Here is a 133077-nt window from a genome sequence, read left to right as displayed (position 1 = left end):
AACAACGACAACGATTGATCCAAATCGGCCATCTGAGGAGAGTGCAGCCTTGCCCCAGTTTGATCTTTCATTCGTTAGGTAAGCTGACTAAGAAGCTTACCCACAGTAACCTCTGGTTGGGTCTCTGGTCTCAGAGCTCCCAATCCTTCTGGCCACCACATCCCAAGGGCCCCAGATTAGGTAGTCTTTGGGAGTCAGGACAGATGGCCAGAGTCTTTGAAGAAAAGAGGGTATCCCTGTAACACTGCCACCTGACCCCCTGTTTGGAGCACCTTGGTGCCCATCACCACTGGAGTACTCAGCGGGCAGCAGCCTGGCGGAGAACAGCAATTGGGACCCAAGTTGAACAACATTGTACCAGATAGCTCCTCCCTCCAGAAACTTTCCACACCTTAGTCTACTCTGCTTGTGTCCTGGGAAATCTACCTGTACAGGCAGTGTCAATGGACTACCTTAACTGCTGACTTCTGATTGGGATTGGCTGGAGAAGGCACCAGAAGGAGACTGGAAGCAAGAGGACAGTGAGGTTGCATATTGATCCCTCAGCTCCCTCCCAGGTCCCTGTGGGTAACACATTTCCTTTAAAAAAAAATATATTTATTTGGGCTTTCCTGATGGCTCAGATGTTAAAGAATCTGCCTGCAATGCAGGAGAGCCGGGTTCGATCCCCGGGTATTCCGTGGAAAAGGGAATGGCAACTCACTCCAGTATTCTTGCCTGGAGAATTCCATGGACAGAGGAGCCTGGCGGGCTACAGTCCACGGGGTCGCAAAGAGTCAGACGCAACTGGGCAACTAACACCTTTCCCTAACACCAACACTTTCGGTCTTAGCTGTGGCATGTGGGATCTTTCTCACATCATGCAAGCCCTTTTTCATTACGGTACACAGACTCTCTAGTTGTGGCATGCAGGCTCCAGAGCAGCTTCAATAGTTGCAACACACCGGCTCAGTTGCTTTGAGGTATGTGGGATCTTAGTCCCCCAACCCCCAACTAGGGATCGTAGCCTTGTCCCCTGTATTGCAAAGCAGATGTTTAACCACTGGACCACCAGGGAAGTCCCCAGATACTTTCTTTTAAGGGAAGCCACAGCTCTTGCCAGGTAGCCCTTTCCCCAAACACATCCTTTCTGAAATCTCATCACTGCCTTCTCTTGTCCCTCTAAGCCTAAGGATGGTAATAGCTCTTTGTATCCTTCTTTCCTAAACTCTGTCCATAGCCTTGTAGACAGTCTCTTAACTCTCTTCAAATGCTTCATTTTAAATGTGCTTTCTGGGACTTCCCTAGCAGTCCAGTTGTTAAGACTCTAAGCTTCCAATGCAAGGGGCACAGTCTCAGTCCCTGGTCAGGGAACTAAGATCCTGCATGCTGCCTGGCACAGCAAAAAAAAAAAAAAAAAAAAAAGGATTAAATGTGTTGTCTGTTACTTTCCAGGACACCAACCAATACCGCTGTTACCCAAACAGAACTCAGAAAGTCACTATTCCACACTGTCATGAAGAGATACAGGGAACCTCCAAGCCTTCTTTGCCACATAGACCTCATTCTCCCCACTGGTGTTCAAGGCTTTTACCTTCCACCAAAGCCCATGGCAACTGTGGGTGCCTTCTGCTACAGCTGGAGTACCTCCTCACTGAGGCGCTTGATGAAGCCCACCTCTGATCTTCATCGGGCTGGAGTTTGAATCCTGACTCTGCTGCTTACAAGCTGGATGGTGTCAAATATAACCTCTCTTGAGCTTTATTTTCTCCACCTACAAATGGGAATAAACCTTTCCTATAGGATTTCCCTGAAGTTTCTTATTTCTTAATTTTTTACATCAATTTTTTTTGTTTTTGGTTGCACTGGGTCTTCATTGCTGGGTGCAGGCTTTCTCTAGTTGCAGCGAGCAGAAGCTACTCTCCATTGCGGTGCACAGGCTTCTCATTGCAGTGGCTTCTCTTGTTGCAGAGCACAGGATCTAGCCAGGTGGGCTTCAGTAGTTGCATCTTTCAGGCTCCAGAGCTTGGGCTCAGTAGTTGTGGCACTCAGGCTTAGTTACTCCTTCGCATATGGAATCTTCCTGGACCAGGGATCAAACCCGTGTCCCCTGCGTTGGCAGGTGTATTCTTATCCACTGTACTACCAGGGAAGTCTTCTCTGAGAGAGATTATGTGGGTAAAGTGCTCAACTCAAAACTTCTGAGGCCAGAGATTCAGTTTTTATACACTTTAGTTTTCTTTGACTTGGTTACGAGTTTAATTTTGAAAGTAGAAATAAGATTTTTTTTAAGTATTTAGTAGATGACTTAACATATAGAACATGCTTAGTAAATATTGTTATTATCAACATTATCATTTGCAACATCATCATCTCCATATGTCATCATATATCTCTAAGTGTCCCCATTACATCAGATATAGGGCCATGCAGTTCGCTTTGCTCAATATTACTTTATGTGCTGACTGACTGATTGCTAACCTCCTCCCAGGAGGAACCCCTAAGTCTCCTTGCTGGCAAGTCCAAGCCCTAACTCTGCTGGTTCATCATCTTCAGTTATTCCTTGGATGCTTTTGTGCACATGTTTTGTTGTCTCACACATGGATCTTTTTCCAGCCAAAGATGTTGCAAGTGTCCTATGGACAGCCCTAGAGGCCCAGCTGGGAGCTTGGCCCAGGGCAGGACTCTGCCAGAAGCACTTACTATGGCAAAGCACTTACTATGGGAGGCCCCCAACCCATGACCAGGCAGGGCCACCCCTCAGACAGGCATCTGGAGCTGTTTCCTCCAGCTGCCAGAGTCCCGGGATCCATCTTTATACTGATCAAGGAGAAAACCATTTGGTGCCAGTTATAACAATTCCATCTGCACACACATTAACATTACAAAACCCTTTCACTCTCACCTCATAACACCCACCATGATCCTGTTGGCAAAGTAGATGTTGCTTTTCCTTTTTTAATATTTGAAAGAGGAACTAGAGCTTAGAGAGGTTAAGACTTGCCCAGAATTACCCAACTAATAAGCAACAGAGCTCAGATCAGAGCCCAAGTTTTCGGGATACAAAACACACCTTTCATCCTTCTTAGCAATATCTCAATTAGTTCATCAGAACTGACAAATCAATGGGTTAGCAGACCCATAGACCTGCTGGAGACACACATACACACACACACACACACACACAATACATGGCACAGGAATGCTGCCCTAGGAAGGACATCAAGAGATGAAGAAGCAGGATTGGGCTGGCCTTTCTGCTCCTCTCCTAAGGGTTTCCTCAGAGGAGAAGGGTTGAAGAGGGGCTACCCACAGCTCAGCTGGAGGCTAGAGTTCCCACAGTGGGATTTGAAATGCCTTTGAACACTCAGACGGTAAAGCGTCTGCCTACAATGTGGGAGACCTGGGTTCAATCCCTGGTTCAGGAAGATCTCCTGGAGAAGGAAATGGCAACCCACTCCAGTATCCTTGCCTGGAAAATCCCATCGACGGAGGAGCCTGGTAGGCTACAGTCCATGGGGTCGCAAAGAGTTAGATACGACTGAGTGACTTCACTTTCTTTCTTTCTTTCTTTCTTTCTTTGAACACCACTGCCTGTCAAGCCAACTAAGAGGGTGATTTCTTCAATTTGGGGGGCCAAGAGCAGCTAAAACTTTCATCCACTGACACTCAAGTCCAGTTAAGTTTAAAAGTTGACTAGGGAGGGGGGACTTTGAGGGAGGATGAATAGATACATATGTATGGCTGAGTCCCTTTGCTATTCACTTGACGCTATCACACCATTGTTAGTTGGCTTTACCCAATACAAAATAAAAAGTTTAGAAAATAATTTTTTGAAAAGTAAAGTTTTAATGTGAAAAAAAAAAAAGTTGACCAGGAAGGAGACGGAGCAAAGAGATCCACAGAGAAAACACAGGATGATCTTGAGGCCGATGATTTGTTGGAGCCTGCCTCAAGGCCCTCATGCAAAGGTCCCGCAATTCCAGAGACAAAGGCAGAAGATTTCTCTGGACATTTGGCCCAGGAGGGTAGGGAGGAATGTTCTTGGCTGGCAACAGAGTGGGAAAAGCCAGATCAGCCCTTTAGTCTGAAGCCCCTCAGTCCCTTCCTCCAGTCCCTTAAGGCTGGGATGGAAATGACTTACCCAGAGACAGTTCTGAACCACCTGCCGCTCACTCAGTGCCACCTGGTCCCTTGCCATCATGAGCACGAATGCATAAGGAGCACTCAGCGCTGTTTCAGGCACTTAACATGTATTAACTTATTTAATCCTCAGGACAACCCAAAGATCTTATCAGCTGCATAGACCATCATCATCCCATATTACAGATGAGGAGACTGGGGCCCTGGAAGGAGGAAGGTATTGGTAGACCCAGAAATAGAAGCCAAGCAGTCCAGAAGCCTCCCAAGCTTGGATCAACTCCAATCTTCTGGACTCTAGGGTTTCAAAAGGATCCTCTCTCTTGGCTCTTGGGACCCGCAAATAGAGGGAAAGAGGATGTCTCATCAACTGAGGCCCTGAGAAGTGATGTGACTCACCCAAGGTCACACAGCTAGTAAGAGATCTGAGACACAGGGTAGATGTTCTGACACTTGGTCAGTTCGCACCCCCCAATCCCAACCTTGCCCTGGACTAGGTGCGGGGGGTGGGGTGGGGTGGGGAACTGGCTCAGGTTTCTACGCCAGCGGGTGGGCAGAGGGGCGGAGCGGACCGCGGCCTGCCGGCCTGGGCGCTGTCCACGGTGCTGATACGCCCGCCGCGCCCTTGCTCTCCAAGTGGCGGCGGGTTCCCCGGGTTTCCCTCCCAGCTTCAGTCAAAGGCGGCTCCGAGAGTTCGGCAGCCCGCCGGGGTCCTCAGGCCTGGCTCCCGGGGCTCCCGGGACTCCCAGGATTCCCCCTCCCCCGGCCGCGCTCAGCCTGCCTCCCCTCCCCCCGCCCCGCCCACGGCCCCTCCCCGCCAGTCCCAGGTCCCTCCCCTCCCCCCTTATCTCTCCCGCCCCCCGCCTTCCCCCCTACTGCTCGTTCGCCAGTTCCGGTCACGTTGCTGGGTGTTTACGCCTGGAGCCCGCCCCGGACCCCCCCCGCCGCCCCGCGCACTCGGCGCCCGGGAGCCCCCCGGAGCCCGGGCCCGATCGCCCGGCAGCCTCGCAGTAGCTGATGGCGCCACAGCTCCGGCGGGCGCTGCGGAAACCCGGGCGCAGCTAGCGCGGGGAAGAAGAGCGCCTCCCCCGACACAGCCTGGCCCGGACTCGGGGCCCCGCTGGCCCGTCGCTCCCTCAGGTCCCGAAGGTGAGGAGGCCGGGGGGCGTAGGGGGTGGGCGCCCGGGTGGGGAACCGCACGACCCGGGCTCCTGCTCCCCCGGGAGGGCGGGCGCTGGGCTGCGCACCGCAGCGCGGGAGGCGGACAGGACCCGCGGGCTGCTGGCAGAAGTTGTCCTCCGCCGCCCAGACTCCGACCCTTCCTGGCCCTGGCGAAGAGTCCACAGCGGCCCGAGGTGGAGCCACAGCCACCTCCTGCCCTCTGCCACCGCACACATCTCTCTTTCCGCCTGCCTTTCCCTGTCCTCCCTGGGTACCTCTCTTCCCCGTCCTCCTTAGTCTCCACATCCCCCCACTGCCTTCGCTGGGAGTCATATGCGAGGTATAAGCAGGGCAGAACATTAAGACTGAGGGGGTGGGGGCTCCAGTTTCCCCAGGCATCCCACTCCCCGTGTCCCTGGATCTTCAGCTCCACCGAGGTTGGGGCTCCAGGGATCTTCAGTGGAGAGAGGAGCCATAGCCTAGAGGTTTGCGGGGAGGAAGGGCCCCGGACTGGGGAAGACCACAGGACCTCCACCCCGGAACTGTGGCTCCACAACTGGCCAAGTGACCCCCACCCTGCAGAGAGTCCCAGACATTTGTCAAGGGCTGACTTTTTGTTCCCAAGGCAAGTCCCCAGGAGAGCCAAGGACTTGGGGGGAGGGGGAGTAATTATTTTTTAATACGTGTACTGCCTTGGCTTGGTGAAGCCCTGCCCTCAGGAAGCTTATGGCTTAGAGCAGAAGCCAGGTTTGCACATGCACAGGAGCACACACACACACACACACAGTAAAGTGTGATACAAGGCAAAATACCTGGGAACATAAGGAAGGAGAGCCAGCCTGGTGTGGTGGGCCAGGGAAGGCTCCATGGGAAAGGTAGCACTTGAGCAGGGCCCTGAAGGATGGGTCAGGTTTCAGGAGGCAGCAACAGGGTGGGCGATAGTGAGGGGATGTCCATGGCTAGCAGTAAGAGGTAGAATCTGAAAGAAGAGTTCAGACTGCAAATGTGGACTGTGTTTAGATTGTGAAGGGTCTTAAATGCCAGAGTGAACCCCCAGTGGGGTGCTTCCAGTTACCAGGCACTGTAGTTGTATATTTTGAGCAAACTGCTTAACTTCTCTGAGCCTCAGCTTCCTCATCTATGGAGGGGATATACTAATAGAACCTTCAGTGCAGGGTTGCTGTAAAGATCAGTGAGTTATTACGGAGTTCGGGTTAGGACTTAGTCCTGTCACTGCTGAGGGCCTCGGTTCAATCCCTGTTCCGGGAACTAAGATTCTGCAAGCTGGCTGGTACAGCCAAAAGAAAAAAAAAAAAGATAAATAAGTTAATAGTCATAAAATAAAATAAGAGCAGTGTCACCCATTTTTTGTTATTATATAGGTATTATTACCTATGCACTGATTTTTTTTTTTTTTCAACTTAGCCACATGGCTTGCATGGTTCCTTGACTGGAGAGCAAACCCAGGCCCTTTCCAGTGGAAACTCAGAGTCCTAAACGGTGGACACCAGGGAATTCCCCTGATGATTATTATAATAAATATTGTTGTCTGTGTATCCATGTCTGAGAAAGATTTCTTGAGTTCCTGCTCTCCTTCCTACTCCAAACCTAAGAGTTAGGTAGTGAAGAGGAATGATAGCCAAGAAAAATAAAGAACATACTAATTCATTTATTTATCCATATATTACCGTGGCTATCTTATCTAATATACCTGCCTGGACTATAAGAATGATAAACATAGTTTAACATTCTCCTCAGTTGGAAAGATCCCCTGGAGAAGGGAATGGCAACCCACTTCAGTATGCTTGCCTAGAGAATTCTATGGACAGAGGAGCCTGGCGGGCTACAATCCATGGGTTTGCAGAGAGTTGCACATGACTGAGCAACTAACACGAAACAAGAATGCATACTTAAAGAATCTGAACAAAATACAGGTATTTGAGTGTTCAGAACAAGTACAAGGATATGTGTTGACTCAATAAATATTTTCAGTCCCAAAGAGAAAAGAAACCCCAAGTATGAAATTGAAACTGGGTCAAGAGAAACAGTCAGGGGCTGCAGCGTGGCAGACAACACAAACTCCATGTAAGCAGAAAGCAAGAGGCTTCAATTCTGGTTCATCTCCCAGCCATGGTGTCTGCCTGAGAGAGAGATGGGGGCAGCAGAGACCAAGGGAAGCAGGTCTAAGGAAAGGAGGAAGTCAGCTGCTCAAGGAAGAATTGAGCTGTATAAGTGGTCTTCAAACTTTTGGTTAGTGGAGGCCCTTTCTCCAATGAATTTGTATGCACAAGCCCATCATATAGAGAGGAATAAATACAGCAAAGCTTCCAGTCCTGTCTTCTGCCCTCAAACCTCTTGGCAACATCTGAGATCCCTTTACAGAACTCAGGTTCTATGGAGCAAATTGAAAAACACTGTTTGAGATGATTCTTTGAGCCCTGAGTGCTATGATTCTGTACTTTCTGTGGTTCTTTCAACTCAACAAGCTCTAAGAACTGGAGAGGAGAGAGAACTACAGTTTCTTCCTTGTCCAGTCTGTGGTAGGCAGATAGCTGAAGAAGGAAGGGATACCCATAAGCTCCGCAAAGGTAAGCAGGAAATGAACTCATTTTCAGAGATCAGGAGCCCTGGCCCTAGAAAGTTAGAATTGTGCCAAGGTCACAGAGTTCCTGGGCCTCAGACTTTGTTGATGGTTGAGGACCTGAGAGATTTCTCCCACCAACTTCACCAAGAGGGAAAAATATTTGTAACTTTCAAACAGAGAAGCATGTCAAAAATACTTGGAATCTGGTGGCTCAGATGGTAAAGAATCTGCCTGCAATGTAGGAGACCTTGGGTTCAATTCCTGGGTTGTGAAGATCTTCTGGAGAAGGGAATGGCAATCCACTCCAGATTCTTGCCTGGAGAATTCCATGGACAGAGGAGCCTGGCGGGCTACAGTCCATAGGGTTGCAAAGAGTCGGACACAACTGAGCAACTAACACTTTCACTTTTTTGGCAGCCCAGTGGTTAAGACTCCATGCTTCCAGTGCAGGGGATACGGGTTCAATCCCTGGTCAGGGAACTAAGATCCTGCATCCTACATGATGTGGCCAAAAAAACAGTTTTTCTTAATACAGTACTTGGAGTTAACTCTATAAATTATGAATCTTGTATTACAGATTCGTTTTTATTCTTGATGACAATTCTTAAAAATGAACTTTTTTTTTTAATCAAACTAGAAAATTCAATGAAAACTAGGTGCACTAGGAGAAGGTGGGCAGGAGAAGGTGGGCAGAAGAAACAATGCAGGCCCTGAGGTGGTCAGGATGGTGGGCAGACGCCAGGGACCCTTCTCACCAAGCACTTTAATCTGGGAGTTTGAGCATCTCAGGCTGGGTGTGGGGAGAAGATGGCACTGAGAACTCTAACCCGTCATCTGCCACCACTGGCCTGGACCAAGTCCTCAGGCAAGAGCATCTTCTGAAACCTGGAGCTTCCAGCACTGCGTATCTTTGCAAAAATCTGACATTTTCCTGGCTTGGGCCTTCTGAAGCGCCTGTGATTCCCCAGCAACACAGCAATCTGTGTCGTCCCTGGTTCCTCCTTCCTCACCCTATCCTCCGCCCTCCCCCAAACAAACTAAACAATCACGTCTAAGAAAGAATATTTGCCAAGATCGTTTGTGACCCAAATATCTGCCCTGAGAAGAACAGCCTACCTGGTTGGAAGCAAACACTCAAGTCCTTCTGGGAAGGTGCAGAAACAGCTGGCTGGTTCAGTCTCTCACCGTGGCCAGGGTCTGCTCTCCAGGGCTGTGTGGAGAGGGCTTTACCCTCCAGAAATATTTGCATTTCAGCATCAGGGAACAGACATTTTTCTCTCTTCATCCTAAGCATAGGTCCCCACACCTTCATCTTCCAGGTGCATGACAGTAGAGAGACAGATGCAAGAAAAGCAGGAACCCCCCCCCCAAAACACACACACACACACACACGCACACATACGTGCACTCCTAGAGGCATGCACGCAGGTTCAGGTATATGTACAGACACAGAGGCACACACATCACAGCATAGATATACAATAGCACAAACATAGTTCACCTGTTTCTCACCAGATATGCACCAGATTACTGACTGTCTGTTTGACATCTATTTGTCCTTGTTTGAGGTCTCCTGAGCATGTCAAATCTAACATGTCTCGGGCTGGAACCTACCTTTTCTGTAAATCTGCTTCTCTATCAGTCTGTCCCAGCCCCACAAATTCACTCACTCATGGATTCTATGTATACTTACTGCTACTGCTACTACTGCTAAGTCACTTCAGTTGTGTCCGACTCTGTGCGACCCCATAGATGGCAGACCACCAGGCTCCCCCCTCCCTGGGATTCTCCAGGCAAGAACACTGGAGTGGGTTGCCATTTCCTTCTCCAATGCATGAAAGTGAAAAGTGAAAGTGAAGTTGCTCAGTCGTGTCCGACCCTCAGCGAGCCCATGGACTGCAGCCTTCCAGGCTCCTCCGTCCATGGGATTTTCCAGGCAAGAGTACTGGAGTGGGGTGCCATTGTCTTCTCCGTAGCTCCTATTTGCCAGAGTCTATGCCAGGTATTAGGGAACAGGAAGAAACAAAACAGTCCTTCATCTTATATTGCCAACAATCTGGCCGGGGAAACAGATAATAAGCAAAAATGTGATATATTCATGTGATGGTAAGTTCATGAGAAAAAAAAAATAGGGAATGGAGAATGACAGCGGATTCTGTTTGCTTGTTTGTTTGGGCAGCAACACACAACTTGTGGGATCTTAGTTCCCCCATCAGGGCTCAAACTTGGACCCTAGCAGTGCAAGTGTGGAGTCCTAACCACTGGACCGCCAGGGAATTCCCAATGGTTCTATTATATATATAAACGCTATATCATTTTATTTTCCTTTTTTTTTTTTTGACTGTGCCACTCCCTATGGGAGATCCTAATTCCCTAATCAACAATCGAACCCACACCCACTGCAGTGGAAGCTGAGTCTTAACCACTGAACCACAAAGGAAAGTGAAGTCCCTCAGTCGTGTCCGACTCTTTGCGACCCCGTGGACTGTAGCCCACCAGGCTCCTCCGTCCATGGGATTCTCCAGGCAAGAATACTGGAGTGGGTTGCCATTTCCTTCTCCAGGGGATCTTCCCAACCCAGGGATCAAACCTAGGTCTCCCGCATTGCAGGCAGACGCTTTAACCTCTGAGCTACCAGGGAAGCCCAAGGCTTCCCTGACCGGAAACGAACCCGGGCCACGGCGGTGAGAGCGCCGAATCCTAAACACTAGACCACCAGGGAGCAACAGTTCTGTCTTAAATCAGGTAATCAGAGATGTGGTTCAGCAGTAAAGAATCCACCAGCCAATGCAGGAGACCAGAGTTCAATCCCTGGGTCGGGAAGATCTTCTGGAGAAGGAAATAGCAACCCATTCCAGTATTCTTGCCTGGGAAATCCCATGGACAGAGGAGCCTGGCAGACTACAGCCCATGGGGTCACAAAGAGTCCAACATAACTGAAGAACGAAACAACAACAAATCAGAAGAGGGCCCTGAACTAGAGTCCTGAATGCAGGGAAGGAATGTGCCCTGCGGATATCCTGGAGAAGCACCTTTCTGGAAGAGGGGACAGCACTGACAAAGTCCCTAAGGCTAGAGTGTGGTGGGCAAGTTGGATAAAAAGGAAGGAAGCTAAAGTGACTGGGGTAGAGCCAGCAACTGAACAGTGCGAGATGAGGGCAAACAGAGCCAGAGGTGACTGGGTTTCAGAAGAACTTTGGGTTTGGTTTTAAGTGAGATGGGAGGGTTTTGGTTGAGGTCAGAGAGATGTCATCAGATTCGCTGAAGGAGGCCATTGCAGGGGTATACCAGAGGGATGGTGGGATTCTCTGGTAGCTCAGCTGGTAAAGAATCCGCCTGCAATGCAGGAGACCCCGGTTCAATTCCTGAGTCAGAAAGATTCCCTGGAGAAGGGATAGGCTACGCACTCCAGTATTCTTGGGCTTCCCTGGTGCCTCAGCTGGTAGAGAATCTGCCTGCAGCACAGGAGACCTGGGTTTGATCCCTGGGTTGGGAAGATCCCCTGGAGGAGGGAAGAGCTACCCACTCCAGTATTCTGGCCTGGACAATTACATAGACTGTATAGTCCATGGGGTCACAAAGAGTCGGACACGACTGAGCAGCTTTCACCAGAGGGATGGCAGGGATGGAGACAGTGAGACTTGACTGGATTTAGGATTTTTTTAAATATGTGTATAGGTATTTATTTGTATGTATGGAGTGTGTGTGTGTGTGTTAGTCACTCAGTCATGTCCAACTCTCGGTGGCCCCATGGACTGTAGCCCACCAGACTCCTCTGTCCGTGGCATTCTCTAGGCAAGAGTACTGGAGTGGGTTGTCAATTCCCTTCTCCAGGGGATCTTCCTGACTCAGGGATCAAACCTGGGTTTCCTGCATTGCAGGTGATTCTTTACCATCTGAGCCTCCAGGGAAGCCCATATGTGTGTATGTATGGAAAAGACTTTGATGCTGGGAAAGACTGAAGGCAAAAGGAGAAGAGGGCAGCAAAGGATGAGATGGTTAGATAGCACCACCCACTCAATGGACATGAATCTGAGCAAACTTCAGGAAATAGTGAAGGACAGGGGAGCCTGACGTGCTGCAGTCCATGGGGTCATAAAGAGTCGGATACAACTTAGGGACTGAACAACAGTGCCCAGTCGCTTCAATCATGTCCAACTCTTTGTGACCCCATGGACTGTAGCCTGCCAGGCTGCTCTGTTCATGGGATTCTCTAGGCAAGAATACTAGAGTGGGTTGCCATGCCCTTCTCCAGGGAATCTTCTCAACCTAGGGATTGAACCCACATCTCTTGTGTCTCTTGCATTGCAGGCAGATTATTTACCCACTGAGCCACCTGGGAAGCCTCAAACAACAACAAATGTATTTATTTATTGATTTGACTGCCCCAGGTCTTAGTTTCAGCTTGCAAACTTTTGGTTGGGGCATATGGGATCTAGTTCCCTGACCAGGGATCGAACCTGGACCCCCTGCATTGGGAGCATGGAGGCTTAGCCACTGGACCACAAGGGAAGTCCTTAGGGTTTTTTTTTTTTTTTTTTAAGGTAGAGATAACAGGATTTGCAAACAAGTTGGCTGTAAAGTATAAGAAAGGAATCAAAGATGACTCCTAGGTTTTTGGCCTGACCAACTGAGTTCCCTCTATCAAGATGGCAATCACCTGGTCAGAGCAGACTTGGAGGAGAAATCCTAAGAGTTCAGTATTGAGACTTGAGGAATGGTCTTGAGAGTATTGAGAGTTAAGTCTGAGGGACCTATTAGACACCTAAGTGGTGGTGTTAAGAAGTTAATGGTGGTGTTAATTTGGGGGTCAGCATATAAATATTGGGTTGGCCATAATATTTCATTCTTTTTTTTTACTCAGTTCATTTGGATTCTTAGTAAGATGCTATGGAAAAACCTGAACAACCTTTTTGGCCAATCCAATAGCATTTACAGCCATGGGATTGAATGAGGTCATGGAGGGAGTGATTATAGAAGAGGTCCAGTGGGAAAGATGAAGAAATAGGAAGGATCCAGTAAATGTGCCTTCATACTTGAGTTTCCCAGACTGGAAAGCTGGGAGACATCCTAGACGACGTCCCTTTCCCCATGAGCATGATCTAATACAGCCTATTCCGTCTTCCTGCCAGTTCTACCCCCAGAATACACCTGGACCTTCTCTCCACCTCTGCCTCCATCATTAGGTCCAGGCCTGCATCATCTCTCACCTTGGTAACTGCTCCATTTCCCAGTCTGTTCGTTCTGCCCCCTCTAATCTGCCCTCCAATGATCTTTTTTTTTTTTTTTCCAATGATCTTTTAAAAACACAAATCATATCATGTTCATTTCTTGCTTAAAGTCCTTTAATAGATTCCCAATTCATTTAGCATTAATCCACAACTCTTAACATAGTTTACAAGTCCTTGGGAGATCTTTCACTTGCGAAACCTCACTTCCTGCGACTCTCCCCTAATACTTTACACTTCAAATTTCACCACCAGTGGCCATGTCTCCATTGCTCAAGACCACATAAAACACTTAAACACAAAGCTTGGGGACTTCTCCAGTGTGGTCCAGTGGCTAAGACTCCTTATTCCCAATGCAGGGGGACTGGGTTCAATCCCTGGTCAAGGAACTAGATCCCACATGTTGCAACTGAGTTTTCATGCCTCAACTAAAGATCCCGCATGCCACGACTGACCAAGCACAGCCAAATAAATAAATCAACTTAAAAAAAAAAAGCTTGGCATATAATAGGCACTCAATAAATGTAAGCTATCATGATTATTCTACCTCTGGGCTTTACAGATGCTGTTCCCTGTTTGAGATGCTCTTTCCTTTACCCTTCTAACTCCTCCTCCTCCTTCAAGTCTGTATTAGTGTTCTATTGCTGCATCAATTTATTATCTCACAGTTTCCAATGATGGGAAGTCTGGCACATTCTACTTGTGTTCCATTCAGGGTCTCCCAAGCCTGAAATCAAGGTGGGCCTGCATCCTTCTCTGAAGACTCATCTAACAAAAGATCTGCTTCCAAGATCCTATTGGTTGTTGGCAGAATTTGCTTCTTTGTAGCTGTAGGACTGGAGTCTCCGTTTTCTTGCTAACTGTCAATCAGGGACCGTCCTCAGCAACTAGAAGCCTCGCTCAGGTCCTGCTGTGGCTTCCTCCACAGGCTCTCTCACAGCTGGGCAGTGTTTCCCTTCTAGTGTGCATGCCTGCTCAGTCACTCACTTGTGTCCGACTCTTTGTGACCCCATGGACTCCGCTGTCCGTGGAATTTTTCAGGCAAGCATACTGGAGTGGGTTGCCACTTCCTAATCCAGATCTTCCCCACCCAGGGATTGCACCTGTGTCTCTTGCATCTCCTGCATTGGCAGTAGGATTCTTTACCTCTGAGCCACCTGGGAAGCCTTTCCTGCTTCTAGGCCAGCAGCCAAATATCCTTCAGGCTTCAGATCTCTTCCTACAGCAAGAGCCCTTTGAACCTGCCTCACCCAGAATAATCTGATTTTTTTTTAACTCAAAGTCAACTGATTGGAGATCTCTGTAAAATTACATCTGTAAAATCCTTCACCTTTGCCATATAACCTAATCACGAGAGTGAAACCCGTCATAGTCCCAATCCCACCCACACCCAAGGAATGGGGATAAGATAGGAGATTGTGTCTTCCAGGGGCTGGGAATCTTGGGGACCATCTTGGAATCCTTCTTGCCACAAAGTCTCAGCCTAAAATCATTTCTACAAGGAGACCTTCCCTGACTCCTAATTTAAACTAGGTCCCACTTTATATTCTTACACATTACTCTGCAGATTTCTTTCATGGCTCTTATAGGTTGTCATTTTTAACTTATTTGTATTGTTTGTTTACTATTTATTTATTGGGCTGCATTGGGTCTTAGTTGTAGCAGGCAGGAACTTCAGTGCATCATACGGGATCTTTCACTGCAGTGCACAGACTCTGTGGGCTTGGTTGGTCCTTGGCATGTGGATCTTAAGTTCCCCGACCAGGGATCAAAGCTGCATCGTTGCCATTGCAAGGCAGATTCTTAACCACTGGACCACCAGGGAAGTCCTTATTGTTTGTTGAATGCACCTATTTATTTGTTTGATTCTCTCCTCTTCACCCTGTGAGCTCCATGAGAATAGAAAGCAGGAATATTGCTTTGTTCATCACTGTGTCCCTGTACCCAGCACAGTGGTTGGTAATGTTAGATCACTGAATGAACGCATGATGAGCAAATGGCAAATGTGGGCAGGGATTAACCTCCTCACACGTTAGACAGAGAGGAAAAGGGATGAAGCGTTGATTGAGCCGGGTCCTCTGCTACATGCTCTATAATTTCTTTTTTCATTTAACCCTCACAATCATCCCAGGACTGTTACTATGAGTAGCCTCATCTTATAGAAAGGGAAAGCAAGGTTCAGAGAGGTTAACTTTCTTGCCCAAAGATACACAGCAGGGAACCGAAAGATCTAGGATTCAAACCCAGGACTGTTTTTGGTGTAAATACTGGGAAACTGCTTTGGATTCAAAAGACTTGGCTGGAGAACTGAATCTGCTGTCCCTCACTGGCCGTGCGAACTGGCACGAGTCGCTTCCCTTCTGAGCCTGCATCTTTGTGAAACGGAGGTGGTGGTGCCCACTGAAGAGCGGTTGGCAGAAGTAAATTCATGTGCATGATGCTCCCTAAACATAGCAGAGCGGACAGTAAATGTAACCAGTGATTCCCACAAACCAAAGAACGCCCCCACCCAGCTTTCATGAAAGCTCACTTGGTTGGATTGGGAAAGCCTTGGAGGTACAAGGACAGGGGGCCCCAAGAGAGGAACCTGTGAATGTGAGGTTCCCATTTTTCAGTCCTCCTGGCTGTGCTTCTACCAAGGACAAGCTGGATTTGCAGAGGCTTACCAGCAATTCTGTATGAAGGAACCATTGCTGAACAGAACAATCCATCAGCTGGTTTTCTTCTCCCCTGGCCAGGCATTCCTAGGGCAGGTGGAGGAAAGGCCGCCACAAGCTTTGGGAGTCCCTGGCAGAGGAGGCATGAGCTCTGAGACCTGGACGTCAGAGGTCTGAGCTTCCGCTGCCCTCTGCCTCCTGTTTTTGCCCTCTGCCTATGCTTTCCCAAGACGCTGATCATCCCAGAAGAGACTCATGGGGAAATGGGGCAGGGTCAGAAGAGGGAGCGCTGGAGAGCCAGGCCATCATTAGGATTCGGGGATGTAAGTCTTCCTTTCCCATCAGAGTGTCAGAGCTTCCACCATGGATCTACGCCTTGGGTCTCCTATCACCCTCCCCCACTCCCCTTGGGAAAAGGGCTTCTACTACCTGCCTTCAGCCCGCAGAATTAGTGCTAGTGAAACATTCATCAGACCTTCTTCCTCTGTGACCTAGAAGAGCCCAGAGCCCTGGGTTGAGGTTAAGTCAAAGAAATGGAATTGAATTGGAGGAGGGTTGTGCTGTAACCATCAAGTGCGTACTCAGTCACTCAGTCGTGTCCAACTCTTGGCAACCCCATGGACTGTAGTCCACCAGGCTCCTCTGTCCATGGGATTTTCCAGGCAAGATACTAGACTGGGTTGCCGTTTCCTCCTCCAGGGGATTGTCCTGACCCGGGGATTGAACCCGCATCTCCTTCATTAGTAGATAGGTTCTTTACCACTGAGTCACCTGGTAAGCCCTCTAACCATCAGTCCTGCCAACTGATGGTTGCCCTTGAACAACCATCAAGGGCAGAGCTGGAGAGGGTTCAGGAATCACCCTCTCTACAATCCCCTAATTTTACCCAAGAGAAAACCAAGAGCCTAGAGAAGGGGAGGGCTTGCCCGAAGTCACACAGCTGGTTAAGAAGCAGACTAGAACCCAATCTCTGTCTCTCTTTACTGACTTTGCTGCTCCGTTCCTTTTCCTTGCTGAGATATAGAAGAGGCTAAAGTTTCATGGGGGCAAGGAACTAAAGTCGTTCCCTCTGAGCCTCTGGTTCTTCATCTGTTGAATGGGAATAATGATACTTCCTGCCAACACACCCACTTGCTTCAGATGTTTCAGTGGGTAAATACAGGGGACGTGACTTCAGGGCCAGAATCCTCTACCTGGTACAGCAGGACCCCAGATTGAAGATCACTGAAAGGATCTGAAGGTGGACAGGGTGGATGGGCCCGGAAAATGTGGGTTCACCTTGTTATCCTCCCCAGGTGGGGCCCAGGCCTGGGTTGCCATGGATACCGTGTCCCTGGAGCATCAGATCCAGAGCGTGCAACGCCACATCAGCTTCCTGAAAAAAGAGCAGATGGCCCTGCTGCGAGACCTGCACCTGGAGATCCTGAGGCTGCAGAAACGCTGCTCGGGTGAGGCCTGGAGGGATGCTGGGGGGCGACTGTCAGCAGCAGCACTGTCTCTGATGGGGTGTCCGCCCTCAGCCTCCCTAAGCCAGGCAGGTGTTCATCACCCCTTTCTCTTGGTGAAGAAATTGAGTCTTGGGGAAGTGAGACACATGGAACGTTCAAGCACCTCCCAGCCCTAAAAAGCCCTCAGTCTTGGACTTCCCTGGTGGTTCAGTGGTTAAGACTTCATGCTTCCATCACAAGGGCCGCGGGTTCGATCCCTAGTCGGGGAACTAAGATCCCACGTGTTGTGTGTCATGATCAATAAATAAATTTATTAAAAGAGATACACAAAAAATAAAGAGAGCTGACAGTTCATAGGCAGGTCCATGCTCAGCTTGAGGTATAAGTGATGAGGCCAAGTATCCCACACTGTCCCAAGGAGTAAGCACTTCCTCTCCCTGAGGGCTGAGTAAGATTTAGACATGCTGAGATATTATGGGGCAATGAGAATGGAGAAAACTTTGCAAAGGAACAGCATGGCAACATCCAGAAGGTAGTAAGTCAAAAGTTCATGAAAAGTTCTATTTGACCGGATTACCCTCTACTTAAAGCTGATGGGAAATATGGCTGGAGCCAGAACATGGAAGACCTTGACCAATATCAGGATGGCTAAGAAGTTTGGCCTGTCCTCCTGGGTAGTAGGGAGCCACTGAAGGTTCTTGAGCAACCTCACGCTACATTAAGAAACTCAATCCAGCAGTTGTATGGCAGATGAATTGGTGGGAGAGGGAGGCAGGGGTACTAGTGACAGGTCCAGGGGAGAGATAAAGGGGGATGGAAAGGGGAGGACCAGTGGGACACAGAGGGACCTGGCAATCAGTCAGATTTGTAAGCAGGACAGAGGGAGGCAACAGGGATGATGTAAACCTCATGCCTGACCTCAAGTCTCAGCTGCATGGCCGTCTCAGAGGAATGGCTCTGGCCCAAATGCTCACCCTTCATCTTCAAATGCAAGCCTTAGAGCCAGTGATTCAGTGTCTCAGCTGGAACAGCACAATCTCAACATTGTACAAATATGTAAACTGAGGCCCAGAGACAGAGAGTGAGCATCACAATGTATCAGAGTCAGGATTAGAACCTAGGGCTCCACATGCCCAGTCATGAAGCGTCTGTGGCTTTTTTTTTTCTGGACACACCACGCAGCTTATGGGATCTTAGTTCTCTGACCAGGAATCAAACCCTCGCCCCCTGCAGTGGAAAAACCGAGTCTTAACCACTGGACCACCAGGGAAGTCCCCTCTGCTGCTTTCCACTCATCCTCTCCCCAGCATACTCAGATTTCCACTTCCCTTCCCTCCCTTACTCATGGGAGTCTCCCCCTTCCCCAGAAAGAAACTGAGGCTCAAAGGGTTTTAGTGACCCGGCTGGCTTCTCAGTCTATGGCACGAGAAGCCACCAGTCCTGACTTTCAGCTACCACAGTCCCCTCTAGCTCTATATATGGGTTCAGTTCCCACCTGCCAAGACCAGACTTCTTGTCATCTCCCCCAAAGCCTGATAGGCAGCAGAGGCCAGCCCTTGGGGGCATGGATGTCCTACAGCGTCTCATTCCTGCCTGATGCCACTTTTTTACTGTAGTAATGACATTAAAGGGATATTGACATGAGTGAACCCTAAGACCCTGTAGCTGTTTCTCTAATTTCTTTTTGCTTCATAATAATTCTGAAGACCTGGGTCCTTCCACTCAGGATGCAGGCCAGGATCCCAAGAAAATAGGTTGCTGTTGTTCAGTCACCAAGTCATATCCAACTCTTCACAACCCCATGGACAGCAACATGCCAGGCTTCCCTGTCCCTCTCTATCTCCCGGAGTTTGCCCAAGTTCATGTCCATTGCATCAGTGATGCCATTCAACCATCTCATCCTCTGTAAGAAAGTGTAACAGGCAGGAACAGAGCACTCTCAGCCCCCACCCTCCTTTTCAGACAAGTATGGGCCTGCAGCCTCTTGCTTATTGATTAAGGAGATAAAAATAACTCTGGGCTGGCCTGGAGCAGCCACTCATGGGGCTGAAATGACTGAATAAGGCCCTTCCTCCAAGGGGTGGAGGAGAGAGGGGGAGAGGAGAGAGGACAAAGGAGATGTTTTTAAAAAGAGATTAAAGAGGGATCCAGAGAGTGCAAAAGGATAAGAGTGAGAAGGGGCTGGTATAGGAACCAGGAGGGCAGGGCTTAGGGAAGAACCTGCCCAAGAAGGGGTGATAATTCTAAATTAAAGGGGCTTGAGAGGTAGGTGGGTGTGTTCTGGTTGGGAAGGTAGCTTGGATGATAATAAGAGCTGACTCAGCTAGACTGAGCCCTGTATTTCTTTTCTCTTAGTAAAGAATCTGCCCGCAACGCCAGAGACCCAGATTCGATCCCTGGGTCAGGAAGATCCCCTGGAGGAGGAAATGGCAACCCACTCCAGTATTCTTGCCTGGAGAATCCCATGGACAAAGGAGCCTGGCGGGCTACAGTCCATAGGGTCACAAAGAGTCAGACACCACTGAGCGACGAACACTTTCATAGGTGAGAAGACTGAGGCACAGAGAGGTGTTGTCACTGGCCCGAGGTCCCACAGTGTGTCTGACCTCACAGTGTGTGTGCCTGCTAAGTCGCTTCAGTGGTGTCCGACTCTTTGTGACCTCATGGACTATAGCCCACCAGGCTCCTCTGTCCATGGGATTCTCCAGGCAAGAATACTGGAGTGGGTTGCCATGTCCTCCTCCAGGGATCTTCCAGACCTAGGGATCGAACCTGCGTCTCTTGCATCACCTACATTAGCAGGCGAGTTCTTTACCACTAGCGCCGCCTGGAAAGCCGGTGCCCTCATGCATACTCATCTAAATCACCGGGACTCTGGTTGGAAAGGGAGCAGGGAGATTTGATGGATGAGGGAGTGGAGCCCAGCTACGATTCTGTCTCCCCTCCCCCAACTCTGGTGGTTAAAGGCTAAGGAGAAACAAGCCCACAGGCAGTTAGTGACAGAGCCAGAGTCCCTCGGGCTACTCTCCAAACCTAGTCCAGGGCCCCCCTGGGTTTACATCCCAGGGCCTTGGAGGAGGGGCCAGGTTGGCCCCAGGAAGCCCTGGGGGAGGTTCAGGCTCTGGTCACAGCAAAAGGCCCAGGCACTCCAGGCTCTCTGTCTCCTGGAAACAGTTGGCCTCCCCAGGGAAGGCACCTCTGGTAATGCCCCTGGTATCTAGAAGAGCCTGGTGAGGGCAGCGAGGAGGGGCAGGCGGAGGGCCCACAAGGTGAGTCTCTCTCTGTTGGTACTGCCAGACAGTGGACCCGGGGATCCGCTACTTCCCCCCACCCCCGCCTTCACATCTTCTCCCTTTGGGCACAGACTGCGTCCCTGCAGGTACACGCAGGTGCGCCCGAGAGGTGCCCTCCGTCACAGGCAGCTGCCCCTCCTGGGCTCCCTCCTGCTCCTCTCCCAGCCCTTGAGCCCTGATGGAGTTGGGATGCAGTGGGGTGGGGAGTGGGCTGGAAAAACAATCAGACTCAGCTGGCTGAGGGGCGGGGCATGCTGGGCTCAAAGGGATGGGAACTGGGGACAGGCGGAGGAGGAGACTGCTCCTGCACTAGTGCCCTTGAGGGGCCCCTTGGCTGCTCCCCACCCCCCTCCCCCGCCCCACCCGTATGCCCTCAGCACCAGGCTGAGAGCCACTCAGGCTTTGCTTCACTAGGTGGCTCTGTCCTTGAAGCTTCTCTCCCTCCTCCATGGAACGTGGCAAAACCGGGGCTTAGAAAGGGCAGGGCTTGGGTTTAGAAAAGAACCTGGGCACAGCAGTACTGGCTGTGAAACCAGTGAAACACACATGTGCTTTTGGTAAATAGCCACCACCCTGAATCCCCTTTTAGTGTCCCCAGGCAGCCCACCCAGGACTAACTCCAGCCTTCCCAGACTAACCAAACCACCAAAATAGTGGGAGGTAAGAAATGTCTGTTTGTTTTGTTTGAATTGGTGGGTCTGACTCTTTGCAACCCCGTGGACTGTAGCCCACCAGGCTCCTCTGTCCATGGGATTTCCCATGCAAGAATACTGGAGTAGGTTGCTATTTCCTTCTCCAGGGAATCGTCCTGACCCAGGGATCGAACTAAAGTCTTCCTGCATTGCAGGAAGATTCTTTACCAACCGTGCCAAGTCGGACCCTACCCGGACCCACCAATAGACACTGAAAGGTCTGTGCCCTGGACAGCAGGGGTCCTCCAGACTGGCTCTGATTGTTTGGCATGTTAAATATTTGTACACCACCTCTGGAAAGGGGCAAATACTTCCCCCACCACCAGCCCCAAAAGCAAGCCTCCGTCCCACAAGGGTTGAACTAATCTGCAAATTCAAGACATAGAACTTATATTGGAAAGATCTCTGGACTTAGAATCAGGCAGATCAGGTTCCGGTTGTGCCTCTGACACCTCTCTTTCATCTCTTTCCCTCTGGGCTGCATTAAAATAGGTATAGGGGGTGGTTTAGATGATTTCTGAGCATCCTTATTGCCAGTTTTACTGGGTTGTGAGTCTTAATCTCACACACATACTCTTTCTCTGTTTCTAACATACACACAACTGCCTTTTCTTATCTCCGCCCCCAGAACTGACCCATGACCTGGAGATGAGAGAGGCCCAATCGCACCAGCAAGGTAAGAGAACAATTGGTCACCATTTCCCCACCACTTAGGACCCAAGCCTTCTTCGTGCCCAGTCAAGACTTGGGGATAGCCTCACATGCCCACTCAGCCAGGTGACCTTGTGCAGTGAGCAACCGGCAGCACTGCACACGCCTGGCATCCCTGTCTCCATCCAAACTGGGAAAATGAAAGCAGGAAGGAGATGGTTTCCAGGAAGTCCATGTGCCTGACTTCATTCCTTTGTGACCCACCTCCCCAATCTTCCCATCCTTGTGCAAGTGATTCTCATGGTCAGTGTTCACACTCGCCAAGATGCTAAATGTCAAGATTCGACATGATGGCAATAGGAGGTCTTTGACTTCAAGGAACTTAGTCCAGAGGAGGAGAAAAGAGACAAGTGCACATTAGCAAATTCTTCATTTTACAGAAACAGGACTTCTTGTGAGTGTAGCAGTTCCACTAAGGTGTTTGTTTATAGATTATCCCTTCATCCATAAAATGGGGAGCAGTGTGGGGAGATAGCATTCAGTGAGTGTAGAGTTTCAGTTTTGCAAGAAGAAAAAATTCTAGAGATCTGTTGCACAACAATATGAGTATATTAATAGTACTTTAGAGCTAAAAATGGAAAAAGAAATGGCAACCCACCCCAGTATTCTTGCCTGAAAAATCCCATGGACAGAGTAGCCTGACGGGCTACAGTCCATGGGGTCTGAAAGAATTCGGACATGACTGACCGACCAAGCAGACACATCCTTAACCATTTTTAACACACAGTTAAAAATGGTTAAGATGGTAAACTTAGCTATTTAGTTTTTTGCCACAATTAATTTTTTCAAATGGGAGGGGTTGCATTGTTCAGATCTTAATCCCCAGGTTATATGATCTCTGAAAACTAGGTCTGGGTGTTCCCCATTGCCTTCCAGTATAAGCACATTACCTGACATGGAGAGGGACTCGGTAAATGCTTGATTTAAAATGAACCACAAAAGTAGTATTTCTTTGGCCAGAAGGGTTTTAAGAATGGACTTTTTGCCATATGGATGTGCTCCTTATAGATCAACAGCTACATGACCAAGAGTTAGGCACAGGAAAGGCTAGAAGGTTAAAGTAGAATGTTAGAAGCCCTACAAATTACCTGCATGTTCATGCATAAAGATCTAAATACTTATGAACTTGAACTAATTCTTCCGATTATAAGTGGCAGTTGTGGGCAACCTCTTGGTGCCTAGCGCTTGGAGTAAGGGGAGGCACGTCTCCAGATATCAGGAAAGAACAGTTGTGTGACAGCAGTAGCTTTGGGGGCTCTCAGGTGGGTCACGGTAAAGAATCTGCCTGCCAGTTCAGGAGATGCAAGAGACACAGGTTTGATCCTTGTGTTGGGAAGATCCCCTGGAGAAGGAAATGACAACCCACTCCATTATTCTTGCCTGGAAAATCCCATGGACAGAGAAGCCTGGCAACTACGGTCCATGGGGTTGCAAGGAGTTGGACACGACTGAGCACGCATGCACAGTAGTAGCTTTTACTCTACCTACTGTTCTTCCTCTGAAATGGCTTTTGGGATCATCTGGACCCCTGTGCCTCGGGCTGTTGCTTTTTTTTTTTTTAATAAATATTACTTATTTATTTGGCAGCACCGGTGTTAGTTGCATGCAAGACTTTTTTATTTTTTTTTTAAGTTGCAGCATGCAGGATCTAGTTCTGTGAACAGGGATTGAACCCAGGCCCCCTATATTAGGAGCGAAAGAGTCTTACCCACTGGACCACCAGGGAAGAGTCCCCAGTGTCCTGGTTTTTATTCTCTCTCTCACTGGGCCTAAGAACTATTTTTCTTTGTTCTCAGTTTCTATGAAAATCACTTGGGGATTTTCCTATCCCCTTTAGAGTCACCTTTTACCTTCCCTTGGTCACCTTTCGGCTACTGATATCCCCATACCCACTCAAGTGCGCCAGTCCTCGGATACGGTCCTGGCTGAGATGGAGCTTATGATTCAGGAGGCAGGAGTCCTCAACCCTGGGGGTGTATTAGAATCACCAGGGAAGATTTAAGAAGCACCAGTGTGCTGGTCCAACCCGGGGAGAGTCTGATTCAGTCCAAATTTGTTAGGGCCCAGGAAACTGTTTTTTAAAACTCTCTAGGGAATTCCCAGGTGGTACAGTGGTTAGGACTCTGTGCTCTCCCTACCAAGAGCCCAGGTTGGATCCCTGGTCAGGGAACTAAAATCTCACAAGCTACAGCTTCAAAGATCAAAATAAATAAAGCTTTCTGGATGTTTCCAGTGTACATCCAGGTTTGAAACCGAGTGCCATGGGTAAAGACAACAAACATGTAAACGCGTAATAAATGCTGTTTATGAAGGAAGCACAGCACACTGATTCCCCTTTCCGCTCACACTCCCAGCTCTTTCAGCCCCTTGTTCCTATGTGTCTCTCCTTCCCCAGGGCTTTTACACAAGCCCTTCCTTCCGTAGGAAGCACCCTTCTCTTCTCTGTTCACTACTTAATTCCCATTCATCTGTCAGATCCTAGCCTCGTCATTTCTCTGCTTAGAAGCCTTCTCCGATTAGGTCACAGTCTCCTGCGACAGTCGTGGTGTTGGCAGGTGTCACACACGCACCTACACATTCTTTTATGATTATGTACCGTACATCCCCCACTGTGCTTACTGAGAGCTTCGTGAGGAATTATTCACCACCCTATCCGCAATCCCCAACACGACGCACAGAGTCAGGGCTCAACAAATTGTCGTGGAGTGAATAATTGGTCTGGGAAGGGGTTGCTCTTAAGGGCTGCGCGGAAGAGTTAGAGGCTCGGCCAAGCAGGAGGCAAGAGCTAGGAGGAGGAAAAAGGCAGGGGAAGGACTGAGCCCGAGCGCTGCGGGACCTGCAAACGGGGAGGTGCGGGGCTTCGCTCCGACGACTGGTGAGCGGCGCAGGTCCGGCCAGGCGAGGACTCTCACTCTCCCCTCCCTCTCCCCTGCCCAGAGCTGGCGTCCCGGGAGCTGGAGAGCAAGTGCCGCGCGCTGGAGTCGCAGCTGGCGGAGCGAGCAGCGGCCAACGCGGAGCTGCGGAGGGAGGTGGCGCAACGCGAGGCGCTGGTGTCGGCGCTGCGCTGCAGCCTGCGCACCGAGGAGCGCCGCTTCCTGGAGGAGCTGCGTCGCCGCAGCCACCGAGCCACCGTGCTGAGCACGGAGCTGCAGAAGCACACCGAGGCGGCCGCCTACCTCTCCTGCCAGCTGCATGCGGCGCGCCAGAAACTGCAGACTCCGCGCCCGGGGCCCGGCGCCGCCGCCGCCGCCACCGAGCCCCGGATCCGCCGGCGCGCACAGCGGGCCCGCCGCCCGCCCGCCGCCGAGGCCGCCGCGAAGGGCCCTGGCCGGGACTGGGCCGCCTGGGAGCGTGCGGCCGGCGTCCCGGACGACCTCGATGCCATGCCCGACCCCGCGCTCTTCCTCTACGCCCGGAGGCCCCAGCGGCCCGGCGGCCGCAGCCCGCGCCAGCCGCCTCCCCAGGAACCCCCGGACCAAGCCGGCTCGCCAGCCGCGCCCCGCCCGCCCAGTGCGCCCGCGGACCCGGAGTAGGCGCGGGGCGGGCGGGTGGGGAGCCGGGAAAGGCTGGCCCGGGTTTCGACTCAGCTCGGGCCGGGGCGGATAGGGTAGGGGCGGGTCCCTGGGGCCGAGAGAGCCAGTCCCTCCCCCAGGGAGCGGGCGGAGGCGGCCCCTGCTCCCCCGCGCGTTCCAGCCGCCCCCGCCTTTTGTATTTCCCGAGGCTTTGAGCTGTCGCTGCAGCTTTGAGCTCTCCTCTCCCGCCGGGGAGCTCCTCCGCCGGGCCCAGCGAAGGCACTTTTTTTTTCCTTGAAGAGGACTCAGTACCGATCCTTATCTGGTCCCCACCCTGCCACTGGGAGGGGACGGGGCTGGAGTCACGCCCTGACCCAGGAAAGTGACAATCGTTTGGCCGTAGCGGGGAGGCCGGGCTGGCCTACGGAAAGGAACCAGAGTGGCCCTTAGGATCCTTAGGCCTTCCAGCTCCCCGCTGCGGCCTCCCCCAGACCTGCACGGCCGCCCTTCCCTCCCAGCCTGCCTCCGAGGGGCGGTTCGGGCTGGGGGCTAGAGGCTGGACCTTCTCCCCCACATCCCTACCCCCAACTGCTGATAGATCCCTACAGGTGAGCACGGAACACTTTAGAAGACGCCTCCCCCACAGCCTCTGGTGGGGGGAGTGTGGACTTACGGAAGTTTGAACTTCTGGAAATTAGCACCCATAGACCCTTAGAGAAGATTACATAATGGGTTTGGTGGCAGATAACTGTCTCCAATTCTCAGTTCTTCCCGGGTATGTAGACTCCAAGGACACGCCAGAGTCGGGCTGATGGAAGGTTAAAAACTGTTTTCAGGAGGTAGCTGGGAACCTGAAGGCTGCCCTGGGAGTTTCCCTAGTCCTGTTTATTGGTGCTAATTTTGCCCAGCTTCCTAATTAGCTGGTTGCACCCAGAGGCAGGAAGAGGGGCCCTGCTTCTTGGAAGTGGCAGCTGTTGATATAAGTTTGAGTGTGCTGGGGGCGGTGGGCTGGGGGATGGTGGGAACGCAGGTTAGGCCCCGGCCTCGCCCTCGCCAGGACTGCCCGCATCCTATCAGACCTGACAGCGGCGGGGTGTTCAGTGCCCTTTGTCTAGGTTGGGGAGTGGCAGACGAGAAGACTACTGCCCCACCTCCTAACGCGTTTCTCCCCAGCTCCCCCTCACGACCGAAGGCGGGAAGTGCAGCTCCAGTCCGGTTCGTTGCTCGCACCCGAGTCCAGCCTGGAAAGAAATCCCTAGAACCCTGTCGTCTCGTGCAATCCCTCTTTTGTTGGTCGTGCATCAAGTCCGAAGTGCCTGTGAGGTCTTCCAGGGGCCACCAAGGGAGGATATGGGGCAGCAAGAGGCCTTGACCTCACCCACGATGCCCCATCCCAGCAGGTCCTGACCCTCTGCCTGGGGCTGAGACTTCTGCTTGTTGCCCAGAGGTCTGGGAGGTCTCCAGCGGGTGATGAACCCTTTTCCCATCACGGCCCCATGAAGAAAAGGGGGAAAGATTCCCAATTACACCCCCTTTCACTGTATACATTAGAGGGAGCAGGACACCGGTGAGCATACAAACGTGCAGCCCCCTCCTAGCTCAGGACTGCTGAGACCACTGAGCAATAAGCAGGCCTGGTCTGTGTCTGCCACTGGGGCGCCCTGGGGACGAACAGTGCTGTCCAGTCTAAAGGGCCGCGGGAGTGGCCTAGGGTCCTTGCTCTGCCTGCTCCCACCTCTCCACTCCCCAGTCTCTGTGGTTGGACCTCTGCCCTCTATCTCCCCTCAGGTGTGGGTGACTCACGACCCCTTGACCCTTGGCCCACTGCCTTCCTTTTCAGAACATGTCCGAGGAGGCTTCTCTCTCTGCTCGGGGCTGTGCTCACTTGAAGGGGCCTAGGACCCTGGGAAGGAGGAGGGAAAGGGGGTCTTTCTGGAGGCGCCCACCCAAACCCTCATCTTCCACAACCATACTTTCGGGGTGAACTGGGTGACTTTGTGATGTCACTTCTCCTACAAAGATGATGAAGTACTCTATCCACCCACCCACCCGCTAAAAGCCATAGCTCCACCCAGCTGGCCTCCCCCAGCTCTATAGCAATAGGCCTCTTCCTCCTTCCTTCCTCTGTACCCGAGGAGCCCGGCTGGGGGCCACCACAACACCCCTGCCCCACCATCCTCCCTGGTGGCCTGCCTGCCTCTCCCCAAGTGATGCATCAGCACCTCCCCTGCTGTGGCTCTTCCAACAATCAGAGGTGACTCTTGTTCCTGAGCTACTTGGAGATTCCTGCCCCCCGCCCCCCATGAAAGGTCCGGAGTGCTGGGGTGGCTGACTCACTGACTCAGCTGAGGTGTGGGGGTGCCTGGGAAAGGAAATAACGCAACCATCCCTCCCCCCTCCACTCAGCAAGCTGGGGGAAGGTCCAAAGCAAATACAGGGTTCCAATTTTAACAGAAATGCCCCCTCCCCATCCCTCGCCTGGAAATAATAGATGAGAAGCTTTCCTCCTCCAGAACCCTCGGGGCGCCAAATAAAATGAATAAGACTGGGAGTCAGTGGTCTGCCGTTGGCCTCGGTGGCGGGGAACTCCCCAGCCTGGCCCTCAGCTTCTGGCCCTCCCACTCTCCCAGCCTGAGGGACCCACCCTGCCAAAGGAGAGACCCCCCTCCTCGAGCCCCTGACAAGTTTGGATGACTAGAAAGGACATTGCCTTCCCTCTCCCTGTCCCCCCTCCCACCTCTCCCCTCTTTGCTGCACGAATTCCACTGGGGGAGGGGTGTGTTGACACGGACACTCAGGGGCCCTAGCTGCAGCCAGGAGCTGCAGGTGGGGACCCCTCCCCATTCTGGAAGCCAGCCTGGGACCTGTGGGCAATACAGCCTGAGGCTTTGTGCCACTGTCCCCGCTCACAATGGCCTGCAGTTTGGGGCACCAGTCGGGCTGAAATGGGGTGGCCCTTCCCCAAAACAAGCAGCAGACTAGAGGTCCCCCTGAAGGAGCAGAAGGAGGCCAAGAGGGTGTGGAGCAGCACCTCCTCTTTGTGTGGAGCCAGGATTCTCTAAGCAGTCTCACTGAGCGGCCGGCCTTGAGTAGGGGACCTGCAAGGCTTCAGAAACACCCGGCAGGAGCCCCGCAGGCACGGCAGAGGGATCCTGCTCCAAGTTCTCTGTTGGCTGCGCTTTTTAATCCAATGCTTTTCAGAGTGTATTCACTCACCTACAGAAATAGAGCCCTGTGCTTTAGGGGTGACTATCATATGCCTTATTCTTAATAAAATACCTGAAAAACACAGAAGTCAAACTTTTTTCTATGGGCACTCCACCCCACCCCCCACCACCTTATTGGACAGGTCTGTGGAAAGGACGTGGAGGAGACAGAATGGTTTGGGAGTTAGCCAGTGGGGTAGGGGGGGTGGTGGTGAGACTGGGAGCTGAGACTCCCAAGTCCCTTCTATGGATAACCCTCACATAAGGCACGAGGCTCTCAGCTGAGATGTCCTGAAGCTCAGGCTAGCCCGGTCTCTCTCCATCCCACCCCAACCCAAGGGAAGAAGCAAGACCTGAGATCAGAGGCTCCTGGCTAGGGTTGGCAGGGATAGATCAGAAGGGTATTATGCCTGGAATTGCCCATTGTTCTGGCCCAGAAGCAATCCTGGGCTTCTGGACACCTTCGGCAATGCTGGTTCTCCTTCCCTGACACCCATCTCCATCTGATGCAGCTGCGAGAAGCCCAGCGTCCCAGAGAAGAGCCCTGATCTTATCCTCCGCTCCTGAGAGCTGTCCTGGGACTGCCGTTGGGAGCTCAGCACACTCAGCACCTCAGGCCTGCACATCTTCAGTGTGGGTCTGTGTTGTTAATGGCTCCTGGAGCAAAAGTACCAGCTCTGCGGTCTGAGGAAGCAGAGGACATATGGGTTTTGCCTGCAACCTTTCTTCTGATAACAGTACCATGTTAGTCCATGGGCTTCCTACGTGGTTCTAGTGGTGGAGAACTTGCCTGCCAGTGCAGGAGAGACAGAGAGAGGGTTGGATCTCTGGGTTGGGAAGTTCCCCTGGAGAAGAAAATGGCAACCCACTCCAGTATTCTTGCCTGAAGAATCCCTAGGACAGAGGAACCTGGAGGGGCTATACAGTAGGAACCTTGTTGTTGGACAATTCCTGATAATTAAGTTGCCTGGACCCAGCTGTGCCTGCAGCCCATATACTAGTGGCCTTTTCAACTATACAGACCAATAAGCTCCTCTCCCACTTTCATTTTTAAATGATCAGCATTAATTTGTGGGTTTTTATACTTTTTATTTTAACCTAATTTTAGGCATAGAGAAAAGTTGCAATAATGATACAGATTTCCTGTATGTCTTTCACCCAGCTTCTCCTAATGTTAACATCTTATTTTATCAGAGTGCAATTATCCAAACCAAGAAATTAACATTGGTACATGGCATTATGTGAACCATGAAATTCCAGATGTTCAAGCTGCTTTTAGAAAAGGCAGAGGAACCAGAGATCAAATTGCCAACATCCGCTGGATCATTGAAAAAGCAAGAGAGTTCCAGAAAAACATCTATTTCTGCTTTATTGACTATGCCAAAGCCTTTGACTGTGTGGATCACAAGAAACTGAAAAATTCTGAAAGAGATGGGAATACCAGACCACCTGACCTGCCTTTGGAGAAACCTATATGCAGGTCAGGAAGCAACAGTTAGAACTGGACATGGAACAACAGACTAGTTTCAAATAGGGAAAGGAGTATGTCAAGGCTGTGTATTATTACCCTGCTTATTTAACTTATATGCAGAGTACATCACGAGAAACGCTGGGCTGGAAGAAGCACAGCTGGAATCAAGATTGCTGGGAGAAGTATCAATAACTTTAGATATGCAGATGACACCACCCTTATGGCAGAAAGCAAAGAGGAATTAAAGAGCCTCTTGATGAAAGTGAAAGAAGAGAGTGAAAAAGTTGGCTTAAAGCTCAACAATCAGAAAACTAAGATCATGGCACCTGGTCCCATTGCTTCATGGCAAATAGATGGGGAAACAGTGGAAACAGTGACTGACTTTATTCTGGGGGGCTCCAAAATCACTGCAGATGGTGACTGCAAGCCATGAAATTAAAAGACACTTACTCCTTGGAAGAAAAGTTAAGACCAACCTAGACAGCATATTCAAAAGCAGAGACATTACTTTGCCAACAAAGGTGCGTCAAATCAAGGCCATGGTTTTTCCAGTGGTCATGTATGGATGTGAGAGTTGGACTATAAAGAAAGCTGAGCGCCGAAGAATTGATGCTTTTGAATTGTGATGTTGGAGAAGACTCTTGAGAGTCCCTTGGAAATCCAACCAGTCCATCCTAAAGGAGATTAGTCCTGAGTGTTCATTGGAAGGACTGATGTTGAAGCTGAAACTCCAATACTTTGGCCACCTGATGCAATGACCTGACTCATTTGAAAAGACCCTGATGATGGTAAAGATTGAGGGTAGGAGGAGAAGGGGATGACAGAGGATGAGATGGTTGTATGGCATCACCCACTCAATGGCCATGAGTTTGGGTAAGCTCCAGGAGTTGGTGATGGACAGGGAGGCCTGGTATACTGTGGTCCATGGGGTTGCAAAGAGTCAGACATGACTGAGCAACTGAACTGAACTGACATGGCTATTAACTAAACCATAAACTTTATTTGAATTTCATCAGGTTTTCCCCTAGGGTCTTTTTTCTGTTCCAGAATCCCATCTGGGGTCTCACTGCATTTAGTTATTTTTTTCTTAGCCTCCTCCAATTCGGAGCACACTTTTAAAAGCCATTTTGAGTTGGATTTTAGTGCTTTGTGAACTCCATGAGTGGGTTTCCCAGGTGCCTCAGTGGTAAAGAATTCACCTGCCAATGCAAGAGACACGGGTTCGATCCCCAGGTTGAGAAGATCCCCTGGAGAAGGGAATGGCAACGTACTCCAGTATTCTTGCCTGGAGGATCCCATGGACAGAGGAGCCTGGTGGGCTACAGTCCATAGAGTCACAAAAGAGTTGGATGTGACTTAGCAAATAAACAACAACAACAAATCCCATAAATCCTGACAATATCCAAGAGCAATCACTGGGGGAGAAACAAGTGGACCCCAACTAATAAAGTACACTGAACGAAATATTTGCAGAACTCTGGGGCGGGGGGTGAGGGGGAGTGACTGCTTCCAGCTATCAGGACTGAAAAGTAGTTTAACAGACTCAATGGTATCTGAGCTTGATTTCACAAACCTGGGACTTTCGCCTCTTTTCCCATGATGCTTCTCCCACCGAAGTTGGCATTGAGAAAAGGTGAGTAACTGATTCAAGGTCACATAGTGAAAGAGTCAGGAATGGAGACAGACCAAGTCACATATAGTCATACACAGGGGATTGGTTCCAGGACACTCCCCCAGACTCCATCCCCACCCCCTCACCACCTCCTCTGCAGATACCAAATCTGAGGTTATTCAAGTCCCTGATATAAAATGACATAGTATTGGGAATTTCCTAGTGGTCCAGTGGTTGAAAGTGAAAGTGAAGTCACTCAGTCATGTCGACTCTTTGCAACCCCATGGACTGTAGCCTACCAGGCTTCTCAGTCCATGGGGTTGCCATTTCCTTCTCCAGGGGATCTTCCTGACTCAGGGATTGAACCCAGGTCTCCCACATTGTAGGCAGAGGCTTTACCCTCTGAGCCACCACTCTGCAATTCCACTGCTGGGAGCCCAGGTTTGATCCCTGATTGAGAAACTAATCCCTCAAGCCCTGTGGTGAGACTAAAACAAAAAAAGCCATAGTATTTGCACATTGTGGATTTATACTGTGGGCTTCCCTGGTGGCTCAGACAGTAAAGAATCTGCCTGCAATACAGGAGACTCAGGTTTGATCCCTGGGTTGGGAAGATCCCCTGGAGAAGGGAATGGCCACTCACGCCAGTATTCTTGCCTGGAGAATCCCGTGGAGAGAAGCCTGGCGGGCTAAGAGTCATGGGGTCGCTAAGAGTCATGGGGTCGCAAAGAGTCAGACACGACTGAGCAACTTTTGCTTTTTCACTTTCCCTTATGCTGGATTTATCTATTTATTCTTGGCTACACCAATGTAGGAGATAGATGGGCTCCAGGTTAGACATTTACAACTAACCTCTTGTTTGCCTTCCCTGAGACAAGAGATAGGTGGGCTCCAGTTAAGGCATTTACAATCAGCCTCCTGTTTGTCCTCCAAAATTGAAGTAACAACAGAAACAGGGTAAATAGCCAGTGTTTGTCGCTAGTAAACACCTTAAGGTAATAGTCATGGTAAGGACACAAGAGAGGCAGAACACTATTTGAGTAAAGGATTAAGGGATGTCCACTTCCTCCTCTTTGGGGACAAGGGAGACACTACACGTGCACAAAAAGGCTCCTTGTGGGTCAAAAGTCAAGGGATAACGCCAGGCCATCTTGAGTCTTGCTCCTCCTAGAAGCCTTCACTTCAAGACCCAACTTGGCTGAGGGGTGCATGCGCACCCGAGGGGAGGGTCCCAGGGTAGGTCAGGTGTGGGAAAAGAAACCAGATAATTGGCCTGAAGGAAGACATAGACTCAGAAGAACTGATCTCTCTAAATGTGACCTCACTGCCTCTTTACTTTGCTGTTCCTCCTCACTGCGGGGAATACCCACACACTTCCTCTCCCTCTATCCACCTCTGCCTTGCTCCTACCTCAACTGAACAAACCGTTTCTCCGTGTGCTCTCCCACTTATTGTTGTGCTACGTTTTCAATTGTTTTGTGCTATGTTTTTAATAATAAATAATAAATTTTAATAATAAACCTGAATTTACAGTTTCCGCCTCCATGATAAATGTGTTTTTCATTGGGGGCAAGGATCCAGGGAAAATTAGCTTCTAGCTCCTAGCCCTTGCTGGTCTGGTGGCTAAGATTCCTGGTTTTCATCCGGACTACCCAGATTTAATACCTGGGTAGGGAATTAGACCTTACTTCACACCACAGCTCACTGTTGCCTCACTGAGATCAGCACCATTCAGCTGGGTGGAGCTTAGTTCCCCGAACTGGGATCTAACTCAGGCCCCTGGCAGTGAGAGCTCGGAGTCCTAACCACTGGACTGCTGGGAATACTCAGTCCTGCCCTATACTTTAAATCATCTCTACATTACTAATAATTCCTAGTACAATGTGAATGCTACGGAAAGAGTTATAGATACAAAGTAAGTGTTGTGAAAATAATTGCAAATACAAAGTAAATGTTGTGTAAATAATTATAAATACAATGTAAATACTATGTAAGTAATTGCCAGTGCAGCAAATTAAAGTTATGCTTTTTGGAAGTTTCTGGAATATTTTAAATATATATATATATATTGAAGAGTTCTCTGGAATTCCCTGGTGGTCTGGACTTCCCTGGTGGCTCAGATGGTGAAGAATCTGCAATACAGGAGACCAGGGTTTGATCCCTGGGTCAGGAAGATCCCCTGGAGAAGGAAATGGCTACCCACTCCAGTAATCTTGCCTGGGAAATCCAATGAACAGAGGAACCTGGCAGGCTACTGCCCATGACCACAACATGAGTGACATTCGCTGGTGGTCTAGTGGTTAGTGTTTGCAGTTTCATAGCTGTGGTTCAGTCCCTGCTCTGGGAATTCCCTCAAGCCTTGTGGTACCTCCAAAAAATTTATTTATTTTTGATCCACAGTTGGTTGAACCTGCCAGTTCAACCAACCCACAGATGTGGAAGGGCCTACCTACATATTGATTCCTACCCAGTATATCCTGTTCAGGGAGACAGCCAGCCCTGGCCACCCCATCTCAGTTCCTAGCTCCAGCCTCTGGGGATCAGATTTGAGCCCAGGATGAGCTAAGATCAGACCTGGAATAAGTCCAGGAAGTATGGCCCAAGCCTCTGTTTGTCCCTGGCCTTTTATCTCCCCAGGCAGCTGGGGAAGATACGGCTCCCCACTGTGTAAATATCTACCCAGGACTCAGGGATCCCCTGGAGAAAGCAATGGCACCCCACTCCAGTACTCTTGCCTGGTAAATCCCATGGACGGAGGAGCCTGGTAGGCTGCAGTCCATGGGGTCACTAAGAGTCAGACATGACTGAGTGACTTCACTTTCACTTTTCACTTTAATGCATTGGAGAAGGAAATGGCAACCCACTCCAGTGTTCTTGCCTGGAGAATCCCAGGGACGGGGGAGCCTGGTGGGCTGCCATCTCTGGGGTCGCACAGAGTCGGACACGACTGAAGCAACTTAGCAGCAGCAGCAGCAGGGATCCCCATGTTCAAGTAGAGAAAAAGGAGAGAGGAAGAGGAAGGCAGAGAGGAATTGGCCTTAGGGTCCTCCCAGACTCCTCTGGGGCTGCTGGGCTGAGCCCAGAGTCACACCGCAGAGCAGAGACATGCAGTGTCAGCACCAGATAAGTCCCATATCATTTTTTCAATCCTTTCATTTCATAGATCTGGAGACTGTCACCCCTTTCCTCCAGGCAGCTCTGCCTGCACAGGCTGGGGTTAAGGGAAGTGGAGCATTTCCTCTCTTATGGGCTCCTAGAATCAGGCCATTGATCTAGGGGACTTCTTCCTGCAATCCGGTGGGGCTGGGTTCCAGCTCACCTCTCCAGCCCCTTGGGAACTCTGAAAATGATGGGGGGAAGTAGCTATGCCCAGCTGAATGGGCCCATCCATTTTAACAATAATTAGGGAGGTGGGAAGCTTCAAACAGATTAATTATATAGGCTAGATTTCAACCTTGATAAACCTCCCTTTGTATTTACTTAGCATCTTTACCCAGGGGCCATAAAGACAGAGACAGGGAGTGCCACCCGGGCAGGCAGCCTTGAGGATGGAGAGGGAGTTAACAGGAGCCTGCCAGGGAAACGGGAAGAGGATTCATTAGAGCCAAGTTGCAGGTTCTCAGGCTGCTGGGACTGCTTAGTCACTAGGCCCCTGGACTGAATTAGCGCTCTCACTGACAGCAGGCATTCACAGACCTTGAGCATAAGGAGGACACAGGAGTAAGGCTAGGGCGAGGTAGAGGCTGGTGCTCTGCCTGGTGGGTCTCAGCTAGGCATCATAGAAACAGTTTGAAGCTCTGGATACAAAGGTCAAAACATAAAAGGAATATCTGCACGGAAAGCCCAGATGTTATACATAATGATGGGGTCGAAGGTGAAACCCCATGGAGGCCTCTAAAGGATGGCTTGACTCTGCCTATACCCAGGTCCTCCATTTAACCAACTCCTGTGGATTAAACACTTACTATGTAGCAAGCTCTGGGGAGATGCTGGGGATACCCAGATAAATAAAGGACAGTCCTTGACTTCAAGAAGTCCCCTGGTCTGGTTCATCTCTGATCTTCCTGTAGCACTGAGCTCTTGAAAGCTTCGCTTAAAAGATAGAGTGAATCACCAAGTATTTTACACTATCTAAAGTGCTTTGATGACCATTATCTCCTCCCAACAACTAGGTGAGAGGCTAAACAAATGGATGTTTTTATTTGACAGAGGAAGCTCCTGCCATTCAGAGGAGTGAAAGTCAAGTGACCTGCTCAAGTTTTCTAGAAGAGACAAGGCAGAGGTTGCCGGATGCAGACCACCAATCCAGCTCTGTGTCAGGTTCATGTACCACCTGACTGCGCACCTTCCATGTGGGGGGCTGTAGTCAGGTCTTGCTTTTATTTCCAGCCTTCTTGTGTAATAGTCCAAACTCATCTCCCTCCTGTCTAGCTCAGTGCCCCTTATCCCTCCTCACACTGCAACCTTCTCTTGCTTAAACGCTTAATGCCTCTCACTGGTTCCCCTTCCCATCACCGGTACTCCAGGACAAAGTCCACTTTCCTTTGCAATTTTTATGAGGTCCTAGGCCTGCCCCCACTCCAGTACTCTTGCCTGGAAAATCTCATGGGCAAAGGAGCCTGGTAGGCTGCAGTCCATGGGGTCGCTAAGAGTCGGACACGACTGAGCGACTTCACTTTCACTTTTCACTTCCACGCATTGGAGAAGGAAATGGCAACCCACTCCAGTGTTCTTGCCTGGAGAATCCCAGGGAGGGGGGAGCCTGGTGGGCTGCCATCTCTGGGGTCGCACAGAGTCGGACACGACTGAAGCGACTTAGCAGCAGCAGCAGCAGGCCTGCCCCAGCCCACCTCTGCAGCTGCAGCTTCCCAATTCCCAGTAGTTCTGGAATATGTCTTAAGGGCTTCCCCCATGGCTTCCTGGCCCTCTGCAAGGAAGACACTTCCACTCTGTACTTGAAGAACTTCAACTCACTGGCTTCTCAAAATTGGGGATAAGTACCAGCCCAGACGTGAGGACTCGTCTGGTGGAGGGAGCGGGGACGTCCTGGCTCCTGAGCCTGTTGTGGCTCAGCACAAAGTTTCGTGGGCCCTGACACTTCAGTTAACCACCTAACACCTTGCCTCTTGTCACCATGCCCTAGGCTACCTTCCACGCCCTCCTAAAGAAACCTTGGGCACCCGAGCCCCACCGCTTCGAGGGACTACGGGAGGCTCGGTGAGGGGTCGCTGAGGGTCAGGTTACCACTGCAGATTACAGACCGCGTGGTCTTTTGGCAGACTTGCTACAGGAAACCACTGGGGGAGGAGACAATATGTAATAGCAGTCCTAGACTAGTCTCCACCCAAGGTCAAGGCGCCCGCCCGACGGGCGGCGAACCGCAAGGACGCCTCTCCGTAGCCCCGCCCCTCGAGGGAGCCCGAAGCCTATTTCTCTCCAAAGACAGGGCGCGTTCCCTTTAAGGCGTTCCAGAAAGTCACCGCGTTGGTACCCAGAGAACGAGGCGTGGCATATTTTGTCCCTCGCGGGCCTTCGTGGGCCGGGCCGGGCGCGAGGGCGGGGCAGAGAAGCGCCGGTGGGGTCAAAGGCTACAGCGCGCACCACGTGGGCCGGTGACTCCGTCCTTCCCGCAGCGGCAGCGGCGCGCAGGGCACTTGGGTTAGTGGCGCGGCGGGCGGCGCGGATAGCCGAGGCGGACGCCGGCTTCCGCCGCCATGGTCATCAAAACGGACGAGTTGCCGGCAGCAGCCCCGGCGGACAGCGCTCGGGAGCCCAGCCCGCAGGCCGGTGGCAAGGGGCGGCCAGGCGCGGCGGGTGAGTGGGGCCGGGGCCAGGGGGCAGCCGGGCGGGAGGCTAGACTGGGCCGAGTGCGCGGGGGGGTTTTGGGGTGGTGCGGGGACCGCTGCCTTTTCTCCGCGCCTGACCGGGTCGCATCTCGCCGAGCCCTCCACCGGGCGCCCCCGCCCTGAAGGTCACCTTCACTGTCGCCCCCGGCTGCGGCCCGGACTTGACACACGTGGGATCCCGGGGAGGGCAGCGGCGGCGAACACACGCGTGCCAGATCGTGGGGACACGTGCGCGCACACGCGGTTTCGGGGTGCGCCGGCTGCGCAGATCGGTGGACTCGGCGGCCCCACCCCCTACGCGCCCGGGCTTGGGGAACTCCCCCGACTGGGGTCACTTGACACTTGCTCCGTCTAGCACCCCCTTGCCGTCAGGATCCCTAGCGTTCCCTGTGCACCCGGCTGCAGCCTTGCGAGTTCGGCTCAGCTTGGGACTTCTCAGGCTTAGTCTATGGGAAGACCGCAAGTTGAGGGTTTGTATTTTGAGAGAGGGTTTCTGTGGTTCATTCCCAGAGGCAAGGCTTTAACCCCTGTTATGCAGACTCTGATCTCCGCCCTGTTAGATGTTGGCCTAGTGGGCAGATTTGGAGTGGAGGGTGTCTACCTATGTATGGGGACAAAGCCAAACTCCTTGGCAGGAGGTAGTGTTTGTGCCAGAACTTGATCATTAACCCGCCTTATTGCGAAAAGTGGGTCAGCCCAGAGTTGCTGTTTTTAAGGCAAAGGTCGTCAGCATGGAGTTGATCTCCCAGCTCTTCCCTGTGGAGACTGTGTGGCATTGACTTTGGGAGTGGCTGCAGTTTTTCTCCGGTGGGGACTGCCTCTCTCCCGGGCTTCCTCTGTTCCTTCCATCACATCTTTGACTCCAGCCGTGAGGCCCGGAAGCCCCTTCCCAGCCCCTGGGCTGTCTGCTCCAAATCTTTCTCAGAGCCTCAGAGACGGGATATGTTCCTCTCTGTCCTGGGTGGCCGTGGGAGTGCAGAACTAACCCTGCCTTCCACTCCCACAACTCTCCTCAAAAGACACTTGTCATCTTCATCTCCCTGTCCAGCTTCAGTGAGTCAGTATCAGAGCAGGGCTAGATGGGCTCTCTGGCCCTGTAACGGGCCACAGCCAGGTTTGCTGGTGGTGGGGCATAGGTACTGTGGCAGCCTTGCTGATTGCCTGAAGAAGGCCAAGGTTTGGGCAGAGTGACAAATGCTGATGACTCCAACCTGCCAGGCTTCACCCCAGTGAGGCTCTGTCTGAATCAGTGGAGCAGGCTAGATAAGAGCAGGCTGATTTCCTCTCCAGCAGAGAGACTTGAAGAGATGAAGCGACTTGCCCAAGGTCACACAGCCATTTAGTATTTGGATTTCCAGCTCCTGGCCAGATTGCCAAGGCTACCTTAGCCTGTGCCAGAGGAGGCTGGGAGAGGCATGTGGGCTGGGCTGGGATGCTGAGAACGCAGGGCTCAGGAGAGAGGAGAGTTGGAGAATTTCTCTGAGGGAACTCTGGCGCAACCTGGGTCAGGGGCGCATCCAGCTAGCTGTTCATTTAGGGGAAACTGGAAGCCTACTAGCAGGTGGAACATGGGCTCTCGAACCCTCTGGGAAGCTTGTATAGAGCCAGGACTTGAATTTCAGCCAGCCTGAATTTATTCAAAGGAGGATGGGGCTTTTATGGAGACTCTTCCCAACAGACCCTCACCCAGGTTTCTGACCTCAGAACCCAGCTCTGGAAGACTCTTAGCCCCCTTGAGGAAGTGATCAAGGCCTTTTGTGGAGGGAGGTGGGGGGACCAAGGGTCAGTTGCCTTCTTAGGAATAAAGCTGCTTTTAGGAGTTAAGAGAACAGGCAGGTTTTTCAAGTTCATGGTGGTGTGTCGAGTTCCTTCTTCCTAGGGGAGGATTGCTTGGAGTCCATGCCCGGAGCGGAGGGACAGGGGGCTGGCAGACTGGAGAGGAGCTTGGGGGCTTATGGGAGCTACTGGATGGTACCCCCCCAGAGCTCTTCTTTTGGGTGGGCCTGAGCAGAGCAACTCAGGGAACACTAGATCCTTCCCAGGCCCCACAGACCTGATTCTGACCTGGGTGGGGATGGGAAGGAGGCAAGCAGATGCCTACTTCCTTGGGGCCCTCCTTAGGCTGCCTGCCCCGACCCTTTTCTCTTGAAGCCCCAGGTTCCTGGGATGGGATGATCCTTTATGAGGCCTTACTTCCTGCCCGGAGCCTCACCTGCAGAGGTTTTGGCTGGGGCGGGGCCTGGCCCTGGCACAGTCTACTGAGTGAGGCCATGCCAGGCTGGAGAATGCACACAGGAGCCACTTGGGATGGCTTACATTTCTTTTCTAACTCCTCTCTGCTGCCCATTGGATTCGTTTTCTTCCAGGCCAGGGCAGGGCTGTGCTTTATCTCTTCATTCTGGTCTGGCCGGTGAAGACTTGGGGTGGGGGGTGTGCCATGCTGTTTGGGCAACCCCTTCCCCTTCTGTAGAGGATCACTCATCTCCTTCCCTACAGCCTAGATCCTGAGGGGTTTCCCCCTGGGGTAAGAAGGCATGGTGTGGAGGCTTGGGTATGGATAGAGGAAGGGGTTCCTGTTTACCCGGTGGGGGCTACAGCCTAGGGGGTGGTACTCAGGCCTGGGCTTGGACCTCTGACAGACCTGGTCTTTTCTTGACCTGGCTTGGCTGCCTGTTGCCTCTGCAACCTTGGGCAGCCTGCTTACTCTTAACATTTTGGAGTCTTAGTTTCCTCAAGTGAGATGGGTTGGTCAAGCTGTTGGAGGGACCTGCCGTGAACCGGGCCTAGAGTGAGTCTTGGCTCTGTGGTAACCAGGATGGGGATGGTGGAAGCAGCTCCTCGAGGGTCTTTGCCAGGCTGCCCCGCCCCGCCCTCCTCTCCAGAGGGTTAGGGCTTGTTTGGGGAGGGTAGTGGGAGCAGAGGGGCCCTGCCTGGTCCTCTGTACCTTCCACTCAGGGTGTGCGAGCCAGAAACCCTTGGTGGGGGCTGCAGGGAACCAAGGGCCTGCTGCATGCCAGCCCTTCAGGGCTGTCTGGACAGGACTGGAGCTGAGGGAAGGGGGCCAAAGAGAACCCCGCCCCCACCCTGGTTAGTATGGATGCCGGAGCAGCCCTGCCTGGGCCCTGGCAACAAGTCAGAGGCCCTAGGAAGGCGCCCTGGCGAGGCTGGGCATGTTCCTTCTCTACCACCGCACGGCCTTGGGTCTCTTGCTGCCAGCTCTGTTTTCCCCAGGGGAGAGACTTGGTTTTCTCCCGGCAGCGCAGGGGCTGCTGGGAAGGGAAGTCGGAGCCTGCCAGCTCCTTGGTGGAGCTGGAGGCCGGGGCACTGGGTGCAGTTGTCCTCTGGGAGTCTGGGGGCCCCTCCCCCCTCCCACCAGAACGGGTGTCTCCCAGGAAGGGGAGAGCTGCCAGGTCACCTGCAGGGGGCAGCATAAGCCAGAGGCCCCCGCCGGCCACTTGATCCAGGAGGAGGCAGGCAGGGCACTCAGCGGCCGCCAGTGGACAGGGAGCGGCCACCTCATGGCCTGGGCCCGGGTCTGCGCCAGCTGTTGCCGGCAGCTGGCGGAAGCGGTCCTGCCCACCCCCACTGGAGTTGGGGCAGAGGAGAGGACCCCCTTGCTGGGCCCTACCCCTGCCAGCCAGTCACCGGGGCCCTCGATCTGGAGGGTCCCAGGTAGCCCAGACGCCGGGTTCTCCTGCCCCACTAACTGCTTCATCAGCAGTGACCCCCTTTGGGGGGGATCTGGGGAGGCGGGCCTGAGCCCTGGTGGCAGCTTTACCCGGGGTCCCGAAGCCACCAGGGCCTCCTGGCCCACAGCCGTCCTGGCCGACCTTGAGCAGGATGCAAGGCAGGGGGAGTGTGCCCTTCCCAGGGCTGCCACGGCAGGCCTGGCCCCACTGAAACCCGAAGCCAACCAGAGCTCCAGCCCGGGGCCGACCAGCTGCATGGGGGCCAAGGTGGAGGCGCAGCCCAGAACAAGGGACACGGGCAGTGCCGGGCCTGAGCCGCAGAGCGGGGGGCTTCGCTGCCACGGAGGTCCCGTGAGTCCAGAACCCAGGAAGGGGCGACGGCCAACCACACCAGGTGGGCTGTGGGGGCAGTGAGCTAGCCTCTTGTGGGGAGGTCACTGGGCCTTGATCCGGCGGTAGCGAGACCCTCAGGGTCCTTTGGAGGAAAGAGGAAGGGCAGGGCAGGCTGTCCTTAGGGGAGTGGAGGCCCCTGGAAACCAGCCACATCCCTTTGAAATCTGGTAGGGCATTGCGTGCCCCCTGGGGGGGAACCTGGTGTATAGTACCTGCCTCTTGGGCAGGGTCCCTGGCCAGGGAGGGGGAACGGAAGCTATGACCGCCCTGGCCCTCCTCTGTCCTCTCAACCCGGACTCAGGGAGCACAGGACACCTGTCTAGGTCCAGGTCTCTGCCTTCCTGCTTTTGGGGTCTCAGACCTCAAAGCGGCTGTGCCGTACTGGGCGGGGGCCCCTCGTCCCAAAGACTTGTCACAGCACAGCCTTTCTCAAGGACTCAGTGGGGGAGGCCGTCACGTCTATCACGTCTCCTGCTGCATTTTGAAAACTGACCAACTACCACCCCTCTCCCACCGCCCTGTTCTGTCTTCATTGTCACGGAGGCGGCCAGGTTCTCCCTTCCGTCTGGCTGCTCACTTTCCAGGGGCTGGGGGTTCACTCAAAGGAGAGGTCCTTGTGGTTCTTTGGGGGAGGAGGATGGGACTGTATCTGAGTGCCTGGCAGTTCTGTTTATCACTAAGTTGAGGGGACATGGTAAGAGGGAGTGGCTTTTCTCCACATCAAACACCGCCCCCCCCCCCCCACCTCGCCGTGTGCCCTTATGTGCCAGGCTTATCTGGACTTTTCTGTGTGGGTAGAGCCCACACAGCTCTGTGGAGGTGTGCCCCATCCCCGCTCCTCACAGCAGGGTAGGGACGAGGAGGTGGAGTCCAGAGGGGATCGCTGGGGTCCGGAGCAGACCTGGAGAGCTGGTCTATCTGGAGCTCACAGATAAGCACAGGGCCAGTCTGGCTGCGAGGTGGACCCAGGAGGGAAGGGCCGGCGGGCCTCCAGGCAGGCCTCTGTTGTGCTGGAGGGCTTCTGTGAGTTCCTCCTCTGCGCCCCAGGGTTGGGGTGGGGGTCTCCTCTGTTCCCCCTAGTTCCTGGGGGAGAAATGGAAGGTGTTGTCACCTGCTCCTCCTCTCCCCACATGTGAGTCCATTGCTATTCACAGATGTTAGGCTTTTACAGTAATTAATTCATTTGTTCAGAGCCTTTCTGTTGAGTGGGCAGGACAGAAGGAGGGAGACAGCTGCTAGTGTGAACAGCCACCCCAAGTGCTGTCAGGAGTTATTGGTCAGGCTTCCAGGAAGGTTTATTTCACCTAGGCCTTGACGGATGAGTAAGAGCCTGCCAGATGGAGTGGTGTATAAGGGGCAGCACACCAAAGCACAGGTAGGAGGCAAGGTGTGTGGCCTGTTCTGAGATTCCTGAGTAGTCTGGAGCAGCTGCACCTTGATGGAGAGAACGCAGGAGCTGAGAGGGACGTTAGGCCCAAGACGTTTGGATCCTGTAAACAGTGGAGAGTGTTAGAACATTCTAAGTGGTACCTTTTTATTGTTTTTGGAAGAGGCAAAATGGCTGTGTTTATTTGATTTGATTTGGGTTTTCATTTACTCATATTAACCATTAATTATGCAGGTTTACCATTAATTGAAGCATTTTATCTTTTTACTATGGTCACATTTAACATCAACTTAAGAAGCACTTTATTTCAAAAAGCGATTATCTCTAGTGACCAGAATTTCATTCGTGGAAGCACAAGTGTTGTCTTTGGATCACATTTAAGCTACTCATCTTAAGGATATGGTCATACTGTGAAAATGAAGATTACTTGTCAATTTCAAATATAAAATATGAACAGTTCACAAAGTTGCTCAGAGAATTTGCTCCCTATAGTTTCAGGGTCCTAGTTTTCTCAAAAAACACTCATACATTGTTTTTTCTAAATCATACCCTAAAATAAATGCTAGTTAAACAATTGTGTCCTACAGTAAGGAAAGTACAGACTTATAAGGAAAAGGTTAAATCACTCTTAATCCTATTCAAGGAAAGCCACTGAATTCTGGTCTTTTAGTCTTTCTACTGGCAAAGATGTAAATGTGCATATACACACTTAGTTAGGACTAGTACATATACAAGGTGTTTTTGTTTTTGTTTTAAATACAGTTGACTTACAGTGTTAAGGGTTTGTTTTTTTTTTTTTTTAATTGCACTGGGTCTTCATTGCTGCTCGCAGGCTTTATCTGGCGTAATATGTAGCAGACGTTATCTTAGGGGCAGGGGCTACTGGTCATTGTGTTGCTCTCCACTGTGTAACACGGGCTGCTCACTGTGTTCGCTTCTCTTGTTAGCGGAGTGCAGGCTCTAGACGCAGGCTTCAGTTGTTTGTTTGAGTAGTTGCAGCTCATGGGCTCAGTGTTGTGGCACACAGGCTTAGCTGTTCCGCAGCATGTGGAATCTTCCCAGACCAGGGACCGAACCCGTGTTCCCTGCATTGGCAGGCGGATTCTTACCCACTGCACGACCAGGGAAGTCCCTGCAATGTTATATTAATTTCAGGTGTACAGCAAGTGGTATTCTTGAAATAGGGAAAATGGCCTGCAGTCGTCCTGCAATTAGGTCGGGGTGTGGTGAGGGGCATTTGAAGAGCAGGGGCTGGTTTGTGGAAGATGGTAAATTCCACTCTGACAAGATGAGTCTGGCAAGGCCTTGGGGATGGCCACATGTTGAAAACCTGGATCGAAGCCTGGATGGGTCACATGAGCTGTGAGGTGGGAGGGCATTTAGAATCACAGATAAGGGTAAGATGGAAATGAGGAGTGGCTGGGACCCGGAACACCCACAGCTGGACTGCGGGAGAAGTCGAGCTGGAAAGGAAGGGACCAGAGTGTCCATCAGGGAAGAGGGGGAAGTGAATGTGGGGAGTGTTGTTGAAGCCACTTGCATTGGCGACTCTGGGAGAGTTGTCTGGGGGGCCTAATCACATGGATGCCAGACGGGGGTCCTGAGGAGAGATGGGAAACAAGTTCCTGGGGTATGGAGGGTGCAGGCAGGAGCCTGCAGGTGGCCAGAGTGGGGGTGCCGAAGGAGTTGTGTGCTTGGGGTATGGTGGGCCTGGCACAAGGCCAGGTATGGGGAGGACAGGCAGACACCATTTTGTAGGGCGCTGCCCACCCTGGCTGGAGGCAGACCTCACCAGTAAGGCCCATCTGACTCAGCCCCCTTGTCCCCTGCAGAGCTGCCTTCAGTCATGCTGTTGAATGGGGACTGCCCAGAGAGCCTGAAGAAGGAAGAAGGGCCTGCTGAACCACCCCGGGAAAACGGGCTTGACGAGACCGAGCCGGGAGAGGAGACCACCGGACAGGAAGTCATCGTCATTCAGGACACAGGCTTTTCAGTGAAGATCCTGGCTCCTGGGATTGAGCCCTTCTCCCTCCAGGTAAGATAGCGGAGGGGTGCTGGGGGCCGGGGCCTGTGAGGCGGGATGAGGATGGGGTCGCAGGCAGGAAACAGGGTCCTCTGCCTTCCAAGGTCACTCACGTAGTGGACGTGGGAGTCCAGGTTCAAACTGTTGCCACATTGCTAGGGGCCAGATCCCAGCTGGGACTGCCAGCCCTGTCTAGGGAGGAGTACAGTAGTGGCTGGCTAGTACTGGGGTCCCAGGCTCCCCAGCCTCGGCTATGTCAACTCTCTGGCTGGAGTTTGACTGTCTGCTTGAGAGAAGAGGGGTTTCCCTGGTGGTTCAGGGTTAAGTCTGCCTGCAATCCAAGAGACCCTGGTTTGATCCCCTGGAGAAGAGAATGGCTATCCACTCCAGTATTCTTGCCTGGAGAATTCCATGGACGGAGGAGCCTGGTGGGCTGCAGTCCATGGGGTTGCAAAGAGTCAGACACAACTGAGCAACGAACACTTTTATTTTGGGAGGAGAGAGGTATTGGTTGTCTCCAAGAGCAGAGCCTCCCCAGAGGTCTTGCAAACGGACTCATTGGGGAACCAGATGAGGCTTCTTGCATCTTCTGGACCCACAGGCTTGAGCCCCAGGCCACACCTTCCTGAAAGGGGAAGTCATAGGGAGGAGGCAAGATGCCCGTTTTCTTTTCCTTGTTCTTACACCTCTGCTCTGTTCAGAGTCTGCAGGAATAGTTGAAGCCTGTGGGTTAGGAGGCCAGGCTCTGTCTTGCACATGTATACACACCCTGCACACACATGCACGCACGCACACACACACAGGTGCAGGTGGGCACAGTACTTATGGGCAGGGCCTGGACTTTAAAATACAAGCCACAAAGGGGGAAATGGTATTTGAAGCATTGATTTTAGGGACCCAGGTGTTTGGGGCTGGGGAAACCGGTATGTTTTCACCAGGGTGGCGGTGGCCTTCTCCCTGGCAGGTCTCCCCCCAGGAGATGGTGCAGGAGATCCACCAGGTGCTCATGGACCGTGAAGACACCTGTCACCGCACCTGCTTCTCGTTGCACCTGGATGGCAACATGCTGGACCACTTCTCAGAGCTGCGCAGTGTGGAGGGGCTGCAGGAAGGCTCAGTGCTACGCGTGGTGGAAGGTTTGTCTGGAAGTTGAGCAGCTCCCCAAGGTGGGGGCGGGACACGAGGAGGCGGGGCCAGGTGGCACTCTCCCCACCCCGCCCCTCCCGCTGGCATCTTGGTACGTCTGTGTCACGGATGAGCATGTAGAGGCTTGGGGCGGTGTTGGACTTGTGGCAACAGGACAGCAGCACAGGTCTGCTTCTCTGGTCCTCTCTGGCACACCCTCCAACTTCAGGGTTAAATATCAGAGTCATGATTTTAAAAAAACAGTAGCAAGCAAGTGCTTGAAATCAGCCTATACAAATTTTATAGTGATAAAAGTTCAGCCTCTTAAGAAAACTGAAGTTTCATGGCTCGTGAAAGTCAGGCCCCTTGTGAAGCAATCAGCTGGCATGATGAGGCTGGTCTATTTGTTAAAAAAGAAAAGATCCCGTAAACTTGGGTCACCTGGGGAGAGTGGCACAGAGGTTCCAGGCATGTCACCCAAAGAACGAATGTGGGGGAAAAGTAACTCGGCTGTGCCCAGACTTATCCAATTACGGGTCCTCCCACCTGCCTCTGAAGAGCCCTCATTATGATTTCCTGAAACGTGAGTTGGGGAGCAAGGTTGAGTCCTGTAAATCCTCTGGCTGCCCTGGGGGAGGGCTGACCCGGGAGAACTGGACTGAGCATGTGGGGACAACCTAGCCACTGTGACACTTGTGGACAGAGAATTAGGGGGCTTCTGTGGGCTGCCACAGCCTGTGTGCACTTCCTGAGGTACTTCTTGTGCCCTTTGGCAGAAGGTTCTTTGCAAACAAGGATCCCTGCTGATAGGCAGATATGTGTGTGGAAAGCAGATTTCCAGCCTAGGTGTTCATAAGGGAATCTGCAAGTAAAAGCCTAAAATTGAAAATCAATGCTACCCCTGCTTGTGCTCAGGCTGACTCTCTCCTGGGGAGTCTGTTGCCCTGGTAACGTCCTGCCCCTCCCCCTTCCGACAGAACCATACACAGTGCGAGAGGCCCGCATCCACGTGCGCCACGTTCGAGACCTGCTCAAGAGCCTAGACCCCTCCGATGCCTTCAATGGGGTTGACTGCAACTCCTTGTCCTTCCTGAGCGTCTTTACCGATGGCGACCTGGGAGGTGCGGGAGGCATTGGGGCTGGCAGTTGGGCAGAGGGGCTGGGAGCAAGTTGAACTGGGGCTGGTGAAGGGGGCTGGGCCTTCCCTCAGCCTTCCCACTGGAGGGAAGCGGGGCCGGAGGCACCCAGGCCAGGGCCACTTGAGCTGGGGAGTGCGTTGGACCCCCTGGGGCGTCGTGTGCTGACCACCAGCCTCGGGTCCCTCAGACAGCGGGAAGCGGAAGAAGGGCTTGGAGATGGACCCCATCGACTGCACACCGCCCGAGTATATTCTTCCTGGGAGCCGGGAGCGGCCGTTGTGTCCTCTGCAGCCCCAGAACCGGGACTGGAAGGTGGGAGCTGGTCTCTGGGGATGGGGGCAGGGGACCACCCACCAGGAAGCATGGCACGCTCATGCTCAGCCCTTGCCACAGCCCCTGCAGTGCCTGAAGGTGCTCACCATGAGCGGCTGGAACCCGCCACCCGGGAACCGCAGGATGCACGGGGACCTCATGTACCTGTTTGTGATCACAGCTGAGGACCGGCAAGTCAGCATCACGGCCTCCACCCGCGGATTTTACCTGAACCAGTGAGTCCCTGTACAAGCCTGTGGGGAGCCCGCGGGCAGCCGCCTGGGGGGCACCCGGCACAGTGATCACCCTCTCTCTGCAGGTCCACAGCGTACCACTTCAACCCCAAGCCTGCCAGCCCCCGCTTCCTCAGCCATTCCCTGGTGGAGCTGCTCAACCAGATCAGCCCAACCTTCAAAAAAAACTTTGCCGCCCTGCAGAAGAAAAGGTAGCGCCTCGGCCTGTTGGCCCCTCATCTCCCAGGGTGGGTGACCTGGACGGCCTGGAATCTAGCACTTCTGCCCTAAGAAGCTGGACACGCAGCACCCAGAGCCTCCCGCCCGAGGCAGCAGACCTGGGACAGGTGGCTGTGGGCCCTTGCTGGACTCTCCAGGGACAGAGCCTTAGTGGGGAGACAGTGGGGCCTTGAAGAAGGGGCCCAGGGCAGACCTCTGAGCTCATTGGGCCATCCCATCTCCCCTCTGCTCGCTGCAGGGTCCAGCGCCACCCCTTCGAGAGGATCGCCACCCCATTCCAGGTGTACAGCTGGACAGCCCCCCAGGCGGAGCACGCCATGGACTGCGTGCGGGCGGAGGATGCCTATACCTCCCGGCTGGGCTACGAGGAGCACATTCCTGGACAGGTGCCTGTGGCCATCCCCGGCTCCTCTCTCCCTTCCCCTGCGGGGCCCAGGCTGGGTTCTCGGTGCCTGTAGGGCTGCACAGGGTGGCAGGGGGGTGGGACTGCCCCGAGCAGGTGGTGGGGGCTCAGGCTGAGCTGGCCTATCCCTCCTGGTCTCTGTGTAGACCCGGGACTGGAATGAGGAGCTGCAGACTACACGGGAGCTGCCTCGGAAGAACCTGCCTGAGCGACTGCTGCGAGAAAGAGCCATATTCAAGGTGCCTGTGGCCCCTTAGGCCTGACCAGCAGCCTCAGGCCTGCCAGCCACTTCCCTACTGGTTTTCTGTGGATAAGAGGGAAGCTGGACAAGGGCTTCTGTGGATAAGGGCCTTTGGGGACCTTCCAGGCCATTCTGCCACTTTCTGCCTCCCAGCAGACAACCCCAGCCCCTTTTTCTGGCCTTTCTGAGATTTAGAGTCTGGGGGTGGGGGTTGGGGGCAGGGAGCCACCTCCAGGATGGGCTGAGTGATGCCCATGCCCATTTCCCTCCCAACGCAGCCATATGGGGACCTGGGCACACGTGTCCTCCTGTGATGTCCTCAGTGATTTTGCTGACAGAGATGAGGAAAAAGCAGTGCTTTCAGTGGAAAAAAAGCTTTAAAATCTCCCATAATTTTACTAGAGATGATAATGGTAAAGAAATATAAATGTCCTGGGTGCTCACTTTGCCAGGAGCTGGACCAGGTGCCGTGTAGGCTTGTAATCTCCCGGGCACCTTATAAAGGGCGATGGCGTTTTTTTGGCTGCACTGCTAGGCATATGGGATCTGAGTTCTCTGACCAGGAATGGAACCCATGCCCCCTGCAGTGGAAGCGTGGACTCTTCAGGGAAGGCCCCTGAAGGTCGATACTTTTATGTCATCTATAGACATGAAGACAGATCTGAGAGGTGATCCAGCAGAGATCACCTGGCATATAGTTGGTGGATCCCAGACCCACCCAAGTCCTCCTGCCCCCTGTAATCACTGAGTTCTGCTGTATATCCGAGTATTTGATAAAAGTGAAAGTCGCTCAGTCATGCCCAGCTCTTTGTGACCCCATGGACTATACAGCCCATGAAATTCTCCAGGCCAGGATACTGGAGTGGGTAGCTGTTTCCTTCTCCAGGGGATCTTCCCAACCGAGGGATCGAACCCAGGTCTCCTGCATTGCAGGTGGATTCTTTACCAGCTGAGCCACCAGGGAAGCCCATAAGTGTTACATTTTTTCTGAACTGGGGTTTCTGGTGCTTTTCCAAGTGTGCGAAACCTTCGTCCTGCTCACCTCCGCCAGCCGCAGGTGAGCTTGGCCAGGTGAGATGTAGCTCCCTCACCCTCTGACCTCTGGCCCCCAGGTGCACAGTGACTTCACCGCAGCAGCCACGCGGGGCGCCATGGCGGTCATCGACGGCAACGTGATGGCCATCAACCCCAGCGAGGAGACCAAGATGCAGATGTTCATCTGGAACAACATCTTCTTCAGCCTGGGCTTCGACGTTCGCGACCACTACAAGGACTTCGGCGGGGACGTGGCAGCCTATGTGGCACCCACCAACGACCTGAACGGCGTGCGCACGTACAATGCGGTGGACGTGGAGGGGCTGTACACGTTGGGCACGGTGGTGGTGGATTACCGAGGCTACCGTGTCACGGCCCAGTCCATCATCCCCGGCATCCTGGAGCGGGACCAGGAGCAGAGCGTCATCTACGGCTCCATTGACTTCGGCAAGACGGTGGTGTCGCACCCGCGGTACCTGGAGCTGCTGGAGCGCACGAGCCGGCCCCTCAAGATCCTGAGGCACCGGGTGCTCAATGACCGGGACGAGGAGGTGGAGCTCTGCTCCTCCGTGGAGTGCAAGGGCATCATCGGCAACGATGGGCGCCACTACATCCTGGACCTGTTGCGCACCTTCCCCCCTGACCTCAACTTCCTGCCCGTGCCCGGCGAGACGCTGCCCGAGGAGTGCGCCCGTGCTGGCTTTCCCCGCGCGCACCGCCACAAGCTGTGCTGTCTGCGCCAGGAGCTGGTGGACGCCTTCGTGGAGCACAGGTGGGGCTCAGGCCTGCGGCTGCAGCCTCGGGCAGGGAGGGCGGTGCTGGCGTCTGACCCCAGACGGGGGATGCTTTGGGAAGTGAAGAGGAACGAGCTCTGGGCCCATCACTGTGGCATCCAGCTCCCCCACACAGGCAGACGCCCAAGAGCTTCATGTAGATGAGAAAAGGCGAGACCGGTGGCTTTCTACTGAAGTGATGCTGTTTCCTCAAGAAGCGTGTGGACATCTGCTTAGGCATTTTTGAACCTCCCAGTGCCATGGCCCTTGGGTGGGGGGATACAGGTGGGGTCCCTGCTGCTGGCGGTCAGTGCTTAGGAGTCAGCCCATCAAATGTCCCGTGCCAGGAATAATTCTCCCTCTCAAAACGCCAGAGGGGTCCCTGGTGCTCTCAGGAGCCCTGACACCCAGCTGTCTTCCTGTCTAGGAAGATCCCCATTTTTGCTGTGACCTGCCACCACCTGGTAGAATGGCTGGGCTGGCACATGTACACACGCATGGACATTGCTCCCTGGACAGGACAGGACATCCCGGGCCCCAACATCCTTAAGCCCAGCAGGGCAGGAGCTGGGGCCTGGCTCAGGTCCCCCCACGGCCAGCAGGAAGCTGCCGGACCGGTGACCTCCTAGTCGCTCCTCTCCCATCCCCTGCTCCACCCCACCCACTGTGCCCCAGGTACCTGCTCTTCATGAAGCTGGCTGCCCTACAGCTGATGCAGCAGAAGGCCAGCAAGATGGAGAGCCCCACGTCCCTGGAGAACGGCGACGGCCTGTCCTCGGAGTCCAAGCCTGACGCTCCCCCAGCACCCGAGGCGGGAGGCGAGGAGGAGGGCAGCAGTGCTAGCGGCCTGGCCACGGTGAAGGAGCTGGCAGAGACCGTTGCCTCGGACGACGGGACAGGTGGGGCTGCTGGGGGAGCCCCCGCCAGGGGAGGCTCGGGCTGGCACCCAACCCGTGGGGAGGTGGGGCAGCTCCTGACAGGCCGTGTATTCACAGCAGACCCTCGGGGTCGGGAGGTGATCCGCAACGCGTGCAAGGCAGTGGGTTCCATCAGCAGCACGGCCTTCGACGTCCGCTTCAACCCTGACATCTTCTCGCCAGGTGAGTGGTCCTCGGGGGGCCCAGTGCTGGGGGCCTGCTTGCCTACCTAAGTGCTGCTGTCTGTCTGTGTGTCTGTCTGGTGCCCGCCTCTTTTGCCAGCTCACACCTCCTTGCTCTCCCTCCTGCCCGCAGGAGTGCGCTTCCCCGAGTCCTGCCAGGAGGAGGTTCGGGACCAGAAGCAGCTGCTGAAAGATGCCGCTGCCTTCCTGCTCTCCTGCCAGATACCTGGCTTGGTGAGGGCAGGCTGGGGCAGGGGGTGGCACGAAGGAGGGGCAGCGGGGGTTACAGGCTCTGTGGCCTCATTCGCCTCTGGGAACTCGTGGAGCCTTTGCAGGAGTGACCTAAGCCTCCTGACCTGCGAGGCAGATGGGGAGTTCTCGTTCCCAGAATAGTGCCACTGACACAAAGGGGCCCAGGCAGGCATCAGTTGTGCCCTGGGTGCCCTCCCTTGGGGGCTGGCAGCGGGGTTATGGTCCTCCAAAGCCCCTGTATGAGGGGATGGCAGACAGAGGGCGTGGGGGCATCTTTACCCACCCCCACCCTCCAAGAAGCTTTGTACGGAGTCCCCGCGTGTGTACAGAGGGCCTGCTCCCTGCTGAGGCGGCCCTGAGCTCCGGTGTTGTGCTTGTTCCCCAATCTTTGAGGTGAGCCTGCCATGCCCGCTGCTCCAGGGCCCGCGAGGCAAGGCTCAGTCTCAGAGTGAAGCCGTGGCTCTGCTCCTTCCTGTGCCATCACAGGGGAGCCTTGCTGCCCTCCATTGCTGTTTCCCTGCCGGTGGGCCCAGCAGTCCCAGGGTGACGGTGGGCTGTGCAGAAGGCCGGGGATGAGAGCTCACATCCTTACTGCTCACATCCTTTCTCTCCTTTCCTTTTCCTGACTGGGAGCAGGGGGTCTTAGTCCCTTCCTTCCTCAGGGCCCCAGAATAGTGGGAGCCCCCATTGGCAAGACCTGGGGCAGGAGGAGGCAGAGGGCCTGGGCTGGGGGGGGCCTGACCTTCTGCAGCCCGCAGGTGAAGGACTTCACAGACCACGCGGTGCTGCCCATGGACGGGGCTACACTGGCCGAGGTGATGCGCCAGCGTGGCATCAACATGCGCTACCTGGGCAAGGTGCTGGACCTGGTGATGCGGAGCCCGGCCCGTGACCAGCTGGACCACATCTACGTGAGTGGTGCCCGGGGTGGCTGAGAGATGGAGGGGGGGTGAGGGGCTGGGCTGGAGGCCTGGAGCCCAACCCAGACACCCCCCTTTTTCTCTGAACCCGTGCAGAAAATTGGCATTGGAGAGCTCATCACCCGTTCTGCCAAGCACATCTTCAAGACGTACCTACAGGTACTGCCGCTCCCTTCAGCCTGGCTCAGGGAGGTGTTGGGGGAGCCCGGGTGGTGACCGGTCCCACCTCCCTTGCAGGGGGTCGAGCTCTCCGGGCTCTCGGCTGCCATCAGCCACTTCCTGAACTGCTTCCTGAGCTCCTACCCCAACCCCGTGGCCCACCTGCCCGCTGACGAGCTCATCTCCAAGAAGAGGAACAGGAGGAGGCGAAACCGGCCCCCAGGGGCAGCAGATAACACAGCCTGGGCCGTCATGACCCCCCAGGAACTTTGGAAGAACATCTGCCAGGAGGCCAAGAACTACTTTGACTTCAGCCTCGAGTGGTGCGTGAGCGGCTGTGGGAGACCACTTGCTTGGGGAAGTGGGAGAGGGGGCCCCCATGCCTAGGGGCTCGGGTGGAGGGGGGCGGATGGGTGCTGGGCTGCTCGGGCCCACCCTCCGCTCCTCCCCAGTGAGACGGTGGACCAGGCCGTGGAGACCTATGGGCTGCAGAAGATCACGCTGCTGCGGGAGATCTCCTTGAAAACCGGCATCCAGGTGGGCCGGGTTCGGAGCGTCCTGAAGGGTCCCCGGGGCCTTGGGTGAAGCTGGTGGGGTGGTGCTGGCCACGTGAGCCTGGGCTGAGGCTCCCTGTGGGTGTCGGGCGGGGCCCCCAGATCCTGCTGAAGGAGTACAGCTTCGACAGCCGCCACAAACCTGCCTTCACGGAGGAGGACGTGCTCAACATCTTCCCCGTGGTCAAGCACGTCAACCCCAAGGCCTCGGACGCCTTCCACTTCTTTCAGAGCGGGCAGGCCAAAGTACAGCAGGGTGCGTGCCAGGTGCGGCCGGCGGGGGGGTGGGGGCGGTGGAGAGGGACCCCCAGCCCAAACCCAGGCCAGCCCTGACCTTCTGCCCACCGGTGCCCTGCAGGCTTCCTAAAGGAGGGCTGTGAGCTCATCAACGAGGCCCTGAACCTGTTTAACAACGTGTACGGGGCCATGCACGTGGAGATCTGTGCCTGCCTGCGCCTGCTTGCCCGCCTCCACTACATCATGGGCGACTACGCCGAGGTGGGCTTGTGCACCTTCTGGGGGTGGTCAGTGGGGCCCTGGGTTGTGTTCTCACCCCACTGGCCCAGCAGGATGGGGGGGTCCAGGCAGGCAGAACTGGAGCCCTGTCATCCCAGAGATATTGCTTACCTCCAGGCCTCCCCAGGAGGAGCAGGTGGAAACCCTGGGATGTGCTTGCTCTGCCTATACATCCCTCCCCCACCCCCCGTTTCCCTTTGCCCCAACAGCTGTGTCCTGGGGAGAGCTGCGGTGCCCGTGGACACAGTGGGAGTGATGCCAGGGCCTTCCTTCCCTTCACAGGGACAAGCGAGGGGCACGTTCTCAGTCAGTACCTTGTAAGCGCTCTGGAAGCTGCTCAGGGACTGTGCTGTTGGCTGTACTGTCCTGGGGCCTAGTGGTGTTCACTTGCCGTGTTAGCCCCCGGGTTTGAGGCTGCCTCCGATGCGGGCACACTGCAGGTGCTCCACTTGGCTCCAGCCATAGGACTCCTTTTTTTTTCACCTGTATATGCCTCCTTGTCGTAATATGAATATTTTATTTTTAGTACAACTTTAGATTTGTGCATATGTTTGCATAGACTAAGACAGTCTTTTAAAATGTGAAGCAGCCTCGGGGTGGGGTGTAGACTTCCCTGGTCACAGCAGCTGGATTTTGACCACTTCTTTCCTCCTTGGTGCAAAGTAAAAATAGAAATTGCAGCCAGAGATGAAGAGGCCTGAGCTGCCTGGAGGCTCATGGGCGAGACAGACAGACAGACGGGGTGTGGGGCGGTGCCACCTGGGGATGACAGCCCCCACCTCTCCCAGGCCCTCAGTAACCAGCAGAAGGCCGTGCTAATGAGCGAGCGAGTGATGGGCATCGAGCACCCCAACACCATCCAGGAATACGTGAGTAGCCTCCGGGGCGGGGCTGGCGTGGGGGCGGAGCCGGCGGCCGACCTGACCTGACCTACCCTGCCCCTGCAGATGCACCTGGCGCTGTACTGCTTTGCCAGTAGCCAGCTGTCCACCGCCCTGAGCCTGCTGTACCGCGCCCGCTACCTCACATTGCTCGTGTTCGGGGAGGACCACCCTGAGATGGCGCTGCTGGACGTGAGTGCTGGGGAGGGGCAGCGGGACTAGCCTCCATCCCAGGGGAGTGGGAGCTGACCAGGGCCCTCCCGACTGCCCCCAGAACAACATCGGGCTGGTGCTGCACGGAGTGATGGAGTATGACCTATCGCTGCGCTTCCTGGAGAATGCGCTGGCCGTCAGCACCAAGTACCACGGGCCCAAGTCCCTCAAGGTGGCCCTCAGGTGAGGCTGTGCTGGGTCAGGGGGCAGGGAGACCCCGGGCCACAGGGTCCCAGGAAGCACTTGAATCGAGGGCGGGCGCGGGATCGAGCACTCTGCCCTCCATCTGACTCCTGAGGAAATTTCTCTCACCTTCCATGTCTTCTCTGAGTCCTGGATTTGGCGTCTTACCCCTGGAGAGATCCCGGAGTGGGATCTAGAGTACCCCGCACACACCCCCATTAGTGCCCACCGGCCCGTTGCCCACCGGCCCGTTGCCCACCGGCCCGTTCACGCCCTCCCTCGCCCCCCACCCTGCGCCCTGCCTCCCTACAGCCACCACCTGGTCGCCCGGGTCTATGAGAGCAAAGCCGAGTTCCGCTCCGCCCTGCAGCATGAGAAGGAAGGCTACACCATCTACAAGACGCAGGTGGGCCAGGGCAGGGCGCAGGGCGGGGTCAAGGGCGGGGCTGAGGGCGGCCCTCATCTCTCCCCGCTCGCCCCCTGCAGCTCGGCGAGGACCACGAGAAGACCAAGGAGAGCTCCGAGTACCTCAAGTGCCTGACCCAGCAAGCCGTGGCCCTGCAGCGCACCATGAACGAGATCTACCGCAACGGCTCCAGCGCCAACATCCCGCCCCTCAAGGTGGGTCTCCGAGCGGGGCTGGGTGGGCATCCCCCCCTCCCCGGCCTCGGCCGCTCATGCTCCCCGCGCCCCTCAGTTCACAGCTCCCAGCATGGCCAGCGTCTTGGAGCAGCTGAACGTCATCAATGGCATCCTCTTCATTCCTCTCAGGTGAGGCCCCACTTGGACGTTGGCCTTTACTTTCTTGGTTTATTAACTACGGGATTGAGGTGGCTCGGACTGAGAAGTACAGCCCTTAGTGACTCCTTCCAGAAATACTTTGCATTATGGCACAAACACAGATCTGTCATCTTTTTTCCCCCCTTAAGGCACAAAATTGTACCAAACCAGGCACGTATTTTTCTCCTGCGTTTAATCGATCTTGGCGATCATTTCATGTCAGTATGTAAAGAGCTAATGGTAAAGAACCCACCTGCCAATGCAGGAGACTTTAAAGAAATGCTGGTTCAATCCCTGGGTTGGGAAGATCTCCTGGAGAAGGGCATGGAAACCCACTCCAGTATTCTTACCTGGAGAATCCCATGGACAGAGGAACCTGGGTGGCTACAGTCCATAGGTTTGCAGAGTTGGCCATAACTGAAGCTACCTAGCAGGCATGTAAAGAGCAGCTTCATTCTTTCTCTGAGCTCCTGCTCTGTCAGTGTAGGGACGAGCCTTAGCGCTGGGCCCTGGGGGTCTCTCTGAGCTCTTAGACAAGCAACAACAACCCTGCCCTCGAAAGCCCCTTATCCCGTGTCCCTCTCGCCTGTGTGGGGCCCGGGTTTGGTCTGGTCAGCCTTAGGGCATTTACAGCGGACTTGCTCCACATTGCACCTGTGTTCTGGGTGTGATCGGCGATAGGAGCGGCCAGAGTGCACAGGGTTTAGGCTGGGTGTGAAGGCTGGATGGGAACCAGGCCTTCACTGGAGGCTGGCAGGTATGTGGAGTTCTTACTTGCACTGCAGAAAGTGCAGAGCCTGATCTTGTCCCAAGTTGAAGCAAAGCCAGGAAGGTGACGGAGGGCCCAGGCCCACCCTGATGCCCACTCTCCGCCCCATCCTTCTACTCAGCCAAAAAGACTTGGAGAATCTGAAAGCTGAGGTGGCACGGCGGCAGCAGCTCCAGGAGGCCAGCAGGAACAGGGATAAGGCTGAGGAGCCCATGGCCACTGAGCCGGAGCCCGTGGGGGCCTCAGAGGATGCGGCCACCCAGCCCCCGGCTGCCAAGGACCCTTCCTCCCCGAGCTTGCAGGGGTAGAAGGGGAGAGACAGACGGACAGTCGGTCAGCTGCCCCCGGTGATCCAGACTCCAGGAGAAGGTGGCACGCCCTGCACATCAGGAGAGGAATCAAGTCCCTCTTCCTCCACATTTCCAACCCCATCCCCACCCCCAGCATCCTCCTGGGACCCGGGCCTGCCTGAACCCTGAGATGTTCTTGCACTGGTTCAATGAATACACGCTGCAGAGGCCTCATGGAAGACATGCGAATGGAGTGTGTGGGCATCCCCCAGTTCCCGGCTGGGGGACAGGTGCCTCTGTGGGTCCCCATCCTCGAGCAGGTGTGTGCGAGTACGTCCGTGCCTGCGAGTGCCCTGATCCGTCCTTCCTGACTTGTACATAGCCCCGAGCCGGTCCCCAGTGAGTGACGCGCGGATGGGATTTCTCAGGTCATTTGTATGTGTGACATTACGGCTGCTGCTTCTGCTGCCACTGCCCCTGGGTCCGACGTGGCTGAAGTCCAGTTCTGAAGCCAAAAAGAGTGGCACTTTCCTGTGTCCTGGGATTGAGCGGGCGGCCTGAGCTCTGCGGCAGGGCTGGAGGACTGGGGAGCACTTTAGCTTCGTGGCAGGGTGAGGGCCGCAGCAGCTTTACTGATCATGGTTGGAGCCTGGCCTGGCTGTGCTGGGGGTGGGGAAAGGGGTGGCCAGGGGCAGTTCCCCAGACACCCGTGTGCCCAGCCCCGCTTGTCGGCCCTCGGGCCCAGCAGGAGATGCTGCCTCCCGCTCCCTGCACCCCAGCTGGGGCTAACCTTGGGGTCTAGTCTGAATGTATCCTCCTTGTTGAACCTCAGCTGCCTAACGCACAGGGGGGGGTGGGGTGGGGGGCTAGGGGAACTAGGGCTGAATCATGGATCCTGGGGGAAGAGATACAAATACAGGAGTGATTACTTGGTGGTGGAGCCTAGCTCCCTACCTGACCTTGGCCACACTGGCACCTTCGACAGAGAGGAGCCCTGGGGGTGGCAGGGAGGGGCCTGCAGAAGGCTGTGGCCCCCACAGGTCCCAGCTCCCCCTCTGCTGCTGGCCTCTGCTGCTTCTCGGTGGCTGGGGAGAGACGGCCGTCCTTCTGAACTGGAGGGAGCTGTCCCCGTGTTGGGGCCTCTGCCTGGTGGCTTGGCGGGGAGCTGCTTATGGGTATGGTCTGTCCGAACACCTTGTTTCAAAGGGAGTGGGTGGGAGCTAGCAAGCGAGGCATCCCCACGGCTGATCAAGAACTTTTTCTTGTTTTTAAACCATCACGTCTTCATTTCACATTGGAATAAAGTGAGTTTTTGAAACCTGCTGTCCCAGCCTCTCCTGTGTGTTCTGTACAGTCTTATTCGATGGTGAGGATTGTTGCCAGAAGCAGTACCTAGTAAAAAGAGTTGAAAGCTCTTTAGGTCAAATTCAGGGTTATCCTTATAACGTCACTTCAGTGGGAGGAAGGGGGTGGACAGAGCCGCAGGTGCCCAGCTGGGGTTTACCAGTCTGCTGGTGACTAGACCTATGGCAAGGGCACACGGATGAACATCAGAAAGGAAACAGAGACTGTCTCCTCTAAAGAACTCTGTGTGGTGCTGGCTGGGGTGAGGGGTGTTTCCAGGTGAGGACCCAGGCCCTGATAGGCTGTTGCATATGTAACTGGGCATCACCCTTGTCCCTGTGCTTGTCAGGAGGACTGGGTGCCAACCCCGCCCCCCTGCCCCAGAGGATGGAGTAGAGGGATGTCTAAAGTTTGCCATCCTATGTAGGCCCTTGAGCTCTAATGTCCTGGAGGAAGCAGAGCCCACCTAGGTGGGCTTGAGGGACAGGACCTGTGAAGAGGTGGGAAGGGTTGTGGGGAGACCTGAGAAGTGTCTACAGCTGTAGTTCTGAGCAGACAGGCGCGCAGCCTCGTGCGGAACTTGAATGCCTCTTTGAATACTTGGAGAGTGCTTTGTGTGTGACATTATGGAAACAAAAATTCCAGTCCTGATGTCTGTTAGTTTTCTTGAGCCAACTAGAAGAAAAGTCCCTGACATCCATCTGATTTCCTCCTAAGCGCTGCGTAGCGATGCTCCCTCCCGCCCGCTTCCCACCCCTTTACAGTCTCCTGGTTGTGTTCTGAACATGCACCCATTCTTGTAGCCTTTATCCTGTGAACACTAGTCACATGTCTCACAGCAGGTGAACGTGGGGGCATCACCTTGTAAAAGCTGAGAAAGGATCAGGTTTAATTACCATTGTCCAGTCACCTGAGACCTGTTTTTCATGGTTGATCCCTTAAGCTTATTAGCGATGGCCAGTGCCTTTTGACAACCTGAATGACAAGGGGCTGTTTTATAAAAGACAGAGAGGTGTGAAATCTACGCTTTCTCCTATTGGTCGATAGAGTTCGATGTTTTACACAAGGGTGAACAGTGGCATCCAGGAAGGGTTAGAACTGGCATGCAGGTCCGTTCATGGAGGTGAGGTTGAAGGTGTGTGAGCCACGCCCACCTGCGCCTCCTCGTGGCCCCCAGGCTGGCCTTGCACTTTCTGCTCTCCTTTCCTTCCCTGGTTGCATTTCTTTTAACATGGTGTTAACTTTTGCAACTTAAAAAGTAGTTTTAAAAGAATTGTTATTAAGTTCTATCATCTGCCTCTACTCACTCCTGCCCTCCAAACTCAGTTATTTTTGGCCACACCCAGGCTACATGAAGAACTCCCGCAGGGATCAAACCCGTGCTTCCTACAGAGGACGTGTGGAGTCTTAACCACTAGATCACCAGGAAGTCCTGTTTGTTTTTTTTCAATTGTAGTAGTTGACTTATTAATACAATGTTGTCTATCTGGTGTACAACAAAGTGACTTATGCATAGATAAATCTATGTATTATTTTTCATATTCTTTTCCCTTATGGTTTATTAAGGATATCAAATATATAGTTCCCTGTGCTACACAATGGGGGCTTCCCTGGTGGCTCTGAATATGCTGGCAATGCAGGATACCTGGGTTCCATTGCTGGGTCGAGAAGATGCCAATAGGACCTTGTTGTTTATGTATTTTATTTATGGTAGTTTGTATCTGCTGATCCCAAGCTCTTGGTTTATTCCTCTCCCACCCCCTTTCCCTTTGGCAACCTTTGTTTTCTGTGTCTGAGTCAGTTTCTGTTTTGTAGATAAGTTCATTTGTGTTGTATTTTAGATTCCACACGAAAGAGATACATGGTATTTGCTGGATTATGTGGCAACTGTTTTACCTTTTTAAGGAACCACCCTGCTGTTTTCCATACCAGCTGCACCAATTTACATTCCCACCAATAGTATGGGGGTTTTTCCTTTTCTCCACACCCTCTCCAACATTTATTTTAATTTTTTAAATTTACTTGGCTGCATCAGGTCTTAGTTGCAGTGCACAGGATCTTCACTGTGTCACATGGGATCTTTCATTGTGGCACACAGACCTTCTAGTTGTGGCTTAGTAGCCCCACGGCATGTGGGATATTACTTCCCCTTCTAGGGCTCGAACCAGCATCCCCTGTGTTGCAAGGCGGATTCTTAACCATTGTACCACCACTAAGTCCCGGTAATCTTTTTAATGATAGCCTTTTGACGGGGGTGAAGTGATTATAGTTTTGATTTGCATTTCTAGTAGCTTTGTTGAGTATCTTTTCATATGCTTGTTGGCTATCTGTATGTGGGAAGATGTCTGTTTAGTTCTTATGCCCCTGTTTTGATTGGGTTGTTTGGCTTTTATGTGAGTTGTATGAACTGTTTGTAAATTTTGGAAACTAAGCCCCCGTCAGTGGCATCATGTTCATTTTAAATATGAATATTGTGAGAACTGGTAGACTTAGTTGAGTAATTCTTACATATCCTAAAGGTGAGAATAAGGTATCCTGATGTGGCCTCAGTATTTTCTGGTCCCTACTTCCAGTGTCAACACTAGCAATCAAACAAGGCATGCATGACCAGGATACCTTATAGAGGACCAGGGGCCTCCTCAAATGGAAACAAACAACTGCATTAAACAGGCAAATCCATTGATTAAAGAACTCACTAAGATGCAGGCCATTCAGGGCGCAATTACCCCAAGAATAGTCCTTTCGGATAGAATGACTGAGGAGCCTTTCTGTGTTGCCAGCGTGGGCGAGTTCTTACCCATTCCCAGCCTCTACCTACCCCATTCCTAATGGTCACTCCACAGTGGGGTTGGCTGTATGGTGACAGAGGGCCTCAGGGGTGGGTGGGATGAGGGTCTTTCCTGTATTACTAAAAGGTTAAAGAATGTTTATTTGAAAGATGTCAGAAGGCCCTCCTTACACTTAATTAGATGCTTATGCTTAATATAAGCAGAACCGGTTGAGGGAAAAGAGCTAGTGCATTTGGGTTCAAGTCCTAGTTCACTCTCTAATTAGCTCCACACCCTTGGCACGTGCATGGCCTCACCCTAAGTCATCCTGTTTTCTTTAGGTAAAAATGTGCTAATATCCACCAGCAGGGGGGTCTATGTGAGGAAGAGGGTGTGTTGAGACATGTTGACACCTGACAGGCATTCAAATTTTGGGTATCGTCACTTCAGAGGACTGGTGACCAAGTGGGGATGATGACAAAGTGTTTTGAGAAAGTCACGGTTTTTATTTTTAGTTAAGAGTGATCTCAAAACATTCCTATGAGTTGTCTGCATGATGTGTCTCAACAGTTTCAGGAAAATGCAGTCTTTAAATGTGAGTATGGCTAAGTGTTGAACTTATTCAAAAATTCACTTTTAGTTATGTTTCTGATATGGTGAGGAAAAAATGAAGTGTTTCCATTCAGCCCCTTCATTTACTGGATTTATGTATAAAAGATCTTGGAAAGGCAGTTCTTTGGTGTAAGAGAAAATCCTTGCCCTTTTCCCTTGAATGTTAACTATCCCATGTGTTTACATAAGAAATAATAAACTGGAGACGGGAATGGGAAGAAAAAAAATACAAAGGAACAAACCCATGTGTCAAACTGTCAGTGAAAAAGAGGTCTGAGTTCAAACCCCAGCTGGAGGGCCCATGGACCAGTGACTTTGTCTAAATGTTTTCTTCAATGAAAACTTAGTTCAGCCATTTAGATCAGTGGTTCTCAAACTTATCAGAATCAGAATCATCTGGATGGTTTGTTACAATAGATTTGCTGGATCTCACCTGTCCATCGGCTTCCCAGGTGGCACAGTGGTAAAGAATCTGCCTGCCAATGCAGGAGATGCAAGAGACACGAGTTCAATCCCTGGATTGGGAAGATCCCCTGGAGAAGGATATGGCAGCCCACTCCATTATTCTTGCTTGGAAAATCCCATGGACAGAGGACCCTGGCAGGCTATACAGTCCATGGGGTTGCAAAGAGTTGGACACAACTGAGCACACACACACACCCCCACCACACCTGTCTAGAGGGTCACAGTCACACGACTGAAGCGACGAAGCATGTACCCATGCACTGTGTCGGATATAGTAGGTCTAAGCTGGTGCCTGAGAACTTGCATTTTTGATGAGGCCCCAGGTGACACTGGAATGGGGAGCGCAGAGTCACTTTCCTCAGCAGTGGAGAACTGCCCGTCTACTAGCGAGACAAGGTTCACCAGACTAAGAGGGACAGAGCTGCCACACCCGGGATACAGCACCAGCTCTCCAGCAAGTCTTCCTGACCTCATCCTACCTCAGGAACACACGCAACCATCAGTCTTGTTAAGCTTGGGGGGTGTGGGTTTTGAACAGCTAAGTGCGCTTCAGCATAGTGACACTCAAGCTGGAACTCCAGCCTGAGGGAATGTGGTGAGGCTCATCATCTGAATCTCAGACTAGGGGAAAAGAGCCCTGTGAGGAAATGGAAAAGCTGCAAAACCCAGCAAACTCTTATCTTCAAGCAAAGTTCTTGGTGCTCTTGGCCCAGCCTCTCATTTGGAGGGGCAGGGGTAGAGAGGCCACTTTCCTAACAGGCAGGATGACAGCTGGGCTGTAAGCTGTCACCAACTTGTCCTTTGCTGAGACCTCACAGGGGCCTGAAAGACACTATGGATGCTAGCTGGGCAGCAGCACAGGGATGAAAAGACAGCACAAAGAAAGCCATGGGGCATCTGGGGAAAAGGGTTGGGATTCTTGGTACATTTTGACCAAACTTAAAACAGTATTAGAATAGACCCTCATGCTGGGAAAGATTGAGGGCAGAAGGGGGTGACAGAGGATGAAATGGTTGGATGGCATCACCCACTCAACGGACAGGAGTTTGAACAAACTCCAGGAGATGGTGAAGGACAGGGAAGCCTGGTGTGCTTCAGTCCACGGGGTCACAAAGAGCATTTAACTATCTCCAAGAATCCAAGACCACTGGGCAGAATAAAAAGGCTCACTCATTAGCAAGACAAAAGGCAGTAGAGTCACTTCTCCCCGGGGGCCCTGACCGCCACCCCAGGACCAAATCCTTGCAAGGGGGTTTTAAAATGTCCTTCCTGGCCTCAGCTGTAGCCACTATCAGAGATAGCTGCTGGAGGGAAGGGCAGAACCTCAGAAAACTGCTCGACCCAGTGGGTTGTGCGACCCAGTGGGTTGTGCGAGCCGCTGCAGCTGTACTCCTAGCTCCCTCCCACAAATCAGGTGAAGGAAGCGGACAGCAAAGGCAGTGCTGGCTCTGTCCTTAAAGTAAGGCCCTGCTGCCCTGCCAGCAACTTGCTTCTTACTCTCCCTATGACTGGTGCTGAACACAACCCTGCTTCCTATTAGGACTCAATTTAAAAGGTTTTTAATCTGTGCACAAAAAGACCGGAAAAATAAAAATCACATCTAGTTTTATAGGCATTTAATAGTTTACCAATTGGTACAATAAGATTTTTTTAATATGCAGAAAACATGAATAAATCTTGTTTTACACAGTCTGAGAGCAACAAATCTTACTGTAAAACACAAGAGCAATATTATATACATTCCTTTACTGATTTTTTTTTTTTTAATTGTGTCAATATCTTCAGTTAACTCTTACAATCTGGGGAACGGTTTTCTCCAATCACCACCTCTGTAACTGTTCGTTCGCATGAAATCAACGTTCGCCTTCATGTCAGTGTCAGGATCAACTTCTAAACTCGAAGATTGTGTGTTTGTTTCTACCATCTTCAGAGTGAGCTTTAGGGACGCCTGGAGGATAGGCAGGACAAGAAAGCAGCTACTTACATGATAGAGTGGAAAGATTAAAAGGCCAGTTCAGTCCAGTAGTGACTTGTAAATCCAGCTTGCCCTCCCTCCCCCCACCCCACTGGAAAAAACTGAAACCTTTTTCACCGATTTTGTACATGTTGCTTCTCTTACCAGGTGATTCTTCTTTGCATCATCTAGATTAGTTAACACACTGGACTTATATACAGCTGGACAGAGAATAAACTATCTTTTCAGTGCCGTTTCCTTCGACAATTTTATTTTCAGTTGCTTAAGGATTATCAAGCCACCACTGTCAACAAAACGAAATATTCTTCTAAATAGTTTTTCTTTAAATAAATTAAAAAAAAAAACTATTTAACGAGTGATATTATCTGGAAGTTCACATAGAAACAGAAAGAGGCAAACAGGAGAGCAGGGCACTGACAGTAAGGAGACTGGGCTTGGTGACCTAGAGCTGAAGCTTCCGGAGACTACAGAGAGCGCCCACCGCCCGGACGACGTGCTAACACTAGTGAGTTCTACGGCAGTGCTCTGGGCACACAACAGGTCACACCACAATGGACAAAACAGGACAGTCTCAGTCTCCTACTAAAGTGCAAGATGCCATGTCAAAAAGCAACTATTCCCCAAGCCATGTCTAAAACCAGCTTCTGTGGCTCGCACGGTCAGGGGTGCGGCCAGCACGTCTTGGGCACGTTATGTCAGGGTGGCACTGGAATGTCTGTTTTTCACACACACAAAAGGTCAATCATCATTGGAGGATGCAGTTCTACCAGCTTTTTATTTCTTAAATAAGTGGCCAATTTGATTGAGAAAGTGACAAAGCAGCAGTGAACCTCTAAACCAATTAATAAATTCCTCTACTTACAATCCAAACCAGTAACCTCATCATTGTACTTATCCCAGGCAAGGCACAGGGTTAGACAGCAGACAGAGAAAACACAGGAAACAGGAAGAAAGGGCATCAACAGGGCAGTGTCAAACAACAGTGCAGGAAACCTCTGCAAATCTGCTTCCGGATTGTGGATGGATCACTCTCCCCCTCCCTCATTATTCAAACAGGGCTCGTTACACTTGGATCCAGTTGAGGACCATCCCTGAGATTCGACGTTCGCTGCTTCGGAAGTGGAGGATGTCTGGTAACTCAACTAAGCAGCAGGCTGTGGCGCTCTCCCAACAAGGATGACTTGGTTTACAGTGACAGCTTCTCCTCGTGTGTCGGAAGTCACTGCAGGCTGCACAGAAAACCCAGCGACAGCGGCTTTGTTTCCTCCTAAATCGGTACCATTTTTTTTCCTTTATTGTTCGTATCTAGGAGTGATTTTTAGATGTTGTGGCTTACCCTTGAACAATTCGTGTTGCTACATGCTAAAAACGAATTAAAATACAAGACATTTATACATGTACAAACAAATGTTAAAGATGCACCATTTCTATGTATTTATATTTCTTAAAGTAGGACAGGAAATAGCAGCAAACGAGAACAAAGATAATCTTCCATAGCTTCTGTAGAAAAATCCAGTCAGAACAGCTAAGGGGAAACGAAAAAAAGACTTCTCAATGTGAGCAGGGTTGTGAGGCAATATTGTCCTGAAAGTTATCCTACTGTATTTAAGAAATTAGCTTAAGTTGTCATTTTTGTCCTCAAAAATAGTCATTAGTTTTCAAAACACTTTTCCTTCCAGAGACATCTCTCAGGAATTATTAAAAACAAACAAGCCAACAAACAAAAAGACACAAGCTAGACATAAAGCTGCTTCTAGTAAATATATGGCCTATTCTCTGTGTGTGTATCTACAGCACATTAACTCTAACCCTTTGTCTTTTTCAGGAACAAAATTTCCACTGAATACTAAAAAGAATATAAAAAAAAATCATGTATTACACAAATGGATAAATGCAATCCAAGATAAATTTCTTTGTTAAACTTTGTTATTTCATTGTTCTATTAATTTTTCAAATGACCTTCTTAAAAAAAAAATGTTGGTTAGCTAAGCAGTGGGATTATTTATTAATTTGCAATGGAATATTGTTTCCAAAGTCACAGATAAAAATTCTCTTAAACCTACTTGTAGTAACTTTGGATCACAATATACAACATATCAGGGATGTGTAAAATGCTCAACAGCCAAATTGGGGGTGGGGGTGATAACGGAAGTGATTTTCTGTAGCTGGGAAAAATTCCCAGAGTCAGACCTAGTTTTCAGAAGCGTTAGGATCAAAAAGGATTTGTTCTAAAGCATGGTATTTCCACAGCAAGATTTATTCTATTTATGTTTTAGCACTTCTTCAAAAACCCAGGACCCAAGGACATGGAGGTTGTATGTGTGTGTGATATATATACATATACAGACTTATCCACTTATAGATAGGCCTGTATACTCATAAACATTTATATATAAACAAAAGGTGAAAACACAGTACATTTTTATGCACGCTCCATTAAACCCTGTCTTTTTTAATAAACTTGTAAAACACAGTTCAAATCGATATCAGATTCATGTTGAAGAACAAACTGCTGTTATTTCTCCCACTCCCTTAAAATGGGCAAACATAACCTTTTCAAAATTTCTTTGTCATTATGTTATGCACATTGCACATCCCTAAAAAACATCAAAAACAAATAGTGATTTGTACCATGACACACTCAATGGGAAGATTAAAATCTACTTGGGAATCACATCACTATACAGTCTAATAGTATGGAGAATACAACTAGAAGTGTGTCTAGTGTGGAAAAGAGAAGCTTAGAGTATTACAGTGTTTTTTAACCTGTTTACAAAGCAGTAAGACCCAAATGAAATAAATGATTTGTTATTAGTTGCTGAGATTTTTCTTATTTCAGATTTACAGTCATTTTCTTACATAAAGATACCACTAGCCTTTGCTTGATAGGCTGCCAAAACAAATGTATCCCATTGATTTGGCAAATGTGTCATGACAAAAATTCCAATATGTAATCCCCATTAATTACATAGATGGTTCAGAAGATTTTGAATTGTAGCCTTATTATCTAACATCCTTAAAGAAGATTTATTAAGCACACTTAAGTGATGTTACATAGATACACATTTCAGAAAAAGCCCTAATAACCACCACTTTCCCCCAAATGAGGCCATCAAGTCAGGCACCAACAGACAGCAGAAAGAAAAACAGGAATCAATAATCCAACATAAAATGACACTGTCAACTATTCAGTTTAGTGCCCTAGTTCAATTTATTCAACTTCTGCCTTCTTAGGCCTGGTGTGACCAATGCCAGCCCAGGTTTTTAAACCCTATGGTACTTCTAGACAACGTATGTAAATTTACAGTATACAATTTGGATTCACCATGCATGAATACTTTGTGTGTAACATTTAATAAGCTCAATCTACATCCAGAATAATTTACATGAAAGGACAATATTTATTTAAACAGAGCTCGATGGGGTAACCATGGTATCATCAGAGTGCATCCAGAGGAAAAAAGGGAGGAGGGGCCAAATGAGACTCAATCAACGACACTCCCACACCTTTACTGTTTGATCTACACTGCCAGTAACCACATATGGGGCCGTCTTATGGAAATCTGAAAAAAAAAAAAAGAAAAGGCTCACTTTAAAATCAGACTGAGCCACAAACAATGTTTAATAAGGCACAAAATAACACGTTCAAATGAGAGGAATACCCATTTTTTCCTCTATTCAGCCACACATCCACCCCAAGCAGATGTATCACAAGCTTACCAACTAGGTAAGGGAAACTGAAACAATGAAATCTTATATTAAATCTCTAAAAAAAAAAATACCCCCCCTCCACTATCCTCTTTCCAACTGAGGTTGAAAAAACACTGAATTCTAACAGCAGGGACAGCCTCAACGCAGCCATTTACTGAACGCTTACTATGCTCAAGGCTTAGTACTAATGCTTTATATTCATGCTTAATCCTCCCAACAATTTTGTAAGGTTTAAATATCAGCCCTATTCTACTGCTCCATCGTCATTATTAGATCCATAATACTCTAATATATTTACTATCTTAAATTCTAAATTCAGGTCCAGATGATATTGAGGATGTTTATTAAGTGTAAATACAATTCTCTGAGTTCCTGGTACATGGTAGTACATACGTGCCAGAGGAAAAAGGTTAACATTTCCTTTGAGAAACTTACAAACTAGTAGGGAAGAAAAATTACCCATCAGAGTGGTCAATAAGCATCCTCTTCATAATTCTAGTTTCCAAAACCAATGTTGTGCAATGGAGAAAGTAACTGTTTTATTATAAGGCTGATGATGGAGAGAGTTAAGGAAAGGAGAATTTCAAACAAACAGTAGAACTCCATATGGTTTTTTAACCTGTCTTCTCTACTCTGCCCTGAAAGCCCATCTTCGTTTCTTACCTGGAAACATCCATAGGGTCAGATTCAACTGTTAGGTCTGCCACTCCAAAACCTAACTGCTCAGAAACCACGTAACTCGTACATACCCAAGGAGGTAACAAAGTGTTCATGCGCATTGAGGGTCTTCATGCATCGCTTGTTCTTGTAATCCCACACGCGCAGGGTCTTGTCATCAGCGCAACTCAAAATAAACTTCCCCCCAGAATGGAACAGAACTCCACGTACCCAGTTATCATGACCCACCTTAAAAACAAAAAGGTGTACGACTTAATAAAGGGATAAATAATTTAAACAGCATCTATGAAAATAGTTAAGGCATTACTCAAAGTGGATTGAAACTACATGCACTAGAAACGTCAATGCCAAAAGGCAAAAGGAGAAAAAAGTCTAGAGAATCCTTCTAGATTAAAGTAACCTGGAAACTAACAAGATATGACCAGTAAATGCAACACATATAATACTTAACTAGCTCCTGGAGAGTGGCTGAAATAGTTATAAAGGACACTACTAGGGTAACTAGAGAAAATTTAAATATATAATGTATTAAATTTCTTCAGTGTGACAACTTTATTAAGGTTTTATAAAATACCCTTTAGGAAATGCACATTAAAATATTTGGGGTCAAGTGTCATGGTGTCTTTCAAACTATACAGCAAAATCTACATGGTAACTTTCAAACTATACAGCAAAATCTACAATACACACGTGGAGAAAAGAAAATGTTGACAACGGGCAACTCTAGATGAAGAATATGTAGGTATTTACTGCATATCTTTATTCATCCATTCATCTACCTATATCCCCTGTCCAGCAAGCAGTTCCATTTCTTACAATTTATCCTAAGAAATAATTAAGAATGTGTAAGGTGACTAATTAGTTAACAAAAATGTTCAACAAAGCACTGTATGCACTGAGTATATCTAACGACATGAGCAAATGCCACATACCTTCTAAGTTAAAAGTCTACTGCAAAGCAGTATGTATAGTATACCATGTTCACATGTTTTTAAAAAACTACTGCATGCATCCTCATAGTAATTTAAGAAAAGAGTTTAGAATAGTCCAGTCCAACAGGATAGCCATTAACCGTGTATGGCTATTTCAACATAAACTAGCATTAAATTAAACAATTCAGTTTTTCAGTCTCACTAGCCACATTTCAAATGCTCAATAACTGTTAGCAGCTAGTTGCTACCATGCTGGACAGTGGAGACGCAGAACACCAACACACACAGCTCTAATGGACAGCTCTACTCTAATATAGTTGGTAGTTATTAGCAGGTATGGTAAAGTGATCTGAGGGTGATTTTCTTCTTTTTTCTTTCCTTTTTCTGTTTATTTCTCAAATTTTCTACAATGTAAATAAACTATATTGCTTTTGTAAAAGAACCCCCCAAAAGAGCTAAGTTAAAAAAAAAAAAGATGACCAAGGTGATACATCTTTGGCCTTGGTTTACTTTTCCTTCTTTGCTCTTATTTAAAACACTTTGTTATATTACAGTGATCTCTAAAAGCCACCCACCAATCACTAGAGTTGCAGAAGATTCAATACAAGTCAAACCACGTTTCTTGGAGCCACACCAAAATAAAGCAGAAAAAAAGAATCCTCTTTCAGTTGAAAAACAGGAGGCAGAAACCTCCAGGGAAATTAATGGTGACCTGTGTTGTTCCAGAAGAAGAGAGCACGTGCTTTCTGATTTTTAAATGTAGATCATGTTTTCAAACAGCAAGATAGTATATTTGAACTCAGCTCAGAATACTAAGAGGAAAGTTTAATTTTTAAATCAGTTCTTCTTCTTCTTTTTAAAATATACTACGTATCTATTTTTTTTATTAGAAATCTAGCATTCTAAGAATGCCAGTCAGTTCCTGATAATACTTCCATACGTGTCTACCATATCCCAAAGACAGACAGTCGCTTCAAGATATGATTAACACTTGAAGAACCTCTAAACAAACATGCATGCCAAATTATAAAAGCTGCCACTGGATTAATGTCCATGGGCCCCCTTAGAACTCCTGAAGGCAAACAAGAAAGTCCATAGTATCTTCTTATAATTTATATATCTTCATATTAAAATCTAGATGAAATAGGCTCCTAAATGAAATACAGATTTCCAAGTCATAGAGCTAATACTGTTTATTTCTGAATGCTTAAAATAACCAAATAAAACTGGAACATGAGAATAGATAGTAAGTTAAAAGGATTCATTAAAAGTAAATATAATGAGATCAAGAAGCACAGTTTCAAAAAATATAAAATGAGTCTGTAAATTTGTTTTCCACGTATTTCATAGGAGATAGTACATAATTTTAGAGATACAATGGCTAGAATCTCCCTCCTAGCACTGACTGGCTTTGTAGATCCACTGTATAATGTAATAGTCTATAGAAATAACCTCCATATCACTGTAACCATACTCTTAACCAAAAAGTATCTTTATAAAGAAGTTATTTTAGAACTTCAAATAATTCAGATTTACTAGGAAATCACAAGGCATCTGACCCTAAAAGATATGCAGAGTAAAAATGCGAAAGCAACAGTGAAATTATGCCAACTCACCAGGGTCATAAGGCACATGCCAGTACTGACATCCCACATCTTGATAGTCTTGTCCCTGGATCCGGACAGTAAGAATGGCCCAGGTTTGCCACTTTTTTTAGTCTACAGAAAACATACAAAAATGAAATTTCCTGGGCAAGAAGTTAGTGACTTAAATGACAACTACACAACAATGATCTGTATTTCTAATTTTGTAAAAACGCATTTTTTGACAAATAAAAACGATATGTATTTTAGGCATACCACTTATGTTCTGAGCTATGATACAAATGATTACTACAATTAAGCTAATTAACACAATCATCACCTCACATTACCACATTTGTGTGTGTTATGTACCCTCCCTCTCAGCAAATTTCAAGTATACAATACAGTACTGTTAACTACAGTCACCATGCTGTACATTAGATATCCAGGACTTACTCATCCAAGGTCACAAAGAGTTGGATACGACTGTTCCTACCCCAGCCGCGATGAATCTATGACGTGGTAAGTAACCACCACCAGGTGGCAGTAAAAAAAAAAAAACAACAAACCTGAAAACGCAACTAGCCAGCCAACTAGGAAGAGATTACCAAAAAAGCTTCATTTTGAAAAATAACTGGTGTGAGTAGGTGAGGGTGAGAGAGTTTTCATTTATTTAAAAAAAAAAAAAACACCCCACAATAGGAACATTGCTATGAAAAAGAATTTTGGCTCATAGAACAGTATATTACAGAAATAATTATTCTGTAATTTTAAAAGTATTAATTACCAAGAATGAAATCATGAGGAGCACAAATGATCAAGAATATCAGAGACCTCCATATGAAATATTCTTCATTTAAAACAAATGCTATTCTTTTTATTTTTTGGCCATGCCACATGGCATGTGGGATCTCAGTTCCCTGATGAGGAAACTGTGTCTTTTAACCACTGGACCACCACCAAAGTCCTGAGAAAAGCTATTCTCCTAGAAGATGACTTTAACTTCTCCCATAAGTTTTGTTTTGTATTGGTATACTCTTAAAACAGGGACAATTATAATCAATTTCTGATTAATTTAAATGACCACTTCACTTACCCTAACCCTAGCACACATCACGGGTCAACTGACAGCAACAATAACCACTGGTTAAAAAATATAAACACATCTATCTGCAAGTTGGAAAGAATTTCAAGACTCAGAATTCTGGATGCAGATTTTATAACGCATTAATGGCATGAAACAGATTTCGGGGAAGGTCATTTAAGGTTCTCAAATAATAACAGCCACAAAATCATGAAATAACACAAATCATATAGTACCTCAGATCCTGTTGCTTCAGAGATGGAAGAATATGAGCTTTCAGGAGCCCAGGAAATGCATTCTACCACATGCTCATGTTCTCGAAGCTCAGCCTTGCATTCCTTTGTTGCTACGACCCATACACGCACAGTCTGGTCATTGGAACAGCTGGCTATCAGAGTGCCGTCTTGATTTGGCCGCACCATACGTACCCATTCTCTGTGTCCTGTGAATGTCTTCACACAGTAGCTGTAAAAATACATAATAATTTACACTGTGAAGGGCAATCATTGGGGCCCTTCCCAGAAGCAATACAAAACTAGCTATGCACTGGAACGAAGAGAACTGGCATCATATGCAAGTCAACAGAATACACGTACATTCCTGGTTAATAAAAGAGGGAGACAGGCTGGAAAGTCAAACATCAGTTAAAATAAGCTGATGGAAATATCATTAAAGAGCTATCAAAATCTAGAAGGAAAAAAATAGAGAGAAATATAATCTTTTAACTAAGCACACACAGTAAACCTAACAAAAATATTTCTAGCCATGTTGGGGAAAAGGCATGCTCTTTACTAATCTGGACAAAACCAGTAGGTTAAGGTTTTATTATAACAGTCATGTAATTCTAAGCACAACCAAATTAAGCCTAATGGGGCATACCTGCACAAATGTTATTTACATTTTAATTCAACTCAGAGAGATCACCTAAAAGAAGACCACAGAGAAAATAAGCCATTACATAGAAAATGGCTCTCAAGGATATAGAGTTTCTTCCGTAATTTCTCTGTTCCTTTAGGGTAGACATTTAAAGATTAAAACTTAAGTTTTAAAATGTAACTGTCATGGTAATCATTCTGGGTTACAGCCAAATTTAGGAGAACAGTCAGAACATAGTTTTGGATTTTTTGTTGAATATTATTTCTTTAAGCTGATGCCTTTTCAACTCAATCTACTTACCCAGTTTGCACTTCCCACATTTTTATAGTTTTATCCCTTGAGGCAGACACTATATGATCTCCATTGGGCATGATGGCTACTGAAGAAACATTGTGGTCATGGCCTAAAACACAAAACACAGTTAATATATTAAACAATATATCACCAAGAGCAATTAAGCCTTAATTTACCATGAGATTTCATCACGGGATTTCAAGTATCACAGCTACTTTAAATACAATGGAGTTCATATAAATTTGATAAGAAACTTGGATTTACACAAAAATGTAATGGACTGTTAAGGAATTAGTAACTAATAAAACAATTCACAATGAAATAAGTAGCCAGCTCAATTTACATTTCAACCTGCACAACTGTTTTAACCTTTTTTTTTTTGTTTGTTTTAACATATTATTAACTGGAGACCTATTAACACCATACGGTGTTCATTTCTGCAAATACCCCCCAGCCAATAATGTGTTAAAATCATAGGTAATCGGTACCATCAGCATTTGAATATATTAATACACCGGATGTTTTTGAGCACTAAAAAGCAAAACAAAAAAAAAATTTCCATGGTTGCTATTCTAAGATATAAAATAGAAATAAGATTTACAGAGATGAACAGAATGGATAAGAAAAATGGGCATTTGGCTCTATGTAGAAACTAGTGGTTGAAAGCTTTTTGTGTTGATGTGCACAGGAGCAAAAAATAAAATAAAATACATCATTCAAAATGCTAGTCAGCTATCCTATGGCAAAAAAAAAGCCCCAGAATATTCTCTTCAGTATCACATCATTTAAAGGAATATACAACGATTGGAAAGAACTCTTTAAGTCAGAGCAATAAGACACAGGCTACCTCACAAAACAAATAGATTTTACAAAAGGATTCAATAAAACTCCTTTAACTGGTAAACTTCCCTAATGCACTTAAATTGGGGAGGGGGGGGCATACTATTCAAATTACACCATCTAGGTGATTGCATAGCTTTCTCATATGCTAACATCACTGGATAATGTATTTAAAAATAGTTTATTATTAACACAGTTAATATAAAATCCTTATATAAAATCCAAACATCCATATTTCATCATGTTTTAAAAAACAAAAATCCTTATTTAGTGACCACCTCCTATGTACCAGGTACCAAACCAGATGATTCAAGCATACAACCTCATTTTATCCTCACAAGCCTTATGGCTTCAATTTTTAATTTAATACTTAAGTTTTATTAACCTTACAGATTAAAGAGGTTAAAATTTCCTAATGCCATAAGTAAACAAGTAGGACTCGGAATCCAGGTATCTGATTTCAAAGCCCATGCTCTTTCCAGAAAGCCAAACTGCTTCAGAAAAAAGTCTCTAGGACAAGGAGAAGATAACAATGAGACTACAGTGTATGTGGGATATTAAAAAGTGAGCAAGGGAACCTGGGTTCCAGCTTTTACTGTATCTACTCTCTAACTTCAGTTTCCCAAATGAGAAAAATGAAAAACAGAAAGAAAAAAACCTCAGTAACTTCATTTTCTCTTTTTCTGAAGAACGGATAGATGCCCTAGCAGTTTTTCTCATCCAAAAATATTTGTGAAAATAAGTATTTTATAACCACTAAGAGACACTTCCCAAGTGGCTCAGTGGTAAAGAATCCACCTGCCATGCAGAAGACACAAGAGACGCAGATTCAAACCCTGGGTCGGGAAGAGCCCCTAGAGAAGGAAATGGCAACCTATTCCAGTATTTTTGCCTGGAGAATCCCATGGACAGAGAAGCCTGGTGGGTTCCAGTCCACAGGGTTGCAAAGACTCGGATACAACTAAAGCGACTGAGCACGCAAGCACAAAGAGATACTTAAAACCTCGAAACAGAGACAACTCTCAATGACCATGACTATCCATGGATTATCTATATCATATGCTCCTCCACTGACACAGTAAGGACTGAATGAAGGGAACCTGCACACTGTTAGAAAACATTATCCTTCTCCCCTCTGCAATACTATGTTAGAAACCAATATCAAATGCTATCCTCTACCGCTTACCATGCATGGTTCTGATGCATTCAAAGCCCTGAAAATCCCATAGCTTAATGGTCATATCTGCAGAACATGAAGCCAGAAGCTTGCCACTGTGGTCGAATGAAATATCCTGTACAGAGTCTGTATGCCCCTTAAGAGTTCGTTCAAAATCTCCAGTCTCATAATCCCACACCTGTCAAGTGAACAGAAAATCGGTTAGCATCACATCATTCCTTTCTCACTTCACATTTGCACTTGGCAGGTCAGTCTGGCGCTATACTGACTAACCAAGCAAGTAACAAAGGATAACTGTCTTAGAATCATCACATCTTCAAGCATAAATTGATCTTTTCTCTATAGAGAAAAACGATTATTAAATAAACCTCTAAAACCACATTTATTAAGTATCCACCATATTATCTAATCGTGCTAGTGACTGCCACAGATCAGAGTCCCGTCTCAGCCTGACAGCAGGCAACAGACAAGTTAAAAAGTAAATATAAGTACCAAAAATAGAAAAAAAAATTCAGGAGCCTGACATGAATTTATATGTAGAGTATTAAGGGAATGATGAAGGAATACCCAATTCTACTAGACAAGCAGAGCTCAGACATCTAAGCAGCCAAGGAAAGACTTCCCAAGATGTAACTGTCTTTAAATAGCAGATTAACAGAAGCATATGGTCATTTTCATGTAAAAGCACTGAGCCACAGTCACATTTTTAAAGAATTTTTCTAAGATGATAAAAATAATGATCAAGAATAATTATTATTATAAACACATCTCAAGAACACACTGAACTTCTATTCTGGTGGTCAAATGCTAGTCTTAAGTCTGTAATTAACACTAATTACGTACGTGCTCTAAAATCAAACAGCTGATTCCATTCTTACCATAATAAAATGTATCTGCGATAGGGTGTATTTCAACCAATTTAAAGAAACTTAGAAAATGCATTTTGAAATCTAGAAACAATTTAAACATCCAATATTAGGGAGACTGCCACACAGATATAAGGAATCTATGGCATGTATACAATAATGTTACATTAAAAAAAACCCACAAAATTATACAACTATGCAAAAAAATGCACACAAAAAATCCTCTAAAAACATTTCTTTTATAGAAAATTTATGTATGCCCCCCAAAATAAACACATAAAAATTTTACCATTTACATGTTCAACTACTTCCACACTGAAGTGATTACTGTATGTTTAGCTTTTTTCACAGTTTGTTAATGTATTTTTTTTTCTTTGCTGCTATTGCTAAGTCGCTTCAGTCGTGTCCGACTCTGTGTGACCCCATAGACGGCAGCCCACCAGGCTCCCCTGTCCCTGGGATTCTCCAGGCAAGAACACTGGAGTGGGTTGCCATTTCCTTCTCTTCTTTTTTCTTTAATGTATTCTTAACTATACTGGAGGGGTTTTTGATGTTATCATGGCATTTTAGAATTTCAATTTTCAATTATTCTAGTTTATAGAAATACTTTTTATATATTGACCTTATATCTTGGCATTCTGTTTAAATTCAGTCATAGTTCTAGCAAATTTCTGAAGAATCCTTGGGATTTTCTACACAGAAAATCATGTTATCTGCAAGTAACATTTGCAGGTAATATTTCTTCCTTTCCAATCTGTATTCCTTTTATTTCTTCTCTACTGCATTGGCTAGCCACTCTAATACAAACATGGATTTAAGTAGTCATTGATCCCTGAACTCAAGGGGGAAGAACTGCTTTCCACCATTAAGTATTAATATTTTGCCCACTGTGGGTTTACCAGATACCTTTACCTTTTATCAGTCTATGGAAGCTCCCTCCCTAGCTTGTTGAGTTTTTATCATGCTTTTCCTGAACCTATTATGCTTTTTTAACTGATATGATATATCACACCAATTAATTTTTAAATATCGAACCAATCTTGCATTTTGGGATAAAACCTACCTGGTTATGACATACTAATTACCCCTTTTATGAACTGCTGGATTCAATTTGCTTATAATTTGTTAAGGATTTTGCATTTATGTTCATGAATGTTATTGTATCAGTCGACAGGTGTTATTTTTTTTTTTAATATTATCTTTACCCATTTTGATATCTAATTGTTTCAACACCAAGAGTTCAGGTGAATACATTCTGACGATAGGTGTGACCTTGAAGTTCACTTCCATTTCAGTTAACTTTGTTTCCTGCATTCATTAAAGAACACTGAAGCATCTTCCTCTAAAATATTAATAAATATACCCAGAACCATGTCTCTTCATAAATGGTAAGCAAACATGGTAATATAATGTTTATAAATGTCAGGAATTAAAGATAATCAATTTTTTCTCTACTGGATATTTACCTTTTGTATGATTATAAAATAAATGCTCATGATAAAAAAATCTATAATGTACTGATATAAAGGCAATAAAAATATCCACTATCCTACCAATGGCATGATTTTTCCATTTTTTCTATGCTCTTTTTAAAAAAAGTACAGTGCCTGTGTATACGTCATTAAACTGTTTTTCCCTTTGTGTCTTATCATAAGAATTTTTCCATGCCATTAAAAACTTAATAGCAAACGTTCTTTTAGAAGTAATTCCTATTATTTTCTAAACAAAAGGCAATTTTTTTCATTACTATAGAAAACGTTATAGTGAAAACCTTTGAATGTTGAAAAATATCCATCCTCATTCTGCAATACTTAGGTAAGACAGTGATGGTTGAAAAAGAATTTTGAGTCAAAAACTACGTTTTTTAGCCCTTCATATATTCTGCTAAAACTGTTCTCCTGTAAGACTGTATCAAATGTAATGACAACGCCTGCTTCATCAAATTCTTACCACAACTGGGAATTCTCATTTAAAAAGTAAAATATTGGGGGCCTCCCTGGTGGCTCAGTTGTCAAGAATCCACCTGCCAATTCAAGAGACACAGGTTTGATCCCTGATCCAGGAAGATTCCACAGCCTGTGGCGCCAACTAAGTCCATGCGCCACGACTAGCCTGTGCTCTAGAGCCTGGGAGCTGCGACCACTGAGCACACATGCCGCAACTGCTGCAGCCTGCACCCCACGGCAAGAGAAGCCGCCAGTGAGGAGCCCGCACCACGCCCGCAACTGGCAAGCACCTCCTGTCTGCCACCACTGAAGAAAAGCCAGCACAGCAATGACCACCCAGCACAGACAAAATCAAAAATAAGTAAAAAATAAAAAGTAAAACAGCTTGCTAGATTTGACATCTATTTTAATTTACATTTCTTCTACTCTTAGTAATGAGGCCAAAGTTCTATTGTTGGTTCTGCTGAGAAATCCACGGACAGAGGCGCCTGGAGGGCTACAATCCATGAGGTCGCAAAGAGTTGGACATCACTGAGTGACTAATATTTTCTACTATTGGTAATGAGGCCAAAGCTCTACTGTTGGTTATTTTTCCTTACTCTATGAATTACCTGTTTGTGTCCTATTGTCCATTTTTTCTATTGAGATGTAAACTGTTTATCATACGTGTTTGAACTCTAAATCAATCCATCCTCTGCTTTACTAATTGAAGGTATTTTTTCAGTTTTGTTTGCTGTTTATTTTTCTTAATATTTAAGAACTAATTCTAAGTGACAACCAGAAATAGTTTCAGATATTTAAACGATGCAATTAAAATACTGTCATTAAAAATGACAAAAAATGATGATTTCATCAGAAAAAAAGAAAAGTATTTCTAAAATAAGTTTAATCAAAAAAGGTAATAAATACAAATGCTTGTCATTAACAAAACAGCCATGTGTACACATTAAATAAAGACTAAATGGAAGAGAGAATTTTAGTAGTTGTTGAGATATGTGTTATGGTTATATATCAATCTTCTAAAACTTCCATTTGTAATGTTTTAAAGTTAACCCAATAGATGGCACCTTAGCAGTTTTGTTTATGTTCTTATACCACTGCTGCAAAATGAAAGGTTAAGACTGAGCTTTCCATCTATTTGACAAGTCGATCTTAACCCCATGCTTCATGACAGGAGTGCAGTTTTTAGTAGACAAGACTATCATGAAGTTAATAAATTAAATACATGTCAACATAATCTGAAAGATAGCAACATATTAGTGCATTGGAGAGGTAGTCATTTCGGCCTACAGAAACATGTAATGCAAATATGTATATAAGACTCTCTTCAAATCACTTGGCAGCATGCCCCATCGATCACCAGCCCACAGGAAGAAGGAAGCCACTGATTTAGAGACTAAAGAAACCACAAAAGGAAAACATACAACCTGTTTAATTTGAAGAACAGGTTAAGTACATATATTTAAGTCATGCCTGCATTATATGCTGACTGTTGCTATATGATGAAAACAATCTTGGCAATCTACTCACATTTTCTTAGCTATACCTCTACAAATCAAAGTTAAAATCTAGAACTTAATCTGAAATAATCTTTAGATAGAGAAACCTACTTAAAATTTTAAAACCATGTTTTACTTATCTTTCTGTATGTGGTTATACAACTGTCACTGTATCGTGTCTGAATCAAAGGAAACTACAGAAACAACTTTTTTCCTGATAAAAAAGTCCTCTATTGAATTCTTTTGCATAATATATTATCCCCTGAATTACTAGTTTTATAATCCTATATTTGCATCTATCACTTCTGCTTATCAGTTCAGTTCAGTCGCTCAGTCGTGTCCAACTCTTTGTGACCCCATGAACCACAGCACACCAGGCCTCCCTGTCCATCACCAACTCCTGGAATCCACCAAAACCCATGTCCATTGAGTCGGTGATGCCATCCAACCATCTCGTCCTCTGTCATCCCCTTCTCCTCCTGCTTATAAATAAGGCAAATACTTACACTTCCAGTCTTCAAGAAGACAAGTTATCCAAGCACTAGGTGACATATTATTGTCCAATGTTAAACTGATGACATCCAATTTTCTCAAATTAACATTAAAGTTGCTTTTAACAATTATCCTATTGTACATCTTTCAATTTTGAAAGAAAAACTACCTTAATTGTAGCATCCTCTGAAGCAGAGACCATAACACTGAACACAGGATGGAAAATGACTCGAGTGACTGGACTCCTATGACCACTCAATGCATATTTTTCTGGTGGACGGGGAATCCATTCTTTTGGGTCTCTTTTCTGACCAAGAGGTCCACCCGACGTAAATTCTTCTTTTGCTTCATTTAACTTTGATTCTAATTCCATAACCTTAAGAAGGAACACACAGCAGTTATACACAGATAGATTCTGATAAAAATTGTATATTGGGTATTTTTTAAAACTGCCTTTATTTTGCATCCATATAAGCAGAATAAAATTTTAGCAATTTACAAAGCATTTGTTAGATTTAACTGAAAATTATCTATATTACATAACACTAAAATCTTAGTGGGGTGACAAAACTGCACATTGAGAAAAACTCAATACAATTGTGTCTGAACCCCTTAACTTGAAGAATCTGGAAGGTGCTCCATACAACTCGAGGAAGAGTAGGAAACCTATCTTGATCCCTTCCAACTCTGCCACCCTTAGTTAATTCTTTCCAAACTTCGTTTACATTGTACCTGTTAATCAGAATATTCATAATAAAAGCTAACACTACTGACATCTATGTGCCAGGCACTTTCCTACTAAGGGCTTTTTATGGATTAAATCATGTTATAACAACATTATTAATTCTAACTTTGCCTACTCAAAGTACAAATTTTAGGACCAGAATATTACTTATTGCCCTCACTTAATAGATCAAAGCTCAGAGAAGAAATTGAAACGTCTAAGAGCACCTTTTAGTGCTCTTTTCCTAGCATCATATTGGTTCCATGTGTTCTTCCCATCTATAGGTTCTTCAGTACCAATTCCTTGAAGTCAGGGCTATGTTACATTCAACCCAGCCAGTACTCCTGTTTGCCTAAGTTAGCAATGTATCAGCAATGGTCTGTATATGTCATAATGCATAGAAATGTATTTTTATTTACCTTTTTAAGGTTAACATAACTGCTAATGCAGAAAAAAATTTATTATGTTGATACTTTCAAAGTTTATATTTAATACTCTGAATACAACTAAAAGAAAAAGATTTCATTACCTTCTTTTGTAATCTAATAACAGATGTCCATTTTTTTTCCAAAAGACCAGCATATTTCTTATCTAATTCTTCATTCTAGAGAGAAAAAAAAAGTAGATTTAAAAAAAAAGAAAGAAAAAAGGGCTCAAATACAAAAGCTCAAGCCATACACACCATTCACTCTCTAAGCCCAAACATTACTAAAATGATCTGATTATACAAAGAAGGTGTGTGTTGGTGGGTGAATTTCAGGTTTAGTGCCAAGTAAAACCATAATAAATGACAAGATTTTAAATAACTGAGGTGACTGCTAACTACTAATACTTCAATAAAATCTACTCATCAACTACATGAGTAACTGTAAAAAGTCAAACATACCATATCTAATTCAGCTTCCTTTTTAAAAACTGAATATGCTTCTTCGTAGCCATTTGAACGAAGATAATCTGCTATAGCTCGATTTCTGAAAGACAATAAATTCAAATGACTTTTAATAAATTCTAATTTCTATGTTGAAGAAAGTATTTTTTTTTTAAATCTCATAAACCTTAAGACACTCTTTTTTTTTTTTTTTAAAGAGGATTACCCTTCCAATTATACAAGCATTTCATAAGAAAATGAACCACCAACCCCACAAAAGCCTCTAAAATAGTTAACCCTTCATAGCATATCCGTAAGATTGTTAATACTATTCTTGAACTTTTAGTTATATTTCTAATGTGTTGTTTACCTTACAAGTTGTATCAAGACCTGGCTTATATAACTAGTTATCACTCTGTGACAATCAATTTTGTTCATGTTTACACTTAGCCCTCCCTTACTATTTAATACTTGTCATTCTTACAGAAACTCAAGGACTAGCAAATGAAATTTAGTTTTGTAAGGAGAATTGTTCTGGTAAAATTATAATTAGCATTTTAATATTAGAGACAACTTTAAACCATGAGAGTGGGTGGAAAAAAGGCACAAGCTACAAACAGTACAGTATCATAGAATGAGAAATTAATTTAGAATTACAAGGTTAGAACATCACATTTGTGGGCCGTGGGATTGAAGAAAGTATAGTATTATTATTGTGAGTCTGTATGTGCTTCTTACAAGCCTGTACCTTCTGGCCTGTTTTATTAATGGATAATTTGATTCATTCAGAAATAAATTCTTTACCTGAAACTGTAAATAGTACTACTTTGTAATTTCCAAGCAGTTCTACTTGGGCCTTCTGAAGTAATACAAATAGGAAGGCAATGGCTCTCCAAAATAATTTCATCAAATACTGTGCTGTCAAAGCCTATATTACAAACAAACTAACCTTCAACAAATAAATGACCCTTTGTAAGAATATCCCAAATGGTAAGGAAAACAAAGACACTAAAAGACATCTATCTATCACTTAGCTTTATTTCCTTCTCCAGGCAACAAAGGGAAAAACGTCAAGGGTTTACAAAATCTTAGGTAGTATTTGTAAATATTCACTGTTCCTACGCAGCTCTACTCCTTCCTCAGAGTCAAGCCTGAGTGCTGGAACTTTGCCTGAACACACTACACACAGCTTACAATTCTGAAGCTCATATAACAGACAATATGTACACGTAACATGTGCAAATTATAGCAATTATTATCTTAATGGTAAAGGAAAGAGAGATAAATGATGATACTTCTCTAGGTAAGAATATTAAAAGGAGAAGAAACTATATCCTTTTCCTTACTAAAAAAAAAATCCCAATATTTTGAGATTAATACTAACATAGGTCAGCACAGGTCACTCATATCATGCTCTTTGCCTATATATTCACATCACCATGTATGCTTTAATCAAGTCACATAGCTGTTCATTTCATTCAATACACTGAAAACCTGTCAGTGTTTCAACATTTAAAATAATGTTACAGTAAGTATTCATATAGCCAAAGCTTTTCAAACATCTTTACCTTTAAGTCAAAAGATGCTACAGACTGATTACCTGTATACCCCACAAATTCTTCTGTTGAAACCTAACCCCCCAAGTAATGGTGTTTGGAAGACAGGCCTATGTGAGAACGTATAACTTGTATAAAAACTTTTTATAAAGTTTTAAATCTAAAAAACAGCATTCACTGCCTCTTTTGATCCTAAAACCATGCTGTTAAGTTAGGTAGAAAAGTGTATAACCCCTATATTACATAATTGAGAGATTGATACATTCAAGGTCATAAAACGGGTAGTGAAGCAATTTAGGATAATAATCCCAATCAATCTTTACTGAGCAGGTGGGGAAGAACCTGGCCAAGTGGGTAGGACACTACACTTCCCTCCTTTAACTGGAGCTGTTCCATTTTCATATACTTCCATTTACTAAATTTCTTTATAAATGCTTTTAAAGTGAATCTATACTGCAATTTAAAAAGTCCAACACACAAACTTTTAAAAATTCAAATACAGCTGATTTATAATGTTGTACCAATCTCTGCTGTACGGCATAGTGACTGAGTAATACATACACACACACACCTCTTTTTTAAAATATTCTTTCCCACTATGTTTTATCCCAGGAGACTGGATACAGTTCCCAGTGCTATACACTAGACCTTGTTATATATCCATTCTAAATGAAACAGTCTACATTTACCAACCTCCAAGTTGCAGTTCATCTCTTTGCCTCCCCTTCTCGCTCTTGGCAACCACAAATCTGATCTGTGAGTCTGCTTCTGTTTTGTGTATAGGTTCATCTGTACCATAATTTTAGATTCCATATATAAGTGATATAATGTTTTTCTCTTTTTGACTTATTTCACTTAGTATTATAATCTCTAGTTGCATCCATGTTTCTGCAAATGGCATTATTTTGTTCTCTTTTATCACGGAGTAGTAATACATTGTATATATGTATCACATCTTCTTTATTCACTCATCTACTGATGAATGGACAGGGTATTTCCATGTTTTGGCTTTTGTGAATAGTGCTGCTACGAACAAAGGGGTACTCTCTTTTTGAATTATGGCTTTGTCCAGGTGTATGACCAGAAGTAGGACTGCTGGATTATACAGTAATTCTATTTTTAATTACTGTTAAGGGAAACTCCATACTGTTTTCCATAGTGGCTGCACCAACTTACATTCCCACCAACAGTGTAGGAGGGTTCAATTTCTCCACACTCTTTACAGCATTTGTTATTTGTAGACTTTTTAATGATGGGTATTCTGACCAGCCTACACAAAGTGAGACATGGGAGAAAACAGTTGATTCACAAGTTTTTGGTACATGGTAATAACATTTACTTGGACAGAAGAGGAGAAGAAGAGGGGGGCAAAAAAAGGGGGAGGCAGGAATATAATTAGTTCAGTTTTAAATCTTTTGACCTGAAGTGGCTATAAGACATTTAAGTAAAGATATATGATAAAGAAGGTAACTGAATGCAAAGATCAGAAGCTTAAGAGCTGGATTTGATGTAAGGAAAGAATTTGGGAAAACTGGTAAATAGGTAGCAGTGTTTCAAACCATAAGTGGTGAAAGGCACTTCAGAAGAAGGTATATAATGGGAAGATCAAAGGAATGTAGAAAGTAAATGACAGAACCTTGACAGATATCAAACTTTTTCAGAAGCCATCAGAAAGTGAAGAATCCTGTTATAGTACAAGAATTAAGAGATGTCAGCAAGCCAATGGAGAAGGACGTTTCAAAGAAATGGAAATCACTACCAGTGACAAAGATCTGAGAGAGGTAAAACATAGTTTAAAAAGTGTTCAAGCAATCCGGCTATTCAGAGGTCCCTGTTGACTTTAGCAAGTACAGCTTCAGAACTTAAGGTAGCCTAAGTATCCCACTCTACAGTTAGGCTTAAAATGAAGACTGTAAAATACTGGAGTTGTGGAGGAGCAGTGAGACTTGAGAATATCAGGCATGTGTTCTCTATCCAATCAAAGTTAAATAGTAACCATATTTACACTTAACAGTTTAGAAAAAGAGAGCTATTACACAGCATTCAGGAGAATCCCAGGGATGAGGCAGTCTGGTGGCTGCTGTCTATGGGGTCGCACAGAGTCGGACACGACTGAAAAGACTTAGCAGCAGTTCAGTTCAGTCGCTCAGTCGTGTTCGACACTTTACAACCCCATAGATAGCAGCACACCAGGCCTCCCTGTCCATCACAGACTCCCAGAGTTTACACAAACTCATCTCCATTGAGTTGGTGATGCCATCCAGCCATCTCATCCTCTGTCGTCCCCTTCTCCTCTTGCCTTCAATCTTTCCCAGCATCAGGGTCTTTTCAAATGAGTCAGCTCTTCGTGGCCAAAGTATTAGAGTTTCAGCTTCAGCATCAGTCCTTCCAATGAATATTCAGGACTGATCTCCTTTAGGATGGACTGGTTGGATCTCCTTGCAGTCCAAGGGACTCTCAAGAGTCTTCTCCACCACAGTTCAAAAGCATCAATTCTTTGATGCTCAGCTTTCCTTATAGTCCAACTCTCACATCCATACATGACCACTGGAAAAACCACAGCCTTGACTAGATGCACCTTTGTTGGCAAAGTAATGTCTCTGCCTTTTAATATGCTGTCTAGGTTGGTCATAACTTTCCTTCCAAGGAGTAAGTGTCTTTTACTTTCATGACTTGCAGTCACCATCTGCAGTGATTTTGGAGCCCAGAAAGATAAAGTCAGCCACTGTTTCCACTGTTTCCCCATCTATTTGCCATGAAGTGATGGGACCGGATGCCATGATCTTACTTTTCTGAATGTTGAGCTTTAAGCCAACTTTTTCACTCTCCTCTCTCACTTTCATCAAGAGGCTCTTCAGTTCCTCTTCACTTTCTGCCTTAAGTTTGGTGACATCTGCACATCTGAGGTTACTGATATGTCTCCCAGCAATCTTGATTCCAGCTTGTGCTTCTTCCAGCCCAGCATTTCTCATGATGTGCTCTGTATATAAGTTAAATAAGCAGGGTGACAATATACAGCCCTGAGGTATTCCTTTTCCTATTTGCAACCAGTCTGTTGTTCAATATCCCGTTCTAACCGTTGCTTCCTGACCTGCATACAGATTTCTCAAGAGGCAGGTTAGGTGGTCTGGTTACTCCCATCTTTTCCAGAATTTTCCAGTTTGTGGTGATTGACACAGTCAAAGGCTTTGGTATAGTCAATAAAGCAGAAGTAGATGTTTTCCTGCAACTCTCTTGCTTTTTCGATGATCCAGAGGATGTTGGCAATTTGATCTCTGGTTCCTCTGCCTTTTCTAAAACCAGCTTGAACATGTGGAAGTTCATGGTTCATGTATTGCTGAAGCCTGGCTTGGAGAATTTTGAGCATTACTTTACTAGCGTGTGAGATGAGTCCAACTGTGCGGTAGTTTGAGCATTCTTAGGCATTGCCTTTCTTAGGGATTGGAATGAAAACTGACCTTTTCCAGTCCTGTGGCCACTGCTGAGTTTTCCAAATTTGCTGGCATATTGAGTGCAGCACTTTCACAGCATCATCTTTTAGGATTTGAAATAGCTCCACTGGAATTCCATCACCTCCACTAGCTTTGTTCGTAGTGATGCTTCCTAAAGCCCACTTGACTTCACATTCCAGGATGTCTGGCTATAGGTGAGTGATCTCACCATCGTGATTATCTGGGTCGTGAAGATCTTTTTTGTACAGTTCTATGTATTCTTGCAATCTCTTCTTAATATTTTCTGCTTCTGTTAGGTCCATACCATTTCTGTTCTTTATTGTGCCCATCTTTGCATGAAATGTTCCCCTTGGTATCTCTAATTTTCTTAAAGAGATCTCTAGTCTTTCTCATTCCATTGTTTTCCTCTACTTCTTTGCCCTGATCACTGAGGAAGGCGTTCTTATCTCTCCTTGCTATTCTTTGGAACTCTGCATTCAAATAGGTATATCTTTCCTTTTCTCCTTTGCTTTTCAATTCTCTTCTTTTCACAGCTATTTGTAAGACCTCCTCAGACAGCCATTTTGCTTTTTTGCACTTCTTGGGGGTGGTCCAAAATATCATAATACTGAATTATCAAAGAAAAAGGGAATATAAACAAAACTACAGTAAATAAAGCTGAAGTTTAAATGTGTATGATATCATTGGGGGAAGTACAACATACTGATGATGTACAAAGTCTACAACCCCGCCCCAGAACAGTCTAGTCAATTCTATTTCCACATCAAATACCAGGTTCCCATGGCCAAGTAACTCTAGCACCGCCACCCCTGTCACCTCGCCACTCAACATCTAAGCCAACTAAACTGATACTGAGAACACGGAACCTCTAACGCAGGCAAGGCATACCACCATCACATAAAGAAAGAATAAATAAGACTGAAGAATCTGCTACTTCTTACAAAAGCCTAAAGGGTGCTTCTGAAGTTTGCTACTAATTTCAGTTGTTGACTCAAGAGTTGATCTTCATCACTTTATTAATGATGGAAGATGCATACCCTTGAAAACAGGAGGGCATCAAAGCACAAGTTTATAATAATCTCTCAAAGAAACTTCATATACGAGTTAAGTAAATCTACTAAGCCTTCGGAGATGAAGAAAAATAAGAATCACTAGAATCAAGGAAAAATTCACACAGAAGTGCAACAGGTCACTCTGAGTAGAACCAAAATCAATAAAGCCGTGTAGAATCACAGAAAATGGCTAAAATTAAAAGAACAAACTGAGATGATGGACTTTCTGAATTTACGCTGACATATGGAACAGCACTACACTGGACACAGTCTGCTGCTCTCCGGTGAAACTGCTACAACAGCAAATGAGATTTTGTTTTTCTAAACTATTCTTAAGTTTATCAAAAATGCAAGGATTGTATTTTAGGCACTTTAGTTGACTTCCTACATGCTCTTCATTCTTATAGCCCCAAGATAATTTTTGTAGCAGTAGTATCAGTAGTATCAGTCATACAAAACATCCCACCACTACCAACCCATATACAACCTCACATTCTTATAGAGATAAGAGTATCAAAATGCTATGAACTGCTAGTTAAACAAAAACGACTCTAAAAAGACTGGATAACACCGTAATAAAAGCAGAATACTTCAGGGTCCCCAGCACTTCTTACCAACAAAACTGAAGCAGAGACAATTACAGAGCATGCACTACAGGGGACCGAAGTGGATGTTGTTTTTCAAAGGTAAAGACACCAAGGCTCATAGAGCTTAAATAGATTTTTTTTTTTTTTTGGCTAATAAATGGTGAAGCTGAGAATCAAAATTCAGGTCTTCTGAAACCAAAATGACAATAACAGTGTTTCTTCAAACTCTGTACTCCAGTACTCTAAGGCTGAATAAAAATGTTCTAGGAATTCTATAAATAGTCAAACGTTATTGTTTATATGAGGAAAAACAAGGTTGAGTTAGAAACTGACAAATAGATGTCTTCTCACCAGGTCCATTACAAAGGACACACTGATCTCACCTATTCAGGAATGAGGAAAGCAGTGGGGTTAATGTGCACTGCTCTAATAGGCTGCCGTGGCCCTATGAATGTGGGATCCCTACCGGGTAAGGAGGGCACACCACCAGGATAATAGGAAGACAAGACCCAGCAGGATCAAGCATGCAAGTTCATGCCACCAGGAGCACATCATCGTCTTTAGTGCCCTGCTACAGAAGACAACCCTCACAATGACCCAGGCAATGCCATTTGAGACAAACGCCAAGATGAATTACACAGTCCTGGTGAAGATGTAAATAAAGTTCAGTGCACGTGCAGAGACACTACTGCGGGTCATTCCACAAACTGCTGCCGTACATTAGCCAACTCTCAGACAGGCAGGTAACATGGTTTCTTAAGTATGCTACCAGCACCCACTGAGACTTTGGGGAAAGGGCAGTACTGATAAGGTAAGTTCTTGGCCATAGGTCTTATACCTCTCCAACCTCCTGTGCCTTGACAAAGGATTGTAATAATCATCCTTCATCATCACACTTGAATATATTTCAAAAGGGTAGGCCAGGATTCAACTACTACCAGTCCTGGGACAAGTAAAGCACAGCAAGAGGTTACAATGAGACCTAATTCTGGCAGTGGTGAAGTAATGGAAAATAAAATTTAGGTAAATCACGGTAAGTGGACTTTTATCTTCATCATTAAGTAAAAGAACAGGTACCTGGTATACTGAGGGGAACTGGGAATGAGAATATGATGAAGATCTCAGTATCTGTATGATCAAATGCTTCAACATTCTTGATTTTAGAACATTCTTTAACAACAGAAAGGTCTTCATTAATATTAAAAAAGATATCTTATTAATATTTTAAAAAGAAATCCATCAAACCTTCAACCAATAAATAATATTGTTAACGGTAAAACACTAGAAATATCTGCATTAATGCCAAGAACAAGAAAAGAATACCTATAATCACCATTACTTAAAATTGTTCCAAAAGTGATCCACATAAATAATAGATATAAATACTGGAAATGAGATTAAGTTATGACAGAAATGGCTGAAAGATAGGACAGAAACATTATGAAGGACATGCAAGGCAAGAAAAAGCAGTTTAAGTGACATTTTAAAAAGACTTACTTATCAGAAGCATATAGGAAGATTAGATGGGATACCAACTAAATAAACAAAGAGCATCATAAATAAGCCCTAAAGCATAAAAGTAAAGATCATTTAAAATCAGATATTTACAACAGACATCCCTAGAATTACCTGGCTAAAAAAACTTGTAAGGGTCAAGTCATAATACATGGTTGTCATTCCAGTGCTGCCTGATGAATCATTCACTTGTCCCTAGTCTCTTTTCTGTACTCTCAAACATCTAACTGTATCCCACCTTTCAGCTGACCGTCAGCTTCACACACACACACAGGAGCCACTCAGCATACAACTTTCTCAACTTCCTTAATTGTATTTGGGGCACTGCCCTCCTCTCTTTTCAGTATGACTTCTCTTTTAATACAATCTTCTAAAATACAATCAAATAGTTCAGTGAAACTTAAAATGTCATGACACAATAAAAGTTCTGCAGCTCTGTATGAGTTCGACAGAAAACCAACAATTTTGACATTGATGACCACATCTTTATTACCTTTAGAGATGCCTACATCTCACTCAATAAATGCTGAAACATTTCAAAATCTTGAAACATTAAGCAATTTTATAATCTTGGTTCAATTTCACAAATGAAATATGCTTTATTTACTATTACTGTTTGACAAGTCTAACATTAACAACAGAAAATACCAGCACCTCCTACAGTATGTGCGCTTAGTCTCTAGGTCGTGTCTGACTCTCTGCGACCCCATGGGCTGTACATCATTATCTGTTATTTTGGAATGATCAGAATATGATGCGTTCTATTGAATGAAATATTTCAATTAAAAGCTTTCAAAGAATAAAAAGATTAAATATAACACAAACTGAGAATGACTTTAATCTTCCTTTGAAGACTCAGAAGGGCTCATACTCTATCACCCCAAGGAAATATAAAGCCAGCAGAACCTCAAAACAAGCTAGATGAAAGCAACATATTAAGAAGTGTATGTCTAAATATATACTTATATTTATAGTTAATGAAAATATAGTTTAACATAAAAAATTTGAAATTGAAAGGGTATGAACTACAGTTAGAGTCTCATTTCAGTCCCAGCACTCAATTCATGTATTTTGCCTTTGTTGCCAAGTATTAAGAGATTCTAATTCACACAGGTAGCAGTGTACTGGAGAAGGCAATGGCACCCCACTCCAGTACTCTTGCCTAGAAAATCCCATGGACGGAGGAGCCTGGTAGGCTGCAGTCCATGGGGTCGCTGCCAGTCGGACACGACTGGGCGATTTCACTTTCACTTTTCACTTTCATGCATTGGAGAAGGAAATGGCAACCCACTCCACTATTCTTGCCTGGAGAATCCCAGGGACGGGGGAGCCTGGTGGGCTGCCATCTCTGGGGCTGCACAGAGTCAGACACGACTGAAGCAACTTAGCAGCAGCAGCAGCAGCAGTGTACTCCTATGCACAGATCTAATTTTAGTTTGTAGCAAAGTACAGATGTTTACTTTCTTTTTTTAAAGGCCAGGACAGAGTCACTTTCTAATAGACACTAAATATATACAATGTTAAAATACATACACAGGAAAAACTTGAATCCCTCAAATAACTGAAGAGGTTTAGTTTTCTAAAGCACAAGTGAAAGTGAAGTCATTCAGTCGCTCAGTTATGTCCAACTCTTTGTGACCACATGGACTGTAGCCTACCAGGTTCCACTGTCCATGGGATTTTCCAGGCAAGAATATTGGAGTGGGTTGCCATTTCCTTTTCCAGGAGATCTTCCCGACCCAGGGATTAAACCCTGGTCTCCTGCATTGTAGGCAGACGCTTTACCATCTGAGCCACAAGGGAAGTCTTTTCCAAAGCAAAACACAGCTTAAAAATATAGTAACAAAAAGACATGAAGGAACCTCAAAATAAATACCAAAAAAAGTAATTCTGAAAAGCCTCATATCATGTGATTTCAACTTTCCAGAAATGGCAAAACTAGAGTAAAAAGATCAGTGGTTTTCAGGAGCTTTGGAGAGAGCAACAGACAAGCAATCACGGGGGAGTCTTAGGGCAGTGACACTGTCTACAGGTAAAGGGGGATTTAAGAGAAGGGTTAAGGGAATTAGCTTTACACGTGCCAGCCAGAATTAGCCAACGAAGACAAACAAAAAATTATCTGAAAAAGGCCTGAGATGACTTGAGGAAGATTTAGCTCACCCAAGAAGGACCTGGAAAACTAAGAGGTAAAATGCCCCAAGAGCAAAGGACTATACTAATTAGGTAGAAAGGTGTACTAAGACAGCACACTCAATTTCAAGCTATTCCAGCTTCATCACTCTTTCCACAAAACAGAACTATACTCAAAAATGCCACATAGGACCCATGTAAATTTTCTTAAGAGAAGAGGAAAAGTAGCAAAGCAAGTAAACTAGAGGAAAGCATGCTATAGAGAGAAAAAATAACCTCTGGAAGCAGCAGAAAATTATAGATGAACACTCTATACTTTCAAAAAAAAACCTAAGGTAACATAAAACTAAAAATAAAAGGAATCCAAAAGACACAATACAATATAACCAAATATACCAAGAGAAAAACATAAAGAACATCCAGGGACTTTACTAGCAGTCCAGCAGTTAGGACTCCCATGCTTCCACTGCAAGGGGATAGGAATTCAATCCATGATCAGGGGAACTAGGATCCTTCATGCCACACAGCCAAAAAAACACAAAACAAAACAAAACCTAGCTTGGGGAACATGAACAAGTGTATAGATACTATGGGTACCTAGGCAGAAAAGCAAAAAGAAATAGGCTGACCTAACACTTCTTCATTGCAACCTATAATGTCGGAGAATAATCATCATCTATAGTTATTTTGTTTAGAAGAAAACATATTAAATTTTTACTTTTTATTTACACAATAAATAAATATATTTTGTCTTCTAAAATACTGAAACAATACTGGCACACATCTTCATTCTACATTTATCCAATTTCATTCTTCTCTTCAGAAGTAACCATGCTTGACACTTCAGGCCTTTATCTGTGCATCTACACAGATACAGGCACAAAAGAAATGCACAGCTGTGTGGGGGGGTATTTAACAGAAATGTATTATACCATCTTATTTAGCAACCAGATTATTTGACTTATCAAGAGATCTTACAGACATCTTTATGTGTAGAGACACACATAAATATATCATATTTTTAAGCTACTGTTGACTCTGTTGGATCTCCTATGCAGATGCTATCACCTACAAATACACTTGGTCTCCTTCCTTTCCTATAGTTCTAATACTTTTTGTTGCCTCCCTGCACTGGCTAGAATCTCAAATACAAGTTCATTTCTTTTTTAAAGATTCATTAAAGACTATCTAATTTTCTGTAGTGGGCTATATATCCTAGGGGTTTTTGATGTGAGTACCGTATTATTGATTTCTTCACTTCCTAAGGTTCATTTTGCTCTCTTTATTCCAGCTATTTAGAAGTATATATTTTAAATGCTCAGATGGACAGATTGCATTTTTATAGCATTATGATCAGCAAATGAGGCCTATGTGATTTGTGCTTTTTTGGAATTTGAGATTTTTTTTGCCATTTAAAACATGGCAAAATTAATACTTATAATTGAGTGGGAAAAATGTATAATCTAAAAATTCTTCACTTTTTACTTATTCACTTTGAGAGCAAAAAAAAGTATTCTCTGGCATGCAATGACCCACAGAGGTCCATCTGTAAGTCCATCTTGAAAAGGTACATAATGACAAAATCTACCCAACAACTCTTCATGAAAGTTAAAGAGGAGAGTGAAAAAGTTGGCTTAAAGCTCAACATTCAGAAAAGTAAGATCATGGCATCTGGTCCCATCACTTCATGGCAAATAGATGGGGACCCAGTGGAAACAGTGGCTGACTTTATCTTTCTGGGCTCCAAAATCACTGTAGATGGTGACTGCAGCCATGAAATTAAAAGACACTTTACTCCTTGAAAGGCAAGTTATGACCAACCTAGACAGCATATTGAAAAACAGAGACATTACTTTGTCAACAAAGGTCTGTCTAGTCAAGGCTATGGTTTTTTCAGTGGTCATGTATGGATGGGAGAGTTGGACTATAAAGAAAGCTGAGCGCAGAAGAATTGATGCTTTTGAACTGTGGTGTTGGAGGAGACTCTTGAGAGTCCCCTGGACTGCAAGGAGATCCAACCAGTCCATCCTAAAGGAGATCAGTCCTGGGTGTTCATTGGAAGGACTGATGTTGAAGCTGAAACTCCAATACTTTGGCCATCTGATGCGAAGAGCTGACTCATCTGAAAAGACTCTGATGCTGGGAAAGATCGAGGGCAGATCAAGGGCAGGAGGAGAAGGGGACGACAGAGGATGAGATGGTTGGATGGCATCACCGACTCAATGGACATGGGTTTGGGTGGACTCTGGGAGTTGGTGATGGATAGGGAGGCCTGGCGTACTGCGGTTCACAGGGTCACAAAGAGTTGGCCACGACTGAGCAACTGAACTGAACTCAACCCAACAATACAGTAATCAAAATAAGAATATAAGAATGGTCCAAACTCATCAAATTGTACATATTAAATGTGTATAGTTATTTATATATCAACTATACTTCAATATAAGTGTTAAAAAAATACAATAGGAAAGTTGTTGCACGAAAGAATTAGGGAGTGAACATCAGATCAAACAGTACAAATATCATCAACCAGGACAACATAAAAATAACAGACTCCCTTCATCTTCCATTGGGGAGAATCAATGCATAAAATTTGATAAAGAAAGAGAGGTATAAGAAGTACAAAAGTTGCTATTAGATGAACCAGCAACAGATAGCAAACATTTCCAAACTCATAGGAAGGGTGACAGAAAATATTAAAAACAGGTTGTAAAGTATAATTCTATCTTATAAATCCTAAGGAGAAAAAAGATGTTCATGGAATTTTTGTAACATATGAAAATATCTTAAAAAAAAAATTATATAGGGGTAATGGTGGCCACTTCCCAAAAGTGGGACTGAGAAAGTAGGGGGTTAGGTTTACATTTTGAAATACATTTCTTTTGGTAATGGAATTTTGTTTAATGAATAGTGAATTTAAAATCAGAAAACTACCTCTGTTACTAGCTGTAAAATTGGATCATTTTAATTTCTCCCACCCTTGATTTATCTAAAAGATGGTTGTCACATCCACATAAAGGGTTTCATGTTATTACTCATGTTTATATGCCCCAGAGTAGTAAGAACACAGAAGGCAGGCAATACACATTTGCTAGGTTGAATCACAAATTATGTTTCAAGTTTGTAAAAAAATTAATTTCATTTCTATTCCAAAAAAATCTAAAATAATTTTATAGTTTAAACTGCTAGCCAACCTTTAGAAATGCTAAAGTGTTACAAAGGCCAACCGAGGTGCCAAAATTTATCTTACTTGTAAGAGGCACACAAACATTTATTTCTTGCTATCATAGTAAATATGTGTTCAGATCGTTTTCAAAAACAGGAAAAAAAGCAAAACCCTTCATTTTATTTCCTTCCTAAAAACTGGAGGACACTAAATCCATATCCTAAATGTATATTTAGATCTGTGGGACAAATCTACTTTGCTTGATGAACACTTTTAAGTCAATTCTTATCTCAAATTCTATAAAAACTTAGCCACCTGAAATTAGGTTCTTCCCTTCTCAACTGATTTTTAGACAAATTAAAACCTCTATTCTTGGCCATAATTTAAATATTCATCCTGATTATGAGGGTGATGAACAAGACTTGGAGTCAGCTCTCACAAGTTATTTAGAGGAAAAGAATCTTCCACCTAAAGAAAAAAAATCTATCTAAAGAAAAGAGAAACAAGAATGATTAAAAACCAGATATGCCCTCTATAAGATAAAAGTACATATGCAAGGTCACTCATTACAATATTCTTCGCAATTACAAAATAGTGGAAACTACCTATATGTTCAAACACAGAAGAATGGTTGAAAAACTGGTGTATAAACAGTGGAGTACTATCCAGCTATCGGAGGGGTGGGGAAAGAAGAGGATTTCTGTGAATTGACATGAGTGAGTTCCAGGAGACACTGTTAAGTGAAAAAAAGTAAAATGCAAAAGAGAACATAGAGTACACTGCCTTTTAACTGTGAAAGAAGGGAGAAACAAGGAAACATACATAATAAAGACGGGGAGTAGGTGCAACGTAAAACACAGAAACTGGAAAAACCATTAGCAGAACGGATGTGCCCATCTGTATTTCAAATGAGTGATGTAACTACACGAAGAGGGAGAGAAAACAAAATGCATCTACGTAACTTACACACTCAGTATATCAGTATACACTCTCAGTCTTCAGTAGAACGGATGGGGGAAGAACTGCATTCAAACTCTGGACCCTTTCCAGATTTTTCACTGGTATGAACATAATAATAATTCTGAAACTATTTTAGAAGTATTCCAGTCCTCCCAGAGGACAGTAGCAACGTCTGGAAATATTTTTGGTTGTGGCATATAGTGGGGAAAAGCTAGGGATGTTGCTGAATAACCAAGCATGTACAGGACAGCCCCCACTGCAAAGAATTACTCAGCCCCAAATGTCAAGTGTGCAAAGACTGAGAAACCTTAGCACAAATATGAGCTAGGGAGTCTGTATATGTGTTAATACATACATGTATTTCCTAGTTCTGTCTACTTAAAGGGCTCTGAAGCAAAGACATCCCTAGTAATGAGTACACTTAATGCCCATATCTTGGTCTCAAATACCACTCAGCTGGTAAAGAATCTGCCTGCAATGCAGGAGACCTGGGTTTGATCCCTGGATTGGGAAGATCCCCTGGAGAAGGAAAAGGCTACCCACTCCAATATTCTGGCCTGCAGAATTCCATGGACTGTATAGTACATGGGGATGCAAAGAGTTGGACACAACTGAATTACTTTCACTTTCACTAAGAAGAACCAGGGCTTCTTGGAGAAATGGCTGATTCTAGGGTTAAGGCAAATCCTTGTTAAGGTAAACAAATTGTTGAGGTAAACAAATTGTTAAAGTAAACAATAAGCTTGGGACATCCTATTATCCTAGAAAGTAAGGAATTGCTTACAAAAAATGATAGGGGTACATAAAAGAGCAAACTGAAGAGGCTCCTATGGGAAATCTATGATAATTCAAGCACCCAAACAGTACAATAGTAATGAATGATAAACAACTGGAAATTTAAGAACGTGTGAATTAATACCAATAATGCAAAGACACATACATAAAAGAAAGAGAAAGAAGGTGCACTGATCACAGTAAAATGCTGAGTGCTGACTAATAAGTACAGAATGAGTAGCAGTGTTAGAAAATCATCACTTTACAATCACTGTAGTAAAGAATCATTCAGGCAAGAATCATCAATGGATGTTAAATCTAGGGGAGAAATATCAATAGGAAAAAGAATGTCTGCATCATCTTAAAGTGTCTCCCCACTTATCTGCTGAAGAGGAAATAACAGTAACTATATAATGGAGACAATAGGCACTGAGACTGAGGGGTCAAAATTAAAATCGTCATTGAAGGATGCACCTAGCTATGATATTCTGACAAGAATTCAATATTATTTATGTAGTATTCTGTCCAAGAATGCATTGACTGGCTCTAATTATGAGGAAAAAAACATAAAATGAGAAACACTCTATTTTGAAAAAAAAAAAAAAAGACTTCCCTGTTGGTCCAATGGTTAAGACTCCATGCTCCCGACACAGGGGGCATGGGTCGATCCGTAGTCAGGGAACTAAGATGCCACATGGCCACAGGATGCAACCAAAAAAAAATAAATAAATAAAAGACTCACAAATAATAAATGCTGGCAAGGTTATGGAGAAAAGGGAACCCTCAAACACTGTTGACGGGAATGTAAATTGGTACAGCCAATGTGGAAAATAGTATGGAGGTTTCTCAAAAAACTAAAACTAGAACTATCACATGACCCAGCAATTCCACTCCAAAAACACTACCTCAAAAAGATATATGCACTCCAATGTTCACAGTAGCATTACTGACAACTGCCAAGGTATGGAAGCAACCTGTCCACCAACAGATGAATGGGTAAAGATGATGTGGTGTATATACAGTGGAATAATACTCAGTCCAAAAAAGGGAAACCTTGCCATTTGCAGCAACATGGCCAGACTTGGAGGGCACTACGCAGTCAAGACAAATACTGTATGATATCACTTATATATGGAATCTGAAAAAATATAACTAGTGAATGAAACAAACAAAAATAAAGGAAGCAGACTCACACAGAGAATAAGCCAGTGGTTGGTCATCAGTGGGGAGAGGCAAAAGGGGTTATCATGGAAGTATATGAAATAGTATGCGTGAAACATCTGAAAACTGTAAAGCACTACAGAATATAAAGAATCTCTCATTCAACAAGAAAAAATTTTAAAGACTACTCAAAAATATTAATGCCATAAAAGACAAAGAAAGGTTGAAGAAATGTTCCAGATTAAATGAGATTAAAGAGACATGACAACTAAATAAACCCAATTCTGGACTTCACGGTATATCAGAGAGGGGGGAAAATGCTACGAAGGATATTATTGGCCCAAGCAACAAAACTGAAGTACGTTAAATAAAAAGTAACAGTGTTAAATTTTACTGAAGTTGCTGTTTTATAGAAGAATAGTTATTCTTAGGAACTGCACAATGAAGTATCTGGGGGCAAAGGTCCTTCATGCATGCAAATAACTCTCAAATGGTTTTTAAAAAACTACACATGGCTAGGGTGCAAATGATAGAGCAAATGGTAAAAAAAAAACACAACAGGTGAATTTGGATAAAACATATAGTAAGTACGTAGATAGCATATTGAAAAGCAGAGACATTACTTTGCCAACAAAGGTCTGTCTAGTCAAGGCTATGGTTTTTCCTGTGGTCATGTATGGATGTGAGAGTTGGACTGTGAAGAAAGCTGAGCGCCGAAGAACTGATGCTTTTGAACTGTGGTGTTGGAGAAGACTCTTGAGAGTCCCTTGGACTGCAAGGAGATCCAACCAGTCCATTCTGAAGGAGATCAGCCCTGGATGTTCTTTGGAAGGAATGAGGCTAAAGCTGAAACTCCAGTACTTTGGGCCACCTTATGAGAAAAGTTGACCCATTGGAAAAGACTCTGATGCTAGGAGGGATTGGGGGCAGGAGAAGAAGGGGATGACAGAGGATGAGATGGCCGGATGGCATCACTGACTCGATGGACGTGAGTCTGAGTGAACTCCAGGAGTTGGTGATGGACAGGGAGGCCTGGTATGCTGCGATTCACAGGGTCGCAAAGAGGTGGACACAACTGAGTGACTGAACTGAACTGATGTATTCTTTGTACTAATGCTACAATTTTTCTATAAATCTGAAATTATTTCCAAATGAAGTTTTTTAAAACCCACAGGAAAATCCTAAGAAAACCCAGAATATGAAGTTAAAATGTTACCCCAATACTCATCTATAAAAACAGAATGCTATAAAATATGGGATGCTTTAAGACAATATAAAATAGTAGTAGTCACATAACTTCATGCTGTTTTCACTAATGCTCTTGCATTAACTGTATTAGCCACTTCATAAAGTTCATATACAATAGCCATTGGATGATAAAAGATGAAAAACATAGTAAGACAAAAAGGAAAGGCATTAGCAGTGACAATAACATAAAAGATTTCATTTTTCTAATACATGGATTCCAGACAAAAAAAAAAAATGAAGTGCTTTGAAGCACCTACCTTCCTATTGAACATAAGATAGTTAAGACAAGCTTAGAATAAAACTTATCCCAAATAACTTACTTGTTTTTTCTGCTTCAAAAGTACACATGATAATGTCAAAAGGGTAAATAACGCTATGGCAAAATAAGACCCAGTTCTAATATTCAGACCAAATAGCCCAAACCAATATTTGAACTCTCATAACAGTATTAATTTAGAATACATCTCTCAAAGCTGTATTTTAATCTACTACTTTGTCTTTTATGAGAGGATTAAAAAAAAAAACACAAAACAGAGAAACTTACAGTTCATCTCGTTGTCTCTGGGACAGCACCATTTTGGCTGTAATATCAAGCTTATTCGATATAGTGGTTATGTCCCTCCTCTGGAAAATCAAAAAGCTTTGCAACCCCTGGATTTATAATTAATAAGCCACTAAGTGGCTTTCACGCAGGGGAAAATGATTCTTTCACAAGTGAATCCAACGTGTAACCAGGAGATATTCAACAAGTAAGGTTCATTCCACCTAAGGAGAGAAAAAGAAAGATTATTTCTTTCACTTAGAATTTAAATTATTTTTAAATTATTACTTGTAGTATACACTTTCTTTTTTCTTTTTTTGCAGTATACACTTTCAAAGGTGAGGTTTACTATGATGGTAATATGAATACCTGAAAATCAATGCCAAAACAGTCATTTTATGTATTTTAAATAATCTTTAACAGTTACCTGAGCCAAAACAACACTATTCAATTTTATTGAATTTCAAATATTAACATATAACTTCTAGAGAAGAAAAGTTTTTCCTTAATGACAAAAACAAATTTTCTAATTTACAAAAAGTATTACCTGAAAAAAGTAACAAATATAAGTATTTCACAAACTGTCCACAAGTCAAAGGTTCTAATCATAAATAAATTCAAGATTGAATGGTAGCAACCAGTAATCTTACAACAGCTGATATCATTTATAATGTAAATAAACTATTTAGCTAATCTAATGCCCTCTTAACCAATACATTTAATCAAGAAATAATTTAGCACTGTTCAATGCTTAAGAAGTATGTATTTAAACTGAATGCAGTACATACTTCTTTGTACTCAAACAACCCAATTCTCTAATCTTGTTAATATTTCAGAGCCCTTTGTACCTGCAACACATGATCGGTTCAATGAGAATAAATGTAGGTAAAAGAAAAATCAAGAATTATTTCTTAAAGAATTATTCTTCAAATTTCCTCTATTTTGCAAAAGTTTAAGTACAGTTTGTCTTATCACACTTTATAAATATAGCTAGACAAAACAATTTTCCTTCAATTAAAAATACGTAAGTCTGGAAAAAAATTAAACATGGAAAGATCTCAGTATCACACCAACTATTTACTATCAGTCTTACTATAATAAAACATTAGAACAAGCATATGAAAACAAAAGTATGTGATATCCTGAAAAAAAAATAGCTAGACAGAATTTCCACTGTAATTGGGAAATACAGTTGACACTTGAACAAGACTGATTTGAACTGCATGGGTCAACACAGGTTTGAACACTTAAAATTTTAGCCTCACTTTTCTAAGTCTTAATTGTCACACCAAGCCAAACCACGTAGGAACTCATATACTCTAACAAGAAGGTTCAACAGGATTATCTTATGTTGGTGACTATGTGAACTGTCTACAGATTTCTATTATTAGGACAATAGTAACCCACTGACAGAGCATTAATCATATAAATCAGAGTAAAAAAGAAGCAGCAAAAATGAAAAACTCCACAATATTATGTACACTACAAGGTTCAGTTTAACTGTGGACAGACTACCTCTAGACAAAAAAAGCAAATTAATGTACAAGAATTACAACAGAATACTAGCATGACCTAATCAGGATAAAACTAAGATATAAAGAAATCATTGACTATAACAGTGTACTGCACCAATTTATCCATTCAACATACACTAAACACAATGAACCAGGCATCATGTTTAATGAGGGAAAAGAAAAGACTTCTTGGTCTTTACACAGAAGAAGTTACAGTCTTCTGGAAGAGTCAGTCGAGCAGTTAAAACTGTGTGAAATGTGTGACAAGTATTTCCAAATAGCAAATGATGATGATTCAACATAAAGCTGAAGAGATAATAAGGACAGGCTAGGCCAGAAAACAAGCTCTGGTCTTTACAATTTATCCTAGGAATAATGGGGAGCCCCCCCTTTTTTAAAGAAAAATCACCTTCATTTTTATAGTGAAAAAAAGGACCATAAAGATGGGAAAGGAAGAAACCAGGTAAGATGTTTGCAGCAATGAAGACGGAGAGCTACACTAGAATAGCGGCTGTAAAGAGAACTAGGAGGGTGAGAGTAAAAGGTCAGTCAAGGAGCCAACTCAAAAAACTTCTAGATTAGAAACAAGCTCAACTAAGTAGAACCATACATGAAGGGATGAAAGTGTGACTCATTCCATCTTTAGATATGTCAGCTCTAAAAAGAACCAATCTAAGGGCGAAAAAAGATTTGTTACCTGCTTAGAGATGGTATAATTAGACTAGAGCCAGGCAGAGCGACACCAATACTTAAAGAGTCTACAACAGAGGCTGAGAGGAAGCAATTAAAGAAACAGAAGTAAAAAGGAGAGGGAATATGTCACAAGTCAATATGGGAATATTTCAAGGAGAGACAATCAACAGTACCCAAAGTTACCCAACTGTCAAGCAAAATAAGGTATGAAATGGGTCTGTTTCATTCATTATACAGTTCACTGATAACCCTGATGAGACTGATTTCAATAAAATGGTATAAGAGCATGGTTCAGCATTCAGTTTAGTTCAGTTCAGTCGCTCAGTTGTGTCCGACTCTTTGCGACCCCACGATGGGCTAATGAGTGCACAAAGATGAAGTAAAGATGGTTACCATAAATATCTTAGAAACAGATGGAAATATTGAAAAGCAGTTTTTATGGATTGTTGTTTTTCTCAACCTAGCAAGATGCTTAAATGTTAATGGTGGAAGGAAAAAAAGACACAGGAGAAATAAAGGGATGAATAATTTTAGTATCACCATTTTCACCACCTAATTAACCAAAGGCAAACAAAGAAACAACCAGACATGATGTATCCCCTGACAGAATAACACCACACACCTATAAGGTATTGTCACAAAATCAAATCTGAATCTGTTCAAGTCTCCAGCTCCAACTATCAATTACCAAGAAGCATAAAGGGCAGAAGAATATGTGAAAAACACCACGGGGATATAACCAGTAAAATCCAGATTGTGAAAAACCCTATAAAATAAATGACCCAGTTTCTTCAAATAAATTCCAAGGAAACTGAGAGAGAGACAGAGAGAGAGCTGGAAAGGGAAACCTATAGATAAGGAGATAATTGATATAACCACTGAAATACACTGACCTTACTTAGATCTAAATTTTTTTTTAAGTATAAATATTTTTTGTAAAACCAATTAAACATTTGGGGATATGTGAACACTGACTGAATGTCATTGAAGAATAACTTTGAGTGTTTCAAGGGATAACAGTATTGTGATTATTTTTAAGTCATTTAAAAATATACAATGAAAATTTTATCAGTAGAATGATGTCTGGGATTTGCTTCTAAAATTTTTGGAAAAGTGGATATATGTGAAAAAATATTAGCTTTGAGTTGATAACTGTTGAAGCTGGGTAATGGGTACATGAATGGTTAATTTTCTCTACTTTCATTTATGGGTCTGAAGTTTTCCATATGTAAAAAAAAAATCAGAATAGAGAAATACTCAATGGGAGGAGGAGGAAGAAAACGGAATGAGAGATCTAGATACAAAGATAACTTACCTCTTCTACTGTATTATGAAGGAGAAAGACGTGAAATCTTTTTATTTCAGGAAAATAGGAAATGAGGTCACTTGCTGGGTAGGGGGAGTAAGGAAGAAGGCATTAAGAGGCTTGAAATAGCTGCTATGAAGAAAGAGGGCAAAAAAACATAACAGGAAGTACAGGATGGACATTTTTAAGATTGGAGACCATGAACTTTTGGTGGTGACAATCTTACAAACATGTGACTTTCCTTTGGCAGTTGTCTGGCTACAGCAACAGAAAAGTCACACATTTAGAGATCTAGGATTGGGTTGAAGGTTTACAGGGTATGTGTGATGAATGCATAATGAGGAGATTGGAAACAACAGATCAAAGAGCCCAAGCACCATTGTGCAGAAAGTGAAAACTGAAAAGGCAAACAGAGAGTAGAGGGAGCAAGAAAGCTGAGTTTTCTACTTTCCAGGAGACCACTTGAAAGGTGGTATGCCAGAGAGTAGGATGATTAAATTTGAAACCTCTCGATTTGCTAATAATATGTTGTTATTTACTACTATAGGTTAATAATGTTTTCATTACAACAATTTATGATCAATCTATATTTATAACCAACAGTACAAATAAACTAGGCAGCATTTTCATACCACCTGGGGAGGAGTCCTAAATCTTTTGGGGAGTCACTAAATTCGTTTGACAATGTGATGAAGAGGCAAGACCTCTTCCCTCAAAAAAGCACATAAGATAAAATATTATTAATACACACATGCATTTTAAGGGGGTTCACAAATCCTTCCAAAGTCAACATGAGTGAAAAGACTTATCATTTTTGAAATATATTTTGGCAGTACTCCAACAATCCCCTCTAAGCTACTTGTATATATCACAAACATATTTCAAAGAAGAGTTTGGTTTATCCATTAGCATGCATGTCAATATCCAGACATTCTTAGAGATCAGATCTGTGTTGCCTGAGCACTAGACACAGAGGTGTCTTCAGTATGTTTTTTGGAACGCAGAATTCTTAAGCACTCTACATTCTAACACAATATACAGTTTTCTGCTACACCAAAGCAACTCTCCTAGACAACATCGTTTATTATGGCTTAGGTAAGTACCTCACCACAGAAAGAGAAAGGGGAAAAGTAAAAACAGAAAACAGGAAACTTAAATAGAGTATTAAAAAAAAATAATCTTAGTGAGTGAATTACTAATTTAAGTTCCTCTCATTTTGTTTCAGTGTGTTAATAACATAGGGTTCACACTTATCAAAACTTTTATAAAATATCAATAATCTATTTTGTACACTGTTTCTTGCTAACTAGGAGTTTATGAAACAGGGGAAAACAATATAGAATATATAAAGGATGTACATGAGGGAAAACATAAACTGGCAATTATATGTTAACAGTAGGGGTGTACTGACATAAAGAATGCTCATTGTCAGGTTTACTTATTATTAATATTAGATGTAGAAGAGTTTAAGAAACTCACCTAAGACTTTTACACTAACGGATTACCAATGGTTCCTGGTCTCATGAAACTGTCACTCAACAATGCAGATTATTTACCTTCTTTGAACAGCAGGTTACAGTTCCTAACCCTAATACAAATGATACAGTCCAGATACAGCAACGAGGAAAGGCAGAAGCTACTGTCAAGGATTACTGAGTACCTTTTCATATTAGCTTTCTAGAGTTAAACAAAAATCTTCTGTTTGCCAATAAACTATGTGCTTCATGAGAAATGAAAACTGCATCAACCAAAACAAGGTCCTGGCTCCTTGGATAAAAATTTTGTTTCACTTGTTCTGTCTTCTCCTCCCCTCACCATCCCCAAATTGTGTGCAGCATCAAAATCATCCTGATCTCTGTATAATAAACCCAACAGAACATACACATATATGTTCTGACTTGCACAGTCCTCACTGAACAGAAGTAAAAAGGAGGACCATCACTCATCCATTTAAATAGTGGTGGACATATTGGGTGTGCCAGCAAATTCTTCATCACTTCACCAAGTAATGCTCGGTATCATGGCACCAAACATGAGGTTACTGGTTTCTCTAAGTTCTCAATATTTGACTTTGACTATTATTCTACGTAAAAAGTTTTAAACTATTATCACTAATGCTATACTGCAATGCAGTCAAATAAAAAAAAAAAGTATACTTACCTAAGAAATTAATGCATTGCCTATTCTGAAAAACACCGCAGTCAAATTTAAATTTTTAAATTTACAGTTTAATTCTGTAAGACTGCATCAGACAACAAAGTACCCTCAAGAGCAACTTCATTTCCTTACATCAATATTTGTGATTTCCTCACTTCTCCACTTACAGAGATAAGCTTCTAGAGTTTTGAGGTTGTTTTCAAATAAAACAAAGATGTCAAAAGTAATTAAAACATTAATGGTCCCTGCAGTATCCTGTGCTGCATGATTAATTAATATGAAGAAGTTAGATCTTCCCCACTCCCACAATTTGAAAACACTAGATCACTGAAAGTTCTTCATCAAACACCTAGGCTTTAGTGTCCGCCTGTTCTTATTCTCCTTAAGCTTGGAGGCCCACAATTCACCTGGACCGGCTGCTGGCAAGCAATAACAAAAGCTAAAGCAAAAAAGGACCAGGTTGGGTCATCAATGAGGGATGGACTAAGTGAAGGCACAGTTCACTTTCTGTAAAAGTAAAATTCTTCCAATAGCTACACCATTTTCTCACTTCCTATTAGTTACAGCTGACTACTATATCTCATTTTGCAAGATTTAAGTCACTCATCCAAAATTTATATTCAAAATATTTTGTATTTTTTCAATTAGCTTTGGGCCAATGATTAAGATACCACCTTTTCCACTGAGAATTACTCGTACCAATATCAAGTCTAGTAACTCTTAGTATTAAAGGCAAGTGTTGTAAATAGATGCTCCACTGCTTTAGATTATAAATCTGAAGAAAGTAGAAATAGTACTTTTGTTTTCTCTCTCTCTTTTAAAAACTCTCATGTATGGATGTGAGAGTTGGACTGTGAAGAAGGCTGAGCACCAAAGAATTGATGCTTCTGAACTGTGGTGTTGGAGAAGACTCTTGAGAGTCCCTTGGACTGCAAGGAGATCCAACCAGTCCATTCTGAAGGAGATCAGCCCTGGGATTTCTTTGGAAGGAATGATGCTAAATCTGAAACTCCAGTACTTTGGCCACCTCATGAGAAGAGTTGACTCTTTGGAAAAGACTCTGATGCTGGGAGGGACTGGGGGCAGGAGGAGAAGGGGACGACAGAGGATGAGATGGCTGGATGGCATCACGGACTCGATGGACGTGAGTCTCAGTGAACTCCGGGAGTTGGTGATGGACAGGGAGGCCTGGTGTGCTGCGATTCATGGGGTCGCAAAGAGTCGGACACGACTGAGCGACTGATCTGATCTGATCTAGCTGTAGCCTATGGGATCCAGTTCCCTGACCAAGGATCAAACCTGGGCCCCCTGCATTGGGAGCGCAGACCCTTAGCCAGTGGACCACCAGGGAAATCAACATTTAAATCAGTGGACTCTGAGTAGAGCAGATTACCCTCCATAATGTGGCTGGGCCTCATCCAGTCTGTTGAAGGCCTGAAAAGAAAGATGTACAAGGCCAGCAGACTGCCTCTGGACTTGGGAGCTGCAACATCAACCCTTCCCTAGGTCACCAGCCAGTTACATTTTGGACCTGCCAACCTTCACAACCACACAAGCCGATTCCTTAAACTCTCTCCCTCCGTTCTCTCCCTCTCCGAGAGATCGACTGTACTCACTTTTTCTTTTTGATATATACATAAATCCTACTGGGTGTCTGGCTGGAGAACCCTAATAATATGCCCCCAAGCCCTCGGTTCGGTTATAATAATATAGCAGACATTAACATTATAGCCTTAGCCTATCACTAAACTCTACTGGAATGAATACTCTTCACCCCTCATACTGCTTAAAGTCTACTCCCTGGATACTCACCAGGTAAATCAATGCCCTTAAGGATTATCAAATGTAAAAAACTAAGTCCTACTTAAAACAGACAAGAGAAACGTCCTGAACAAAAGGCTTGTTGTTCAGTCACTCAGCATGTCTGAATCTTTGCAACCTCATGGACTGTAGCATACCAGGCTTTCCTGTCTCACTATCTCCCAGAATTTGCTCAAACTTAGGTCCATTGAGTCGATGATGCCATCCATCCAACCATCTCATCCTCTGTTGCCCCCTTCTCCTCCTGCCCTCAATCTTTCGCAGCATCAGGGTCTTTTCCAATGAGTTGGCTCTTCGCATCAGGTGGCCAAAGTACTGGAGCTTCAGCTTCAGCATCAAACAAAAGGCTACTGAGGCGCAAAACGGATAACTGAGAACTCTCCTCTCCTCTGTTTCATTGTCACTCTCTCCACTGCAAGTGGAGTCTCTGATATTCACTGCCACTGCAACTTATAAGCACCATCTCACTACTGCTGACTTTTCAGCTCTTCTCTTTCCTATCCTTGTTTCTTTTTTCTTGGCCTGTCTACTTCATCATTCTTGGCTTTCCCTTTATGGACATTAATCAGGATGCCTTCTCATTCTTACAACACACCCACCAAATACATGCAAGATATAATCTTTGTCCCCACAGTGATCATCTGTTGACCAATGCTCAAAGACTGCTTCTTTGTTGACTAAAATCTTTCTCTTCTTTGACTTAAGGCATGAAGCTATTTTGAACACCTGAGGGTTCCAAGTGGAATTCTGACCCGGTTAGATTTGACTGTATGTATATCCCTTCCTACTGCTTTTTATCTCAAAGCAGTTTTCTGTGTGACACAACTGTTTGTGTCTATAAACAGTGAAGCAAACATGAAAAAAGACAACTATCTGCTGTTTTAATATGCTTTTAGAAATTGCAGGTCACTTTTTTCCTTTTAAATTCACTCTAATGTCAAAATATACTTAAATGAAAATGAGGAAAAGATCTATTTAAAAGGTTGTTTTACAGACATATAGCCTGACAGAACCACTGACAAAACAGTCCTGGAATATAAACTATTCCTCCTAAAAAGATTAAGTCTCCTATAAATTGTGTTCTACTTCACTGAATCCATTATTTCTAGGTTCACTGGGATTTTATGATGCCAAATATGTCTCTCATAAAAACAAACAATACTGAATTATACTACCGCTCTCTAACAAAAATTTCAACTTGCATTCTATTATTATACTGAATGACATCAAAATAAAAAACGAATTCACCAAACTGATGCTGATGAGTTTACATAAATTTAGGCAATGACTCTTTAGGCTGAGAAACACCTCTGGGACACAAAACAATGAATGCCACATTTGTATTTTTTTCAAATTAGATTTACTAAAAGTAGTTGAAGGAGAAGTGGGGTTAACTATGGATTTTTACCATGAGTCTACATTTGAACCACCTGAGAAAATTCCTGAAAATAATCATGCCAGGCCTTATCCTAGCAATTCTGAGGTGCCATCGAGATCTTAAAATTTTCTCCAGATGATTCTGATACACATCCTCAGTAGAGAACCATATATGCAACATTACAGACTGTAACCAGTCCTAAAGGGCCAAAGGCAAAATTAAGAAGGGGAAATCAAGGAATCTTCAGTGTCAGAACTCAGAGGAGTTCCAGGGGAGAAAATCAAATCAGGAGGCCAAGGTACTCAGGTCTCAAAGGTAACTGCAACAACTGTCACCCAAATTCAAATAAATATTTACAAACCCCTTCAGATATATCTTGAGGAGACATCTTATACTAACAGGAAAAAAGGGTCAATACACTTTGAAGTAACTAAGCATTTTTCATTATAGTTAAGCTGTTATTAAAGATTTTTTTTTTAATCCTTCAAGAAGAAAATACTGCTGGCTTTTTCATTACACAACTCTATCTAGTCCTAGTCTTCCTGGAATGTTCTAATAAAGATACATTCTTTTGTAATTATATTACTTTGTTGCTTTTGTCTCATCCTATCTCTTCTCCTCTGTATCTAGACCAGGGGTAGGCAAACTTTTTATAAATGGATAGACAGTATTGATAAATATTTTAAGTTTTGCTGACCTTATGGTTTCTGCAGCAAGAAAGCAACAATAAACAATATGTGGAATATCTGTGTCTCCGTATCAATAAAACTTTATAGACACCAAAATTTCAATTTCACGTAACTTAAATTATTAATTTATAAAATTAAAATCAGAAATTATTTTAGAAGCGGAATTGTATAAAAATGTTTACAAAACAAATTTTTACAGAAGATTACTTTGCCTCTTTCCAACCTGCAGGGAGGATCCAGCTTGTCAGACATAGTTTGCAAGCCCCCTTATCTAGACAAATGAAGTTACCTGGTACAAGCTACTTTAAATGTTAGTAACAGTAGAATCTCCTTCATAGGGTTGTCAGGTAGATTAAATGATTTGACATATGTAAAGAAAGTGCTTAGAACAGTGCCTGGTACACAGTAAGTGCTATATGATTTTACACACACATACACAGGAAGAGATAAAGAAACTAAAATAAATATTTCCATATCTCCTCTACTTTAATACCCTTTCATTTGCTATCACACTGAAATGTTTTACCTAAAATTTGACTGTTATAAAAATAAGAAAAATCACTGTTGAGGCAGAAAAAGTATCCAATTATGAGTTTATCAGCTTTTCCTAGAAACTAATTTTCTAAGTTTTTTTTTCCCTCAAAAGTCCAAATACATCCACCTGAATTTATTCACAGCAGTAATCTCATTAATATGAATCTCAAGCAAAAAAACAAAAACAAAAACCCTCACCTACCTACTGAAGTAAATATTTACAAAGATCTACATTAAGACCTCAAAGGAGGACACAGGATTCTAATTTTCAATACACTAATGCAATTGCTTCCCTGGTGGGTTTCCCTGGTAGGCCAGACAGTAAAGAATCTGCCTGTAATGCAGGAGACCTGGATTCGATCTCTGGGTTGGGAAAATCCCCTGGAGGAGGGCATGGCAACCCACTTCAGGATTTTTGCCTGGAGAATCCCTGTGGACAGAGGACCCTGGTGGGCTACAGTCCATGGGGTCACAAAGAGTCAGACATGACTGATGACCTAAGCACAGCACACAATGCAATTGCAGTTAGGAAGAACTTGTCTATAAATGCATGATTACATTATAACCAAGACATGGCTTTCAAATTCAGGTTTAGCATACTTTTTCCTTTACTTAAGCAGACAATTTAATTAACCAAGGAAAGTCAGCGACTCTCACCCTGGCTTAAGCCTGCCTAAGTGTGAATCAAAGAATGTAAGGAAAAGTCAGGCAGAATTCAGGTGAGGCCATTTATCTCCAGAAAGGTATAAAGAGGCAGCATTCCTCATGCCCAGGTCTTCATTATAGAAATATTTCATTTTGGGTATCTGCCCCTTCACCCATATGTCTTGCAATTTTCCATTTCCCTTTAAGATTCACCCCAAAGGCAACCCATCACCACCTCTGTGACTCCTTTGGCTAGACTGTTCTCATTGGAGCAGCCTACTGCCTAGTCTTTAACCTCCCTGTGCCATATACATATAATCCTAACAGCTACCATTTACAGAATGACTTTATAGGCTAGGCTCTTTTCCTGAAATATTTAATTCTTACAACTCTCAGCAAAAAAAAAAAAAAAAAAAACTTATACACTTTATTTAACAGACGAGGAAACAAGTTCACTAAGGTTAGCGCATGTATTCAAGGTCAAAATGTTAAACAGTGGCCCGGCCAGAATTCAAATCCAGTTTGCTTTTTTTACTTCCACACAAAAGGTTTCAAACAGTACGAATGAGGACAGAGCGGAGGCCTAGAGGGCAGGATTCTGTTTTTTAATCTGTTCACGTATTGGATTTCTGCACACAAGTTTTTTTGGAGAAGTTTCCACTGTTAAGATAAATTTGAAAAATCACTGATTTTACCCTGGGCTGCCTCCCACATTCTTTATAACTATATACAAGCAGTCTCTAGTACCAGACTGATCTCCTCAGGAGCAAACACTGAACTGAATCTGCCTCTCTAGTGTTTGAACCGAGTCAAGCCTTGAAAGCAAAATTTTCCAAATCAAGTAAGTACATTTCCACAGTTATAAGCAATTATACAATAACTTATAAGTCCAAAGCAATTTAGTCAATAAAATTCTTTCATATATGATTTTAAAAAAAGAAACCAAGTGAGCTTTAAAATGTTTTCCAAAAATAGCACATTTCTTCAGTATTCTTCAACATTCAAAAGCTTTATTTTAATAAAATATCAATTATATAGCCACTGTCAAGTAGTATTAGCAAAAGGTATTAACTATGTTTTTTTAATTGCCATACATATTAGAATTAAACCATATAAAACTGTCGATAACGGCAATTCCACAAATTCAATCTAACGCTTATCAATGGTATTTAAACACCACTAGCAAAGCTCTCAGCAACTAGCTGAATGACTTAGTTTCGACAAAAAAAAAAAAATTAACCAGAGTAACTCCCTCCTCTCTGAGATTTCATAGTTCTTTGTACATACACATATTTAACATTTCTCACAGCACACAGTAATTATCTGCCTTGATGTTGTCTCAACAACACTCCTCCAAAGCTGCAAATCTGACATATTTCTCATTTTGTCTCCACCAAATATTATGGTAATCCACACACAGTAGGGATCGAGTAAGCATTTCTGTGTCTGCTACAGGAATCACAGTAAAATTGAGATTAAAAATTTACCATGTCCTCAGAAATAAAAGATGTACTCTACCACTTTATTCCCATCTTTCTTTTTCAAATTCTGAAATATGGGCAATAAAATACATTTAAATCCAGCTGCTTAGACTGGATTTGATGTAATTTTTTTCTTTTAAAAGATTTAACACTAATGTCATAAAAGTAAACCAATTTAAAAATCCTGTAGAAAATCAATGGCCTGTCTCAACTTTATAATAAAACTTTAAAAATTAAAGACCATTTAATCTTCTAATGTGCACATTAATTACTCTTCTGGTTTTTGTTTAAAAATGCAAAGGACAAGTGACAATTAGATAAACCAAAGTCACACACACAAATCCATTACCTTAAAACTCAGAGGAAAAAGTTTACTAATACTTCTAAGCATACAAACAATAACAGAAAACATTGTTCTGTTGCTTTTTTTAAAAAAAGTACAAGTTACAGTGAATACTTATGCAGACAGCCCAAAGAAATTATAAGAATACAGGAATCACTGCAATTCTTAAGAACAGAGCAATGTTCTAAAATTGATGTTCCATGATGACTGTTTTGGAGATAACGTACAGGAGATAAAAGAGAAAGGGCAGGCTATAAGTAGAAGCTAAGAAAGGCCTGGACTAGGATGGAAGCAGTTAACAATGACTTGGGGGAAAAAAAGAGCTTTATAGTCAATAGGGAATTATGCAAAAGTGCGATTTTTCTTTTTGACCTGGTCTACTACTTGCTCCTGGTTTTAAAGATGGATTTCTCAAGGATATGGTCTTGGTCCTAAAGGTGGATCCCCTTTAGAGGGTCTTTACCACCAAAGACAACTGCCCACAATCCAACGGGAAAACTTTCATTATATCTCAACTGAACTGATTTCTAGTGTACTACTATCCACATTCAATGCTCTCCTTCACTGCAACACTGAGAAGTAACTATATTCTTAGTGTCAATTATTCAGTTTTTTTTTTTACTGAGGATCTACCAGGTACCAAGCATACAAATCAAACAACATATCTATGTCCCATGTAACCCATGTCTCATCTATGAAAAGCTGCATGTGACTTAGATAGTCCCTGTCTTAAGAAACTTACAATATAGTTGAAGATGTGAGCTACATATACATAGCCTTTCAATCATTCATTGACTGTTCTGCTGAACTCTGTTATATGAAGTTTTACTATAAATAAAGGTGAATAAAATGTAATCCATCCCTAGGAGAATGTACAATCTAGTTAGAGTAAGATGGGAGACTGGGGACAGGGAAGGAGATGATAGAGTATAACGTGAGCCAAGGACTGACCAAGTCAGCTTTGTGAACTGAAAGGCTAAAGATGGAAATGACTGGCAGTTTTCTGAGGCAGGTTTTAGAAGAAAGGAAAATAATATGTTGACTATAATATGAAAAAAATAACCAAGTGTAAAATTATTTTAAGCAATTGAAATATACAGTACTGTTAAAAAGCTGAGGCCATATCTATTACCTGACATAAATAAAAACACCTCCTCCTTGTATTTACCAGGAGTCCACTGTTATAGGAACGGTCTGCTGAAGCAAATGGTTTTCAGCAGCATAAAGTAGAGCTGTGTACTGACCCCCCTTTTTCTTTAACTCTATTTCTTAATGACTTTACCAGTTTGGGATATTATGGAAGAATGCTGCTCCTTACACCTTCAAACAAGGCAGGAATGTAGCAGATAGGAATCTACAAGCACTCCCACAAAGTTTATTTGGGTAAAACTAAGTTTTCACAAAACTACTTAAATCCTACATATAAATGGTTTGCACCTGATGTATGGAACACCCGCACTTGCCAAGAAGCTTAATCTCAATATGTATCAAAACTGGATTGAGGAAAACTATATCCATGGGTCAAACAATCTACCCACTCATTCAGACTTGACTCTCATATGACGTGGTATTCCCATATTGAGTGTTGTTAAATACTAGACATGTATCTACCTTAGAGATGTTGATGATGGAAATGATGATTACACATAATCTTCTTTATGAGGACCCCTATGAGAAATTACAGTCTGAGAGTACCAAATGTTAGTGACCTTTCTGAACTAATTGGTTCACTTTTATCCTAAGGACATTGTGAAAAATAACCTAACTGGTATTTTTTTCCTCCTGCCACCACATAGAAAGTTCAGTCCAATCTGTGCTCTCTGCCTGCAGGAAGACCACTGTGATAGACCTTTTTGGCCTAGATTCTGATTCTGTTTTATCCTTACCCTCTGTTTCTTTTTTCTCTTTGTTTTTAATTTGTGGTATTTTGTGGTTTCATCTTTATAAACTGCTTTAAATAGACTACAAATCAAATACAGAGACTAACTAGGCAGGTAAAAGTGTGAATCAGCTAGAAATAAAGCAACAGTGGTAGAACTGTTTGTTTGTTTTTAAGTAAATCTAATTAAAAACAAAAATCTGAGCAGACAAAACATATTTCTAATCTGAATCCTGGATTATCCATTTGCAGCCTCTGAGTAAGGCACTTTTTCTTGACGACTGCAGTTCTCTAGTTATACCTTTCCCCCATTGTTTATAAAGACATCAATAGGAAAGTATTTCTTCACTATAAACAGTACAAGGGCAATAATAAACAATAATGGAGTGGTAGGAACTTGTTTCAATGGAAAGTTTATGCCCATCTAAAGGAGAGCAGCTGTGACTCAGCTTAGGCCAACTGTTGCCACAGGAAAATGTGGGCCCCGCTGTTGTCAAAGCTTCTAATTTTTCAGGATAATCCAAAAAACCGAATTCTAAGATAATGACTCAAAAAAAAAAAAATTTAACTATCCAAAGACAAGAGAAATGCATTTACACTTAGTTCATCATAAAGGCCACCAGTGTGCAACCCCTGGCCCAATACTGAATTAAACATAGGTTTTCTGAACAGACTGAGGAAAATGCAACAAAATTTAGGAATTTATGGTCTAAAATCAATGTCAACAATATTATTCATTCTATTTATTCAATTCAAAGCATAAAATTTACTAAAGAACAAATACTTAATCAACCTTAAGATAAAACTTTGTGGAACAAAAACAAAATTTATCATCTGCAGACACCTTTTTCATGTTCACTGCAACACCGTATGTAACAGTGAAAATCTGAAAACAATTTAAAGGCCTATTTCTGTACTATAGGTATAACAAACTAGAGATGATTATATATTAAGAAATTATTTAGCACAATAAACTAGATCTACATATATCAATACATCTTTTTTTTTTTAGGTGAAAAAACCAAGTTGCAGAATATACAGTGTAACATTCATGTAAACTCTAAAGATGATTATACATTGTTTATGGATACACTTGGTGGCTTCCCTGGTGGCTCAGATGGTAAAGCGTCTGCCTGCAATGCGGGGGACCCAGGTTTGATTCCTGGGTAAGAAGATCCCCTGGAGAAGGAAATGGCAATCCACTCCAGCACTCCTGCCTAGAAAATCCCAGGGACGGAGGAGCCTGATAGGCTACAGTCGGGTCGCAAAGAGTCGACATGACTGAGCGACTTCACTTTCACATGGATACATTTATGTACAGAAAAAGTATAAAAACAGAATAAAAGAATATATACAAACTTTAGGAAGAACTTTATCATTAGAAAGAGGGAGGGTGAGTAGGACTGGAAAGTGGGTGTCAACTCTTAAATGTAATAAAGCCGTATTTCTTAAAAATAAACTTTAAAGCAAAATGTTAACCTCTGTTAATTCAGGTAGTAGTTATGCGGAAATTTTGTTATATCATCACAGGTATTTCTCCTGCATATTTGACATATTCCATAATAAAAATAAACTGTAAATATGTAAAATAAAATTCAAAAGAAATGACATCTAGATCCCATGATGGGCCCTCTTAAAACAAGCTGAATATATAAATGGTATGAAAGCCCTGAAGGAATCAATCCTACACTTTTGAGGTCCTACTGTGTAGAATTTTGAAGTCAAATAGTAGAGGTTCAAATATCAACTACAAACTGACCTTAGGCAAATTTTCAAAATTCCTAAGCCTGTTTGTCCACATAAATCAAACAACTGTGGTGAAGCTTAAGGAGTTAATCAGTGTTAAGGGCTTCTCTCCATAGAGTTCTAGAATAGTGAAGACATACAAAGAGGAAATTATAATTTCACTTTGAAGATGACATGGCGTAGTACCTTTTACATTCTTACATACATCATCAATGTAACAAGAGATACTGCTTTTCTAGTGTCAAGGACAGAACACAAATCAGTTTTGCCACCACAAGAAGGCAGAAAGTAGACAGCCCTATTGCTATTATGTCAACTGGTCTTAATCATCTTCACATCACCAAATATCAAGCACCACTTACTGAGAACTATGTGCAAGGTACTGTTCTAGGCTCTTTAGTAAGTATTCACTTGGTATGTCAGGTAAAAATTTATATAAGCTACAACAAAACTAGGAAAGGAGTATGTCAAGGCTGTATATTGTCACCCTGCTTATTTAACTCATACACAGACTACACCATGTGAGATGCCAGGCTGGACGACTCACAAGCTGGAATCAAGACTGCAGAGAAATATCAACAACCTCAGATATGCAGATGATACCACTTTAATGGCAGAAAGCGAAGAGGAACTAAAGAGCTTCTCGGTGAAAGTGAAAGAGGAGAGTGAAAAAGTTGCCTTTAAAACTCAGCATTCAAAAAACTTGGATCACGGCATCCAGTCCCATCACCTCAAGGTAAATGGGGGAAACGTGGAAACAGTGACAGAGTTTTATTTTCTTGGGCTCCAGAACCACTGTGGACGGTGACTTGCAGCCATGAAATTAAAAGACACTTGCTCCTTGGAAGAAAAGCTATGACCAACCTAGACAGCATATTAAAAAGCAGAGACGTCACTTTGCCAACAAAGGTCTGTATAGTCAAAGCTATGGTTTTTCCAGTAGTCATGTACTGCTGTTGAACCATAAAGAAGGCTGAGTGTCAAAGAATTCATGCTTTCAAACTATGATGTCGGAGAAGACTCTTGAGAGTCCCTTTGACACCGAGATCAAACCAGTCAATCCTAAAGGAAATCAACCTTGAATATTCATTGGAAGGACTGATGCTGAAGCTGAAGCTTCAATACTTTGGCATTGGATACAAAAAGCCAACTCTTTGGAAAAGATCCTGATGCTGGGGAAAACTGAAGGTAAAAACAGAAGGGGGTGACAAAGGATGAGATGGTTGGAGAGCATCCCTGACTCAATGGACATGAGTGAGCAAACTGTGGGAGTTAGTGAGGGACAGGGAAGCCTGACATGCTGCAGATCATGGGGTCACAAAGAGATACAACTTAGTGACTGCACAACAATAACAAGAAAAAATACTTGTAGATACCTTAGAATTATGAATTCAAAGAAAATTTCTTTCAGGTGAAAAAAAAAAAATTAGAGAAGGTTACCTGAAAAGAAGAACCTGGTATGCAGATTTGAAGGATATATATGTCAGAAGATACACAGAAAAAAAGAGAATGGTGGAGCGGTAAAGAGTGAAAATGCCATAAGGAAAACAAAGTATCTTAAGGCTGAATCACCAGATACAAGGCAGGCAATAAGAAACAAGTGAAGCTGCTGAAATGTGAGATAGAACACAAAAGAAAAGTCCCTGAGTGTCCATTTAGGATTAAAAAAATACGTTTTTAGCAAGGTACCCTTTGCATTTTCATATACAAAGCTGACTAAATAAATACAGTAAAAAGCTGGCAATGGGTTTTTTGCAAGAAAGCAATTTGAGAACTATGGTTCAGGAAAATTAATCTGGCGCTTTATGTACTATTTCACATAATTCCTCCTTTTTTTCTCTGCTATGGATGGCTAATGACACTCAGCTTCTCAATTTCACCCAAACACCCAAGCCACAAATCTCAGCTGTCTTCTGATACCTGCCACTCCTCATCGCACACTGTGTGTGTTCTCAGATGCTCAGTTGTGTCCAACTCTAAACCCCATGGACTGCAGCCCTCCAGGCTCCTCCGTCCACAGAATTCTCCGAGCAAGAAACCAGAGTGGGCTGCCATTTCCTCCTCCAGGTGACCTGCCCCACCCAGGGACTAAGCCCGCATCTCTCTCTTTTTTTTTAAAGTTCTACCAGTTTATTGCTACATGCTCAGTCATATAAGCCCATGGACTGCAGCCCGCCGGGCTCCTCTGTCCATGAACTTTTCCAGGCAAGAATACTGGAGTGGGCTGCCATTTCCTTCTCCAGCCCGCGTCTCTGGCGTCTCCTGCGCTGGCAGGTGATTTCTTTCCCACTGCGGCACATTACACACTCCCCATTCACAATTCTTCCTCCTAAACCTTTCTCCAGTCAACAACCTTCATTGTCACTATTTCAAGCACTAATCATTCTTTCCTGAAAAAACCTCTTAAGAGCCCCTCCAACTCCAATCTATATTGTTCACTGCCACCTAAACTACCTAACTCTACATCTGATTATAATGTTCACCTTGCTTGAAACGATGCCTTCCAAATTGCCTAGAATTCAGAACAACCCAGAATTTATAAATTCTATCTATCTGGCTCATATGTACCTTTTCAGTCTCATACTGACATGTACTCTACAATTCCCTCTGCAAATTACTTACCAGCATTCACATAATAGTTTTTCATGCTTCTGTACCTGTATATGTTGCTCTTTCCTTTACCTAAAATGACCTTCTTCCATGTCCACTCCAATTACTCATTCAAGATCTGGTTTAAATATCGTTCTCAACCATCTTTAGTAGGGAGATTTAATGAGCCCTGAAACAGCGTGACACATATCATACGTGATGTTCATGACTTTAACCCAGGACCCAGATTTAAAAGACTACAGAAGGATACTGAATTTCCTACCCATTTAATTATTTCATTAAGACTCTGGAGAACACTCTAATTTCAATCAAGTTTTCCTATTTTTGTAAAACTGAATGGCACGAAAAAATATTCTTAGAATTTGACAAATCTAAAAGTAGGGAAGAGAGAAGTAAAATTTATCAAAGGAATGAATACGTGATGAAATATTGTATCGATCCAAGTTTATTTACCATATATGAATAAGCAATGAAAAATTATAGCTATAATAGAATTAACAAATTTTAACTTCTTTAATGATTCAGCAGCCACTTTAAATTTTTACAGCATTACTATGGTGCTATCTTTTTATAATCACAAATTTTAATATAAAGTTATAACATAAAAACAACATAATAAATCATTATTTAAGCTTTCTGGCTCTTTGGACTTGGGTTAAATGAGAGTTTTACACATAGTAGTGGATCTTTAAAGAGAAATTTCCCTCCATCTACTGAGAAAAACAGCAAAGGCCTATACCTTTAGAGAAATTAAAAACTGTACCAGGTCATTAGTTCTCGTTTTTATGGAAGCATCATAATATACACCAAAGCTTCAAATATCACTAGCGTAGAGGATATCTAAGACCCAAAGTACTTTAATGAATAATGGGGGGGGGGGGGGGTCAGCCTTGATTTTTTCTATATTCAATTACCTGTATCTGCCAAGTTTAACACTTCAATGTTTGTTCAATTTTTCTGTCTGTCCTAAATAGTACCACCACAGTTCACACCATCAGCTCTCACCTGGACTGGACTAATTTACTTATTTATTTGAGAATATTTGCTTGTTTGGCTGCACTGGGTCTTAGTTGCAGCATACAGGATCTTTGATTAATAGTTGCACAACTCTTACTTGTGGGATGTGAAATCTAGTTCCCTTATCAGGGATCAAACCCAGACCCCCTGCACTGGGAGTGCAGAGTCTTAGCCACTGGATCACCAGGGAAGTCCTTGGACTGGCCTAATTTAATTCCAACAGGTCTTTCTAAATCTAGTCTTGACCTATTAACATTTATCTTATACTCAGCCCTAGAATTATCTATTTAAAATACAATCTGACCATATCACTTAACTTAAAAACAATTGTTCATTGGCACACTAGTTTTTAATTAACATTTATTTAAATACCACTTACTGTATGCTAGTCACTGATTTAAGTGTTTCAGAAGTGTTCATTTACTCCTCATAACTACCTATGAAGATTTAAATAAGGAGCTTTTATACTCTGTGTATGTGTGTGTGTAGTGCAACAGAGCTATGTAAGTAGCAGAGCTGAACACATGCATCTGATCTCCAAAGTCAGGGCCTCTAATCACTGCATTATGCTGCACCTATTTCCCAAAGTCCACATGCTTAACAGTGTATAAGGTCTTTGATTAGTATCTGGTCCCTTTCCACATTTCAAGTCTTACTTCTAATCAAGCCCCACATTGCTCAAACTCTAGTTAACACTGAGTACCTTGTAATGCACGCCTTCCCTCTCCTCACTTTGACACCTTTATTATTTTACTACTGCTTGTCCCCTGTCTGGAGTACCTTCCAGCACCTCAGCACAGTTCTCATAAGAGTGCACTGAATACATTCTGATGAAAGAATGAATTTTATGAAATGAAATGAATTAATTATAAAATAAAAGAATGAATTAATACCTCATAAGGTTAGTAAGCAAAAATTTAAAAAAATCTACTATTAATTATACTGATAGATATAAAACAACAACAAAAAAATATTTTAGAATTCAAGTCTCCAATACACCTAATGGTTACCCTGTTAAAACATACACAAACAACAACAACCAAAAAAACTTCCCCCAACCTTGGTTCTCCTTCAACTCTTTCTCATTGCTTCCAAACACCCATATTTGCTCAACAGCGCAAACCAAAACAAACAATTCTCAATTCTTCACCTTCTTCATTCCTTGTTTGTCTCACTTCCCATATCAAATCGGTTAATAATTTATACATACTCAATCTCTCTCGAATCCATTCTTTAAACCTTCACTGTCTCTTAAATAGTTATCACAGGCCTATCTGCCTCCATCCACTCCATAGCTGCATTTCCCACAATGCTGACAGCTGTCTTTTTAAAAGGGAAATCTAATGATGTCACTTATCACAAATTAAAATCACCCTCTGCCACCTCAAGGACAAAAAGAGTTCTTCTCAAAAACAATCAACTTGGAAGCTTACAGAAAACGCAGATAGCCCCTGATGCCCCCTCAACCATGGAATTTGCATTGCGTGAGTCTAAGACGAGCCTACAAATGAAAATGGTCCACGTGCCACCCGGCTTTAGAGGTCAGATCAGGGCAGTGTTCTCTATACTCATCATCACTCCAGCCATACTGAACTACAACTACATGTAACTTCCTCACCAACTAAGGGGTACTTCTGAGACTAGGTACAAATTAATTCTCCAAACAACATGACACGATTTCTTCAAAAATGTTTAACCAACATCTTTGTGAAGATCTCCTTGAAAACATCTTGCCAAGTATATATTGTGATTTTAGCATTATTGTTCTACCTTTGCACGTTAAATATGTGTTTATAAATTCTAAGATCATTGAGGGCAAGTGCTGACAATCATGTTTGCATCACCAATGCTTAGAATATATCTAAATAAATGTTTGCTGGACAGAAAAATTGATGAAAATTTAGAAGAGAAACAAAAATAAGTAATGGTATTGGACAAGGGTTTTAAAAGTTGAAACCTAATGATATTCCTTGTACAAGTAATACAGTAGAAGGGCAAGATTTAAAAACAACTGCCAAAAAAAAAAAAAAAAAAACAACTGCCAAGTGGGATGGGGTGGGAGGTGGGAGGGAGGCAGAAGAGGGAAGGGACATATGTGTACCTATGACTGACCCATGTTGACATGTGACAGAAACCAACACAATATTGTTATTATCCTTCAATTAAAAATAAATTTTAGCTCTGGCTTCGAGGCTCTATCGCTCCTCTGCAGTTCACTTCGGCTCCCTGCCACCCTCCTGTCTTCAACATGCCTGGCCCGGCTCCCAGTGGCACTAACATGGGCTCCTCAGGGCGCTCTCCCAGCAAAGCAGTGGCGGCCCGGTCAGCGGGATCCACCATCCGGCAGAGGAAGAATGCCAGCTGTGGAACAAGGAGCGCAGGCCTTACGACCTCAGCGGGCACTGGGGGGATGTGACGATTCAACACAGAGGATTCACCAGGGCTCAAAGTGGGCCCTGTTCCAGTAGTGGTTATGAGTCTTCTGTTCATCGCTTCTGTATTTATGTTGCACATTTGGGGCAAGTACACTCGTTCATAGATTCGGCTACATCCATCTGTCTGTCATCTGAAGAAAGGAAAAAAATCCCAACATATTTTGGACCAAAACCATAGTGATTTTCTGTTCATGAGGAACAAATTTTCTGCAAGTTTACTGTTTTACAGGGAACTTAATAAGAATTAAAGAATCGATTTTTTTTCTATGGCTAATAAACTTTTTAATTCATTTTTAAAAATAAATAAATAAATTTTAGGGACTTCCCTGGTGGCCCAATGATTAAGATTCTGAGCTCCCAATGCAGGGGGTCTGAGTTCGACCCCTGGTTGGGAACTAGATCCCACATGCTGCAACCAAGAGTTCGCATGCCACAAGGACCTGGCACAGCCAAATAAATAAATATTTAAAAAATAAAGTAAAAATAAATTAAAAAAAAACTGCCAAGAACTGTAATAACTGCGATGCTCAAGACTTATCTTGCACTCAAATTATAAATTCTCCTTAATATAAAGTAAATCTCCTTCAGGACATAGATCTTAGTTCTGTTTTTAAAGAGTCCAGTCAGTCAAAAATATTTTGTTTCCCGCTTCAGTATTTACAAGTTTTCTGAGGGAAAGGGAAGAACAAGGTGGATTCAAATAGTAGCACAGCACAGATGAATAAGATGCCTTATTTGCTTTGCTTCTCAGATCACAGCAGTCTCCCTCCAAACAAGTCCCAAAATGTGGAGCTCTTCTCTAAAATCCCAACACTGAACTTTACTCTCAGAATAATTTCTACAGGGATATATAATTCACTTAAATGTAGCTCCTTCAAAGACTTTCTCTGATCTTTATTCTTCAAACCACTGTTAAAATGTTTTAAACAATACGTGAATAAAACGAGGATTACTTAAATTAATATTTAAAATCCTAAACAAAATTTTCTTGATGGATGTAAATTGTTTTAATAAAAGGGGAAGAGGAGGTAAATCTGCCTTACTGAAGAATTCCAAAAGACACGTGTAAACTGATACTCCCCTCACCAGGGCATGTAACTGGACACATTTCCAAAAGGTAAAGGAAAAATAATAACTTTAAAAGACAACTGACAAACACTACGTTAACCAAGTGATGAAGGTTAGCATCACCAGTGATGTTTTGTGGGCATCACGCAGCCTCTGACATGATGTGATGAGAAGTGTACTTCACCTCTGCGGTATTTTTTTCTGAAAATCCACAACCCTTGTAATCATGAAAAAGCATCAGACAAACCCAGTTTGGGAGACATTTTACAGAATACCTGACCAGGACCTCAAGACTGCAAAGGTCATGGAAAACAAGGGAAGACTGAGAAACTGTCACAGACCAGAGGAGACTGGGGATACAAGACAACCAATTGCAAGGTGGTACCCTGGATTAAACCTAGAACAGAACGAGGCCATTAAAGGAAAACCAGCGAAATTCAAATCAAGTCTGGAGTTTAGCTAATAGGAAATACCAAGACTGACAAATGTACCACAGAAATATAAGATGTTAACAGTGGAGGAAATTAGGGGCAGGGTATATATAAGAACTCTCTGCACTATCTTTACAACCTGTCTACACATCTAAAATTATCCCAAAATAAAAAGGTATTCTAAAAAAGAAGGAAAAATGTGGAGTTATTTAATATTTAACAGTACAAATAAGGGACTTCCCTGATGGTCCAGTGCTAAAGAATTCACCTTCCAATGCAGGAGACACGAGTTCAATCCCTGGTTGGGGAGCTACGATTGCACATGCGTCAGGCAACTAAGCCAACAAAGCCCCAGTACAGGCCAAATACAATAAGCACATTACTTAAAAAAAAAAGAAGTACCAATAAAAGCTTTGTTAAAATAAAGATACAAATACACTCTGCAGTTTAAATAAAATGCTTGCAAGCAATATAATTTTATATTAAAAAACAGTTAGTCCATTTGGCATTGATTTACACAGCACTTCTTGCCTATTAAGAAATTTTGAAAATTCTTAAGAAATATACTTAAAACTATAAGAGCTATATTATTGCTTACTTTTATGAGTAAACAGTATGCTAATTCTCTTAAAGTCTCTAACAATAAAAAATATCTACTAAAGGATTTAGAGGCCTTTTATCCAATAATAGCAACCACCCTATGAATTAGATACTGTCAACATTATCCACTTACTGGTAAAAAATAGGCTTATTGCTCAAGGCTCACAGAGACTTCCCTAGTGGTTCAGACAGTAAAGCCTGTACTGCAGGAGACCTGGGTTCAATCCCTGGGTCAGGAAGATCCCCTGGAAAAGGGAATGGCAACCCACTCCAGCATTCTTGCCTGGGAAATCCCAATGAACAGAGGAGCCTGGCAGGCTACAGTCCACGGGGGTCACAAAGAGTCAGACATGACTAAGCGACTAACACACTTCCATAGCTGACAAAAATGATGGAGCAGGATCAGAATCTAAAATACTCATTTCGGTTTTAGTCGACAGCTTTGTCTCATTTTTTCTGCTAGTGCTTTTACCCTTTAAAAATAAAATAACAAGAATAATAGTAAATAATCAATATAATTAACTTTTTTTCCTTTGGCCACAACGCACAGCTTGTGGGCTCCCCAACCCAGGCCCTCAGTAGTGAAAGCCCAGAAGCCTAACCACTGGACCATCAGGAAGTTCCCAATACAACTGACTCTTAATCTTCACCTTCCTTTCTTCTGCAGTCAGTATATTTTTCATAAAATAAACAAACATGGAAGGAAAGATGAAGAGATAAAATAGATGCCTTACACACACAAAATACTAGTATCATAAAACATATCCTTGTATCTTTGTCACAGATTAAAAATGAATTAAATCTACAACATGCAAATCCTTAAAAACATAAGCTTTCAACTAAATTCCTTAAAAATTTCCCAGATTCTTAATTTCACAGTTATCAAAAGAGTCTCTCAGAAAATTCTTATCTGCCTCAGTTAACTGTCAGTAATTCTGGTGAGCACATAAGAGCTCAAGGAACAGATAATTGAAATGCAATGAGCAGAAATGCAAATGCAATTTGTCTAGTTGGGTAAGTTCACTTCTTACAGGTGAGTGTTCTGTGGCCCTGAAACAACTATTTCGGAAGTGCTACCTTGTTCCTGGGACAACATAAAATCTCTGTACAGGAAATATGAACACTTTTCCTTTATTCACCTTAATTCCAGAGAGATCCCTGGAAGTTAGCCACTACAAAGAACTACAGGATAGCACATTTCCTTACACAGAACCCCATACTCAATCAAACTTAAAAAGTGTTTATTTACTTATTAATACCCCTAGAGGAACTAAAAAGCCTCTTGATGAAAGTGAAAGAGGAGAGTGAAAAAGTTGGCTTAAAGCTCAACATTCAGAAAAGTAAGATCATGGCATCTGGTCCCATCACTTCATGGCAAATAGATGGGGAAACAGTGGAAACAGTGTCAGACTTCATTTTTGGGGGCTCCAAAATCACTGCAGATGGTGACTGCAGCCATGAAACTAAAAGACGCTTACTCCTTGGGAGGAAAGTTATGACCAACCTAGATAGCATATTCAAAAGCAGAGACATTACTTTGCCAACAAAGGTCCGTCTAGTCAAGGCTTTGGTTTTTCCAGTGGTCATGTATGGATATCAGAGTTGGACTGTGAAGAAAGCTGAGCGCCGAAGAATTGATGCTTTTGAACTGTGGTGTTGGAGAAGACTCTTAAGAGTCCCTTGGACTGCAAGGAGATCCAACTAGTCCATTCTAAAGGAGATCAGCCCTGGGTGTTCTTTGGAAGGAATGATGCTAAAGCTGAAACGCCAGTACTTTGGCCACCTCATGTGAAGAGTTGACTCACTGGAAAAGACCCTGATGCTGGGAGGGATTGGGGGCAGGAGGAAAAGGGTATGACAGAGGATCAGATGGCTGGATGGCATCACCAACTCGATGGACGTTGAGACTGAGTGAACTCCGGGAGTTGATGATGGACAGGGAGGCCTGATGTGCTGCGATTCATGGGGTTGCAAAGAGTCGGACACGACTGAGCGACTGAACTGAACTGAACCCCTTAAATAAATATACTTAAATATTTAAATGTACTTAAATATTGATTTAATATTAACTTATTAATATTACTTGTATGTATGCAGCATTACTATAAATATACTATGATAAAGCTGTATTAGGCATTTTCTGGAAGTTCCCATTCAAATGCCTTATACAAGCAAAACAGCAATATAAGATCATGTGAATAAATGCCAATTTAAATGATACAGGCAATAAATGCTACCAGTTCTCACCATTTTAGAAAAGAAATTAGCAAACATAAAAAGTTATGAAAAGAGTCCACTTTGTCAAAAGAAAAAAGAATGTTGATTATGCAAGGCAATACCCAAGTAGTCCACTGACTACAGTATTTACCTCATTCTAGCTACTAACCCAACATGTGACCTTGAGAAAAGAAATTCTCTACATTTTAGTTCTCTTATCCATAAAAATACCAGTCTTTCACAAAAAGTACCTGACAGAACAAATGAAATGCCACGTTCAGACGAGATCGGGCACGTTCAGGGTGGTATGGCCGTAGACAAAATGCCACGTTCAATACGTTTACAAACTTCTAGGAAAATGTTCAAAATGTTAGATGACAGTACCTTCAAAGGATAGTTTTCCAGCTTACACAAAAGCACAGATCAATCTAACTAGGTAAGTTTCAACTAAAAGCCACCATCTTTTAAAGAGAAAACAACAGATCAAAATAGCAAGTCCTTATAGTATCTGCATCCAAAGACTATAAAGCATTTCACAAGTAACAATTAAAATGTTTAACTGCCATGACAAGATTAAAAATTATACACACAGCAGAAATTAAACTAAGGTTCCACTTAAATGACTAGCCAAAGTGCCGTGTCAAACCAGCAACAAAGCTGAAACAACTCAGAAAGCCTTCACTGCACTAACCTAGTAATAGGCTTATATAATACAGCATCTTTCTTCATGAAATACACATTTCTCAAAACATTTGGCCTTCAGCAACTAAGAGTCACTCTACAGCTAAGCACTAGGAGAACAGGTTTGCTTTTTCTTTTCAGAAGTCATATATCATCAGTTTCTTGTTTTTGTATAGTTTTATTTTTCATAGAGCAACTTTTTAAGTTATATATAAAAAAAGTTGTACAGTAAAAGTGGCAAAGAATTTCTACTTTAAACTATCTCTTTTTCCAAAGTGTATGAAAACTGATTACCAGTCATAAAGAAATATTTTCACAACAGAAAGTTACAGGCAAATAAAGAAATCTCTTTTAGGACCACAGCAGACATGACAGGCGTGGTTAAACCAACAGAGCCTCAAGTCCCTTTGGCAGAAGAGTGCATGACTCACTGCTTTAGAACTCAATGGGAAGAATTGGAAAATTCATTTCGATTGTCCTAAGGTTTTACTTTGTGTTTGTCTTTTAAGGTATCTGCATCCTAATGATGATAACTCCCATAGTTTCTATGGCTTACTAATTAAGAGGACAAATTGTGAATAATACGAATCACAGGTAAACAAAAAGATCCTCTTTTTTCTTGGACACTGAAAATATGAGCTGTAAGATAAAGTCACATATACAGTATCATTTATTGCCTAAGAGGGAGAAACATTTACACTGAAAATATATATATAAACAATGAAACATGGATGTTCTAGCTGGAAAACCAAAAATTATTATACTGATTTCTCCCTTCTAGAAACATCTCTAAATTTTTTATATACCAGAGTAACTGTATTTGGAAAAAAAGATACCAAGTAATTCTACTAAAAAATTAATCCATCCCAATCTCATTAAAAGTTTCATAAGTATAGGATTATTAAGAATTTTAAAAATTGATCTCCAAATTAAGCAAAAGATTCTGCCACATGTATTAGAAACATATCCAGATACACATTTGGAAGTAAAAGCTCTCATACTTAAGTCAAATTATTTTAAACTCCTAATCAACTAGTAATCTACTGAAAAATCTCGGCTCTTAGTACACTCTTATAGCTACAAACACTAAGGGTTAGGATATGTTAGACCTCATTCCTTGCCACATGAACCCTTCTACTTTTTAATCACGTTAAAAATAACAAAAATATAAAAATGTATCATACACTGACAAACAGTCCTAAGGCCCATCAAAACCACATTTACAACATCAATTTGACATCCTTCTGAGAACATATATTCACATGAATGCTGGATACAAGACATTATAATGACCTACCCTCTCTTAGGGCAGTACCTTACTACAAGATCTCTTCCAAAGGACAACACAAGAGAAAGGGTCTATATAAAGAGCATTTAACACAAATAACCTTATTCTCTCTTACTCACTTTGATGTTCATTATTTAAAAATCACAGATTTTACTGTTTTAATGCAAACTAAAGTTAAAGAAAACATCTATAATGTCTTCATTAGATTTTTGCAATATTTCTACTATTTTTTGCCAAATATTTCTGGCATTTGTTAATTTACATTTACTTAACTAAAACAATAAAAAATACTAAGAAGTGTGTATATATGTATATGTATGTGTATATATACATACAGGTAATATACAGACAATAAGTATTTGCTTTAGAGCAGGGACACTGCTTTTTACTCCACCTTGCAAAAAAAAAGGTAGAAACTAAAAACATGAGATTTTAAGATTTACTACATAGAAATGCCTTTGTTGTAGCACCAATTAGCATCAAATAACCTTACAAAATATAAGCAAGAGAAAAATGCTATGAAAGGGCAATCTAGCATTTCACAGCTTCTGCTCTCTTACTCCACCCAGTCTCCTCAGCTCAATGGCTGTTCACAGCATCCACAAATATTAGCCCATTTTTTAAAAAAAAGAGGTGGGAGAGGCACTGAAATAGAGCTAGCTCCATCAAAATCAAGATAAACAGAAATATTTTGTGAAAAATTAGGTTCCATTCTGATTTATAAAAATAACAGCTTTGTTTTAGGAGATAGATCCTCCCCTTGTGAACAATCCAAACAATGATCATTTATAATAGAACATGAAAGAATAAATCACCCTAAACAGAGACCACGCTTATGCTTTAATAAAAACTGCAATTTGCAACTGCCAATTATTTTGCAAAACTGTGTCCTGAAAGATACCCACGAGAGATTAAAAGGTAGCTAATGCCTCAGACCCAAATCAGAATTCTTTAAGTAAAAGCTTTTAATATATTCAACATTATATCACTAACGACCTACCCAACCAGGACATTTTTCCTGATTAAAAGACTGAACCCCGCAGCAATCAAGCTCTGCTGCAGCAAAAAAGGAATTAAAAAAAAAAAATTCGAGCAAATACTACCGTGGCAAAAGGGGAGAGATGACATTACTGGTATGAAAGGCCCAAGCACGGTTTCCTCCGCCCTAGGCTCAGAATGAAATTCACACAAAACAACCCACCCCCCAACAAAAATAGAATTACCAAAAACGGCACAATTGTTTTGTTTAGCCTTTAAAACCTTATAAATCTCAAGGATTGTGTGTTAAAGTAGAGGTCGGAATAACAGTAACATCTTTCTTCTCTCCCGATTGCCTCTTAAGGAAAGGGGGAGGGGGGGACCTTGGCATGACATCGCCCATTGAGAACGGAGACCACAAATCTGGTTCTTCGCTTCCAAAGCAAAATTTCTTAACCAAAAGACTGATATAGACTGGACCCAAAAGGCAACCCAAAAAGAAAATCTCCCGTCTTCCTTCCAAGGAGTTTCTTGCTAAGTCACGGAAGAAAGGCAGAACAACAAATAAAGCCAAGCCACCTTCCGCTCTTGTCTCAGATACTGAAAAACCTCCTCCTCCTCTCCACTCTTCTGTTTAGAGACGTACTGTTAAAATTTGCCCACCATCTCAAAGGCATTTTCTCACCTGGGAGGTTAAGGCAGGCACTGCGTTTCCTATACGAGTGGGGAGATTCGAAGGAGAATGGCTGAGGGCCTCGAAGCTCAGTGTTACAACGTCAAAAGGCAGCTCCCGTTGAAGGAGCCGACGGCAGAAAAGAAAATCCTGCCGGATTTGGTGGGTGGATGCTGCGGATGGTTCGGTGGGGTCAGGCCGCTCCTCCTCAGTGGGTGCAGGGGCTGAACCACCGCATAGGGGGGCCAGGGAAAGGCTGGACCATCCTTCTCAGGTCAACTCCATCCTAAGGACAGGTGGGGGACGGAACGCCTTGCAGGCCGGTGGACAGTGCCGAGGAGGCTTGAGCCCGGTCCCTGAGCGCCAGCCGCGGGGCGGGGTGGGGACTGCGGAGCTTCTCTCCCGCGGACAGGGAGAGGAGAGCCGAACCCTCTCCCCAAGATCTGAGAGCGACCTGCTCCCCACGCCCTTCCTACCCAAGAATACTTTTCTTGCTAAGTCACCAAGGGAGGAAGGCGATCCCTTCCCGGGGAAGGCCGCGGGTGGAGCCGCGGCGGCCCTGGCACCCCCAGAACCCGGGCCAGGGAGGAGGGGAGCGAGGGCAGCGCCCTACCCGGCCTGTCCCCCCCTCCTCCCGTGTCTCTCACTCAACGGCCGTCGCGGCCGCCATTTTGAGAGCGAGGAGAGAAGAAGAAGGAGGAGGAGGCGGCGGCAGGGGGAGGGGAGAATGGGAGGGAGGGGACCGGCGCAGCCACATCGTCAGGCCGCCGGGCCCGGCCCGCAGCCGCCCGAGCGCGGTGGAGGAGACATAAGGGAGGGCGCAGACCCTCGCCCGTCTTACCGGAGCGCTGCACCGCCGCCTCCGCAGGGCCTCTTCCGTCCTTCACTCCCATCCACCGGCGGGGGAGGGGGAGAGGGAGAGGGAAGGGAGGAAGGAGGGAGGGAGGGGAGGAGGGAGGGGGAGGATGGCGCGCTGGGCCCGGTCCCGGGGAGGGGGAGGGGAGGGGAGCGGGCGGGCTCCTCAGCCGTTCCGGGGCTCGAGCCCAAGCCCGGCGCTCGCGGTGGCTCTAAGCTCGCGCCCGAGCGCTCCCCTCCTTCTTCTTCTCGCTCCCTGGACCCCGGGGTCGCTGCTCGTCCGCTCGCTCACTCGCTATCTCGGCCGCTGGACTCCGCCGCCGCCCCGCCGCTCCAGCTCCGTCTGTCACAGGAGCTGCCCCAACGCCCTGACGTCACCGCGCCGCCGCCGCCGCCGCCGCCGCCGCCCCAGACCCGCGGGGAAGAGGGAGGGGAGGGGGGCCGGGAGCGGAGGAGGGACTGTGGCGCATGCGCGGGCCAGGGCCCGGCCCTGAGCCGCGCTGCCTTCCGCTTAGCAGGCTGGCGGGCTGATGCGGCTCGGCGGTGTAGAGAGGTGGGGTGGGGGACAAGTGTGCGCGAGAGGTGCTCATTTTCGCTCAGCACGCCTCTGCAATCTGTGCAAAGGCTCTCAGTAACATTTTCCTAGACCCTCGTCTGATTGCCGCGGCCCCTGGTGAACTCCGGCTGTCTTCACCTCCACGCCCTGCTCTTGCTCGCGAACGGAGAGCTCTCCGTTTCCCCCGGCCAACAGCAGGGACCATCTGGCACCGTGGATTCCGGGCCCCGATGGGCTTCAGAAAGCGGAGCCCGGGCCAGGATGTCGCCCCTTCTACCTTCGGCCTTCGGGTTTATTTCTCATGGACCGGGGAGAGGGAGGGGGAGTAGATTGGGTTAGTCTGGGGAGAAGACCTGCTGGGATGCCTGGTTGTTAGAGATTTTTTAATTTGAGAAAATTCGCTTTCAGATGTGATTCAGCTATTCTTTTCCTTAGTCACACGCAGGCATACACACATCTGCGATTCTGGAAGTCTCGAAACTGATGACCAAAGAAAGACCTGGAACTTTATCCCTACAAGGCTTGAGCGCCCGCGCTCTCGTGTGTGTGTTTGCTGTTTGGGGGGTTGAAACAGATGGCAGATGAAATCTTGGAGATTTGTAGTCAAATGTGTTCCACACAAACATTTGATTTAAAAGAGGCCAGATTTGAGGTTCTAGATTATCCTATGTGGAATATTCTTTTATTTAGAATTACCTAGTGTGATCATCTCATCACTAATTTATATTGTCCAAGGAAACTCTTTTCCTGGAACATAGGTTCAGGCTTGTGTTTATTGATTTTATTGTTTTCCTTTTGGAGGTAAATACATTACCTTTAAGAAATTACTGGGTTAATGACAGAACCTGAATGTGTATCCTGGATCAGCAACATAAAGGAAGTGTGGCCTTGGTTAAATTACTGTCTCTAGCCCCGTTTCTCTGTAAAATAGACAAAAAAATTGTAAGGCTTTTGTGAGAATTAGGAAATTCTGCATGTGTACAGTATATGGCTTTACTAGGGAGTCACAGGCAACTCATGTAACAATTACTTTTACTTGGTAGCAAAATAAGTTTCCTTTTAAGGTTTTAAGTCTCTAACTCTGCAGATGTTCAAGAAAAATATGAATGAATTGCCTGGAAGATTTGGGTTCTCCCCTTCCTGAGATCAGGGAAGGAAATCAAATGGTCTCTGGAATGTCTTTTCCAGGTTTACAGTTCTGGGATTCTCTGGTTGGGCAAGGACAACAAAATGAGGCACAAAAGTTTGGTCTGTGCCACATCCAGTAACAGTCAATAAAGTTGAAATAAATTAACATCCCTTGTTCTAAGAATCCATCTTAAGTTCACTTTTACCTTTTAAAGTGTGTATTATTGCCTGACATCACAGTATAAAAATTTAATCACCTGAGGATATCAGTTCTTTATTTCTTAAATGAATGATCTAAAAGCCAACAAAATTGCCCAGAAATCAGAATC

The 133077-nt window shown here is 44.9% G+C and overlaps 3 protein-coding genes and 1 pseudogene across 8 annotated transcripts; 3 read left to right on the top strand and 1 right to left on the bottom strand.

Annotated features, from left to right (window-relative positions):
• The first annotated feature begins 5013 nt into the window (after positions 1-5013).
• Positions 5014-28696, top strand: CCDC92B (coiled-coil domain containing 92B). 2 transcript variants are annotated; one of them, XM_027518379.1, is made up of 4 exons: positions 5014-5268; positions 17045-17197; positions 21811-21858; positions 24831-28696. In XM_027518379.1, the coding sequence occupies exons 2-4, from the start codon at positions 17068-17070 to the stop codon at positions 25424-25426; spliced, it is 774 nt and encodes a 257-aa protein (XP_027374180.1). In that variant the 5' UTR covers positions 5014-5268; positions 17045-17067; the 3' UTR covers positions 25427-28696. The 2 variants fall into 2 exon arrangements, with proteins under 2 accessions (XP_027374180.1, XP_027374179.1); XM_027518378.1 differs by lacking the exons at positions 5014-5268; positions 17045-17197 and adding an exon at positions 21295-21400.
• An 8606-nt stretch (positions 28697-37302) lies between these two features.
• Positions 37303-58473, top strand: CLUH (clustered mitochondria homolog). Of its 4 annotated transcripts, none has more exons than XM_027517077.1 (26): positions 37303-37508; positions 44842-45044; positions 45997-46168; positions 47135-47278; positions 47484-47608; positions 47690-47844; positions 47928-48053; positions 48320-48467; positions 48631-48723; positions 49838-50532; positions 51209-51432; positions 51532-51633; positions 51766-51866; positions 52643-52795; positions 52901-52963; positions 53042-53286; positions 53416-53500; positions 53620-53773; positions 53876-54015; positions 54822-54902; positions 54981-55106; positions 55189-55310; positions 55623-55716; positions 55797-55931; positions 56008-56081; positions 56981-58473. In XM_027517077.1, the coding sequence occupies exons 1-26, from the start codon at positions 37409-37411 to the stop codon at positions 57165-57167; spliced, it is 4047 nt and encodes a 1348-aa protein (XP_027372878.1). In that variant the 5' UTR covers positions 37303-37408; the 3' UTR covers positions 57168-58473. The 4 variants fall into 4 exon arrangements, with proteins under 4 accessions (XP_027372878.1, XP_027372877.1, XP_027372876.1 ...); XM_027517076.1 differs by having other exon boundaries at positions 51529-51633; XM_027517075.1 differs by lacking the exon at positions 37303-37508 and adding an exon at positions 41099-41623.
• Positions 58474-63939: 5466 nt separating this feature from the next.
• PAFAH1B1 (platelet activating factor acetylhydrolase 1b regulatory subunit 1) lies at positions 63940-131469 on the bottom strand. Of its 2 annotated transcripts, none has more exons than XM_027519381.1 (11): positions 131051-131469; positions 100029-100249; positions 81902-81986; positions 81545-81619; positions 80461-80667; positions 75498-75666; positions 73478-73580; positions 72538-72766; positions 71251-71352; positions 68774-68930; positions 63940-67876 (listed from the first exon to the last, which is right to left on the bottom strand). In XM_027519381.1, exons 2-11 carry the CDS (start codon positions 100058-100060, stop codon positions 67803-67805), a joined length of 1233 nt encoding a protein of 410 aa, XP_027375182.1. In that variant the 5' UTR covers positions 100061-100249; positions 131051-131469; the 3' UTR covers positions 63940-67802. The 2 variants fall into 2 exon arrangements, with proteins under 2 accessions (XP_027375182.1, XP_027375183.1); XM_027519382.1 differs by lacking the exon at positions 131051-131469 and adding an exon at positions 130222-130495.
• Positions 122009-122419, top strand: LOC113878369 (annotated as a pseudogene).
• Positions 131470-133077: the final 1608 nt, after the last annotated feature.

Source organism: Bos indicus x Bos taurus, chromosome 19, assembly GCF_003369695.1.
Source record: "Bos indicus x Bos taurus breed Angus x Brahman F1 hybrid chromosome 19, Bos_hybrid_MaternalHap_v2.0, whole genome shotgun sequence".
Taxonomy (NCBI): Eukaryota; Metazoa; Chordata; class Mammalia; order Artiodactyla; family Bovidae; genus Bos; species Bos indicus x Bos taurus.
Note: the sequence above shows the minus strand (reverse complement) of the source record. Positions and strands in the feature narration are given on the sequence as shown.

Excerpts from the sequence above, each read along its gene's own strand:
- CCDC92B (XM_027518379.1), top strand. The coding sequence starts at position 17,068 with ATGGATACCGTGTCCCTGGAGCATCAGATCCAGAGCGTGCAACGCCAC. Across the intron at positions 17,198-21,810 it reads GCTGCAGAAACGCTGCTCGG|AACTGACCCATGACCTGGAG; the intron begins GTGAGGCCTGGA and ends CTCCGCCCCCAG. Across the intron at positions 21,859-24,830 it reads GGCCCAATCGCACCAGCAAG|AGCTGGCGTCCCGGGAGCTG; the intron begins GTAAGAGAACAA and ends TCCCCTGCCCAG.
- CLUH (XM_027517074.1), top strand. The coding sequence starts at position 41,485 with ATGGGGGCCAAGGTGGAGGCGCAGCCCAGAACAAGGGACACGGGCAGT. Across the intron at positions 46,169-47,134 it reads AGTGCTACGCGTGGTGGAAG|AACCATACACAGTGCGAGAG; the intron begins GTTTGTCTGGAA and ends CCCTTCCGACAG. Across the intron at positions 52,796-52,900 it reads ACCAGCTGGACCACATCTAC|AAAATTGGCATTGGAGAGCT; the intron begins GTGAGTGGTGCC and ends GAACCCGTGCAG.
- PAFAH1B1 (XM_027519381.1), bottom strand. The coding sequence starts at position 100,060 with ATGGTGCTGTCCCAGAGACAACGAGATGAACT. Across the intron at positions 73,581-75,497 it reads ATGCATCAGAACCATGCATG|GCCATGACCACAATGTTTCT; the intron begins GTAAGCGGTAGA and ends TTTGTGTTTTAG. Across the intron at positions 71,353-72,537 it reads CTGAAGCAACAGGATCTGAG|ACTAAAAAAAGTGGCAAACC; the intron begins GTACTATATGAT and ends TGTTTTCTGTAG.